A 144179-nucleotide genomic window follows, 5' to 3' on the forward strand; every position below is an offset into this window, starting at 1 on the left:
AAGAAAAAAGGAGTCCAGAAACATCAAATAAAAAAGAAAGGGCCTCCATAAAATCATTTGAACTTATGATTAATTCATTAATCATTAAAACAAGTTTAGTGTACAAAGAATCATCCCCCCAACCACCCTTTATTCCTACACCAGGTTTAACTTACATTTTTTTAACTTGCAAACAAAAGATTTGTCATTAACTTAGACCTCAAAATCCCTTGTCTCCAAGAGCAATCATTCAACTCTGTCGCTGTCATTGTTACAATAATATGTTCACTTTATTCTTCATACACCTGCTCTTTGCCCTTGTCTCCCTATTCTATTCTATTAAAGTTATATCCAGACATTTATTTCATTTTATATCAAAGAAACTATACATGTTTTTAATCTTAGAAAAATTTCTGAGTAATTTTTTGTCTCATATTCGATTTTAAGCCACCGAAGAAGCATTATTTTTTCATTTAGTATTTTAACTTTTCTAACCCAGGACTTTAATAGGACATATTATGTCTTTTTCTAAATGCTCTGCTTCAATTTACATTTTAAATCTAATTTTTAAAAAGTGTATGTTTTGAATATTTGCATCACGCATCTCAGGCCTAAATATCCCTTGACAACAAATATTGCCTTTTTTTCCCCTACATTTTTCACATATTTCAATAGGGAGCTATATTGCCTGACACAATAAAAGTTTTTGTGAATATAACATAACACATAGGCAAAATCTTGTTTCCAAGTGATTGATGATGTGGTGCCTTCAGTCTAGTCCCAATCCTTCAGTGTAATCATCATCCCTAAATCTAATGAAATATGAAATAAATATTTCACTTTGTTTCTAAAATTCAGCAGACAAATATATAGCCTGTCACATATAGCCTGTAACACCAACACATAAAAATTAAAGCAGTTCCTTCTGCACTCCCACAGCTTCACTTGACTAGCCTTAAAAAATAATAACAATAATAAAAAATAAAAGCAAAATTGTTCCTTTACCTATCTTTGAAATTTAATGGATATACTGTCAGAAAAGCTCTTATATATGTATATGGAGGGCCTCTATAAAATATAGACTCTTAACTAGAAAAGTAGACTTATATGCTAGTTAAATTAAAAACACAATTATATATAGTACCTTCACAAATGCACCAGTACTTATTTCAGAATGCATGATGTAATTGACTAAACTGTTTAGGGCTAGACCTCTGAAATAAAAGGCATTCACACTTTGTGATTCTAAGGGGAAAATATTATTCAAAATAGAAGCATGCAGAACCTTTACCTGATCATAATATCTATTAAGCATAAATTTCTTCTGAAAGAAAACAGATACGTTTTCCTCAGAAATGTCTTTAGATGAAGATCTAGCACATCTGTTTTTCTAACTTGTGAAAATTTTGTTTTTATTGATAAATATATATAGGGTACAATGTGGTACAATACATGTAAATATTGTGAAATGGAGAAATTAGGCTAAATAACATATCCTTCACTTCAGATATTTATTACATTATGGTGAAACATTTAAAATGTACTATTTTAGCGCTTTTAAGATATGCACTACATTATGAGTAACTGCAGTCACTTTGCTGTGTACCATATCACCAGAATTTCTTTCTCCTAACTGAAGCATTATCCCATTGAATAGTTCCCCTTTTTCCACCCCCGCCGCCTGCCCTGCTCAGCGTCTGATAAACCACCATTCTACTCTTAACTTCTATGAGTGCACATTTTTGGATTTCACATGTAAGTGATGTTATGAGATATTTGTCTTTCTGTGTCTGGCTTATTTTACTTTGTGTAATGTCCTCTAAATTCATCCATGTTTTTGCAAATTACAGAATTTCATTCATTTATAAAGTAGTATTTTTGTATGCATCCTACATATACTTTTAACTTTCCACAGCTTTATTGAGATATAATTTATACATTATGTAATTCACTGATTTAAAGTACAAACTTCAAAGTCTTTTAGTGTATTAACTGGGTGGACAAATAATCATCATAATATAATTTTAGAACATTTTAATGCTCCTTAAAAGAGTCTTGCACCCATTAGCAATCTTTCCCTATTTTCTCCAGCCTTTTTTAAACCCCTCCTAGTCTAGATGACTGCTCATCTACTTTCTGACTATGAATTTGCCTATTCTGGGCATGTCACATAAATGGAGTCATAATAACACATAGTCATTTTTTACTCACTTCTTTCACTTAACATATTTTTAATGTTCATCCATTTTGGAGCATGCATTGACACTTTTTTCCCTTTTGTTGCCAAATAAGATTCTACTTTATAGACACACCACATTTTATTTATCCATTCCTCAGTTGATGAACATTTCTGTTGTTTTCTACTTTTTGTTGCTATAAACATTTGTGTAATACTGTTTGTGTAGCATTTGTTTTATTTTCTTCTTGGTAAATACATAGGAGTGAAATTGCTGGGTCATGTGATAACTCTATGTTTAGCCTTTTGAAGAACTTCCAGACTGTTTTACATTTTAAAATCTCACCAGTAGTGTAGAAGGGTTCCAATTTTTCCACATATTTTTATCCATTCTTCAGTTGATAAGCACTTAGGTTGTTTCTAATTCATGGCTATTATGAATATTGCTGCAATGAACATGAAATTGCAGATGTCTCTTTTTGACATACTGATTGAAATTCCTTTGGGCACATATCCAGAAGTGGGATTGATGGATCATAGGGTAAATATATTTATAATTTCTTGAGGAAGCTTCATACTGTTTTCCAAGATGGTTGTACTAATTTCCATTCCTACCAACAGTGTACAGGGTTTCTTTTTCTCTACATCCTCATCAACACTTAACTTCCATCTTTTTTTTATAATAGCCCTAGTAAAATGTGTGAGGTGATATCTCATGGTGGCTTTGATTTGCATTTCTCTGATAATTAGGAATGTTTATGATTTTCTCATGTACCTGTTGGTCTTTTGTATGCCATAGAAAATGTCTATTCCGATTCTTTGCTTATTTTTTTTAATAAGCATAGTTTTTTTCTTATTTTTGAGTAGGTTGAGTTACTTATATATTATTATATGAACCCCTTATCTGATGTATGGTTTAAAAATGTTATCCCATTTGTGGGTTCTCTTCATTCTGTTATTGCTTCTTTTCCTGTGGAAAAGCTTTTAAGTTTTATGCAGTCTCATTTGTGTGTTTTTGCTTTTGTTGCCTGTGCTTTTGGAATAATCTACAGAAAATCATAGCTCAGGCCAATGTCATACAGTCTTCTTCTATATTTCCTTGTAGTAGTTTTAAATTTAAGACTTTAATTTTGATTTGATGCTTGTATAAAGAGCAAAAGAAAAGTCAAATTTTATTCTGCTGTATGTGGATAGTCAGTTTTTTCTACACCATTTATTGAAAATAATTTTCTTTCTTCATTGTGTATTTTTAGTTATTTTATCAAAAAAACAATTGACCACAGACACACGGATTTATTTACGGGTTCTATATCCCTTTGTACTGTTTTACATGTCTGTTTTTATGCCATTGCTATGCTGTTTTAATTACCATAGCTTTGTAGTATAGTTTGGAGTTGGGTAGTCTGATGCCTCCAGCTTTGTTCTTTTTGTTCAAGATTGCTTTGGTTGGTCCAGGTCTTTTGTGGTTCCATACAAATTTTAGCAGTAATTTTTCTATTTCTGTGAAGAATGACATTGGAATTTGATAGTGGTTGCATTTACTCTGTAGATTGCTTTGGGTAGCATTGACACTTTTACAATACTAATTTTTGAATCCATCAATAAAGTATGTTTCTCCATTTATTTATGCCATTTTAATTTTTTTCGTCGATGTGCTATAGTTTTCAGTATGCAAATCTTTTGCGTTTTTGATTAAATTTACTCCTGTCTTTTATATATTTATATATGTTTTGATTCTATTATAAATTGAATTGCCTTATTAATTTATTTTTCAGGTAATAGTTTGTCAGTTTATAGAAACAATAATGATATTTGTATGTTGATTTTGTGACTATTAACTTTATTGAATTTCTTCATCAGCTTTAACCGTTTATTTTGGTGGAATCTTTCAGATTTTCTCTATCTTAAGATTATATTTTCAGAAAACAGAAACAATCTTACATCTTCCTTCCCTATATGGATTTCTTTTACGTCTTTGTCTTGTGTAATTGTTCTGGCTAGGCAATTACACATAATGTTTTCAGCATTTGTCATCTATTGGTAGCAAATTGATTGCTACTTTTCAAGTTGTAAACCTGGACATTTATCACTACTCTTCCTCCAGTACAGGAGTCCATGGCGTGGTGTGGGCCCTACTGTGCCACAGTCCAGGGCACGGCTGGGCGGAGGTTCTCTTGTGCAAGAGTCCGCGGCTCTGTGGCGCAAGGAGTTCTCCAGTGCCTTAGTCCAGGGAGAGGCAGGGGTGGGGCTCCTTCAGTAGCTTAGTCCAGTGCGCCGCCCTGCGAGGGTCCTCTTGAGCAGGAGTACACGATGCGGCGGGGTCCTACTGTGCCTTACTCCGGGAAGCGGGGGACTGGGACCTCTGGTGCCATAGTCCAGGGCCCAAGGGGCTGGATCCTCTGGTGCCTCAGTCCAGGATGCAGGGGGCTGGGTCCTCTGGTGCCATAGTCCAGGCTGCCGGGAGCTGGGTCCTCCGGTGCCATAGTCCAGGCTGCCGGGAGCTGGGTCCTCTAGTGCCATAGCCCAGGGTGCAGTGGAACAGGAGTCCTGCGGAGCAGTAGTCCAGGGCGCGCTGGGGCGTGGATCCCGAAGTGCCACAGTCCAGAGCGCGACAGGGCGGGATTCCTGCCTTGCTATATCCAGGTTGCAGCGGGGCGGGGGTTCTCTTCTGCAGGAGTCCAGGACGTGGCAGAACGGGAGTCCTCCGTGTAGGAGTCCTCCGGTGCTGGAGTCCAGAGCACAGTAAGGCTGGATCCTCCCGTGCCATAATGTAGGGCATGGTGGGACAGGGATCCTGCCTTGTGATAGTCTAGTGCCTGAGTCCACGGTAAGGCAATGGTCCTCCAATGCTGGAGTTCACGGCGTGTTGGGGTCACGGTCCTTCAGTGACTTAGGCCAGGGGTACCAGGGCGGGGGTCCACAGTTGCCATAGTGAGGACCTCTGAGGAGTCTGGTTCCTGCCTTGCTGCAGTCCGGGGAGCAGGGGGCAGGGGTCCTCTCTTGTCAGAGTCTCTGGCGCAGGGTGGTGGTGGGGTGGGGGTTTTCCTATGCGATAGCCCACGGGGCGGTGAGGCCAGGTCCTCGCGTGCCTTTGTCCAGGGCGCAGGAGGGCGAGGGTCTTCGGTGGTGGAGTCCGCGGAGCGGCAGGACAGGGGTCCTCCAGTGCCATATTCCAGAGCACGGCGGAGTGGGGGACCTGTCCTGCAGTGGTCCAGGGCATGCGGGAGTGGTGGTCCTCCTGTGCCATAGTCCAACGCGCGGCGGGGCGGGGTCACCTCGTCCTGCAGTCACCATGCACGAGACCCCGGTCCTGCTGTGCCTCAGTCCAGTGCGCGCTGGGACGGCTGTCCTGCTATGCTGTAGTGCAGGACGCGGTGGGGCAGCAGTAACCCAGAGAGCGCCGTGGCAGGGGGTCCTCCAGTGCTGGAATCCAGTGCATGGGGGGTCAGGGGTCTTAACGTGCCGAAGTCAGTGGCAAGGGTCCTCCCGTGCCATAGTCCAGGGGGCGACGGGGCAGGGTTCTCTAGTGCAGGTGTCCAGGGTGCGGCGGGGCAGGAGTCCTCTGGTGCAGAAGTCCAGGACGTAATGGAGTGCGAGTCCTCCAGTGGCCGAGTCCAGGGCTCTGCGGGGCGGGGTTCCCCCATGCCAGAGTGTAGGGCGTGTTCAGGCGAGGGTCTTGGCGTGCAGTAGTCCAGGGTGCGGTGGGGCAAGGACAGTCCAGACCTCCATGGCAGGGGCTCCTCTGTGCAGGAGCCCAGTGCCCGGCGGATCGGGGTCCCTCTGTGCTGTAGTCCAGGGCACGGCAAGGTGTGGATCCTCTGTGCCCTAACCAGGGGGCGGTGGGTCAGAGGCTCTCCCGTGTCTTGGTCTAGGGCCCGGTGGGACTGGGGTCCTGGAGTCCACGAGGTAGCCCAAGTTGCCTCAGGACCAGGTCCTGTGGAACCACAGTCCAGAGCACAGAGGGACAGGTATAGTTCAGGGCGAGCCACGGCCGAGGTCCTCGGGAGCCAGAATCCAGGGTGTGGAGAGGCGGGGGTTCTGCAGTGGCACAGCCCAGGACACAGCGGGACGGGGCGGGGCGGGGATTCTCTGGTGCCTTAGTCCAGGGCGGAGTCAGGTGAGAGGTCCTTCAGTAGCACAGTCTAGCGCATGGCGTTGCAGGGGTCCTCCAGTGCCTGAGGCCAGGGAGGGTCGCGGGTCCCACCGTACTCTGGTTCAGGACGGAGCAGGTCTGAGGTCTTCTCCTGCTTCAGTCTAGGGCGCTGGAGAGCGGGGGTCCTCTGGTGCCAGAGTCAATGGAGCCATGGGTCGGGGTCCTCCCATGTCTTAGCCCAGGACGGGGAGAGGCAGAGATCCTCCTTTGCCCTAGTCCAAGGGATCGTGAGGCCCCGCTCCTGCCCAGAGGCGGTCTGTGCCTCTACCGCCACAGGGGAAAACTGCACCATCTCTGGCAAGCCTAACAGAGCAGCTGTCCTTAAAAGACTCCCAGTTGAGTGTGGTTTGGAGCAGGCCTGAGAAGTGTGCCCTTAGATGGCTTCAAGGGCTCTGAGCTTTGTTTAAGGAATCCAGCTGACCTCAGTTACTCCAAGCCCTTTTCCACTCAGCAGAACTTCTGGCCACAGGGTCCCCTATCTGCGGGGCCGTTCTATCATCCCAGATCCCCACAGGGTGAACTCCCTCTCATCCTCACAGTCTCAGCTCACCGCTTTATTCATCACTGCATTCCTGGCACCAGGCCTGGCCCATAAGAAATGGGTCAGATTAAGAGCTAAATGTGTTTTCATGGTCACTTGTTTTCTTCAGGCCTCCTTTCTTTGTGCCAACATCTTTGGGTTTCTGGTTAAAGTTTTCAGCAGCTGCATGCAGTTCCATTTTTCTTACCAGGTAAGAGACATAGCTTCATGAAAACAAAGGCAGAACGCTTGTGACCAGAGAACTCCCAGTCCTCTCCCTGCATAGGAAAACTGGACTTCTCCGGAGGGCTCCAGCTTCTGGGCAAATCTCTACGGCCACTTAATTGGGCTGTCCCTCACCTTTGTTTCTGGTTTTGAAGGGGCCGAAGTTGGGAATCTTTTCTAAGTCTCTACACACAGAGCCCTTCTTTGATGGGAAAGTCTTGACATATACCAGGATTCTCATTGACCTTTCAGAGTCTTCAAGAATCCTGAGCTGCTTTGGCTTCTGTTCCTGGAAGAGAGGCCACTGAACTGCTCTGGAGCTGGAGTTCAAGTTCACATATTCATCACTGTTACTAAGCCTTTACATAGCATGTGATTTCTTTCCAGCAGGCTCATGGTCACTTAGGTTTGCTTGTATGTAGATGGAGGGTCTGCATCCTCACTTAGGTAACACCCTCAGTCTTTCACGCTGAGATTGGCCATTTTATTTGTAACTCACTATACAATCCATTTGCTCTTCCAGTATCCCTTAGGAGGATGCAGAGTGTTCTGTAGAATGCCATAGAGACCTGAGTTTAGGGAAAATATTTGACCAAAAGTCCACCAACTCACATGAGTATCTCCCCACAACTTGTACAGTGCTAGTCTCTGGGTATATAGTAAATGAAACCGTGCCTGAGCAGATGATACTAACACCCTCCCCTGAGATACTCCAGAGTTGCTTTATTCAAGCAAAACAGTGAGTTGTAATTCTCACAGTAGTCCAACAGGATAGCTGCTGTTACTGCTTATGACACAGATGGGCAACCTGAGGCTCAGATGGAGTTAAGTGGCTTAATTGGTAGTAATAGAGCCAGGATTTGAACCCAGGGCTGCCTGATCACCAAATAAAATTGTATTAAACATGATGCACTTAACTTTTCTGGCCTCATTTCTCTCACCTGTAAAAATGCAGGTTTCAGTGTTTGTAATATTTTACCTGTGGTTGAAAGAGTTACCAGCCCTTCCTTGATCACCCGTGGTAAGACCCATGAGCCTCTGAATATAATTATAGAAAACATTTGGAGAGGGATAGAGAGAGACAAGATCATGCCTCCTTTGATAACGTCAAATTTTCAGTGCACGAAGCCATACATAGTGCAGTTTTCTAGCTTCCCTTTCACAAATGGTGTTGAAGAAAGTAAATAAAGCTATCACTGGGAATGCAGTAGAAGTAATCAAGTCCAGTGCTGGGAGATAGTTGCCATAATATTCCAACATGGACACCAGGATCACAGTCGATTACTATGCCCTCCCTTGAAGATGGTGGCTTGCCTCTCTTTCTGTAAGCAAATGTCATGTCATAACAGTATTAAACAATTACAAGTAATGTCCCCATCTGCTTCTACACTGCCTTTGAAATATTATTTTAGATCTGCCAAAATAAATTGCAAACTGATTAACAAGAATGCGGGGTGGGGGGTGCATTCATCCCTGCCTTCCTGAGTAGTCTATTCACCCAAAGACAAAAGGATGACCAGCCTCCATCCGGGATATTCAAAGACACAGTCACCCTGCCATGCAGCCTGAGGCTGGCAAAGGTCCAATCCCCTTTTTAAGAAGCTTGTTGGATGAGCTCTTTAAACATACAACCACAAAGGAAAGGCACAGCCAGTGCAAGGGAGGCTGATAAGATGGGCATTTTGTTTACTTCAAGGTTAGAATGCAACTTCTCTATCAAAATGTGGTTATCTGACCTCCACAATGATGCAGTCCAGCTAAATCCTGCAAATATTCATCCACCATTTACTATGGATAAAACAATAATGTGCTGTAGGGAATCCAATTACACACACACACGAAAGTGCACTCACACATGGGTGCACACACACTGCTCCTGCTGCCTCAGAGCTTCCAGGCCGGCAAGGAGGAAGTGCAAACATTAGTAGGTAAGTCTGCTACCAGGAAGAATATGATAAGTAGATCCAACAATACAACACAGTATGATAGAAGCAAACAAGGTGGAGATCTGACTCCCTTTCACTTATGAAACTGATTATGGAATAGTTTATGAAAGACTTGCCTGGATGAATCTCATATTTTCCAAGTGTTTTCTATCCCAGTGATTGGAACTTTTATTCATCTATACCATTTTCCAAAAGGAAAGAACAGGCGATTTTCCTAAGACCATCCTCTGTCTTATCCCTCATATCCCAAACATCACCAAGCCCTGTCCACTTTTACGTACTCAGTTTCTCTCCACTTGCTCTGTTTTCTCCATAAGCAGTAGCAGTACCTTGGCTACATGATGACCACCAGCAGCAGCTGGGGAAACCAGCACCCTGTGGAACTGCATAGGGTGCATAGAATGCGTCCTCCCTTCAGTTGGCTTGGGTCAGCTTAGGTCATGGGCCACCTGGGCTGATAGCAGTTTCCGCAGAAATGCCTCAAGATGGTAGAATAATCCAAATCTCTTTGCATGGGGCATGGTGTGGCTATCTGAGAAAAACCTGGCTTTTCTAGGAAGGAGAAAGAAGAATGCTTCTTGTGGGGAAGAAACCAACAGGAATGTGCCTGAGGGAAACGTCACCAGGGGAGAGTGAGCTGTAATGAGTACTTTGGCAGATTATTTCTTGTGGTTCTTGGGTTCCTTGGTCCTGCACAGAGCTACCATTTACTCATTTGACAAATATTTGAGTGGTAGACTCCAGGATTCAATAGTGATCAAAAATTTCTTCCCTAGTGGAGCTTAGAATCTAACAGAAAGAGTTGATGTTAGTCACAAAATTATGTAATAAGGGAAAATGCAGCAGACCCAGGTGTGCTGCAAGAGCCTGTGAAGGCGGACTGACCCCAAGACGGAGGCAGGAAAGTCTGCCTCCAGGAAGCAGCAATTGAGCCAAAATCAGGGAGAAGACTAGGCAAAGACACAGTATTCAGGAGGAGGTAGAAGCTGGCCCATGAGGATGGTGGTGTGGAGAGATGAACAAATACCCAGGTCCTTGGATTTATTGTTGAGCTGCTGAATGAACCAGGGCTGGCTCTTGCCCAACCTCTGCACTTCTTGTTTTGCAAGGTTATAAATTTTTTTATTTAAAAGCTAGTATGAGTTGGGATCTGTTGCTTTTCTGAGACCCCGTCCTGTGAGGTAGACAGGGGGCCTCACTGTACTCTGGGGAACTAAAGATGGAGAAGGGTTTTAGAGTGCCTGGAGAAGAGGCCCTTTAATGGATCATTTAAGAAGAGGGTGCTACCGCTAGACTGCCCAGATTCCCTTTCTGGGTTTGTGACCTTGGACTCTCTGTGTCTGTTTTCCAATCTGAAAAATGGAATAATGATAGTTTCTGCCTCTGCCTGCAAGACCCTGACCTATCAGACCAACTGCTTTTTCACTAGAACTCTCTTCTTGCACTGTACCCCAACTGGACCACTCATTAAAACTTAAAATGGTCATGTTTTCCTTTTCTAGATTTTGCTCAAGACATTTCCCTCATCAAAATTAAATTTGGTCCATCTCCCCCTGTTGGAATTCAACCCATTCTCGAGAAGTCAGTTCAAATTTTATCACCAGAAAGCCTCTCTCAATTACCCCCACCTTCTTTTATTCTTTGGGCCATTTCTGCTATCATTTCTATGTTTTTCTTTTTTGCTACATATTGGTGTAGGTACATATGATCTCCACTTCCACTCAAATGTGAGGTTACTGCAGGCAATCCCTATGGATATAGTCATATCCCGAGAGCCCTGGGCATAGGGTCTCTCTCTTTCACCCAGGCTGGAGTGCAGTGGTGCAACCAGAGCTTACTGCAGCCTCGACCTCCTGGGTTCAAATGATCCTCTCACCTTAGCCTTTCCAGTAGCTGGTACTAAAAGCGGGCACCGACATGCTTGGCTAATTTTCATATTTTTCATAGAGATGGGGTTCCACCATGTGGCCTTGCTTGGTCTCAAAGTTCTGAGCTCAAGCAATCCACCTGCCTCAGCCTCTCAACGTCCTGGAATGACAGCATGAACTGCCACACCTGGCTGCATGCCGAATACTTTAGAGTTGTTTATGCCTGACACTTCCAGGGCATGCAGAACTATGGTGGCATTAACTGACACATTAACCAACTGCCTTGCTTACTTTTCTTTTGACTCAGTTTATAAATTTTCTTAATTTAAATTTTAATTTCAACATGTATACATCTTTGAAATAAAATAATCTCTTTGAATGTTTGACATAATGTAGAAGAAATTGACAAATGGACATCTTTACTTCATTTTCCGTCTCAAAATGTGGTACAAATATGCTCCCCTAAAGTGATCCCAATTATTACATAGTCATCTTGCTGTGGCTAATGTAGAATGTTTTTGCAATATCACATGCATGAAGGGCACATCCAAAAAACATTTGAGTGAAGATAATATCAGATTCTAGAAAGTATCTAGACACTTAAAAACAGGCAGTGATGATGTTAATTAACAATAACAATGTCGAGGGGCTGGCTTTTGCCCTTCCCTAATAAGCATAAAGAGCATAGAAACTCAGCAAATTTGCTCTTATTTTCTTCATTATTTGGTTTTTGAATCAGTAAATGCTTTCCACAGGGGTCATCTTGTTAGTCATCTTGTCATTTTGCTGCGTCCCATCTTCGTCCTTGCGATTTTTCCTTTTTCCCATTTTGGCATGTATTGAGAGGAGTGTTATGCTGATGAAATTCCCTGTCCTGAATTGCTATCTGATTAGAACTTCCCTCAATTTTTAAAATGCTTCTTGACATGGTTTGGATTTGTGCACCCCCCACCCCCAATCTCATGTGGAATTGTAATTGCCAGTTTTGGAGGAGGGGCTTTCTGGAAGGTGACTGGATCATAGAGGTGGTTTCTAATGGTTTAGCCTCATTCACCTCGTGCTGTCTGATGATAAAGTTCTCCTGAGATCTGCTTGTTTAAAAAGTGTGTAGCACCTCCCCTGACTCCTTTCAGCCATGTGAATATGTGCTTGCTTCCTTTTCACCTTCTGCCATGATTGTAAGTTTCCTGAGGCCTCCCTATAAGCATAAGTCTGTACAGCCCACGGAACTGTGAGCCAATTCAATCCCTTTTCTTTTTCAATTACCCACTCTCATGTATATCTTTATAGCAGTGTGAGAACAGATTAATACACTCCTCCTCAGAAAGCATTCAATTTAGCTGTGTCTAAAGTATGCCAGGTGTCCTGGGGTGTTATCTTAGCCAATAATTCTTCCTCTTCAGCAAGATCTATTTGCCTATGACATACTTGTCAGTAACAAGTAGCCCATAACATCTGAAGGGACTTCATTGAAATCACAGAGGTTCTTTAGTTCTTTACCTTATTAGTAGGCATTAGGGAAGCACATCAACTTTCAATTTAATAAGGTGCCGGTTGCTTTGAAAAACTGCTCAAAAGAAGATAGGAGAGGCTTACTTAAAGATATCACTATAGGCGTGGCATGCTGGTTCACACCTGTAATCCTAGTATTTTGGGAGGCTGAGGAGAGAGGATCACTTGAGTCCAGAAGATCAATACCAGCCTAGGTGACATGGCAAAGCCCATCTCTACAAAACAAAACAAAATACAAAAAAATATTTAGGCATGGTGGCATGTGCTTGCATTCCCAGTTGCTCAGGAGACTGAGTTGGGAGAATCACTGAGCCCAGGGAGGTTGAGGCTGCAGTGAGCCATGATCATGCTGCTGCATTCCAATCTGGGTGACAGAGCAAGAGCCTGTCTCAAAAAAAAAAAAAAAAAAAAAGGGTTATCACTGTAATATCTATAACTATTCTTAATTAGAACAACTAGGTTTTTTTCAACAGTGGAAACTCAAAACAGACAAAATTGTACCTCAAGGTGAGTTGTCATAGTCAATTCCTTTGCTTGCAACTGCCCAATAAATGGATGAGGACTCACTTCACCCATAAATAAGAAAGGTGAACAGCACATGGGGCCTGTAGATGCCTTTTGCAGGGCCCTCTTTTTCTCTTCCTAAAGTTGCAATTTGGGTATTTCTCTAGATGGGCACATCATAGAAACTGTCATCCTAGATCAGAGCCTGGAGAGAGAGATACAGGTGTCATGCTTACATCTGCAGAGTGGGAACAAGCCCAGAAAAATCAAGACGATTAAGCAGAGAGCTTCCATACTGGAGATAAACCAGCTGTGTAAAAAATCATGCTTATTGAGCAAAAAAGCATTGCATCATCTAAATAACTGCTTTAACTAAGAAGTAAAGGAACTGATGCCCCAGCAGAGCACAGAGAGCCACAGAGACAGGAGCTGTGTTTCAAACAAGGTCATTGCTGTTGTCCCCACCCTGAGTTAAGTATCTCTGCTTCACCCTTCTTTACCAAAGTTCTCTTTGATCATCCTTTTGTTTTGTTTTCTTTTTTCTGTACTTCAGTTCTTTGAGAAAATATAAACCAAAACCTTACATAAAACAGGAATTGAGCTTTTGACAATGTTAGCCCTTGAAACAACCAAACAAAAAGGTTTCTATTATTTCTCATCTCTGTGCTACCCAGTACAGTAGCCAATAGCCACAGATGACTATTAAAATTAAAATTAATTCAAATAAAACAAAATTTACAATTTAGCTGGTCAGTTGTACTAGCCACATTTCAGTTACTCAATAGCCACATGTGGCTAGTGGCTTCTGAACTGGCCAGCACAAATGTAGAACATTTTCATCATCATAGTTCTCTAGGCCATGGAAAAATTACTGAACTCAATTTCCAGTGTGCACATTTATTTGCATACCTAGGAGCTTTTTGACCCTGTGTTGAGATGCCTAACCAGCTTCCTGATTGACCTCCTGATATTTCTGCAAATGTGGACTAAGAGGCCAGGATTCCTCAGGGCCCAGGTGACTCAGGTTATTCAGAAATTATGTTTGGACTACCAGTCCTCTGCTTGATTTGGGATGCAAAAAGGGGACTTCTCTCCCTAATCACTAAAGTAGCTTTTCAAGGTCCCCCTCTCATCATGGTAAGAGTCTCATTTCTTTAGACTCTTATTTCTTTCCATGACTTATGTTATGTTTTGGAGAGAGTGGATTCAGACAGAAGAGCTGGCTCTGTGCTGGTTTTCCAGGGGTCAACCCTTTTGTCAGTGACAAGTCTGCCTCTCTACATGATGTACATTGTGTCCCACTACTGGTAATAGAAGCTCAGCAATTGACTGTTAGGTTATTTTCAAAGCTCAATATTCACAATAATCTAAAAGACCCCCACGTAACCACGAGGACAGACAGGGCTCTCATAACCTGCAAAAGACAAGGTGCAAATTTCTTCTTTCCATCCCAGCAACAAATCGACAACTCAGCCAGCACTTAAGTTGGGGTAAAAATTAATTAGAAGAATGTATCAAGCAGAGATAAAAGAATAAAAAAGCTATTGCAGCTGTCTTCTCCATGACAGAGGCCTGTGATTTGAATTTTAATGTTTTCATCTACTTTCTGCTTTTGTGTTTCTTTTATTATTTTTTTCACTATCTCTTATTTGTAGATACAAATTTTTCATATTTAAAAGCTATTTTAAATATAATCTTTAAAAGGAGAAGCATTCTTTTTTTTAATTGCACAAAATACCGAAGGTGAGATCCACTGATTGCAATGCAATGGGACAGTATCTCTGGAAGCAATTTTATCCAGAAAAATAAATAGCTTTAAAATAATTCACAACCTTGGACCTAATACCTCTACTTCTAGGAAGCTAGCCTGTGAAGGTTTCTGCTGAAGGATGTTTATCACAGTATTATTTATAATGTGAAAAAGCCAAAGAGGAGACCTGAAATGTTTCAAAGATGAAAATGGTTTGATAAAATCATTTTTTTTTGAGACAAGGTCTCACTCTTGCCCAGGCTGGAGTGCAGTGGCGCAATCTCAGCTTACCGCAACCTCCACCCCCCAGGTTCAAGCACTTCTCCTGCCTCAGCCTCCCAAGTAGCTGGGAATACAGGCACCCCCACGATGCCTGGCTATTTTTTTGTATTTTAGTAGAGATGGGGTTTCACCGTGTTGGCTAGGCTGGTGTCAAACTCCTGAGCTCAGGCAGTCCACCTGCCTCGGATTCCCAAAATGCTGGGATTACAGGCATGAGCCACCATGCCTGGCAATAAACAACATATTTAAACTCTAAAATGTTATGCAAGCATTCCAGGCATGCTTTGGAAAAACTATTAATCCTACAAAAGATGCTTATGTTATTATATAGACTAACAGACCAAGATTCTCCAGGACACTTACTTTGTTAAGTGTCTGAAGTAAAATACAATGCTGTATATAAAATGTGACCTCAAGTCAGGCCCCAGTCTTTTCATCTGGAAAATTCTGTTAATTATACTGCCCTTCCCCTTTATAGGTTTTCTGTAGGAGTTAAATAAAATCCACTTTGTCAATTGCTTAACACAATGCTCAACACTGGTAGGGGAGCTATAATTGTCAGCTATTGTCCTATGTGTCAAAAAAAAAAAAACACACACACACACACAGACAGACAGACACACACACAAACACACAAAGACACACATGGAGGGAGAAGAAGTAAAGACTAGGAAGCAGCACATAGTGTATCAGTAGACAATGGGACCACTAGTGATTTTCATATTCTTTTTTATTTTCTTTTTTATACTGCTTACATTTTCAGTGTTATATAATGAGCATGTATTACTTCTGTAATCAGAAGAAGGTGGTATAAACCTCACCTTAATATAATAAAACAAAATTACTGGGCAGGCACAGTGTCTCATGCCTGTAATCCTAGCACTTTGGAAGGCTGAGACTGGTAAATCTCTTGAGCTCAGGAATTTGAGACCAGCCTGAGCTCAGTGAGACAGTGAGACCTCGTCTCTGGAAAAAATACAAAAATTAGCCAACAATAGTGGTGTACACCTGTAGTCCTAAGTTACCTGGGAAGCTGAGGTGGTAGGGTGGCTTGAGCCCAGGAAGTGGCTGCAGTGAGCTGTGATTGCACCACTGCACTCCAGCCTGGGTGAAAAAGCCAGACCCAGTCTCATACAAAAATAAAAACAAACAAACAAACAAACAAAAAAGTTATTACTTAAATCTCACATGCTGTCTTGGAATCATCTTAGTGTTGAGGGATTCAAGAGACTGGAGAGACCAATGGGTGAGATAGAAGGATTTTATTAAAGTGACCACTTGCCCAGTGGATTTGCATCCAAAAGGCTGAGCCTGGAAAAAAGATGGGGCCTGGTTTTTAAGCATGCAGCTGTGCAAAACTTACAGGGCGGGCTTAGCAAGCTTACAGAAGCAGAACAAAGGCAGTTAATCAAACAGTGACAAGTGTATGACTCAAACATGTCTGGTGACCTCTGCTGGGCCACCCAGCAGGCTCTCAGCAGATGGTAACTATTTTAGGTTTGCTCAGGCATGTGTTGTGACCTTCTCAGGGTCACACAGATGGAAAACAGGAACTTAAAAAATCCTTATAAACTTACAGAGATAGTTACCAAAATAGTTATGAGAGCAGAACAAAGAAATATTGGCCTGGGAAAGAATCTCAAAGGGGGAAGCTGATAAGAACTTGTTTTTCTCATCCCTGTTCCTGGAGTCCGTTCCTTCTGGGCTCTTCCTGGCCTTGTATATAAAGTTATCTTAATCCTAGCAGGGCCTTGGAGTGAGTCAGCCTGGAACAGGCAGGAACTTAGGTTTTTCTCTTTTTAATTTCTGCTTTAGTAGGCCAGGGTTCTGATTTTCACTGCTGAGAAAGTAAAGTGTGTTCAGGCTGCCCATGGTTCTGGGCCCCCCCGGGTCTCTGAGGAGGGCTGTCCCCTCCATCACAGAGAATATCAGGACACTAGCCTGTTCTAGTTATACTTACACACTCCTCTCATGTTGTCTATGGAGTGGTGGATGCTGCAGGGAGGGTGACATCCTAGTTAGTCCTAAGAGCCAGACTGCCTGAAGCTCACTGTAACAAGTCCTGCCTTGGGGAAGAAGGAAGTGTGTCTCTGTGAACCTCCCACCTTGGCCGAAGGGAGGCCACTCTCTCTGCTGCCTTTCCCCAACCTTGGCCTTCTGTGCTCCTAGTGAACCCCTCACCCCCTGCCTGCAGGCCTCGAATCTCATGACCATGATGACTTCTGGTCACTCCTGAATCCAGAGCTTTCCCTTTACAAAGGGGAAACTGAGACTTGGAGCAGGGCTGATGTTCAGCCAGCGCACAACGGAATGGCCGAATTGGTGGTAAAATACTGAAATAGTTCCAGTGTGGATGGAAAGGGGCTGCTGCCCTGAGCATCTCTACTGCCCACCTCATCCCTTCCTCCAGGACCCTGGGTCAGCACCAGGAGTGTCAAAGTGGCCAGGATTGGCCGGAGCCCATGCTAATGGCTCTGCCAGCCCTTCTCCCCACCAGAGAGGGCAGGGGGATTCAGGCCATCTAGAGGTAGCATTGTGACCGTGTCTGTAGTAGTCAATCCTTGTGTGCCACGGTCCCTGACTTTGTTGATAAGGGCATCAGCCTACATCCCTCTGGTACTCAGTGGTAAGCATCTAAAATCTTCTTAAAGAAAAAATTTAAAAAGCTTTCAAAATATATGACTTAACATATGAGGCTGCATAAACATCTCTAGCGTTGTCCAACTGGTGCTTCTGGTTCTGCCTCCCCAGAAAGTGGATGACCTGGGCCACCCTCCACCACTGCCCTGTAAGGCCATGGGACACACAGCCCATCAGTTCTCTTCATGTGGTCATCCCCTATTAGATGGGAGAAAATACACCTGCCTCATTTTTGTACCTTCTGTGTGAACATTCCACGACAGAGCTTCACTAAAATGTGTGATGAAGAACTGAATGAATGAATGAATATGAGAGAAAATGAATAAATGGCTCAGATCCTGGGCTGGAAGTCTGTGTATGAGGATGGTGGGTAGAGGAGGGTCTGTTTTTCTTGCATTTAAGTCATTACTTGTCACTTTGGGGCAGGAGCACAGGCTTTGAATGCAGACCGACTGGACTTTAATTCTGGCTTTACTAGTTGTGATTGTGTGACCTTGTACATGTTACTTAAACCCTCTGTGCCTGTTTCTTTATCTGTAAAATGGAGATAATAAGATGTCAAAGGACTGTGGTAAGAATTAAATGCTTTAAACAAATCGCAGTTCGTATTAAGTCCTCAATAGATTGGGTTTAGCATCATGAGTGCATGTGTTTCTGGAGCAATGCTCATCTTGGGCTGGTACCTACACAGAGAAAGACTGGCTTCTTCTCATCCACATGTATCTGTCTTATGCCTGGTTCCCATTCCCGGGTCCTTGGAAGATCCATATTGCTGAAACAGTGAAGGGTGATAGGCACCTCAGGACAACTAAGTTGCTCCCCAAACATCTTCCCCCTCCCAACCAGTAGGGAGGAGGCTGCGGGAAAGGTCAGGCACTGTGCACTTCCCTGACAGCTGCATATGGTTCTGTTTCCAAGCCCACAGGTCACTACAAATAAGGCAAGTTATATGACTTAATAATGTGATTCTTCGGTGCCTCAGTCCACACTGGCACTTTAATATTCCTAGAGTGGATTGCATGGTGGTCTATCGAAACATATGTCTACCCGGAACGTGTGAATGTGCCTTTATTTGGAAAACAATCTGCAGATGTAATTAAATCCAGCACCTTGAGATGATTAGGATGGGCCCTAAATCCAATGACAAGTATCCTTATAAGAAAAGCGGCAGGTAGGGCACAGTGGCTCACACATATAATCCCACCACTGAGGGAGGTCAAGGTGAGAGGATCACTTGAACTCCAGGTTTTCAAGACCTGCCTGGGCAACATGGTGAGACCCTGTCTTTCCAAAATGTATATAAAATATAATAGCCAGGCACGATGGCACCCGCCTGTAGTCCCAGCTACCAGCTACTCAGGAGGCTGAGGTGAGAGGGTAGCTTGAATCTGGGAGGTTGAGGCTTCAGTAAGCTGTGTTCATGACACTGCTGTCCAGCCTGGGGGGCCTCTCCAGCCTGGGGGGGCCCTGGCCCCTCCACAACCTGCACTAGAAGAGCTGGGCCCTGGCTCTGGGCACCATGCAGCCTCTGAGGTGAGGCTGAGCGCCAGTTTCTGCCCTCCTGCAGCTGGAGACCAACACCCCGACTTAGGCGTCGTGGAGGCTTCTGGCCCAAGGGTCCGCGCTGCTGGTGGAGCTGGCAGGGTCGGAGTTTGCCACAGCTGCTGCTGCGCGCCTTGTGCAGGTTACCACTGCAGCTGAATCTACAGCAGAGGCAGGCAGGGCTGGTCCCAGACAGCCTGGGGGTCGCTGAGTGGACGGTCCTTTCACCCTAGAGTCAGCTTTTTCTTGTAGGCGCCCAGATCAGGGTGTGCAGGCGCTGAGCACAGGGCAGCCGCCAGGAAATGGCTGAGCTGCCGGTTCCCGCCCTCCTGCAGCTGGGGCCGGACCACCTGAATTAGCCGCTGGGCGGCGTCTGGCCCTGGAGTCCACCTGGCTGGTGTAAAAGCATGGTCTGGGGTTGCCATCAAGTCGGCTCCGCGCGCCATGTGCAGGTGGCTGCTGCAGCTGAGTCCATGACAGAGGCTGGCAAGGCGTTTCCCAGGCAGCCTCAGGGTCATTGAGTGGACCACTATCCCACCCTAGGGTCCGCTGTTCCTTTGCCTGAGCCCAGAGTTCGGGTCGCGGGCACTGGGAACTGTGCAGCGAAGGAGACTGGGCCGAGGGCAAAGGTTTCTGCCCTGCTGCAGCTGCGGGGCTGACTGCCTGAATTAGGCGCTGAGGCGGCGTTGTCCCCCGTGTCAGGGCTCTGGTGCAGGCAAAGTGCCGGGTTGCTCTGCTGCTGTCGCGCCCTTGTACAGGTGGCAGCTGCACCTGAGCTCTCAGTAGAAGCCGGCAGGGTTGGTCCCAGAAAGCCTGAGGATCGCGGTGTGCACCACCCTCTCAGCCTAGGGTGGACTCTTCCTTGGCCCGCGCCCAGAGCTCGGGGTTTCGGGCCCTGGGCCCTGTGCAGCTGCCCAGAATAGGCCGTGCGGCTGGTTCCCGCCCTGGCAAGGCATCCAGCCATGGAATCTGCACTGCTGCTGGGGGCAGGTAAGGTCGGAGGAGGGGGGTGTGGTTTCCACCATTGCTAACGGGCGCCACCTGGCGATGGTAGCTGCAGCTGAGAGCATGGCAGAGGCTGGCAGGGCTGGTCCCAGACACCCTGAGGGTCGCTGAGTGCACCGCCGTACCACCCTAGGGTCTGCTGTTCCTTAGACTGCTCCCAGGACGTGGTGTGCGAGCGCTAGACACTGAGCAGCCTCCAGGATGGGGCTGAGCGGCCGATTCCCGCCTTGCTGCAGCTACAGTCTGAATTAGGCTCCACCGCAGTATCTGGCCCCAGGGTTCGTGCTACTGGTGGCATGGGCAGAGATGGGGGCTGCCACAGCTGCTATGGGGCTGAGCAGTCGATTCCCGCCCTCTTGCAGCTATGGGACCGACCACCTGACTTAAGTGCCTTGGAGGCGTCCGGCCCTGGGGTCTTTGCTGCTGGTGTCTGAGGGCAGGGTCAGGGCTGCCACTGCTACTGCCCTGCGCCATGTGCAGGCGCCAGCTGCAGCTGAGCCCAAGGCAGATGCTGGCAGGGCTGGTGTGAGGCTGCCCAGGGGTGGGTGAGTGCACCTCCCTTCCACCCTAGGGTCCGTTATTCCTAGACCAGCGCCCAGATTGCGGGGTCGTGGGCGTTGGACACTGTGCAGCCATGAGGATCTGGTTGAGCGCAGATTCCTGCCCTCCTGCGGCTGAGAGGCCAACCTCCTAACATGCGCTGCAGTGACCTCTGGCTCTGGGGTCCGCGTTCTTGCTGGAGCTGGCAGAGACCAGAGCTGCCACCGCTGCTGCTTCCAGGAGTGTGCATATGGCAGCTGCCGCTGATCCCGCGGCGGAGGATGGCAGGGCTTGTTCCAGAAGGCTTGAGGGTCCCCGAGTGCACCGCCCTCCCACCCTAAAGTCTAGTCTTCCTTGCCCGCGCCCAGAGAGTGGGATTACGGGCGCTGAGCACAGTGCAGGCGCTGGGATGGGGCTGAGCTGCAGGTTTCCCCCCTCTGGCTGCTGGGGGGCCGACCGCCTGAGTTAGGGGACGCGGCGGCTTTTGGTCATGGGGTCTGCACTGCCGGTGGCTTGCACAGGGTCGGGGGCTGCCACAGCTGTTATAGTTCACCGTGTGCACGTGGCAGCCGCCCCTGAGCCCACCGCTGAGGCCGCAGGGCTGGTCCTGTCCCAGACGGCCTGAGGGTCATTTGCCCGCGCCCAGAGCACCGGGTGGCGGGAGCTGGGCACTGTGCAGCCTCCGGGAATCCGCTGAAGGGCGGGTTGCAGCTCTCCTGCAGCTGTGGGCCGACTGCCTGACTTTGGCCACTAGGTGGCCTCTGGCTCTAGGGTTTCCGGGCCGCTGGTGTCGGCGGGCGGAGTCCGGGTTTGCCACCGCTGCCCACAGGCTCACCATGGCCTGAGTAAATGCTCGCACTGCTCATACATCCATTTTTAAAAATTGGGTTGAACATGAGAACATAATCATTCATATTTTATCCATTTGCATGTATTCAATAACATCCTTTCCCTGTTCTTGTCTCTGCTTTGCAGCCTTTTTCTTCAAAGAATGAATGTTTCCATGTTTTATACCCACAGAATTTCTGGTTTTTCCCGTTGGAGCCCAAGGAGCAAGGGCAGAATGAGGAACATGATGTTCCTTACAAACAGTTACTCATGAGGCTGCAGCACAGAAATTGCAAGAAATGTCAGTCATAAAGTGTCCATGTGCATTTTAAATTGATGGTTATTAAAATCCTTCTTTATCTATAGGGGATCTAAAAAATTAAACAATTCGTAATTTAAACACAGTTGCCAGGCAGCCTGAGTCAAAAATCAGGAGAGGCTCCATGGTCTGAAGTCTCCTAGTGCTCACATTGGTGAGGGTCTAGTTGCCTAATGGGTTGGTGTAAGGAAGTCATTCTAACACAAGCAAAATACGACTCCCTTAGTTGTTCAAAAAATCAGGAAATAGAAAAAAATAAATAAAGGAGAATAAAATATTGACAGGAGAGAAAAATGAAGAGTTAATTGGCGATTTGAGGGAGGTGAAATGGACAAAAAGTAAATTTAGCAATTAGAATTTAAAGTCAGTAGATAATTAAGTCGAATAATTTATTCTTATGTCCATGTATTTTGGTTTTAAAGCTTTGATTAATACTCAACACTAATTTCTAACAAATTAGAATATTTTCACATTGTCTATTTTTACCAGTGAGCTTGTAATAAAGATCCACTAGTAATCTTAATACACCAAAAGAAGCCCATAGAATAAACTAATTTTTAAAGAGTCACATTTTATTCAATGCCTATTTATACATGTTACTAGCAATAAACTCTTTTATCTTTAATTTTGAGAAGTTTTACAAATACAGCAAAGCAGAATGACTAATAGAGCCGGTAGCCAGGACACAGATTTGGAAAAATAGGTCTAATTGGTTGTTACACTGTGTTTATGTCATACATTTCACTTATTTTTATCAAAGAAAAATCAGAATTTATAAAATGTTAATTAAAAGGAAAACATTCTGAGTAAATTTAGTCCTGTGTTTCTTCTTCCAAATCTCTTTGTTCTACACTAACAGGTCAGGATAAGTATGGATGGGGAGGCTGGAAAAGGGGCATCCTTCCCCATGCGGTCCCCAGAGCCACCTTCTCCAAGCAGGACTTGGGGAACATCCTTCTCCATCTGGGACCTGAAGGATGTCCTTCTCCACCCAGGACTTGGGAGGTGTCTTATCCACCCAGGACTTGAGGGGGATCCTATTCCATTCAGGAGTGGGGGAAATTCTTCTTCATCTGGACTTGGGGGGCATCCTTCTCCATTTAGGACTTGGGGGGCATCTTTCTTCATCCAGGACTGGGGGGTTATCCTTCTCCATCCAGGACTGGGGGTTGTCTTTCTCCAGCCAGGACTGGGGGGTTATCCTTCTCCATTCAGGACTTGGGGGACATCCTTTCCCATCCAGTAACTAGGGGGCATCCTTCTCCATCCAGGACTGAGGGGGATATCCTTCTCCATCTAGGACTGGGGGGCATCCTTCTCCATCCAGTATTGGGGGTCATCCTCCTCCATCCAGGACCTGAGGGGTGTCCTTTTCTGCGCTTCCTTGGATGGCAGCCTTTCCTATGCAGTCATTCAGAAAGTCAGGCTGACACATGTTGTCGTCTTGAACTCTGGAATCTCATCTCTATTCTAGGTGAATCCCTTCATGTTTATAATGATTTACCATTAAATCACTGTGCCGTTTTTTCCTAAAATATATGGGGCGTGTTTTTTGTTCTGACTTCTGTTAGTCGTTTGGTCCCTAGCTCCAGTTTTTTTGTAATTTCTTTTGCAACCTAATATGGGTCCCATTTAGTAAGTATTACATATATTAGAAAATGTGTATATTCAGCATTTGTTGTGATTTTAAAATCTTTTATAAACACATAACATCTTTGTCTATTTCCCATTTAAATTCAGAAGTATGAGTTCCAGCATCCCTCTCTAGACCTGCTCTTCCTGTTAGTTTCTTTGTATGTCCTGGAGGCGAGGCCAGCGTTGGACTTGATGTTGCTTCACCTACTCGGTTCTATTGTCCCTCCATGTGCAGTGTCTATCCTGTTGTTTATTATTTCTTCCTTAAATTTTATTTGAACTAAAATTAATTTTGTGGTAGCAGCTTGCTTTCTGTGAATATTTACTTAAAATTTTTATTCCCATTATTTTTCTTTCTTTAATTTGAAAGTGCTGCTTTGTTATTGATAATTTTGTATTTTAATATATGAGGCTAATCCCTCTAGGTTTGGTAGGAAAAAGTGATATATTTGAACTTATTTCTATCATTTGATTTTGGATTTTGTATCCCAAAACCTTATCCTCAATTCTCTTTTCCTTTTTTCAGATTTCTTTTCTTTTCTTTTTTTTGGGGAGCGGGGAGATGGAGTTTTGATCTTGTTGCCTAGGCTGGAGTGCAACGGGGTGATCTCGGCTCACCACAACCTCTGCCTCTCAGGTTCAAGCGATTCTTCTGCCATAGCCTCCGAGTAGCTGGGATTACAAGCATGTGCCGCCACACCTGGCTAATTTTGTATTTTTAGTACAGACAGAGTCTCTCGAACTCCCGATCTCAGGTGATCCACCCACCTTGGTCTTCCAAAGTGCTGGGATTACAGGCATGAGCCACCGCGCCTGGACTTCCAGATTTATTTTCAATCAACATTTCATTTTCCACTTCCTTCCTATGCTGGCTTTTAGGTTTTCCAGACTATTTACCTTTAGTGTCAAAAATTCTTTTGGGAACTTTTGAGTTGTCAACCAATATTGTAAGCATATTGGATATTGCTGTTTTTGTCCCAGTGCTCTGGTTATAATCTCTTCTATTAATACCTTGTAGTCTTATTGTTGCAGTTATTTTTTTCTATTAATTTCTGAGATGTAAAAATTAGAATTGTCAAATTGTGGATTTATGCGTTTATCCTTTTAATTCAATAACTTTTGCTTTGTGTATTTTGTTATTTTTCTTAGGTGCATACATGCTTATGATTATTAGGTTTTCTAAGCAGATCGACTCATTAGCATAAAACGTCCTTCTTTATCCCTGTTGATGCTTGTCTTTCTTGTAGTCTGTCTTATCTGCCATTAATACACTGGCTGCAGTTTTTGATAACAGAGATTTGCATGGTGTATATTAGTCCATCTTTTCAGTTTGAATCTATTTGTATCTTTACCTCATAAGTGTATTTCTTTTTGAAAGCTGATATTGAGGTTTCCTTTTTACCTACTTTGACAGTCTCTGTTCTGCCTTCCTGGTCTTCTTCTGGATTATTGTAGTTTTCGTTTGTTTGTTTGTTTGTTTGTTTTATGGGGTTTTCTTTTTTTTTTAGTATGGATTTTGTATCTTTTTTTTAACTATGACTCTTTGTTTCATTTATTTATTTTTAGTGAGTTCTTTACAAATTAAAATAAAAATACTTAAAGTATATTAAATATCATAACACTGTATATAAAATATAAAAACCTTACCTTACCCTCCTCCCTCCTCTGATCTTTTGTGCCATGTTGTCATAGATTTTTCCTCTGCACATGTTATAATTCCTGGAGGATGTCATTAAAACAGCAATTTCCCCTCCACATGTTTACTATTTTTGGCACACTTTCATCTTTTCTGAGAACTAGAATTTCCAATTGTTATCATTTTTCTTCAACCTGAGCAGCTTTCTTTTGCATTTATTGTGGTTTGGGTGTGATGGCAACACATTCTCTCAGACTTTCTTTAATTGAAAATGTACTTTTCTCAACTTCAGTTCTGAGGGCGGCTTCAGCAAATTCGGAATTCTAGGGACACCTTCGACTTTGAACAGCATGAAGTCTCTGCTCAGCAGTGCTCTAGGCACCATCTAACATATTATTATATCTAGTTGCGTCAAATCTGTCATTGGCCATAGAACGCTTTGACAGGTGCTTCTTGTTGCTTCAGTTCTAAGTATTTCATAGTCTTCAGAGATATGGAGAAGTAGCAGTGCTAGTAACAGTACCAGTAAAACCAGGATAAGCCCTAAAATAATTAAGAAGCCATCGCATGCACACACGTGAACGTTTGACTTCAGCTAAAATGCTTTCAAGTGTACTATTTTATCTTTACACAAGGTTATAATACAAATTAAAGATTTAAAAATATTTTCACTTTATATATGTGAAAACTGCAGCTCAAAGAATTTAAAAGACATGATTGAAATCCCATAACTAGGTAAACATGGTCAAATCTGGAGCCCACATGTCTCGGTCCCCCCACACCCTGTTACAGAGAGTGCGAGGCTTCACCAGGAAGCTCTTTTGGCGCAAGGATTAGCTCTGGGGAAGTGCTGCAGGCAGGCCTGCTTTGCATCCTTTTTCCAGCAGAAATCCTGTTTGTTTCAAGCTTCTAGTTCTTTTTGTTTTGTTTTGTTTCTTACCAGCACGGCTCTGGGAGTTATTTACACAATTTAATTTTAAAAGAGACAGTCCCCATCACTAAGGTTCCTTGGAAACTTATCATGCAAAAAAATAAAAATAATAAATGCTGGTAGATAAGAAACTTCTGCAAAATTGTTTTATATATATATAATTGTAACTAAATAAATATGTGTATTACAGTAATAATTCATTACTGTAATTTTCTTGCCAGATTTGAAGGCAATTTTTTAAAGTTCTCCACATGTGGCTTACTGTGGAGCAAACACGGGCAGCTTCAGGCTTACAATCTGCTGACAAACCCTTCTTAGTTCCTTCACTTGAAAAATGTGAGCATGCACTGCTCATGTGCCTGGCAAGCATGCAGACCACTCAGGAGGACAGTGGCCACTCAGGTCATCAGGTGAACTTGTGACGGGGCCATCAAGAGGCTGCACGTGAGCTCCAGAAAATGAAATTCCCACTATCAACCTATTTTCCATTTCCACCCAATGCCCCACCCCTGCTCCAAATCAAGGTTTCCACCTCTTAGAAATGCTTGATTTTCAGTATTGCTAAACAGGGGTCAAAGAAAACAAGCTGAACAAAGAAACAAATAAAGCCTTTAACACAGTGAGCAAAGACACAGCACCCACCCCTTCCCTGGGCCCCGCAACAGCTCCAGAGCTGCGCAGCTGCTCCCAGAGCCTGAGCATGGACCTGAGCTCTGGCCCATGGATCTCACCAATGCATTTCTTCCCTCTGTGTCAAAAAAGCATCCAGAAATTGGATTCATTTACTTGGGACATAAAATAATGTATACCTATAGTTTTGTCCCAGAACTGTGTAAACCGGCATGCTGCCTGCCACAATACAGTCCTCCCCCTGCATCAGGAGCTCAGATGGGGGAAGCCAGCAGGGCTGGAGGCCTGGGAGTCACAGGTGCTTGGAGGGGAGAGAAAAGCACCACAGAGAGCCAGGCAGGACCTGCCTACAAGTCACATTTTTAGGGGTCTAGTGGTCTGGGCAGGCTGGGAGATGCTCTCTAAAGGAAAGGCAAGAAATATTGCCCCACATCTCCCACCACCAAACAGAAAGTGCAGGTGGTCAGCCCCAGGGCTCACCTGTCCTTTACCAGGGTCATGAGCTAGGCCCAGGCTGCATCCTCCACACAACCATCAAGGGGACTTCCTGCCAGGCTGGGACAACTGCACCGGGCCCTGATGCCCTGGGAAGAACAGGGTTGCATTTAACAGAAACAGCTAAACCTGAAGCGATGAGCTTGCCTTTCCTCGGGGCCATGGGATGGTTTATAGAAAGTTCTACCCATCAGGACGAGACCTCGCATGACACCATCAGAGGAATTGATACCATGCCATAGAGGGAGGAAGAGGGCGCATGCCATAGGTCCACTGGTCACAGCACACACACGCTCCTGGGAGCTTCAGACCCAGCAGTTTGGCTCAGGTGCCAGGTCAGGATGTGGGAGGACACAGTGTCTGGGTGAATCTGTCACCCTTGCTAGCTGCCTTGTCCCACCAGGTAGAAGATGCGGCAATGGGAGCACAGCAGTAGGAAGCCCAGTGTCTCCCAACCTTCCACCTCACACCCAGGACCTCTGAGGTGCATCTATATCCTGCACATCTAGGCTCTGAAAAGCAGGAAGTCCTGGTTTCCACAGCTGTGGGGCTTCTAGACAGGACAAAGCCAGGTTCTCTGAAAAAACAAGCTCTGGGTGCTGCTTTGTCCTCAGGCTGCTCCTCCATGGGACCTGCGGGCAGAAAAATGTGTACCACCTGGACCGTGGTTTCAGCAGAAGCAGGGTTATGCTGCCTGGGGCAGGAGGGGCTCTATGCAAGCGCCTCTCAGTACACAGCATTTGATGGCACGTGGACAAGTGTGGGAGCCCTAGACCAAGGACTCCGTGGTGAGCAAGACTCAGGACCCCTTAGGGGTGAGGGCCTGGGTTACACCACCAGGGGGTCACCCGGACCCTCAGCAGAAGGTGGAGGGGGTGGTGATCATTACCTTTGTGACCCTGCAATGGGTGGCAGCCACAGGACATAGGGTTCATTGAACCCACCATGTGTAACTATTGGCCAGGAAAAGGCCCAGAATTTAATAAAGATGAGGCCCCTGGCAGTGAAGTGCTGGATGAGGCGCACCCCCTGGGGCATACCTAAACCTCCCCCAGGGCCTCGGCTGTCAGCTTTGATTATAGACACACCTGTGCCACAGCCCCTTCAGACTGCTCCCTTCACCTCTGAAAAACCAGACAGGATGCTTCTGTTCCTGGAAATGTGAATGCCCTTCGTGTGTTTTTTACTTTGACTATAAACTCATCTGCAACCAAAATATAGACTCCCACACAATAATAACGGGAGACTTTAACACCCTACTGTCAACATTAGACAGATCAACGAGACAGAAAGTTAACAAGGATATCCAGGAATTGAACTCAGCTCTGCACCAAGCAGACCTAATAGACATCTGCAGAACTCTCCACCCAAATCAACAGAATATACATTCTTCTTAGCACCGCACAGCACTTATTCCAAAATTGACCACATAGTTGGAAGTAAAGCACTCCTCAGGAAATGTAGAAGAACAGAAATTATAACAAACTGTCTCTCAGACCACAGTGCAATCAAACTAGAACTCAGGATTAAGAAACTCACTCAAAACCACTCAACTACATGGAAACTGAACAACCTGCTCCTGAATGACTACTGGGTATATAACGAAATGAAGGCAGAAATAAAGATGTTCTTCGAAACCAATGAGAACAAAGACACAACATACCAGAATCTCTGAGACACATTTAAAGCAGTGTGTAGAGGGAAATTTATAGCACTAAATGCTCACAAGAGAAAGCAGGAAAGATCTAAAATTGACACCCTAACATAACAATGAAAAGAACTAGAGAAGCAACAGCAAACACATTCAAAAGCTAGCAGAAGGCAAGAAATAAGTAAGATCAGAGCAGAACTGAAGGAAATAGAGACACAAAAAACCCTTCAAAAAAATCAATGAATCCAGGAGCTGGTTTTTTGAAAAGATCAACAAAATTGATAGACCGCTAGCAAGACTCATAAAGAAGAAAAGAGAGAAGAATCAAATAGATGCAATAAAAAATGATAAAGGGGATATCACCACTGATCCCACAGAAATACAAGCTACCATCAGAGAATACTACAAACACCTCTACGCAAGTAAACTAGAAAATCTAGAAGAAATGGATAAATTCCTGGACACATACACCCTCCCAAGACTAAACCAGGAAGAAGCTGAATCTCTGAATAGACCAATAACAGGCTCTGAAATTGAGGAAATAATTAATAGCCTCTCCCTGGGAATGGGCGGGCCTGGGTCCAGTCCACAGGGCCCCTAGTGGGCCCTGATGAAGGAAAGAGTTGAGATGGGGGCAGCGCTGGACCCCAGGGCCCCTGTCTGCCTCCTGGAGAGCCCGGTGACCCAGGCAGCCCTGGTGAGGCTGTGGGTGTCTGGGCCATAGCGAGGCCCGCGAGCTCCCACAGGACAGATGCGGACAGTGAGGCCGGGGAGGCCCTGCTGCCCTCCGGACTGTCCCTCCAGCCCCCAGCTTTCTGTGGTTCTCTGGGCCCCCTCTGCAGAGGGGCAGGGGAGCCCACCCTGGATCCTGAGACGCCAAGCTTGAGGGACCCCCAGAGCTCTAGCGAGGCTGCTTCCTTTGCGGATGGTGAAGCTGAGGTCCAGAGGAGGGCAGGGGCAGGTCCTGGGCGCTCCCTAGGCAAAGGGAGCCGATCTCCGGGAGGCGGTCACAGGGAGCGCTCCTGCGACTTCTAGGGCCCGAAAGCTGGGGAGGATGAGAGACCAGGGGCCTTTCGTCGTCCCCTGGGGCTGGGCAGAGGCTCAGCCTGTGCCGCAACCCTAAGCTGCTTCTGGCAAGTCCGAGCCGCGGTCCCTTTAAGAGGGGGTGGAGCTTCAACCTGGCACTAGGGATGCTGCCTGCGTGCGTGTCCCTACGGAGCTGAGACTGTACTTCCTGCGACGCCCCTGCAGCAGCAGCAGCAAGCAGCGTGGTCAGAGCGAGCTTCAGAGAAACGGTGGTGGGTTCCATGTGATGGTGGAGTAGGAGACAGGTCTCCGCGGTAAGTGGCGGGGGCGTGGACCCCACCGGGAACTCTCCCTGCTCCTTCCCTGCCTCTCCCTGTTTTCGTGCCCTCACTTCTTCGTGGGCATCTGGGCCCGAGCCCTCCGCTTGGGGGCGGTTGTGCGGTCCTGGCTACTGCAGCGTCCGCACGCCGGCCGGGAAGGCTATGCCAATGTCCGACCCGCGTCCAGCGTATAGGAGCGCCCTGGCCCACAGCTGGCGGTAAAACGCGGGACCTGGGTCCCTCGGAGCCCCAGGGGCCTCTGAGCTGGAGTCTAGGATTATTTTTGATGCCTCAGCACCTTTAAAAAGAGACCTCGCTAGAGCAGGGGACATCTGTAGTTTCAGTTCTTTGAGGAGTCTCCAGCTATTTCGCTGTTTTCCATGGTGTGTATCCTAATTTTCATTTCCACCTACAGTGTATGAGTTTCCCTTTCTCCAAAACCACACCCGCATTCCTACTATTTTTGGTTTGGGGTTTGTTTTGTTTTTGTTTTGAGACGGAGTCTTGCTCTGTCTTACAGGCTGGAGTGCAGTGGCGCCATCTCGGCCGACTGCAACCTCTGCCTGGTTTTAAGCAAGTCTCCTGTCTCAGCCTCCAGAGTAGCTGGGACTACAGGCGCCCGCCACCATGCCCAGCTAATTGTTGTATTTTTAGTAGAGATGGGGTTTCACGATATTGGTCAGGCTGGTCTCAAGCTCCTGACCTCAGGTGACCCACCTGCCTCAGCTTCCCAAAGTGCAGAGATTACAGGCATGAGACACCGTTCCCAGCCCCTCCTATTTTTTTAAAAAAATCAAGGAATATTCAATAAGTGTGAGATTATCTGTGTGTGGTTTTGAATTACAGTTTTCTAATGAATAGTTTATTTTGAGGACCTTATCTCTTATTTGTTGTTCGATTTTATGGCTGTGCAGAATTGTCTGTTCAGGTTCTTTGCAAAATATTAGGTTGGATGCTTTTGCTACTTTGTAGTGTTTTTTTGTGTACATATTAGATGACAACTCCTCGTGAATTACAAGATTGCCTGAAATTTTTGCCTAATCTATAGGATGCTTTTTAAATTGGAAAGTAGTTTTCTTTGATGTGCAGAAACTTTTCATGTTGACGTAGTCAACATGATATTTATTTTTGCGTTTCATGCGTGTAATTTTCGTCACCCATATAAGAAAATAATATGTCAGTGACAAAGCATTTAATTGTCAATGAGGTTTTTCTTCCAGGGTGTTTATTTTCCTCTTTGCAAAGGTGAGCAGAGATTCAAGTGACCCAAAATACATGCTCATCCTGTGTTTTAGTTAAAAACATTTTTGTGGTTTATGGTCTTTTGTTTTGCCTTCAATTTGGGGGAGTGGGTGTTCATTTTCATACATCGTGTAAAATAAGGTCCTATTTCTTGCTTCTGCATCTGGATATCATTTTTCTCAAAGGTATTCATTCTCTGCCTTCCACATTGCAGTGTTCTTTATCAAAGTCAGTTGATTGTGTCCATATTTGTGTTGATCATGTTTTTGTCCTCCCTGTTTTTGTCCGTAGTTTATGCAAGTATCATATATCAGCTGTATAACTACAACTTGGCAGTGTAATTTAATATTGAGGATTGTGGGTCTTCACTTTGTATTTCTCAGGATTCCTTTAGATATTCATGCTTTTGTGGTTCCCTGTGATTTTTAGCAATACATATTTATTTCTGTTAACTTTTTTTCACAACATAAAGGTCCATAATTAGGGGTACATTTTCATACATATAGATTGGGTAATGATCAAATCAGGGTACTTAGGATCTCTATTTGCTCGTCCAGGTTTTTTTTTTTTTTTTTTTTTTTGTGGGGAGAACATTCAAATTTCTCCCTTCTTACTCTAGAAAAATATGATATTGTTAACTCCAGTCACCAGGCTGAGGAGGAGAACCTCAGATTTATTCCTTTAATGTTAAGATAACTTTGTTTCCGTAATCAATCCTTCCCCATTCCCCCTCTATCTCCCAAACTCTGGTAACCAATATTGTGCTTTCTACTTCATTAAGATAAACATCTTAAGATTTCACATGAGTGGTATCGTGCAGTGTTTGTCTTTCTAGGCCTAGCTCATTACATTTAACATAATGTTTTCCAGGTTCATCTGCGTTGCTCTAAATGACACTGTTTCATTATTTTGATGGCTGAAGAATATTTCCTAGTGTATGTATATGAGAGTTTCTTGATCTCTTTATCTGTGGATGAACAGGTAGGTTGAATTTATACCCAGTAATGGGACCGCTAGATGGAATGGTATTTCTTTTTTTCCTATTCTTTGCAAGACCTCTAACTGTTTTTTATAGTGTTAATACTAATTTATGTTTGCACAAACAGTTCCCCTTTCTGGCAATTCATACCAGGAATTGTCTTTTTAAATATTTTGATCTTTTTGTAATGTTCATTCTATTGGAGTGAGATAAGATCTGAGTGTGGTTTTGATCTGCATTTTTCTCATGAGTAGTAATGTTAACCACGTTTTTGTAGACATTCGGTCAGTTTCCTGTCTTCTTTGGAAAAATATCTAATCCGGTTATTTGCCCAGTTTTTGTCTGGCAATTGTTCTGTTGTTTTGTTATTTTTTTGCCAGCTGGTAGTATGACTGGCTTGTACCTTTTCAAAAATAATCCCTTATCCCAAACTTGTAATTTTTAGTGTGCCTTTTTATTTTGTTTATTGTTTCCTTTGTTGGGCACAAACGCTTCAGCTTGACGTGGTCCCACATGTGCATAATTTCTTGGTGGCTGTGCTGTTGGTTACTAATCAAGAAAAAACAAAATCACTACCAAAGCAGTCCCTTGTCAATAATTTTTTTCCCTTGTATTTTTGTTTACTTTTTGTGAGCCCTGAGCATACATCCAAGTTGCCCTAAATATACGCACACCCGAGGTTGTCTTTATAGGAGCTTTATGGTTGCAAGTTTTGTGTATAATCTTTAATCATTTTGAGTTGATTATTGTGTATCTAGTACCATAAGAGTCCTGTATTACTCTTTTGCATATGGATATCTAGTTTCGGAAATCTTCCCCATTGTGTCATTTTGGTAGTGTTTTGAAAAATGTGTTCATTCCATATAAATTTTTGTTTATTATTGAGCACATTCATTTTGCTCACTGGTCTGTGTTTCTCTGTCTATGCCAGTAACATGGGTTTGTTAACTACGGATTTTCATTTAATTAGAACTCAGGGAATGTGATGCATCCCATATGGTTTGTATTTCTCAGAATAGCTTTGGAAATTCAGGGTGTTTCACATTTCCACATAAATTTTGGCATTGTTTCTTTATATTTCCTAAAACACTATTTGTCGTATACTAAATGTATACAATTAGAAGGTACAAGGAAGATTTTCATACATGTATATGTTGAATAATGATAAAATCAGGTTATTTAGCATCTCTTCATCTCATATAGTTATTATTTTTGAGTGGTAACAACATTCAGAATCTTTCCTTCTAGCTACTTTGAAATATATGATATATTTGTGTTAAGGCTAGTCACCCTGCTGTGGAATAGAAGGCCAGAATTGATCACTATCATCTGAGAGTAACTTTGCACCCATCACTGATTCCTTCCGAGACTGCCTCCACTTCCCCAGCAGCCTCTGGTAAGCCCTATTGAACTTTCTACTTCTAGAAGATAAAGCTTTTTTCAGTCTACATGTGTGAGATCGCGTGGCATGGGACTTTCTCTACCAGGCTTATTCTTTGGACCTCGTTCTTCAGGTTTCTTCATGTGGCTGCAGATGGCAGGATTTCCCAAAGGCTTATGGCTGCAACATATTCCGTGGTGTATCTGTACAGCAGTTTCCTCATTCCTGCAGCTGTGTTTGAACAGGTAGGTTGGTTCTCTACCTTGGCCACAGTTAAGAGTGCTTTAGTACCCATGGGAAGGCAGATAGCTCTCTTCAACCTAGGGACTTCAACTGCTTTAAATGTGGAACCAGTGGTGGGGCTGTTAGCTGACATGGTAGTTGTACTGTGAATTTTTTTCAGAAACCTCTAGCTGTTTTTCATAGTGTGTATACTAATTTACATCCCCACCAATAGCGTTTAAGAGGTTACCTTTCTGTAAGTCTACACTGGATGTCACCTTCAAAAATTCGTGTTTTATTTTTGGTAGTACTCATTCTGAGTGGAATGAGACAGAATCTTAGTGTGGTTTTCATGCACATTTTTTTGTGAGGTTTAGTGATGTTGAGAAAGTTTTTTGAGAAATCCCCACATTGCTTTCCATGGTGTCTGAACTAGTTTGCATTTCCACCAACAGCAGACCAGCATCCCTCCTCCTCTGCCTTGCTGGTGTTCATCCTTGTGGACTGTGTCATAATTGTCATTCATCAGAATGTGTGAAATACTATCTCATGGGCCTTTTGCTTTGCATTTCTCTGATGATTCCTGAGGTAAAGAAATGTTGTCTTGTCTGTTGGTTGCTGTAAACCTTCTTTTGAGATGCATGTTTTCATGCCCCTTACCCTTTCTTCATTGAGTTTTTGTTTTTCTGATTTATTTGCTTAATGTATTTGAAGTAGATCCTGGATATTAGACTTCATCAGATGCAGATGTGGGAACATTTTCTCCCATTGTGTAGGCTGTCTGTTTACTGTGTTGGTAATTTCTTCTGCTGTGCAGCAGCTCTTTTGTATCTTAGGCCCCACTTGTCAATAATTGTTTTAGTTGCACTTGCTTTTGGGGACTTAGGCACAGCCATGCTCTGCCAAATCCTCTGTCAAGAAGGGTATTTCCAAGTTCTCTTGCAGGCTTTTCATAGTTTGAGGTCTTGCGTTTACATCTTTCATTCATCTTGAGTTAATTTCTGTACAGGGTGAGACACAGGGGCCCACTGTTTTTCTTCTGCAACTGGCTAGCAGTTTATCCTGGCACCATCTATTGAGAGGAGGGAGTCCTTTCTCCAAAGCTTATTTTTGTGGATTTTTTTGAAGATCAGATGGTGTTAGGGGTGTGGGTTTACATCTGGGTCCTCTAATTTGTTCCACTGCTCTGTGTGAAATGGGGTCCCTAGCTTTTCAATGAAATTAAAAATCAGGAAGTGTGACACGACCAATGTAGTTTGGACTTCTCAGGATTGCTTTAGAAATTCAGGGTGTTTTGTGGTCTGCATGAATTTTAGCATTGTGTATTTACATATTTTTTAAAAGGTTGGCCATATAGTAAAGGTATACAATGGGGGGAGTTAGAGTGGGGCATTTTGGTTAATGCAGACACAGAGGAATGTTAAAATCAGGATATTTAGAGTCTCTGTTATCACAAACAGTTGTTAATTTCTTTGTGGTGAAAACATTTGGAATCTTCTTTTCCAGATTTTGTGAAAAAGATGTGATGTTTTGTTAACCTCTGGTCACTGTGCTGTGGAACAGAGAGGAACAATTCATTCCTCTCATCTAAGTGTAATTTTGTACCTATTTCTGATCCCTGCCCATACCCCTGCTTCCCTCCAATCTCTGGAAACCACTGTTATGCTCTCTAGATCTATTGCAATAAAGCCTTTTATTTTGGGTTCTACATGAGTGAGATGTGGCAATGTTTTTCTTTCTCTACCTGGTTTAGGTCATTTACCATGCGGTCCTCCAGGTTCAACAGTATGGCTCCAAATGATGAGATTTCATTCTGATTTTCTGGCTGAAGACTATTCTGTTTGTGTATGTCCACCACAGTTACTTTATCCCTTCATCTGTGGATGGGCAGGTAAGTTTATTCCTTATCTTGGCGATTGTGAATAGTGCTGCAGTCCACATAGGATGGCTGACATCTCTTGCATAAACTGATTTCTTTGGCACTGAAAGTATACTTAGTAGTAGAATTGTTAGATGAAGTGGTAGTTGTAGGTTTAATTTTTGGAGGAACCTCCCACTGGTTTCTGTAGTATGTATACTAATTAACATTCTCTTTTTTTTTTTTTTTTTTGGATGGAGTCTTGCTCTGTTGCCCAGGCTGGAGTGCAGTGGCATGATCTCAGCTCACTGAAAGCTCTGCTTCCTGGGTTCATGCCATTCTCCTGCCTCAGCCTCCTGAGTAGCTGGGATTACAGGCACCCGCCACCACGCCTGGCTAATTTTTTGTATTTTTAGTAGAGACGGGGTTTCACCATGTTAGCCAGGATGGTCTCGATCTCCTGACCTCGTGATCTGCTGGCCTCGGCCTCCCAAAGTGCTAGGATTACAGGCATGAGCCACCGTTCCCGGCTGTATACTAATTAACATTCTTACCAAACGAGTTCTTCTCTGGAAATTTCCACCAGCATTTGTGTCTTTTTAAATATATTTTATCACTTTGATAACATCCATTTGAATTATAGTGAGATGATATGTGTGTTGTTTTGATTTATATCTTTCTCATGGTTTGTGATGTTATTCAAGTTTTTAAAACTCGTTCTCAATGTTATGTCTTTTTTGTAGAAATGTCTATTCAGGTTTTGTTTGGTTATTAGTTTCTCTTTTGTGTTTTTGCTAGTAAGTAGTGTTAGTTGCTTAGACATTTTGAAGACAGCCTTTTATCAGATATATGTTTGTTGAAACATTTCTTGTAGAATGAAACATATATGGAAATGTTCTGTGCAATAAAAACAGCAGTGGTAACAGAGATGTAGGCTCTGAGTGTCTCACTGGAGACTGAAGTCCACAGATATGCAACAAAGCCTTTGTCTCCCTGATGTTTTTGCCTCCTGCTGGTCATGTGCTTTCACACATCAAGAGAGGACATTTAACATTTGAGCCACAGTGTCATTTGCTGTTGTCTGATGGGTGAGATTTTTGCTGGTGTAGTCCATATTGTCATATGTTCTTGGGGCCCACAGGATTATTCTTGGTCATCTAAGATGTTACTGACATCTTATCACCTTAAGATGTTACTGACTTAATCACCTTCAACGGACTCCTATTCATTCTTTGAAATAAGCAGACACATGTTGTTTCAGTGATTCTTTCAGTTGGTGATTTGCCTGGTGCATTGCTATGTGAGGTCACCTCCTGTCAAATGACCCACAGATGGTAACAGTCTGTGAACAAACAGTTTACAGGAGGGACCAACCATGTGTGGACATGGCATGGGTCATTTCAAAGTGAGGTAGTCAACCTGGACCCTAGACTGGCACAGACAGAAGAAGCCACAATCCTTTAGAGAGAAAAAAATTACAAAGTATAAATATCCGTTGTTAAGAGAAACAGACCATTTTCAGAGGGCATAATAGTATTAAAATGTTTTCTCATTGTTCAGCTCCCACTTATGGGTGAGAACATGCAGTGTTTGGTTTTCTGTTCCTGTGTTAGCTTGCTGAGGATGATGGCTTCCAGCTTCATCCCTGTCCCTGCAGAGGACTTGATCTCATACCTTTTTATGGCTGTGTAATATTCCACGATGTACATGTAGTACATTTTCTTTTTCCAGTCTATCATTGATGGGCATATGGGTTGGTTCCAAGTCTTTACCATTGTGAATAGTGCTGCTATAAACATACATGGAGCAGATGGTCCTCAAAGCAAGATGGACCTTTGAGCAAGATGAGCTCCAAGCTTGATGGAGCTCAGAGCAGATGGAGCTCCAGGTGAGATGGAGCTTCGATTAATATGAAGCTTGGAGCAGATGTTGCTCAGAGTATGATGGAGCTCCAAGCCTATGGTCTCACAGCAAGATGGAGCTCCGAGCAAAATGGAGCTCAGAGCAGATGGTACTCAGAGTAAGATGGAGCTGGGAGTGACTGGGGCTCTGAGCAAGGTGGAGCTAAGAGCAGATGGTGCTCAGAGCAAGATGGAGCTTGGAGCAGATGGAGCTCTGAGCAGATGGAACTCAGAGCAACATGGAGCATGGAGTGTCCAGCTCAGAGCAAATATAGCTCAGACAAGAAGGAGCTCCAAGCAAGATGGAGCTTGGAGCCAATGTTCCTCTGTGTAAGATGGAGCTCAGAGCAAGATAAAGCTTGGAGTCATTGGAACTCTGAACATTGCTCTGAGCAGCTGGAACTCTGAGCAAGATGGAGCTCTGAACAAGACGGTGCTCAGAGCAGATGAAACTCTGAGCAATAAGGAGATCTAAGCAAGATGGAGATTGGTGCAGATGTTGGTCAGTTTCAGATGGAGCTCAGAGCAGATGGTGCTCAGAGCATGATGGAGCTCAGAGTGATTAGAGCTCCAAGCAAGAATGGAGCTCAGAGAAGATTGAGCTTGGAGCAGATAGAGCTCTGAACAAAAAGGAGCTCCAAGCAAGATGGAACTTGGAGCAGATGTTGCTCGGTGTAAGATGGAGCTCAGAGCAGATGCTCATAACAACATGGAGCTTGAAATGATTGGAACTTAAAAACTTTGCTGTGGAGAATTGGAGCTCTGAGCAGATGGTGATCAGAGCAAGATCAGCCTCGGAGTGATTAGAGCTTCGAGCACAATAGGGCTTGGAGCAGATGCAGCTCTGAGCAAGATGTAGCTCAGAAAACATGTTGCTCACAGTAAGATGTAGCTTGAGCAGATGGTGTTCAGAGCAAAATGAAGCTGGAAGTAATTGGAGCTCTCAGCAAGATGGAGCTTGGAGCAGATGGAGCTTGGAGCAAATGAAGTTCTGAGCAAGAAGGAGCTCTAAGCAAGATGGAGCTTGGAGCAAATGTTGCTCTGTTTCAGATGGAGCTCAGAGCAGATGGTGCTCAGAGCAAGATGGAGCTCAGAGAACATGCTGCTTACAGTAAGATGGAGCTTCGAGCACATGATGCTCAGAGCAAAATGGAGCTGGAAGTGATTGGAGATATCAGCAAGATGGAGCTAGAAGATGCAGCTCCGAGCATATGGAGCTCTGAGCAGAGGGTGCTCAGAGCAAGATGGAGTTTGGTGTGATTGGAGCTCTGAGAAAGATGGAGCTTGGGGCAAATGGAGCTCTGAGTAAATGGAGCTCTGAGCAAAGTGGAGCTCAGAGTGATGGGAGCTCTAAGCAAGATGGAGCTTGGAGCAGATGGAGCTTCAAGCAGATGGTGCTCAGAGCAAGATGGAGCTTGGAGTGATTGGATCTCTGAACCAGATGGAGCTCAGATCAGATAGACCTCTGAGCAAGAAGGAGCTCCAAACAAAATGGAACTTGGAGCAGATGTTGCTGGTGTAAGTTGGAGCTCAGAGCAGATGGTGCCCAGAGCAAGAGGGAGCTCAGAGTGATTGGCACTCTGAACATTGCTTTGAGCAATTGGAGCTCTGAGCAAGATGCAGCTCAGAGCACATAGAGCTCTGAGCAAAAAAGGAGCTCTAAGCAAGATGGAGTTTGGAGGAGATGTTGCTTGGTTTTAGTTGGAGCTCAGAGCAAAATGGAGCCCACAGTGATTACAGCTCCAAGCAAGGTGGAGCTCAGAGCACATGTAGCTCAGAGTAAGATGAGCTCCGCCCACATGGTGCTCAGAGCAAAATGGAACTAGAAGTGATTGGAGCTCCCAGCGAGATGGGGCTTGGAGTGATTGGAACTCCCAGCAAGATTGGAGCTCAAAGTAGATGGATCTCTGACTAGATGGAGCTCTGAGTAAGATGAATGTCTATGCGGATGTTGCTCACAGCAAGATAGTGCTTGGAGCGATTGGCACTTCGAGCAAGATGGAGCTTGGAGCAGATGGAGCTCTGAGCAAGATGGAGCTTGGAGTAGATAGAGCTTGGAGCAAGAAGGAGCTCCAAGCAAGATGGAGCTTGCAGCAGGTGCTTCTCAGTGTAAGATGGAGCTCAGAGAAGATGATGCTCAGAGTAAGATTGAGCTCGGTGATTGGCACTCCAAACATTGCTCTGAGCCCATTGGAGCTCTGAGCAGGAAGGTGGGAAGTGAGCAAGAAGGTGAAGAAGTGATACAATCCCACAGAACATTACAAGTTTAGCAGGAGCCATTATTAAATGTAAAGAGAAGAATGCCCCAGAATTCTGTGTGGATTGTCAGGGGACAATACTCATTTCTGTAATCAGGCATACTTTCTTTGAAAAAGTTTATCATATCAAACCTCACAAGGACAACCAGAACTCTGCGATATCCACTCTACAAACCTCAGATCCCTACAGTGTAGTAAAGGTGATAGCCGAGATAGAAAGACAGAAACACACTGTTTGATGACCAATCTTTGGAAGCTGAGATGGCAAATGTGGATTTACTCAGATTATTTTCCTGTTAGCACCTCCAGGTGTAATTTTGACGGTACTTTGCATTGGGCTGATGACACAATGGAGAAACATAAACTGCTGACACTGGACTTCAGCAGTAAGTAACAGCCATGTGCAAGGCCATTGAAAAAGTAAAGACTGGTGGTTACATTGCCACATGTTTTTCTGCATGGCATCATCATCTTAACTATGGACTTTATGTGCTTTCACAGCAAGATGTTTCTAGTATTTAGAAATGGACCTTATGCATCGTATACTTCATAAGAGCTTGAAAAGCTCTCACCCAGGTATTACCAAATGCCAGACATCTCTCTATGTAGGCCATTTTCTGCCACAGCCAGAATTCATTCTGGGTGACATGCTGTTCTTGGCTGCTAAGGAAGTGATATGGGGGAGCCAGGTGTCTCTCGCTGTCTGAGTCTGTGGGAAAAAGGAGAACACTAAAAGGCACTAAGTTTACTGCCATGTTTAGAGGAACTTGTGAAGGCAACACAAGAGTGTTGTAGTCCTATGTGGCCAACACCAACCTGAGTTTTTACAGCAGTTATTGCATAATGATCACAATCACATTCAAGTTCACATTCTAAATCTTAGATTCTACAAAAACTCTGTCTGATAATATCCTATAGACCTTTCGGTAGCTAAAATCAATGAGTTTGAAAAATTTTTATGAGGCCAGCATCATTCTGATACCAAACCCGGGCAGAGACACAACCAAAAAAGAGAATTTTAGACCAATATCCTTGATGAACATTGATGCAAAAATCGTCAATAAAATACTGGCAAAACGAATCCAGCAGCACATCAAAAAGCTTATCCACCGTGATCAAGTGGGCTTCATCCCTGGGATGCAAGGCTGGTTCAATATACGCAAATCAATAAATGTAATCCAGCATATAAACAGAACCAAAGACAAAAACCACATGATTATCTCAATAGATGCAGAAAAGGCCTTTGACAAAATTCAACAACACTTCATGCTAAAAACTCTCAATAAATTAGGTATTGATGGGACATATTTCAAAATAATAAGAGCTATCTATGACAAACCCACAGCCAAGATCATACTGAATGGGCAAAAACTGGAAGCATTCCCTTTGAAAACTGGCACAAGACAGGGATGCCCTCTCTCACCACTCCTATACAACATAGTGTTGGAAGTTCTGGCCAGGGCAATTAAGCAGGAGAAGGAAATAAAGGGTATTCAATTAGGAAAAGAGGAAGTCAAATTGTCCCTGTTTGCAGACGACATGATTGTATATCTAGAAAACCCCATTGTCTCAGCCCAAAATCTCCTTAAGCTGATAAGCAACTTCAGCAAAGTCTCAGGATACAAAATCAATGTACAAAAATCACAAGCATTCTTACACACCAACAACAGACAACAGAGAGCCAAATCATGAGTGAACTCCCATTCACAATTGCTTCAAAGAGAATAAAATACCTAGGAATCCAACTTACAAGGGATGTGAAGGACCTCTTCAAGGAGAACTACAGTCCACTGCTCAAGGAAATAAAAGAGGATACAAACAAATGGAAGAACATTCCATGCTCATGGGTAGGAAGAATCAATATCGTGAAAATGGTCATACTGCCCAAGGTAATTTATAGATTCAGTGCCATGCCCATCAAGCTACCAATGACTTTCTTCATAGAATTGGAAAAAACTACTTTAAAGTTCATGTGGAACCAAAAAAGAGCCTGCATCGCCAAGTCAATCCTAAGCCAAAAGCTGGAGGCATCACACTACCTGACTTCAAACTATACTCCAAGGCTACAGTAACCAAAACAGCATGGTACTGCTACCAAAACAGAGATATAGATCAATGGAACAGAACAGAGCCCTCAGAAATAATGCCGCATATCTACAACTATCTGATCTTTGACAAACCTGAGAAAAACAAGCAATGGGGAAAGGATTCCCTATTTAATAAATGGTGCTGGGAAAACTGGCTAGCCATATATAGAAAGCTGAAACTGGATCCCTTCCTTACACCTTGTACAAAAAATCAATTCAAGATGGATTAAAGACTTAAACGTTAGACCTAAAACCATAAAAACCCTAGAAGAAAACCTAGGCATTACCATTCAGGACATAGGCATGGGCAAGGACTTCATGTCTAAAACACCAAAAGCAATGGCAACAAAAGACAAAATTGACAAATGGGATCTAATTAAACTAAAGAGCTTCTGCACAGCAAAAGAAACTACCATCAGAGTGAACAGGCAACCTACAAAATGGGAGAAAATTTTCGCAACCTACTCATCTGACAAAGGGCTAATATCCAGAATCTACAATGAACTCCAACAAATTTACAAGAAAAAACCAAACACCCCATCAAAAAGTGGGCAAAGGACATGAACAGTCACTTCTCAAAAGAAGACATTTATGCAGCCAAAAAACACATGAAAAAATGCTCATCATCACTGGCCATCAGAGAAATGCAAATCAAAACCACAATGAGATAGCATCTCACACCAGTTAGAATGGCAATCATTAAAAAGTCAGGAAACAACAGGTGCTGGAGAGGATGTGGAGAAATAGGAACACTTTTACACTGTTGGTGGGACTGTAAACTAGTTCAACCATTGTGGAAGTCAGTGTGGTGATTCCTCAGGGATCTGGAACTAGAAATACCATTTGACCCAGCCATCCCATTACTGGGTATATAGCCAAAGGACTATAAATCATGCTGCTATAAAGACACATGCACACGTATGTTTATTGTGCCATTATTCACAATAGCAAAGACTTGGAACCAACCCAAATGTCCAACAATGATAGACTGGATTAAGAAAATGTGGCACATATACACCATGGAATACTATGCAGCCATAAAAAATGATGAGTTCACGTCCTTTGTGGGGACATGGATGAAATTGGAAATCATCATTCTCAGTAAACTATCGCAAGAACAAAAAACCAAACACCGCATATTCTCACTCATAGGTGGGAATTGAACAATGAGATCACATGGACACAGGAAGGGGAACATCACACTCTGGGGACTGTTGTGGAGTGGGGGGAGGGGGGAGGGATAGCATTAGGAGATATACCTAATGCTAGATGACGAGTTAGTGGGTGCAGTGCACCAGCATGGCACATGTATACATATGTAACTAACGTGCACATTGTGCACATGTACCCTAAAACTTAAAGTATAATAATAAAAAATAAATAAATAAAGAAAAATAATTTGAATTTGGCTTGCTCCCATTTTCAGCAGAACGCACTTGTGAGTCCTGCTCTGTCATTGTATTTTACATGTGTGGCTGTCCCTCTTGCTGTGTTGGAAGTCAGTGTTCCAGAATGTTAACTTCCACAAATACCTATATATAGAGGAAACAGAAAACTCTTCAAGTCAAAAGAGTGTATGTTGTTTCAGGGCAGTTCTCTAGCCTTGGATTTGAAACTATAATATTTGTTACCCAGAGAGAAGATGGTTCTTTTTTATATTTTATTTTTAATTTTTGTGGATACATAGTATTTATGGAGTACATGAGATGTTTTGATACGGGCATGCAATGTGAAAAAAAGCACATCATAGAGAATGGGGTATCCCCTCAGTGATTCTTTGAGTTACAAACATTCCAGTTACACTCTTTATCTTATTTTCAAATTTATGATTAAGTTATTATTGACTATAGTCACCCGGGTTTGCTATCAAATAGTAGGTTTTTATTATATATTATTTCTTTTTTGTTTTTTGTATCCATTAACAATTTCTGCCTCCCCCTCATTCTCTCACTACCCTTCCCAGCCTCTGGTAATCATCCTTCTACTCTCTATGTCCATGAGTTTAATTGTTTTTATTTTTAGATCCCGGAAATAAGTGAGAACATGTGATGTTTGTATTTCTGTGCCTGGCTTATTTTTCTTGACATAATAATCTTCAGTTCCATCCATGTTGTTGCAAATGACAGGCTTTCATTTTTATGGCTGAATAGTACTCCATTGTGTATATGTACCACATTTTCTTCATTCATCTGTTGATGGACACTTAGGTTGCTTTCAAATATTAGTAATTGTAAACAGTGCTGCAGCAAACCTAGGTGTGCAGAAATCTCTTTGATATACTCATTTCCTTTCTTTTGGGTATATACCAAGCAGTGGGATTTTTGGATCATATGGTGGTATATCTGTTTTTTTCAGGAAACTCCAAACTGTCCAAGGGATAGTTCTGTTGTGATTACTTCATTGAGAAATTTAACTTATGAGCAGTTGAAAGGAATGCAAGTTGCTGGAAAATCAGAATGAAGAGTGCAAAATGACCAAGCTACAATGTATTGTCATTATTCACTCTGATGTGAAAAAGGCAGTGAATTTAATAGAAAATAACTTTGCAGAATAAAATCTCAGGTGTGTTTTTGTAGTGCCACAGTCTTGGATGATGGGCTTCTAGATGTTGAGTCCTAGAAGCTCTCAACATCTCTTCTTAATTGGAGAAAGTGTTAAGCCCCAAAGTAGCTGGAGCAGTACATCTTCAATTTTTGACAAGAAACAGGAACTTGATTACTTTGAGTGTTATTCATTAGTTTCTGCTTTCATTGAGAATGCAACAAAAGCCAACGAGCCTGCTGCTAACTCCTTGCTGGACATCTTCTGCCACTATCATAGGAACTGTGATCTCACTGGACAATTAACTAGGGAGCCTTTCATCTTGAATGACTGCTGCACAAATGATCTTCAAAGCATTTTAGCCACCAGAGGAATTCTCTTCAAATACCCAAAATCCATCAGTATCTTGAATCATGCTGGATTTTGAAGAATTCTTAACAAGCCATGTAAAGGGGGCTCTCTGGCCTTGAAATAGTGATGTTTTTTATACAGAAAGGAGAATGCTGAATGGTCAGACTACCATGCGCTGTTAAATTTGATTTCAAGAAATTACAGGAAAACTTTCCAAAGTTCCGTCTCACAGAATTTATTTTTACAAAGAATTCCAAGATAAGTTTAGTTTTATGGAAGATTTTTATGTGGTTTTTACTCACTCTTCATCTCAGACATCAACTGATGATTACATCACTTATTTAGCTAGTAAATTTATTGATATAAAACTCAGAGACATTCCAATATCCACATTGCTTACATCATCAGGCATAGATTCAATGTCAGCTATGACAATTGAAAATAAGCTGTTTTGTGATTTAAAGGTTTAAATTTCTCTAACCAAACAGCTTGATCCAGATGCAGCACTGCAAATGTTAATATTTGTTCTGGAAGAACAATCAAATAAGACTTAAGAGGAAAAGGAATGGCCACAATCCACCTGAAATTTTTTTTAAAAAGTGTGCAGCCTACTAAATCAGAATGAAAATAGAAGTACAAGATTATAAACAAAATGCAATCAAACTTTTCTTAAGCTTACCTAAAGTTATTTTATCTGAAAATTTCAAGCAACTTTGTTCAACATTAAATTGACAATCTAAACTAACAAGTCTTTTGAATTTACGTATGGTAGTAAACATTCTCTCTATTAATTTTATTACCTAAGGCTAAACCTATAATTTTTAAGCAAAATTAGAAAAATAGTCTTCACTTATCAAAAAAATAAAGTTTGTTACATTTAGTATTTTCCCAATAAAATTGGTCATTCTTGGTTTTTTATTTGGAGAATCTGTGCAAAATTTCACTGAAAATAAATTAGAACTAGAAATTATTTCTAAATATAAAAAAAATGAAGAATGGTTTCACAAAGAAAAAAGAAAACTTGCTTAATTAGCAGAGTATCATCTCTGTGATTTTTGTGATTATTTGATCAGTGTCCTGAGATGGATACAATGGCAAGTAATGACAAAATTAAAATAAGCATGCAGATTTTTTTAAATTAAGTGCCAAAAAATAATTGGTCATGCAAAGCCCTTAAAAATATTGTGGCCTAATTCTAAAGTTTTTTGCTACTATGCTACATCACACGCAACATCAGTTAAGTGCTCATTCTGTGACAGGTAGTACATTACATTTTAGCAAACTACACAAGACCCCTATGTGATAATATGCTTCAGGGTTGTAAGGTTGGGTGTATTCACTAGTCTTGAATTTTCTGGGAGTATACAAACCCAATATTAGTCTAGATGCCCACAAATGTATTTAGACGTCACAGTAGAATGGAGAGTAATCTTGACCACAGGAAGCTGTGTTGTGGCATTTATTTTGAAATTATTTTTTCTTGATTTTTTTGCCTTTTAATTGTTTTGTGAGTTTTATAATGTACAGAATATTTTTAAATTATTATATATATAAACTAATTAGTCTTCATTTAAACTTATGCCTCTGGGGTCTTACTTGGGTTTCTCCTAACAATATTATACACATATTTGCAGTAATTTCTCTCATACTGCTTTTAACTCATTTAATTTTTTAACTTTTTAAGAATAACAAAAGTGATATTAATTGTAAAAATGCTGAAGTGACATATGAATTTATGAAGTGCATATGTATTTTTTATTTTACCAATGAGATGGGAGAAATGCTGTCTTATATTTTAACATACATTTTGGCCATTACACAGATGAAGCAACTTTTCATTTGTTAATACATAATGCATACTTTTTCTTCTGTGCAATTCCTCTTTGTATTCTTTGCTCATTTTCCCACTGGGATTTGCAAGTTCTTTATTATTTGATAATCTCTGTACATTCTGAATATCAATTTTTTGTTACATATACCATGTAAATATTTTCTTCTAATTTGTTATTTGTCTTTTAATGGTATTTATCAATTGTTTGCTAAAAATGAGTTTGTTTAGTTAGTAAAATTTGTCTATCTTTAACTTCATGATATTTGTATATCATGTCATGAGGAAAAGGCATGAATATTTTAAAAACTTCCTTGTAGCGTTAATTTTATTTTTTATTTCATTAAGTTATTTGAAATTTATTGTTTATTTCTTCAAATTCCAAATAATAACCAACTTTCTCAAAGCAATACTTCTTTCTACTGATTTCAGACGTTACATTTGTCTTCTCTGAAGTTCTTGTCTATTTGATACCTGACTGTCACACTACTGCTATGGATGTGCTTCATACCATCACAGTACTGCAGGGTTATAAGATTATCTGATAGCCAATAGAAGCAGACCTCTACTCACTGTCGTTCTTTTGTCTTTTGGAGAATAAAGTTAGCTATTTTTATCTGGGTTCTCAATTTTTTTTTTCTTTTCGAGATGAAGCCTTGCTCTCTCACCCAGGCTAGAGTGCAGTGGTGTGATCTTGGCTCACTGCAACCTCTGCCTCCCGGGTTCAATTGATTCTTCTGCCTCAGCCTCCTGAGTGGCCAGGATTACAGGCATCCATCACCACGCCTGGCTAATTTTTTTATTTTTAGTAGAGACAGGGTTTCACCATCTTGGCCAGGCTGGTCTTGAACTCCTGACCTCGTGTTGCACCCACCTCTGATTCCCAAAGTCCTGGGATTACAGGCGTGAGCCACCGCACCTAGCCGGGTTCTCAGTTTTGTATAAACTTTAAAGTAGATTATCAAATCACATACCAATTACCATCTGATTGAAATTTCAATGTTTTTATACATAAGTTTCGAGACTAAAGCCATCTCTATTCTTTCAGCACTTCAGATGTTTATCTTTCAATTCAAAATGTATTCTAAATTTTATTTTGATGTTTCTTTGTGAATTACTTAGAAGTTTGTTGTTTGATTTCCAAACACTTGTGTGTTTACCAAGTATCTTATTGATATTCATTTTTTTCTTTTTTAATTTATATTTTAGGTTCAGGGGGTACACGTGCAGCTTTGTTATGTAGGTAAATTGCATGTTGCTGGGGTTTCATGGAAAAAATAATTTAGTCACTGAGGTAGTGAGCATAGTACTTGATAGACATAAGTAATTTTTCAGTCCTCACCGATTTTCCACCCTCTACCCTCACACAGACCCTGGTATCTATTGGTCCCTGTTTTGGACCATGTGGAGCCAATGTTTATCTCTCATTTATAGGTGATAATATATGCTTTCTTTTTCTGTTTTTGTGTTAATTTGCTTAATTTGTGGGACGTAGCCTCCAGCTACATCCATTTTGTTGCAAAAGCCATAATTTTATTGTTTTTTTTGTTGCTACGCAGTATTTCATGGTGTATATGTACCAATTTTTTTTCTTTTTGAGATAGAGTCTCACTCTGACACCCCGGCTGGAGTGCTGTGGCATAATCTGGGCCCACTGCAACCTTCACGTCCCAGGTTCAAGCTATTCTGCCACCTCATCTTCCCAAGTAGCTGGGTCTACAGGCACGCACCACCATGCCTGGCTAATTTTTGTATTTTTAGTAGAGATGGTGTTTCACCATGTTGGCCAGGCTTTTCTCAAACTCCTAATATCAAATGATCCACCTATCTCGGCCTCCCAAAGTGCTGGGAATACAGGTGTGAGCAACCACGTCAGGTGGTACACATTTTTTTTTCTAGTCCACCACTGATGAGCCTCTAGGTTGGTTCCATGTTTTTGCTGCTGTGAATAGTGCTGTGATAATCATACAAGTACATGTGTCATTTGGTAGAACAATTTATATTTCTTTGTGTATGTACCCGGTAATGAGATTGCTGCGCCAAATGGTAGTTTTGTTTAAGTTTTTTGAGAAATCTTCAAACTGCTTTATACAATGGCTGAATTAATTTACACTCCCAACAGAAGTGTATAAGATTTCCCTTTTCTCTGCAACCTCAGCAACATCTGTTATTTTCTGACTTTTTATTAGTAGCCATTGTGATTGGTATGAAATGATATCTTATTGTAGTTTTCATTTGCATTTCTCTAATGATTAGTGATTTTTGAAATGGAGCATTTTTTCATATTCTTGTTGACAGCATGTATGTCTTTTTTGAGAAGTGTTTGTTCTTGTCCTTTGCCCATTTTTCAATGAGGTTGTTTAGTTTTTGCTTAAAATTTTTTTTAAGTTCCTTACAGGTTCTGGATATGAGACCTTTGTCAGATCCATAGTTTGCAAATATTTCCTCCCATTTTGTAGGCTGTCTGTTTACTATGCTGATAGTTTCTTTTGTTGAACATAGTCTCCTTAGTATACTTAGGTCCCACTTGTCTATTTATGTTTTTGTTGCAATAGCTATTGGAAACTTGATCATAAAATCCTTGTTATTGCCAGAATATTATGTTCTGGGCTTTTGTCTAGGGTTTTTATAGTTTTAGGTTTTACATTTAGGTCTTTAATCTATCTTAAGTTGATTTTTTTAATAAGTTGGAAGGAAGTTGTCCATTTTAAATCTTCTAAATATGGCTAACCAGTTATCCTTGTACCATTCGTTGAATAGGGAGTCCGTTCCCACTGCTTCTAATTATAGACTTTGTCAAAGATCAGATGGTTGTAGGAGTGCAGCCTACAACCTTCTCTAATCTGTTCCATTGGCTTTTGTGTCATGGTTTTTGTACCAGACCTATGATGTTTTGGTTACTATATCCTTGGTGTATAGTTTGTGAACCCCCAAAATCTGAGACAGGTCTCAGTTAATTTACAAAGTTGACATTGCCCAGCTAGCTATATGTAGAAAGCTGAAACTGGATCCCTTCCTTACATCTTATACAAAAATTAATTCAAGATGGATTAAAGACTTAAATGTTAGACCCCAAACCATAAAAACCCTAGAAGAAAACCTAGGCAATACCATTCAGGACATAGGCATGGGCAAGCACTTCATGTCTAAAAACACCAAAAGCAATGGCAACAAAAGCCAAAATTGGCAAATGGGATCTAATTAAACTAAAGAGCTTCTGCACAGCAAAAGAAACTACCATCAGAGTGAACAGGCAACCTACAGAATGGGAGGAAATTTTTGCAATCTACTCATCTGACAAAGGGCTAATATCCAGAATCTACAATGAACTCAAATTTACCGGAAAAAAACAAACAACCCCATCAAAAAGTGGGCGAAGGATATGAACAGACACTTCTCAAAAGAAGACATTTATGCAGCCAAAAGACATGAAAAAATGCTCATCACTGGCCATCAGAGAAATGCAAATCAAAACCACAATGAGATAGCATCTCACACCAGTTAGAATGGCAATCATTAAAAAGTCAGGAAACAACAGGTGCTGGAGAGGATGTGGAGAAATAGGAACACTTTTACACTGTTGGTGGCACTGTAAACTAGTTCAACCATTGTGGAAGTCAGTGTGGCGATTCCTCAGGGATCTAGAACTAGAAATACCATTTGACCCAGCCATCCCGTTACTGGGTATATAGCCAAAGGACTATAAATCATGCTGCTATAAAGACACATGCACACGTATGTTTATTGCTGCACTATTCACAATAGCAAAGACTTGGAACCAACCCAAATGTCCAACAATGATAGACTGGATTAAGAAAATGTGGCACATATACACCATGGAATACTATGCAGCCATAAAATTGATGAGTTCATGTCCTTTGTAGGGACATGGATGAAGCTAGAAACCATCATTCTCAGCAAACTGTCACAAGGACAAAAAACCAAACACCACATGTTCTCACTCATAGGTGGGAATTGAACAAAGAGAACACATGGACACAGGAAGGGGAACATCACAAATTGGGTCTGTTGTAGGGTGGGGGGAGGGGGGAGGGATAGCATTATGAGACATACCTAATGTAAATGACGAGTTAATGGATGCAGCACACCAACATGGCACATGTATACATATGTAACAAACCAGCACGTTGTGCACATGTACCCTGGAACTTAAAGTGTAATAAAAAAAATATATAAAAATAAATGGCTGATCAGGAAAAAAAATTTAGGAAGTAGAATTCAACAACACATCAAAAAGATTATACATCATGACTAAGTGGGAATTATCTCTGGCATGCAAGGTTGGTTTAACATATGTAAATCAATCAGTGTGATATATCACATTAACAAAATGAAAGATAAAACCACATGGTCACCTGAATTGATGCAGAAAAAGCATTTAACAAAATTTAGCAACCTTTCTTGATAAAACCTCTTAATAGTTTATGTATAGAAGGAAAGTTCGTCAACATAATAAAGACCATTTATCATAAACCCATGGCCTACATCATAGTCAGTGGGGAACAACTAAAAGCTTTTCTACTAAGATTGAGTACAAGATAGGGATGCCCAGTCTCATCACTTTTATTCAACATAGTACTTGCAAGAGCAATCTGATGAGAAAAAAAAAGCAACTAAATTAAAGAAGTAAAATTATCTCTGTTTGCAGATGACAAGAATTCATTAATTCCTTTACACATTTTTAAAAGTCTTCCAACATGTTTTCTTATTCTCGTTTGCTCATAATCTTCAGTATCCATATTCTCTGATCTGTATTTTGATCTTTTAAAATACCTGTTGAGTATCCCTTATCAAAAATGCATGGAACCAGAAGTATTTTGGATTTGGGATTTTTTTCAGATATTGGAATATTTGCATTATACTTACCAGTTGAGCATACCTATTCTCCTTTGCAACAGAGTGCTAATATTCTCTTCTGTCTTTTTTGTTTTGTATGGTAGTCTATTTCCATCTTCTTCTGGAAGTTAACATCTATGCCATCAACAGTTCTCTAAATTTGTCCTGATTTTTCATGTTTCCTTCTTCAAAGATCTCTTGAGATTTTTGGTTTCTATGCCCAACTTAATTTTTGTGTAGAATCTTTAACTGGTTGTCCAGTCCCAAGAAACCCATCAAACTTCACATGTCTTTACTGACAAATGGACATTGCATTTCTCATTGATTTTACTATCTCTGGGGAGGTGTGCTCCCTGAAGGCAGCACTTTTATTTCCAGTGAAAAAGGCACAGTTAGGCAATATGGGAAAGGCATTTCTGAATTTCAGGACCAGTCCTAAAATTGAGTTTGGGTCAGTTCTCTCTAGAAAATATTCTATTTTATTTACAAAGCAAAATTATTTTATTCCTTACAATAATATCAGAGACAATTTCGCTACTATTTACGTTCAGTCTTTTGCCCTAAGTCAAACAGTCAACTCTGGGAGGAGGAGATCTTTGAAATAAATTTATTCTGTACCCTATAGACAGACACAAATTCTTTGGAGGCCTTTAGTTATATCTCCCTAAGAACTATGAAGGAAGATAATAGGCAACTGACTTCAAAAAATTTTGTTCTATTTTTTTTAAAACTCGACTCATTTATGCTCTCCAGTGTCTTATCTACATACTGCTCTGTGTTTTACTTCTGAATCTATCTTCCCTCCCTCCCAAATATTTTCAATGTGACTTCTGGAAACCTCATTAGAGGACATCGACTCCATTTCTTTGCTTTAATTAAAATTCAGCTATCTCTATGGGGACATTGCTTCCCTTGACGTGTGCTCCACTGAAGGCTAGTCATTTTCCCAAAGGCTAAGGTGTCATAGAATTTATTTAATAGAAGTATGTTGGCATAATTTTAGCTCCATATTTCCTATTCCCAACCACTATTCCTCTATTTTAATACAAAAGCCCCTTCTTTACTGTCTATCCATCTAACTATAATGCCTTCTAACTATAATGTCTTCTAACAACTGCCATATTTATTCCAGAACTTCCTCTCCACCCAAGCAACATCATTTTCTCAGTTTCCTCTGAGACTTTTTCTTGAATTCAGCCTTCCACTGCCTATATCTTAGACATTTTTTTAATGGCCTCAACTGTTCCATGTAAAGCCCCATAAGCTTAAATATCCATATTCTCTTAGCCTTATTTTGATCTTTTAAAATACTTGTTGAGTATCCCTTATCGAAAATGCATGGGACCAGAAGTATTTTGGATTTTGGATATTTTTCAGATTTTGGAATATTTGCATTATACTTACCAGTTGAGTATCCTTAATTTGAAAATCTGAAATCTGAAATGCTCCAATGAACATTTCCTTTGAGCATCATGTAAGTGCTCAAAAACTTTCAGATTTTGAAGCATTTCAGATTTCAGATTTTCAGATTAGGGATATTCATTGTTTGGCTGCCTTGGCTTGGGGCCACAATTTTATCTCCTGCTAGGGCAGGCTCTTCAGACCCACTTCTTCCAGCTGCTTCAGTGTAGGGAAGTAGTTGGCAGGCTTACTGTGAAGCTCCTCCCAGACTTTAGCCAACTTCAATCTCAAGCCACAGGCAGAGAGTCTTCTTGGTGTAGTTATAGTCCTTTCCTGCCCTGTTTTATGTTGGTTCGCTCCAGCTTGAGTTCCTCTCTTGGAGCCTTTACTAAAAGTAGCGAGAAGCAAGCATCTTATACCAAACACTTGAAATGTTTTTCTCCATGTTCTTTGGAGTTGGAGGTTCAGATGCCATGTGCTCTACCTTCCATGACATCATAGATGGTGGTTTTAACAAACATTTGTCCATGGCCTAGCAAAACTCACTGGCTTTATCACTGTCACATGCTGGGGAATTCTGAGTAAATGCCGCGTATTTCAGATTATCTTCTGTTCAGCTCCTCTTCCAGGTACAAAGTTTTGTGTTAGTTAAGATGCAGGTTTGGTGGCTGTGATAGAAGTTCAAAATAAGAGTGGCTTAGACAAGAAAAGAGACTATTTCCCAGTCACATAATAGAACAAGTTGTTAAGGTGGCATAGCTTTACAGGGAGGTCAGTGCTTGGGTATCTTCTATTTTTCTTTTATCCAATCACTATGGCATGGCCTTTGTGGCCCAAAAGAGCTCATCACCACATCTGCATGTTAGCTAGGGAAAAGGGGAAAATACTCCCTTCACTGACACACAGCAGTCACCAAAGCTGGTCAAGTGGCTATTGAGAAGGTGCAAGGGCAGCTGGGAAAACTGCAATGCATTCTGGGTATTGGTGAGAAGGCAGCCACTCTCATCTACTCTGATATTGAGAATTACGTGTGATTGCTTTTAATTTTCATGTTAAACTTATTATGTGAGTTGGAACATTAAAGAAAAAATACACAAACAAATAAACTAGAGAATATTTTCCACTCCATTCATGTGACCGCCAGTCTTTGATGGAGTTGGAGCCTGACAGAGATGAGAGGCAGAGCTCACAGGATAGAAAGATTTGAATTTGACTTTACTTTTAAATGCTTTCTTAATAGCTGAGTCCAAAAGTTAAGTTAAAAAAAAAACTTGTTTAATTCTTCCCTCTGTCTCTAGGTAGCCCTGCATTAACATGATCATGAATACATTCCATTTAAAGACCTCCTTGAAAAGACGGTTCACAAATTGCCTCTATTAATGTTTCTCAGTTTTCTAGCCAAAACAAATATCTCAAGTTGTGCATTTCCTTTACGTAACAGTGTGCAGTTGTGATAAACAAATTATACATGGAACTGACATGATCCTACAACATAAACTCTTTGAGAACTGAGGCTGTGCATTTTTTAGATTAGTAGATATTTTGCAATTTTTTTAATGGAGTCTCACTCTTCTGCCCAGGCTAGGAGTGCAGTGGCATCATCTCAGCTCACTGCAACCTCTGCCTCCTGGGTTCAAGTGATTCTTCTGCCTCAGTCTCCCGAGTACCTGGGATTACAGGCATGCGCTACCACGCCCGAATACTTTTTGTATTTTTAGTAGAGACGGGGTTTCACCATGTTGGTGAGGCTGGTCTCGAAATCCTGACCTCAAGTGATCTGCCTGCCTCAGTCTCCCTAAGTGGTGGGATTACAGGCGTGAACCACCTCGCCTGGCAATCTTCTTTCAACTTAATCAGCCCTTATACACTCAAAGAGTTACTTGGGTGCATGCTTTCTCATTATCTATTTTTGTCATTGCATATATCTGAGGAAGGATAATGAGACTCTACTATCAGTAGAAGGATGGTTGGATTATCAAGTGCAACACCTTATAGACTATCTTGACTTCTCTCCCAAACTTCATGGAAGAAAAGATGGGATTTTCTGACTCTTTTTAACTTCCTAGGACTAGAGAGCCAGGAAGACAGAAAAAAGGGGCAAAAGGGGCCTTACTTTTAACTTGGTACAAAGTTTATAATGGGAACATAATAGTTCCAGAAAGCAGAATAGAAGAATCTTATTAAAGAAACCAAGACAGGGAGCTTCATTAACATTCTGCTCTTGAACTCATGCTTTTATTATATACTTATGTGCAGGGCTATTCTGAGGACCTACTATTCATTTTTTCAAATAATTCATATTTTAATGTATTTACGTAGGTAATTTACATGACATTATTTTTAGATATCATGACCTATTTCAACCGGTCATTGTTATCTATGGCTTAATTTCTGTGAAAAGCAATGAAGTCTGTCTGCAATATAGCTATGATGATCTCTAATTTTGTAGTTCTCTAATTTGTTCACACATTTAGAATGACCTTTTATGCCTTTCCAACTATGGCATCTTCTATTATTATATGATTTGGGTTGAAATGTTCACCAATACATAGTGCTTGAAATGCATATTAAAAAAGTATGAACAAGGGAGAATAGAAGTTGATACAGAAGCAGTAATACACAGTGTTCTCAAACAATCCACCTAAGTTGCCATTTCTAGTTTCGTGTCTCATAATTCAAAATCCTGGGGAGCTGCCACTGAATCATTTCTTCTCCTAATCATAAATACCTAGACCCAATACACCAGGGAATACCAGGATCTTGAAAAAAATGAAAGAATGGAATAAAAAATCAGCCTCAGGAAAGCAGCCTAAATATATTTGAAGATGACAGATTGGTAGGTTGGTAGGTAGGTAGGTAGGTAGATACGTAGATAGATACCTAGATAGATAGATAGATAGATAGATAGATAGATAGATAGATAGATAGATAGATATTCCAAGACTATAAAACTATGAACCAATTTTTAAAATCATATAATCTTCTAATATTATGCTGAGCTGAGATCACCTGCTTATATAAAATTCAAGACACATTCAAAGAGATCCTTCAGTGATAATTTTTTAATCAGAAGGAAAAAGTTTTAGATGCTACTTGAGAAAAGGACAAAGTATAGGTGGAGTTTCTCTTTTTTGCCAGTTGTTATTACTTAATTACACTATCTTTCTGGCCATAAAATGAACAAAAGGATTCATTCACTTGTCTCATTAGGTATTAAGCATCAGTTGTCGATTCATTCATTTCACACATTTCACTAGTGACACTGAATACTGCAGAGCCAAAGATGAAAGGGGAAGCATTTCACAGGCCGATGAGAAGATGCACGATTGCCATTCAGGTACTGAGGGCTGCAACAGAGGAAGGGTGGTGAGAGCACTAATGAATTCTTGCTATCTTCTGATCATTGTCTCATCCTAATAACAGCTCCCTGGAAAAGGTGCTATTAATCCCTAAAGAAACTAAAATTCAGAAAGATTAAATGACTTTCCCAAAATCACAAAACCAATATGCAATAGAGCCATAAATCCAATTCAGGCCTGTCTCATATCACAATTATTTTCTATCTGCTACACCAAGTGGCATCCTTGAGTTTTGCAAGATGCCCTCAGTGCCAAGGCATGAGTCCTTACCAGGGAAACTTTCTTTCTTTCTTTCTTTTTTTTTTTTTTTTTTGATGGAGTCTCACTCTGTAGCCCAAGGTGGAGTGCTGTGGTGCAATCTTGGCTCACTGCAACCTCTGCCTACCAGGCTCAAGTAATTCTCCTGCCTCAGCCTCTGGAGCAGCTGGAATTACAGGCGTGTGCCACCATACCTGGTGAGTTTTTTGTATTTTAGTAAAGACGGGGTTTCACCATGGTGCCCAGGGCAGTCTCGAACTCCTGAGCTCAGGCGATCCACCCGCCTCAACCTCCCAAAGTGCTGAGATTCAGAGAAATTTTCATGGAGAGGGGACAGATGGAGTCATTTCTTGTGGGGTGAACATGAGTACCACGGGTAGACTGAGGTTGGGAAAGATTTTCCAGACAATTGGAAGAGCATGTGAAAGACACAGATTTTGAGAAATGTCAAGTCTAGGGAACTGCAAGCCTTTTGGCACAAGAAAGCCACTGTGGACTGTAGAGGCAGGATGCCTAGACTCAAATCCCAACGGCTACACTTCTAAGCTTTGCAATTTTGGCGAATTTTTACCCTCTTTTTTTATCTATAAAATATAGATTTTATATATATAGATATAGATATATAGATAGATAATAATAGTACCTGCCTAATAAAGTTGTCAAAGATTAAATGTTATATGTGAAGTATTTTGTACAGTGATAGGAACCCAGGAAGGGCTCTATGAATATTATACATTATTATTATTCTAAAGTAGCTGGAATACAACTGTCAAAGGAGATAGTGGCAGGAGATAAGTTTGAATTGAAAGACTGAGGCCAGAACATAAAGTGCCTCCTATATTATATTTTATATAATTGGAACATCATTGAAAGATTTAAGTATTATTTATGTGTGTATGTGTGTTTTATATAATTAATTCTAGTTCATCATTTTAAAATATCTTTCTGGTGTCACTGTGAACAACAGATGAGAAGAAGTGAATCCTGAGTTAAGGAGACCAGCTCTCTGATTACTGCAATAATCCAGGGAGGGTACCATAAGGATTTCAACTGGAAATGAGTCCATCGTGATGGAGAGGAAGGACAGGGCTGAAAAATACTTAAGAAGTAGTATCAGTAGGACTTGGTTAAGAGAGAGCAGAGGCAGGCTACAGGGGTTGAAGGTGTCAATCACAGAGATAGGGAAAATGGGAGGAGAAGCAGGCTCTGAAAAAGTGGCTTGTCTTGTAAAATTATGTCCTATTAAAACAGTAAAAGAAATTAATATATTCAATCCCAAAATACAGGTACAATTCTTTTTGAAAGAGTTACCCAGATAATCTTGCTTGAAGTTTTCAGTTAAAGAAATTTCTTGTTAACAAGTAATGTAGTCATAGAAGAAAACACTTAAAACTTTATTGAATAAAGCTAATAAATCATTTAATATAATTTATAGGAAACTGTTACATAACACACACATTCAATACTTTTTGCTAAAGTATAAATTAATGGAAGGAGAGCACACACACAGAGGTTGAATTATGTTTATGACTTTATTAGTCAAGAATACAAAATTGAGTAGCTACATCAAGCAGAAGCACACAAAGCAGAAGCTTTACAATCCAGCACAGAATCCCTTGACTTCCAAATTCCCGAAACAGACATATAAATACAGATGACATTGTCAGAACAAAATAGGGTCTCACCAGACCTATAATGTTCTTTTCTTGATATGCACATGAATTGCATACGGTCATATGGTGCCAATTACCATTATTTCCTCTGGGCTTAGCTATCCGTCTAAGGAGAATTTACACCAACACTGTACTTCTACTTGCAAGAATATATGAAAGCATAGTTAACTTCTGGCTTAGGACCCCAACTCAGGATCAACAAAGCAGTCCTCCTGGGGGAAGCCCATTTCGCTACAATTTAAAGTCATTATAAGCATTAAATAAAAGCTAAGTACTTGTAATCAAGTGTGTTATAATGCAGTTAGGGAATTAGATTTCAGGTGTTTATTTTTAACACAAATCCGTTAATTCTGAGGCCTAAGGCAAATGCTAGTCAACATGAATGGAGAAACTTTTGATTAGTGGTATATGTTTTCAGATTTCTGGAACATTCATAGACGCTTCAATGTCTTATGTACTGAAATTTTTTAAACCATTGTTTTCTCTAGAAACTAATGAAACTCATCATAAACTCATTTTTCAATATTAAAACATAGTCATAAGTAGAATATTAATCTTATATTAATTAAGATGTTAACATATGTGAAATTTAATACTTCCTGAAAGGAAATGTCTAAAAGAAACTTTTAATTCTTCAACCACAAGGACTACACAGAACAGTTTCAGCACCAGGGATAGTTTTCTTCCTGGATAACAGCGAATGCTCTAATACTGATGAGTAAATCCTGTGTGTCTAACTTCAAATTAATTGTTAGGTTTATATGAATGAGTATAACATGATAGTTAGGAGCATAGGCACAAAGGAAACATTCAGATTTGGTGTTGTTGTCCTTGCTATTATTCTTGTTGTATGTGAGGCTGTTATGATAAAAGATACTGATTTAGGTCAAATACACATATTACTTGTGGAAAATTAATAACTCTAATTAAATATTTCTTGTTTCATACACATTAATTTTAAATACAGCCCAACAATGGACCACTATTTCTCAATACAAGAAAGTAATACATAAAAATCATGAAGTTCTTCAATCAAATTTAAATAATGCTTATTGCAAACATAAAACATAAAAAACAACACATTTTTAAAGAAATATTATCTTTCCAAACATAGCCATATAATTCCTCTGTATTAGAATTTTTCACAGGAATTCTAACTAGTATATTTTTTGTACATGCTTTAAAGAATAAAAAAATTTGAACTGTTGACCAAATGTGATATATTATATACTATTGTGTGTATTTTAAAGTGAGGGTAAAAAAAGACACCAAAGCCTCTGGGAAGTTAAACTATAAATTAACTTACAGAATTAATTAATTAGGAAGTTAAACTATAATTAACTTACAGAAATACAGAAGTTACCAAGAGGTGTTAATGCCTACCCTAGGAATGACTATAAATCTATTAGTTAGAATTTTCATATATCTCAATTTTTAATATGTAATTGTTTTGAAAAATTTGGCCAATTTGAAAAAACCATTAATATGTAAATAAATATATCTACATTAATACATATTCTTTATTAATTCTTTATTAGATACTAATCTGGGTTCTGCACAATTTTGTATCTGGCCATTTATTTGTTTTATATGCCAGTAACAAATATAAAACTTTTTGAAGCCACCAATATATTTTTAATGGATGGAGCCATCTCTATGCTGATATATCACGGTTACTACACCAATTTATAGTTAAGAGATATCTGAATGTGATGTTGGACCTAGGAAACTAGTACTTGTAAACTCAATCACCAGGAATGCATGGTTGAATGGCCAAAATTCAGGAAACGTTCAGGTGGATAAACCAATGATCCATTAACCTAACAGTATAATGGTTCCCAGGAACCAAGGGGAACAAAATTGGTTGGAGAAGAAATATACGATACTTGCAGAAAAAAAAAAAAAAACAACTTGCTGCTAAGGCCAGGTTCCTTACTGGCATGCCAACCCTCCATCCTGGGGGTAGCCAGTCCTGAGTGAGCCTGGCCTGAGGTTCGCTGGTAATCACTACACATGTCTAGCTAGTGGCATTCCTTGGTCAGATTTGAATGTAGAGATAGAAAGCAAACAAACAAACAGTTACCTAAAGACAGTAATTCTCTGCCATCCACAGGAGGGTTTTGCCTAGCATTCACATGCATGTTGCTACAGTACAATTGATTCATTAATTAACTTTAGCCAGTTACTTAGTAAACTCAGGTCAACAAGAGAGGAGGCAATGCTTTCATTCCTAGCTGAAACCATACATACTGAGGATCTAATAATGAGTGCATACATCAACGACTGAGTTTTTTTACTTTCAAAATATTTTGTGGTATCATGAAAACATGGTGTAAATCCCAAGGGAAATTTGTCTAGAGATTTGACAAAGCTTTATCTTGCTGTCCAATTAGAAAATGGATGACTGGAAAGGTTCTTCTAAAAACTGTCTAAGATATTTATTGCCAGAATTTTCTTGAGGAGAAACTGTTGGTTCAGTTCCACCTACATTCCCTTACCTCAATCATGTAATCCTGAGCACCTGCTCCTCAAGAGTCAATGCTTTCCTTCAAAGGATCCTTATACATACACTGGAGCTGACACACAAAACTGCCTTGCTGCATTTTTGAAGATCTCAAATTTGGCCTCTCGTTTACATTATCCTTCATTTTGTTCATCACATTTCCAGATTCCTGACTGTTTACCATACTTTATATTGCCTTCCTATTCCATGCTTGAGGATCCATGGTCACTGCAACTGTCTTTTCAGGTTTGCCCCAACTGTGGCTTGTGTGACTAGTTTTGATTCCTTGCCATTTGATTCCTGACCACTAGCTCTGGGCATGGAACCTGCCTAGCTCCAATTTTTTTTTTTTTTTGAGAGGGAGTCTTGCTCTGTTGTCCAGGCTGGAGTGCAGTGGCCACTGCAACCTCTGCCTCCTGGGTTTAAGCGATTCGCCTGCCTCAGCCTCCCGAGTAGCTGGGATTGCAGGCATGCGCCACCACACCCAGCTTATTTTTGTATTTTTAGTAGAGACAGGATTTCCCCATGTTGGCCAGGCTGGTCTCAAACTTCCTACCTCAGGTGATCCGCCCGCCTCAGCCTCCCAAAGTGCTGGGATTACGGGTGTGAGCCACCACGCCCGGCCCTGCTTAGCTCCTTTTAACATCCCCCACAACTTGTCACACACTTTATCCAAACCAGTTCCCTGCTCTGAGTCTACGAGCCGTGACTCACTACTGCCTGTATTTCCAGATGACTGGAATTACTGCTCCATTCCAGACTGCTGCCAGAATTAATGCTATTGCTTTCTCTGTAATACTTTGTACTTTTCAAAGGATCATAATTTATCTCATTTGTGCTTACAACCCCTTGCTATAAGGAGAGCTGTTCATTCCTATGCTCTCATTCCTATTTCATTGGTAAGAAAATCAAGACTCCAAGAGGCCAAATAATTTACTTAACACAACAATGATGATTCAATACTTTGAATGCTAGTTTTGAGGACCTTATTATTCCCCCAAAATCATGTTTTAGGGAATTTAACAGTCCCATAGAGGAATGATTTTATTCTGACTTTAAAACCTTTTGTTTTTCTTCCTTTAATATGTGACATTGCCTTGTAATGTAAGTAATCTGTGTCAAACTATTGAATGTATTGAATTTTTAGAATTTTTACCTTTAAGTTATTTCCTCCTTTCTTTCCTTGAGACATTTATCAAGTATTTACCATGTATCAATCAATGAGCATAGCTTATTGCTGCAGAGTTTATTTATAAGCTATAGTCCCTGCCTTCAAGTAGTGCTAACGTAGTCAGGAAAAAATTGTATAACAAATTACTACAAGACTATATTTTTTTCATAAAAATAAATACCATAAAAAAGTATCATTTTCTGAAATCATATTATTTATATACATTTTACTAGTTTATTGTCTGTGACCTGTATTAGAACATAAGCTATATGAGGATGGGGACTTTGTTTCATTTACCGCTATATTTCCTGTACCTTGAAACTACACATGGCTTGCAAGATACATTCAATAGATACGTGTAGTAAGGAATAAAATGTTAGTTCTCCTTTAGGCTTTTAAGGGCGCCTGTAGTCCCAGCTACTCCGGAGGCTGAGGCAGGAGAATGGCGTGAACCCCGGGGGGCGGAGCCTGCAGCGAGCCGAGATCGCGCCACTGCACTCCGGCCTGGGCGATAGAGCGAGACCCCGTCTAAAAAAAAAAAAAAAAAAAAAAAAATTCTCTTATGTTTCTAGTGAATGAAGACTGTTTATTAGATACCACATGAGTGGCACTCATTGTATAATCAGTTAGTAGATTTACTTTTACATCTATTTTTTGAGTGGTCCCAGCAATAATTAGTGAAACATAGTGTAAGAACCAACCATTACCCTTGTTTTATAAATGACGAAACATACTCCAAGATTATGTGAATGGAAAAGGAAACATGGGAAAATCATATTTCTGAACATGATTTGTACAATTATAGGTTTTGCTTTAGGAAGACTCACTGTTAAATGTGTGTGAGTGTTTGTGTGTGTGTTTTTATTATAATAGTATATATGCTTATTGCAAATCATTTAAAAATAAATGTGAAGAAGAAATGGAAAGTCGCCCGTAATCTCATTGCTCCATGGTCACTATTGTAAACATTTGACATTTGTTAAATCTATTATTTATGTCCTGTATTCAAAGTAGTGTGGAGGTAGGAAAGATCACTGGACTAGTCAGGAAATTTGAATAGTCTACCTGTCTGTTACCTTAGCTTTTGACCTTGGTGTAGGGATTCCATGACTACCAACATTTAATTTTTAAAATTATTTCTTACCTTACCTTCTTCTCCAGTTTCTACTGTTATTTCTATTAAATAAATATGACTTTGTTTTGCAGTGAGATAGCTAGATTAACAGCATTGCCTTTATAGTCAGTGAAGAATAAAAGATGATGTTTCGCTTAGCTCATGTAGTTCTAGTTCTCAAGAATATGATATGTGATACTTTTTGAAATATTAAAAGTCATTTAAACAGTATCCATTTGACTATATAAAAGGCTTGCTAGGCTCTCCATGAAGGGAGCAATTCAAATAGATGGTTTGTAACATCTTTTTCAGTTTTAAAATATGGATACACTGATTCCTTTGCACACTGATATATGAACTCATTCTTCCTTCTTATTATTCCCCAAGTGGTAATTATTTTGCTTCTAGACCAGCAAGCTAATATATCAAAAACTCTTACATGTAAATATAGTTGTTTAAAAATATTTATGCTGTGTAATGTCTGTAACTTATGAGTTACAGACATGATATCCATTATATTTTTGCCTAATAATTCATTTTTAGGAAAAACTAAGAATAAAGTTATTCTTTGTATTTTTACCAATCTTTTCCCAACCAAGTGTTACTGAAACTGTCATTCCAAAATCTTTTTACCTTTTAAGGTTCTCACTTTTGAGGCTGAGAACTATGAAACTAGTATTCAAATTTGCATTCATTGTTGTAATTTCTGGCAGCATGTCCAATTTACTTCTACTGTTAGGTGCTTGTTTGTTGGACTTATGAAGAACTAAGAAGGATTTTCTAGTAGCCCAGAGTTATGTTATTTTTTGCTTAGTGACAATTTTTACAAGAGACCTTATTATAATGAAACCAATGAAATGCATCACAGTACCTTTTTCAGAGTGCCAGTGGCTTATGAGATATTTTTTGATGTAAACTTGTTAAAGCCATGTAACTAACCAAGCTTATATCCTTATTGTAGAACTAGAGACATATTATAAATATTTATAACAAACAAAATTGGGGTAAGAATCCTTCATTTGTTCTATTTTTTGGTCAGTCAATAAATATATTTTTAAAAATTTGTGTCTGTGACTGGTTTTGGTAACAGTGTAATACTGGCCTCATAGAATGAGTTTGGAAGTACTCCTTCCTCCTCTGTTTGGAAGTATGCCCTTCTCTATTTTTCAGAATAGTTTGAGTGGAATTAATATTAGTTCTTTAAATGTTTGGTTAGAATTCAGCAGTGAAGCTATCATTTCCCAGACTTTTCTTTACTGGGAGACTTTTATTACAACTTCAGTCTTGTAACTTGTTATTAGTCTGTTCAGGTTTTGGATTTCTTCCTGGTTCAATCTTGGTAGTTGTATATGTGTAGCAATTCATAAATTTCTTCTAGATTTTCCAATTAATTTGCATGTAGTTGCCCACAGTAGCCGCTAATGATCCTTTGAGTTTTTGCAGTATCAGTTGTAATGTCTCCTTTTTTATTTCTGATTTTCTTTATTTGGATCGTCTCTCTTAGTCTGGCTAAAGATTTGTCAATTTTGGTTAGCTTTCCAGAAAATAAACTTTTCATTTCTTTGATCTTTTGTATTTTTTATTTCAATTTTATTTATTTCTGCTCTGATCTTTATTATTTCTTTTCTTCTGTTAATTTTGGATTTGGTGTGCTCTTGATCATTCAGTTCTTTAAGATGCAGCATTTGATTGTTTATTTGATATTTTTCCTCTTTTTTGATATTGGCACTTATAAACATCCCTCTTAGTACAACTTTTGTTGTATCCCATAGATTTTGGTATGTTGTGTTTCTATTATTATTTGTTTCAAGAAATTTTTCAATTTCTTTCTTAATTTCTTCATTGACCCACTTGTCATTCAGGAGCATATTGTTTGATTTCCATGTATTTGTATAGTTTCCGAAATTTCTCTTGGTATTTCTAGTTTTATTCCATTGTTGTCAGAGAAGATGCTTTATGTTATTTCATTTTTTTGGAATGTTTCAAGATTTGTTTTGTGACCTAACATATGGTCTGTCTTTTCACCTGATCCATGTGCTGAGGAAAATAATGTGTATTCTGCAGCTTCTGGATGAAATGTTCTGTAAATATCTATTAGCTCAATTTGGTCTGTAGTGAAGATTAATTCTGATGTTTCTTTGTTTTCTTTCTGGAAGATGTGTCCAATGCTGAAAGTGAGGTTTTGAAGTCTGCAGATATTATGGAGCCTATAGCTGTCTTTAGCTGTAATAGTATTTCCTTTATATATCTGGGTGCTCCAGTGTTGGGTGCATATATATTGAAATTATTATATCCTCTTGCTTAATTGACCCCCTTATCTTTATATGGTGACTTTCTTTGTCTCTTTTTATAGTTAGTTTTTGTCTTGAAATTTCTTTTGCCTGATATAAGTATAGTGACTTCTGCTCTTTTTTTGGTTTTCTTTGGCATGGGATATCTTTTTCCATCTGTTTATTTTCAGTCTTTGTGTGTCTCTATAGGTGAAGTGTGTTTCTTTTAGGCAAAAGATCAATAGGTCTTGCTTTTTCATCCATTTAGTTAGTCTGTGTCTTTTGATTGGAGAGTTTAGTGTATTTACATTCACTGTTATTATTAAGTAAGGATCTACTCTTGCCATTTTGTTTTTGGTTTTCTGGTTGTTTTGTGGTCTTCTTTCTTGCATTCTTGTCTTCCTCTAGTGAAGATGATTTTCTCTGGTGATTTAGTTTCTTGATTTTTATTTTTTTTGTGTCCATTATATGTTTTTTGGTTTGAGGTTACCATGAGCCTTGCAAATGCTGTCTTATCACTCATCATTTTAACCTGATAACATGATACTATTTGCATAAGCAAACAAGCAAAAAGAAAACTAGTAAAAACTTGCCTTAACCTCATTTCCTTGCTTTTTAACTTTTCGTTGTTTCTGTTTATGTCTTATTATACTGCCTATGTCTTGAAAAGTTGTTGTAGTTATTATTGTTGTTTAATTCATCATTTAGTCTTTCTACCTAGGATAAGAGTAGTTTGCAAACCACAGTAACAGTGCTTATAACATTCTGTATTTTTCTGTGTACTTATATTACCAGTAAGTTTTGTATTTTCAGGTGATCATTTATTGCTCATTAATGCCCTTTTCTTTCTGATTGAAGTACCCCCTTTAGCATTTCTTGTAGGACAGGTCTGGTGTTGATGAAATCCCTTAGCTTTTATTTGTTTGGGAAAGTCTTTATTTCCTCTTCATGGTCAAATGATATTTTCACTGGATATACTATTCTAGGGTAAAAGTTTTTTTCCCTCAGCAATATAAATATGTCATGCCACTGTCTCCTGGCATATAAGGTTTTCACTGAAAAGTCTGCTGCCAGATGTATTGGGACTCCTTTGTATGTTATCGTTTATTTCTCTTGCAGCTTTTAGGATTCTTATTTTATTCTTGACCTTTGGGTGTTTGATTATTAAATGTCTTGAGGTAGTCTTCTTTGGGTTAAATCTGCTTGGTATTCTATAACCTTCTTGTACTTGGATATTTTCTCTAGGTTTGGGTAGGTCTCTGTTATTGGAAGGTTTACTCAAAATAAACTTTCTAACCCTGTTCTCTACCTCTTTTTCAAGGCCAATACCTCTTAGATTTGCCCTTTTGAGGCTATTCCCTAGATCATGTATGCATGTGTCATTGGTTTTTATTCTTTTTTCTCCTCTGTGTGTTTTCAAATAGCCTTTCTTCAGAAGCTCATTAATTCTTTCCTCTGCTTGATCCAGTTTGCTCTTGAAGGACTTGATGCATTCTTAAGTATGCCAATTGCATTTTTGAGCTCCAGAATTTCTGCTCGAGTTTTAAAAATTATTTCAACATCTTTGTTAAATTTATCTGATAGAATTCTGAATCCCTTCTCTGTGTTATCTTGAATTTCTTTGAGTTTCCTCAACACAGCTATTTTGAATTCTCCATGTGAAAGGTCACATATCTTTGTTTCTTGAGGAGTGATTCTTGGTGCCTTATTTAGTTCTTTTGGTGAGGTCATGTTTTTCTGGATGGTGTTAATGCTAGTAGATGTTCCTTGGGGCCTGAGCATTGAAGAGTTAGGTATTTATTATACTCCTCATTGCCTGAGCTTATTTGTAGCCATCCTTCTTGGGAAGGCTTTCCAGTGACACTCTGGTTCTTGCAGACTTGTAGAGGTACTGCCTTGATGGCCTTGGATAAGATCTGGGATAATTCTCTAGATTACCAGGCAGAGTCTCTTTTTCTCTTCCCTTACTTTCTCCCAAGCCCACAGAGTCTCTCTCTCTCTCTGTTCTGAGATACCTAAAGCTGGAGCTGATATGATGTATGATACAAGCACCCCTATGACCACCACCACCATGACTGTGCTGGGTCACACCTGAAGCAAGCACAGTGCCGGGCCTTGCCTTAATCACTCCTTGGCTATAGCCTATGTTCACTCAAGGCCCTGGGGCTCTACAATTAGCAGGTAGCAAAGTCAGCTGGGCCTGTGTCCTTCTCTTCAGGGTGGCAAAGTCCCCCTGGCCACCAGTGGGTCCAGAGATGCCATACGGGAGTCAGGGACTAGAGTCAAAAACCTTAGACATCTACCTGGCATTGTGTTGTATTGCGGCTGAGCTGGCGCTCAAACCACAAGTCACAATCCTTCCCACTCTTTCCACTTTTTCCCCTTTCCAAAAGCTGAGGAGCCTCACCCTGTAGCCACTGCCACTCCTGGCCATGAGGAGTACTGCCAAAGTACCATCGATGTTCCCTTAAGGAGAAAGGGCTCTTATGTCAGCTTGTGGTGAATATTGCCTGGCCTGGGACTCACCCGTCAGGGCAGTGGGCTCTGCTCTGGCCCAGGGCAGGTCTAGAAATGCTGTCTAAGAGTCAAGTCCTAGAATTGGGGACCCCAAGAGCCCACTTGGTGCTCTACCCCACGGTGGTGGTGTTGGTACCTAAGATGCAAGACAAAGTCCCCTTTACTCTTCCTTCTGTTTTTATCAAGTGGAAGGAGTTTTGCCCCATAGCCACCACAGCTGGTAATGTGCATAGTCTCACCTGAAGCCAACAAGTCTCAGAAGCTCACCAAGGCCCTCAACATAGTACCCGTGTATCACTGCTGGTTATTCAGGACCGAAGGGCTCTTCAGTTAGCAGATGATGAATGCTGCCAGGACTGGGTCCTTTCCTTCAAGGCAGTGGGCTTCCTTCTGGCCCAAGGTATATCTAGAAATGTCATCCCAGAGCTAGAGCCTGGAAGAGGGCCTCAAGACCTCAAGGTCCCCTGTCCTTTTGTGACAGAGCTGATAAGCAATATGCAAGACAAACTCCTCCCAACTCTTCCCTCTCCTCTTCTCAAGTGAAAGGAAGGGGTTTCTTTTGGATCCACAAGCAGTGCAGTCTGGGGTTAGGGGAGAGGTGATGCCAGCATTCCCTTAGCTGCCCCAGCTGGTATCTCAATATGTCCCATGCCACTTTAGTCCATTGTCTTTGGGCCTAGTTCAGCACTAGGACTCAACTATGAGGTGCAGTCCTTATGGCCTAGACTATCTTTCAAGTTTACTTAGACACCAAGAGCACTCTGGCCTTTGGTACTGAGGTTTTCAGGCACTCAGGTTTGGACTGCTGGTATCAGTGATTGCCCTCTGGCTAAGGCTGGTTGAGATGCCTTCTTTTGGGTGGACTTCAGCTTAGTTTGGTCAGGTTTTCCTTTTTGCTGCAACAAAACGGCACTGAGTTCAGTGCCTCACAATTGCTCTGTTCTCCCTTCACCAGCACCTAGAGATGCTCTTGGCACCAAGCCATGCTGCTGGGGTCAGGGAGGGGTGGCATCAGAGACTCAGAACTGTTTTTCTGTCTTTTCAGTGTCTCTTTCAGTGATACGAGGTTAAAACCAGGTACTGTGAGTGCTCACCTGATTTTTAGCTCTTATGAAGATGCTTTTTTCTGTGTAGTTGTTAACTTAGTATCCTTGTGGTAGGGGCAGGGGGATGATCTGTGGAGTTTTCTGTTCTGCCATCTTGTCTCACCTCCCTCCTAAAAAAATATTCTTAAATGAGGTTGTAATGTTTGTATGAACTTGCATGAAGACAGACTTCTTGTGCTTGGATCCTGGGTCTCTTACCCGTTTTGTAACATTCTTCAACATACTTATAACTCTGTGCCTATGATTCTTTCTTTGTAAAATGAAGATAATAATAGTGTCATAATGGATGTAAAACCTTTAAAACAATACTAAATGCCATGTAAGGTTAGGTGGTGGTATTATTACTATTTATCTTATTTATATCATATTCTGTGGTGATCTGTCAGTATCTGTGAATACCTTTCAGTGATAGGAAATTAATTCTACTTCTTGATCCTAATTCTACTCCCTGTCTGTTCCTAATCTTGTTTTTCCTTTGCTTCCTCTTTTCTCATCTACTCATATTTTATGCCTTCCTTCATGCTTTATATAACTTGTAGCCACCTTCAGTGTTTTTTTGGAATAAAGTAGTGTATGCATACATACATATAAATCTTTGTTTCTAGAATTTAGCACTGTTAGTGCATGGTCTTTATCTTGGATGTTCATATATTCTAGTTCCCAGAACAGTAACTTCTAGACCTTAATAAATTATTTATTGAATGAACAAAGGAATTAATGACTTCGAATTTGTGAGGTGTTGTATATGATTATTATTTTATTCCTAAATCTTATCATTCTTTAGACCAAAAGGATATCCAGTTTGACAGTGTTCTTTTTTAAGAATGATGCTTATAACTGAATATAATAGTTCCTATGGGATTCAATCAACAGAGAGTAACAGAGTTATTATTATGTTATTTTATTCTGTGTGTATTTGTCTATTACTGCACTTAAAATACGAAATGGGAGGGGCAGTATGACTTTGGACTCATTTGCCATAATGCTGAAGTCAAATGTGTTGCTGTTAAATCAGCTTTCTTTACCCAATTCACATTTGTGCTTAAAAAAAAAGCATTACAAGACCTTGCATATTTCTGTTCAACTTATTTTTAACATTCATTTCATTATTGCAACATTTATTGTAAGTTGTATCAGTTTCATATTTCTTCATCTTCTATATATGGAGATTATGCCCCAGTTACATCTCTTTATCTGTAAGACTAGTAATATCAAAAAAGAAAATGAATTTCGTGTCTTAAAATTTATCCTTAGTAAATTCTATATTTTCTGTTGATTATCACTTTTAAAGGCCAAACCCTCTTTTTAGGAATTTTTCCTGAATCGCACCCAGGAATCACATGCTGTAGTTTGCTCTGTTTTACTAGATTTGAAATCACCCTTTCCCATTTATGTGAAAATTAGATTTCTGCTTGTAGGGAAAAGAAAGAGAGATCACACTGTTACTGTGTCTATGTAGAAAGGGAAGACATAAGAAATTCCATTGTGACCTGTACCTTGAACAACTGCTTCTCTGAGATGCTGTTGATTTGTAACTTTGCCCCAGCCACTTTGCCCCAGCCACTTTGCCCCAACATTGAGCTCACAAAAACATGTGTTGTATGGAATCAAGGTTTAAGGGATCTAGGACTGTGCAGGACGTGCCTTGTTAACAAAATGTTTACAAGCAGTATGCTTGGTAAAAGTCATCGCCATTCTCTAGTCTCGATAAACCAGGGGCACAGTGCACTGTGGAAAGCCACAGGGACCTCTGCCCTGGAAAGCCGGGTTTTGTCCAAGGTTTCTCCCCATGTGATAGTCTGAAATATGGCCTCATGGGATAAGAAAGACCTGACCGTCCCCCAGCCTGACACCCGTGTAGGGTCTGGGCTGAGGTGGATTAGTAAAACAGGAAAGCCTCTTGCAGTTGAGATAGAGGAAGCCCACTGTCTCCTGCCTGCCCCTGGGAACTGAATGTCTCGGTGTAAAACCCGATTGTACATTTGTTCAGTTCTGAGATAGGAGAAAAACCGCCCTATGGTGGGAGGTGAGACATGTTGGCAGCAATGCTGCCTTGTTATTCTTTACTCCACTGAGATGTTTGGGTGGAGAGAAACATAAATCTGGCCTACGTGCACATCCAGGCATAGTACCTCCCCTTGAACTTAATTATGACATAGATTCTTTTGCTCACATGTTTTTTTGTTGACCTTCTCCCTGTTATCACCCTGCTCTCCTACTGCATTCCTCTTGCTGAGATGATGAAAATAATAATCAATAAAAACTGAAGGAACTCAGAGACCAGTGCTGGTGCAGGTCCTTGGTATGCTGAGTGCTGGTCTCCTGGGCCTACTGTTGTTTCTCTATGCTTTGTCTCTGTGTCTTATTTCTTTTCTCAGTCTCTCATCCCACCTGATGAGATATCCCACAGGTGTGGAGGGGCAGGCCACCCCTTCAGTGTTCGCTACTTTCAGCGCTTACAATGCCTGTCATTTATCTGTAGCTCTTATACTTTTTATAAAAAATAATTTTATACCAAAAGCCTTGAAATTTTTTTAGAGTAGTAGCTTTGAATTGTTGTTATTATTTTATTCTACTGTTATCGGTATCCTCCCATGTTAACACTATTGTTTCTTTCTGTTTACTTTCAGTTGGTTGGCGGAGAATTTGAACTGGAGATGAACTTTATTATCCAGGATGCTGAGAGTATAACATGCATGACAGAGCTTTTAGAGCACTGTGATGTAACATGTCAAGCAGAAATAGGGAGCATGTTTACAGCCATTCTATGAAAAAGTGTTCGGAATGTACAGACTAGCACAGAAGCTGGACTAATTGAACAAGTATTCCTGAAAATGAGTGCTGTAGATGACATGATAGCAGGTATGGGGTTGTCTGTCAGGAAAGTATAACTTAAATGTTTATAAAGTTTCACATACTTCTCTTTATATTCTATAGGTAATGTAGATTTGTTGACACTGCTTTGATTTAAAATAAATGGAAATGTATGGAAATTTTACTTTTTATATTAATGGAAAACCTGAAAAGTGAAAGAAGAAAAACATAATTATTATAGTAGACAAACATAATTACTAACGTTGTTTTCTAAATTTTAGAAAATCTCAGTACCACGGAGTGCTATGAAATCTATCAGAAAAATAAACAGTATCTTTTTATGTAGTATTTCATTAAGCTTTTACATAATTAAAATGCCACAATAGGTATTACAGTTCTGTATAATGAGCATTTCACCAAATTCCCCTAGTTCTGTGCCCCTCAATCTGGCATATATGCAACTATGACAGGAAGTACTAAAAGCCTTAGATAAGCATGGTGTATCTTTTTTTTTTTTTCCCTACGTGTATTTTTTGTTGCTTTTTGTTTTTTTTCTGTAAAATGTCCCGGTTCTTCCATGACTTATAAACATGATTTATACCGAGGAGATGGGAAAGTGGACGGGGCAAGGTGGACTGACCAGGGATGGGGAAGTGATTCAGGAAGGCCCCAGGGGCCAGTGTCAGGGGCAGGGGCGGGAGCTTCTTCTCCAACGTGGCACACACGATCCAGTTGCTATCCACAGAGCCTTTGGCCTTGGGCAGGTCCAGCTGGTACCCGAAGGAGATGCTGGTGTCCTGCATCCTTGTGTTGGCCTCAAACTCCACACCCACCTGCAGCTGGTCACTGGCTTTGTGGTAGTATGTTGCGTGCATGCCCGCCTGGCCCAACGTTACCGTTGCCAACCAGTTGTTCAATGTGTATTTCCCAGCTGGAGACATGACAGTGCTCTCCTCCCCAGGCTGCTGGTGGTAGACCAGCTCTCCGCCCAGGGCCAGGCAAGGCGTGATGCTCTGGAGGTAGTGGGCTACGAGGATTCCTGAACCCACGAGGACGTCTGGGTTTCCCCAGGGTGACGGCTGCTGTGAGTCAGAGCCCCGATACTCCCCGTCCACCTGCCAGTTCACAAACTTCGACTGCTGGGTCTGGATGGCCATCTTGGACCTGAGACCGGGGCCCAGCTGGTGAATGACCTGAGCGTTGAGACTGCCGCTGTTGTCCATGTCACCCACCAATACAAGGAACGCCTCTATGGGACTCAGCTGCTTTGTCCCCACATACGTGACCCCGAAGTGGTAGTTGGACTCCCTGATTGTGCTGAGGGCTACTGTGTGGTTCACCTGGAAATGGTTACTCAACCCTTTGTTGACTATGAGCTTGACACCCTCCATCTGAATGGGAAACAGCTCCTTGCACTTCCGGTGGCACTCCCCGAATGTGCCCGGGTTGGGCAGCCAGCCGCAGGCCCCATCCTCGGCGGCCCCTGAGGCGCTGGCAGTTGCAGCCCCGGGGGTCAGTTCCGAACCTCGACTCGTACTGGTGCCGGCGCCCAGGCCGCCTCCCAGCGGCGGCAGCGTGAAGCCCGGCGGCGAGGGCGGAGGTGGCGGCAGCTCCACGAGGGCCGGCGTAGGCGGCGGTGGCGGCCCTGCGGGCGGCGACCTGGCGGCCAACACGTTCCCCATGGTCGCTGGCAGCGGCGCCTGCTCCCGGCCTGGGCTCCGCTCCCACCCCGTGCGTGACGCGCAACCGAACCCGCTGCCGCCGCCGCCGCCACCACCGTTGCCACCACCGTCGCCACCACCGTCGCCAGCATGGTGTATCTTTTGGACATGTCCATTTTGGAAGAAACTTTTGTGTTAAAATAAACTAATATATTATGGGCTAGAACATAAAATTCACCAAGAATTTCAAGATAAAAATACTAATGTTTTGCTTGTTTGGGTTATTTCAAACAATAGCTTTGAAATCTATAATTGTTTCACCACCAACCCTTTCTTTACCTCCTTGCATGCTCATTCTTCTGTGTGGCTAGATGCATTTCAGAAAAGTGTTTTGAATATTATTCCAGAGCAAGTATCATTCCAGAAAATAAGTTTAAAGTTTGAAATGTTTATTTTTTGTAAGCCATGAATCTTCAGCTTAAGTATCTTCTGACATAAAAGCATTTTCATAATTATAAAAGTTCTGATATTACTCTCCACAGTATTATATCTGATCCTGCAAAGTAGTTCAGATACCAGAGAATACTCTTAAACATTTTGACTTATGCATTTATTTTTAAAATTTATGGAACAAGACATTAAATGAGAAAGAATGGAATGAAAAATGGGTTAAAAGAATGCAAAATTGCAGAAAGAATGCTTTGAATTTAAATATTTCCAAAAATTTGATTTTCTGAGAAAATATGTTAAAAATCATATCTAATTACCTTCAGGGTGGCATATATCTTTTTTTATAATGACTTAGCACCCCTGTATTGGGGACTGATGGCTAACTTGGTGAAAAATGAGATTCAGACATCTATTTCTTAGAATATCTTTTTAATACAGATATATTAATAGTAGCATTTCTATAAATTCTAGAGTTACTTAATAGGAATTTATTAATATAGACTTATGTGTACACGTTTTATAGAACATCATATGATCCTTCAATTCTTATATCTGAGTTTAAGCTCTTAATTTTTTTTTTTTTGTAAATTTCCTGCTACTCTACGGAGTGCAGTTTAGAGAATGAGCCAAAATTACATGCATAGTCGTTTACTGGTACATAATTCATCAGCACTGAAATGTAAAAGTGACAGTGAGGGTGACTGTACCATAGAAGTTCATATTTTGACATTGCTATTATATAAAGCTTCTTAATTCTCCTTTTTCTCAGTAATAATATTAATAACACAAAATTTTTCACTTTTTGTAATTTCTAGTATTTCCCTTCAAAAGAGCTTGATGATGGAAGGATATGAGAAAAGAGAATAAATATCAGAAAAATACCTCTGTCTTGCTTTTTAACAGAGAACTTAAACTTTAAATATTATACTAAGGAAGAACCAGTAGCCACCAAAACACTACTAACTGTTCACATCTGAATGTATTGTAGTATGTTAAGTTCAATGGGGTACTTTTTATTTAATAATGTAGTAAAAGTGTCACTAGAAAGTGGCTAAATTAAACATTTATAGCAAATTGATAAGAAAAATTATATTGTTTGATAATAAAATGTTATTTATATTGTATGATAATAAAACTGCCTGAACTAGTTGCTTACACACTAAAATCTGAAACGTTAGTATAGGGTTTAACTCATCTGAAATAGTGTGTGTGTGCACGCACGTGTATGTGCGTGTGTATGTGTATTTTTTTTCATGGCAAGCACTTAGAATTCTTTGACTACTTTGAGATTATTTATTGGCCATCTACAGAGTATTTTCTGTATCTTCAGCCATTATGTTTGGAGTAGATTACATTCCTTACTCTTGAAGAACTCTGATGGCTAGACATGCAAATACAGCTTGTTTTATAAATGATACTGTAGATTTAGGTACTCAAAACTATGGGGACACAATTGAAAAGAGAAACCAAGCTAGGTTGAAGTCCAGAAAAGCTTCACAGATGAGGAACATATTAGTCTGCTATTAAAGGATAATTGAGATTTTGTTGGAAGGAAGAATGATTTGGATAGAAGCAACGTGATGTATAGGAAGAGGAACTATAAAAGAACAAGTGGAATAGCCGGTATATTTAGATGTACTTTGGAATGTGGGGTTGGGTACTAGAGGAGGATAAAATCAAAAGGGTTTGTTGGAGCCATAGCATGTGGGAAGTCTTGTATAACCTGAAGAAATTGAAATTTTATTCTGAATGCAGAAGATTTTTGACATGGAAGGTCCGTGTTGTATTTGAGAAAGGCCATTATCAGCAATGTGAAGGATCTGTTTGGGGAACAGATTAATTTTAAAGTCATAATGGGTAATTATCTTTTATGTAGAATTTGGATAAAGTCTAGGAAAATAAATAAATCCATTCAGATGTTTCTTGAAGTCAGGTGAAATAATCAGCTACTTTCTCATTTATTCCTTAGAATGGCTACATTTTATTTGATTGCTATTTTCAAGGGAGTCCTATATTATTCCTTTTCTGCTTATGAATGGATCTGAATCCTTTTTGGTTATAAATATCAGTGGTTATGTTTCTGAGTAATAAATGTCATGCTTTGCCTTTCTTGGTTTCAATGTTGTTAGCATTATGAACATTATCTCTTAATGCTTGCATTTCTTCAATATTGATTCCATTAACTTTCTCTAGCTCAGTCATTTTTGGCTTTAAATATTCAATCTCCTTTAACCAAATGGATTACTACTGAAAACCACTAGAATTAGTTGATCAACTTAACGATGTGTTGATCTGTAAGGATTGAAACCTCGGTAATTTTAGTATGCCAGTAATGCACAGTACAGCATACTTACCAGTAAGAACATCAAACATTCATTGATTGCCGTTGTATATGCTAGGCATTGTAAGTGTTTATATACATGAACTTATTTAATACTTGCAATACTCTGAAATAAGACTGCCTGTGTTCAAGTTCTGGCTTCACCACCTACTATTCACCTTGTACTTTTGGTGTCTTCAACTATAAAATGAGGATAGGAATAGTGCCTCTCCCATAGGATTTAATGAGAGAATCATATTTAAAGCCCTTTTGTAATGGCTGGGTCAGAAATGTGAGCACAGAAATATGTGAGCTATTACTATCTTTTAAGCTCTATTATAAAATATGATATATGGATAATATGAGAGCAAGTTTTAAATAAGCATCTGAACTTCCAAACATAAATGGGGTTGAACTTCAAAGTGGTCATTTTGGGAGATTATACATTAATTTCAGTGGTACCTTCATTTTTCAATGACTACACATTTTTCTACCTCATGATTAAATTTACAGCTAAGGGGAATGCTCCTGTAGAAGAAAACAACTATATTTCGTAGTTACATATTTTTAATTTTTTAAACTAAAAATGTACTGCTTTGCTCGATCAACTGCATTATTTATCAAACTTGACTATGAACAAGTTTTTTTTTCCTTTTTCTTTTTAATTTGTATGCTATTTTCAAAGGTACACCGGAATTAGAGAGCAGGTTGTTATTTAAAATGTGAACTTTGTATAAATGTGTTCTGTATTTGCTGATTGCAAATGGTCCTTAAAAGTAGATAAAGTCTACTTGGTGGTAGGCTTTTGTTGGCAATTAATTTGTTTTTATGTATTTCTGGGATTTTAGATTGAAATACTGAAAGCTTCCATAGTCTTTTATTTCCTAGTTTAAATTTCTTATATTTACTTATAACCAAACCTTTTATATTTTTGTTTAGTTTTTATTTGACACATATTAAACTCCTTCTACCATACAGGGACATAACTTTTATTTTTATAGGAATGTTTAACAGCCATTAGGTGTTTAGTTCTTTTTATCAGAGGATATACTATTCTCAGTTGTCTTTACAGTTTTCATGCTAGCAAAGGAGTTGGTTACTCTGCTTATTTTGTTGGCAACTGTTTTATAGTCACATCATTGAAGTCCAAAGGAAAATGTTTTCAACATTGTGTGAAATATGATTTTCAACCACGTAAGGCAGGTAAAAGTAAATATTTTTATAACTCACTTGTTATGGCAGAATTCTTAACTATCCTTTTATGACCTCTGTAGTATTCTTTCACTGGCTTTCCTATGCTTTTAATGGTTTTCTCTTATCCTTGTTTGCATTTTCTTTTTACTTTTATGTCTGATTTTTGTCTTCCACAAGATCAGTGCTTTGATCTCTTGTGGTGTATTTCTCTTACATTCTCTCATTATCTCAGTCTGATCTGTTCTATGGCATTCTTTCAATAGATACTTATTATTTACTGAGTATTGGACACCATTGTAGGCACTAGGGAGTTATAAATCTTTGCCTCTTTTTTAAAAAAGTTAAATGTTAAACCCCCAGATTAAGCAATGCACAGATACTTTTCTTGTGGGAGATTCACCTAATCCTGGTAGTTCTGAATCTTGTTTCCTAAGATTGGAGGTTTTGTTAATTTCTGATGCTTTAATAATGCTGGCTTCAAGGAGTGGAATGTTGCTGTACTGTTAGTTTTGGCTCATGAAACGTGTCTTTACTTAATATCCCAAATAATAACAAAAACAAGGTCAAAACACATTTTAAAAACTGCTGTAAAGAGAAAATGCAGAGAAATGTGTAACTGTATAATTAGAATTATAAGAGATAATTCATTCATAATCAGGTGGCATTTTCTAGAGAGATTTTCCTGCCTGTGTACCGGACTCCATCTTTGTGTCAGAGTAACAAGCCAACTGAAAGTCGAGATGAAAGAAAACAAGGACAGAGTGCATAGGAGTTCCTGTCACACACGTTTAAGGCTTTTTTCCCCTTCCAGGTTCAGGGTTCTTTCTTGGGTATATGACAATGAGATTGTCAATGCTTTTTAGGGCACACTGCCTCCTCCTAACAGAAATATCACCTTACCCTTTGTGATTAATGGTACAATCATAATAGATATGATGAATCCAAATGTGGTGAGGGGGAGGTCTTTATATCTTTTTCATATCTTTTTTGTTTTCTTGTTGCTTATGATCTGATGTGTGTCTTGTCATATACAGAAAAAAATATTTTGGGTGGTATTTTCAAAAATTTGTTTAGATTTTGCATGATTCTAATGAAAATATTTGTTTTATATTTAATGTCAGTAATTGTAGTTTCTATTAAAGAATATCAATTTAACAATAATTCATCAATATATACTTAGAAAATAGTTTAAAAAGCAGTGACCTGAATAAATATATTCATTCATTATAATGGTGTATTCTTTCTTTTTTAATACAAATTGATTACTTTAATACCAGTCACATTGCCTTTGCTCTGGAAATTCTGTTTTATTAAAACTAAGATGAGACCAAGATAGTTTGCTAAAATTGCCAAATTATTCTGAATTTCAGTGGAATTGATTAGAAGTACAGATTGTTGGTAGTATAATTTTTCATGTTAGGATTGTGTGTTTTTAACAAATATTTAGGTAACTTTCTCATCAGACAGTTTTAGGAAACAGTGGTTTAAAGAATATACATGCAAACAATTAGAGTGAAATTATAAACAAATGAAATTGTCATTAACCAATAAAAAGCGCTTTAACCCATTTGTTTTCACTTTTTCTATTTTGTGTTTTCTTCACTGTTTACTTGTGGAAAACACATTCTCCTTTGTAAAGCTCTCAATATGCAGTGATTCTAAGGGGTCTAGTTAGGAGTAGGGCCAGAGAATGATGTGGATTTTAAAAAGTCTTCTGTGAAGATTCTCACAAACCTGGAAAAGTCATAAGTATTTGCTTTTATTGTGCTTCATTATTCAAAATAAATTTATTCTCTTATTTCTTCCTTTCTTTAATTTCCCACAGATGCCCTAGCTAAGTTGTTGTTATCCTTCCTAATAAGATTTACTGGCCTTTCACAAAGAAATCTTTACATTAAAACTTTTGCTTTCCCAGCTGCACCACTTACCAGCTGTTAGAACTTGTGAAAATGGATATAAACCCTTAGCATGTTATCTAATGGTAATATGTGCTCTAGACATATTAGCTACTATTGATATCATCTGTACTTTTTTATCTTCAATTTATTTCCATATCTTCAATTTGTAATATATATCCTGTGGATTCTTAATATGGAACTTTATTTTTTCCTTATTTCTGGTTGTGTTCTTCTTTTATAAATTTCTTTTTGAGTCTCAAACTAAATGCAGACTTCACTATATATACATAATATCACTATGCACAGGTAGTTTCCAAGTTTATTTTTATTTTCTTTAGTCAATGTATATCAGGTCAAAAGTTAGGCTTTTTTTTAACCATTGAAAAACTCACTTGTGTCTGTTATCTGTAGAGTACAGTTTGATGTATCAAGGAAAGAGAAAAGTTACTTTTCTTATAAGTAAGTACTATGGTCTTAACTGAGATCAGTTCATTAATTCATCAGTGCATTCATTTAATTTTATCATATATTATTGTTACAACCAAAAGCAAACCTTGATAAACTCCAAATCTGATTAATTTTTCTGTATTAATGATCTTAAGTTAATGGTACCCTTACCCATCTAAGTGAAAATTGGAATCCATCTTAGACTCCCCTGTTATATGTTAACACTTCCTATCATTTCTGTTAGTTAATTCCCATCCTCATTTTAAAATTACTAATGCCTTTTTCTTAGTTCAGCGGCTTATGGTGTCTTACCCAAACCTTTGCAGTGGTTTTTCAGTTTTATCTTTGTCCACACTTGCCTACCTATCTCACCTCCACATTGCAGCCAGCTATTTTCCTTAACTATGAAGCTGATCGTTTAACTTTCCTGCTCAAAATTATTTAGTTATACCACGTTATGCAAAAAAACAAAGGCCAGTTTCCTAAAGGTCTGTTTACAATCTGGTCTTTGCCTGTTTTTTGTTTTTGTTTTTTCCTGCTAAACCTACACACTGAAGAAAGTTTTGTCAAGCATCTGTGCTGTATCATATTAAGATTCCACCTGGAATGTTTTTTTTACCCCTGTCTACTGAACAATTCCTTTTCATCCTTCAAGCATAGTCTTATGGTTCATTTTATTCTTTTAGTGAATACTTCTATGATAGTCTTTCTTCTCTATTTGTCTTTCCTTCCCTGTTACTTATAGTAATTACTTTTATTACTCTCAAATCTGTATTTTAGATATTCTCTATTGTTCTCATAACTGTTTCTCCAGTGAAACTTCCTTGAGTGTGTATATGTTGTCTGTCTTTATACATCCATGATCCAAGGTTGGGACAGGGTACTTGGCATAAAGTAGGCTCTTAGTACATTTTTTGAATGAATGAATGACTCTGAAAGGTAAATAATAATCAATTTTAGCATAAATGAACCTCATCATGAGGACATAGTAGATAAAATAAAAACAGTAGTTTAGTTAATGGTGTGTTATTTATGGGTGCTGAATACATTGGGAACTTTTCTTCGTAGTATTCATATATTATCTGTTTATAGTATTCACAAGGAATCCACAAAGTAGGCATTATTATTCCCCTTTTTCAGGGAGATGAAAATAGGTTCAGAGATGCTAAGTAATTTGGGAACCCAATTCATGTCTTTAGGAAGTAAAATTTATCCTGCCCAGTACATTAAGTTATCTGAAGTAGTAAGAACTCAGTAAGTATTGTTTGAATGAGTACTTTTTTATCATAAGTACACCAATAAGTATAATAATATATCTAGTATTTATCTTAAAATTGTCTTTGGGCAGGAAATCTTTGCCTATATATAGGTATTTATTTGTGTCTCTTCTCTTTAGAAATGTAAAGTTTTTACACATTTTACTCCAGAATGTAAAGATTGTGTCTTCTGTGTTATTTAGATAGCATTCTTGCTGGATAGTTTCAAACTCAGTGAAGGTAATATGTGCAAACTTTAATTCTTATACATGTAAAATTCTATAAGATTTTCCTTAAATTTATTTGAAGCTCTTTTTTATGGTTTCTTCTGGATAATTTTGTAATATTTAGAAACAATGGTTAAATGACTACTTTAAAGATTTTCTCTTCTAATTTTAATCAGGGCTAACATATATGTCAGTTTCGAATCAAGTGAAAGACTTAGTTTGCAATAAATTAATGATTACCTGGAATGAAAAACCTTAAAAAAGAATGTGCATTTTAGACAGTTAAATGTCTTGACCTTTACACTGTTGTTTTGTATTACTGACCTTTTTGAGTTCTTTAACACACTATTTTTTTCTTTTTCTTTTTCTTTCTGTTTTTTTTTTGTTTTTTTTTTTGAGACAGAGTCTTGCTCTGTTGCCCAGGCTGGAGTGCAGTGGTGCAATCTTGGCTCACTGCAACCTCTGCCTCCCAGGTTCAAGTGATTCTTGTGCCTCAGTCTCCCGAGTAGCTGGGATTACAGGCAGATGCCACCACGCCTGGCTAATTTTTGTATTTTTAGTAGAGACGGGATTTCACCATGTTGGCCAGGCTGGTCTCAAACTTCTGACGTCAGTTGATCTGCACACCTTGGCCTCCCAAAGTGCTGGGATTACAGGCATGAGCCACCGTGCCCTGCCTATTTTTATTTTCTAAATTGAAATGAAAAAAATTGAATTTTGCTCAAAGTATTTTAGATACCTTGAAATGACTAATATTTTAGTGATTAAGGATTATTATAACTTTTTATTTCTCAAAATATATATGAAATAATTGAATAGTGCATTGAAGTAATCTGTAGAACAAAGTTTGTATTTTATATTTTGGTAGGAGGGAGAAACCAGTTAATTTTCCCCCCTTAACTTCAGAAAGCATACTTGTTCAAATGTTTATAAATCATTTGTATTTTTCTATACTTTAGAAAAAATATTTCTATATTTTCTATTTTAGGATATTAACTCTCAAGAGAATAAAGGTTGTTTCAGAAATCAAACCATCCATATTAAAATAGATACTTAAAATGCTATTTGACAGCAGTAACTATAAAATGGGCACTTAATATGAACTCATTTATTGATTCTTAATAAACACACATTATTAAGTTATTAAATATATAATTATCACTGGATTTACTAAATCTTAATTGTGAGATTGAAACTACCTAAATCATATTATAAATGCTAAAATGTTTCTTTGACAGATCTTTCCTGACCATGTAATCCAAAGTAGAATCCTACTTTATTCTTTTTCAGTTTATACTGTTCTTTTTCTCTTCACTGTAATTGCCATGATTTATAATTCTACATTTGTTTAATTGCATCATATATATTTCTTTTATAGCTCATAACTTCTAGGAGAACTGGTTAGCCTTGGGTATCTGCAGTGCCTGGCACAATGTAAATTTTAAATGAATGAACACAAATGAATTGTATTTCCACAATTTTGAATCTTGGTATAGTGGAAAGAATATTACTCGGGAGGTCAAGGGGCTGTAGTTCTTGTCTTCTCCATGAATATTCTTTATGTGCCGCTTCTACCATCTGTGAAATGAGAGATGGGAGGGGGAACTTGAGGAAGTGGTATTAGATGATCATTAATAGTCCTGTCAGCATATTATTGTAGGGTTTTATGAATATTATAATTGCATTTTAGACCATAATAACCAAACATTACATATTGATATATTTAATTTTTTTATTTAAGTGGTACATGATCAGCATTGTCCACATTTACAATCGATGGAGAAACAGTGAAATTCAGTGTTATGTTAATGGACAACTGGTATCTTATGGTGATATGGCTTGGCATGTTAACACAAATGACGTAAGTCTTTATTTTTCTGTCTGTGTTTTAATTTGTTTGAGAGTATGATCTATCATTACAAAATGAACTGAATAATAAAATAGTTTTGGTGGAAACTTAAAACTTTGGAAGTTTATTCTTTTAATTAAACAAATCTTTCACTGTTAAATTTAATATAAGAAAATTGCTAAAAGACATGATTAGTGATACAAAAACAGGAACATTTGGCCAAAGTTTTAAGTTTTTTAGATAAAAAACCACGAATCCTGTATTCTATTTATTCCAGCATCAAGCACTAAAAAATGTGCTTAGAAAGAAGACCCTAACAGAAGTGTAACATATAGTCACTATTATTAATTACCTAGTGATAAATGCTATGGAGAAAATAAATTGGGGATACAGAAAGTGTAGTTATAGGGAAGGGAGGAGCCGGATGGTCCAGAGATGATTTTAGTAGGAAGAGTTGAACAAGCAAGGTATGTGGGGAACTTCTTCTATTCATTGGGAACAGTGAGTGCAAAGGCTTTGAGGCAGAATAGGAAAGTTCAAGGAAAAGGCAATTTGTCTGGAGCAGAGGTAGGTAGAAGCAGAATAATATTAAGAGGTAAGGTTAGGCAGAAATCATTTTGGCCTTCATAAGCAAACATAAGGCCTGGGCTTTTGCATCTTACTCAGCTTAAAAATCCTTGGAAGGTTTTCAGCAGACAAGTGATGTGTGCTTATATTTTAAAAGCATCAGTCTGCCTGCAGTATTGAGAATATTTTGAAGGGAAATTACAGAAGCAGGAAAATCACTTAAATGGCTTATTGCAATAAAACAAAGAGATTATATTAGTTTCTACCAGTATGTTAGCAGTGGAAGAAGTGACACAGTTGGATTCTAGATAGTGAAAAACTCGAATTAAAACCTCAAGGGTCCTTACGGTTTCTCTACTTTGGGCTTTCCATTGTCTACATTCTGACCTGTCAGAGCTAAAGTAAAAGGTTTGTTTTAATGCTGAAAGTACCTGCAAGCTCAATAATATATAACCCTTCACGCTTACCTGGTTTTATAAGAACTTACCTCTTAAATACAATTCATTTTTCAGTTTTGTTTGCATGTCTATAGGCTTTAATCTCCCAAAGGGCAGGGATTTGCTTATCCTGTCTTGTATTCTTTTAACTAGCACTGTGTGTATGGTCCATAGGTTGTCCCCTAGATCGGGGCTTGGCAGACTACACCCTATGAACCAAATCTGACCCTCCCCCTGTTTCTGGTTTTGTGTAAGCTGGGGGCAAAGACTCTTGGCTTTTAATTTTTAAAGGTTTTTTGTTTGTTTGTTTTTTTCTTGAGACACAAACAAAATCAGAGAAGAATGGGACAGCAACCAGGTGTGGCAAGCAAAGTTTAAAATACTTTCTGTCTGTCCCTTTGTAGAAAAAGTTGCTTTTCCCTGCCATAGAAACTCATGGTTGTGCCACAACCAATTAATATTTAATGGAATGTTGTTTTCAGAATTAGAATAAACAGATGAAATTCTGCTTTTTATCTTCTCTCCAGAGGAGATCTTCTCTCCAGAGTGTTTTTATTATAGAGTGGAAGAAATCCCAGTGGTCTTCTTGACTCATTCAATGATAAGACAGTATCTTGGAAAGAAAAGACTTAGTTTTTTGGTTATTTGTAATAGTGCCCTAAGAAGTGGAGAATTCTAGATAATAACACATATATACATACTTTATGCAGTTAAAGTTTAAGTTCCTATACTTCTAATTAAAGATTGGGTATTTAATGACGACAGTTCTTTTTGCCTTTGTACGCATTCACAATTTTTTTTGTTACTTTATTGAAGTACCAAAAGTACTTCTTACATATATAATTCTTGCTTATTCATTCTAAGGTGTGAAATAGCCTTTGGGGATAGGGGAAGGGAACTGAGCCATGACTGCTTTCCCTGGTTTGGGTGAGTGGGGTGTAAGAAGTAGAGGCTTGAAAGATCTTGTTAAGCTTTTGGCTTCTTCAGTGCTGAATTCCTCAATGTGGAGGGCACTGTACCATCTGCTTTAAGCAGCAGATTTTAGTCTTATTGTTTATTTGATTCTGTGTAGTTCCTACTCATATATGAGAGGGCATTTATTTTCTTTGTGTCTTTTACTAAATATGGAGGAATAGAGGAATAGATTCATAATTTCAAAAATAAAGTAGAATAAAAAAATTAGACCCTATGTGTTCACGATTACATTTTGGAATAGTCATTCCCTTGATTCAGATCAATCTCTCTCTATATGGATAATTATACATCATTACAGTTTTAAATTATTTTAATGTTTGTAAATAATTATAAGCTCTTTTGTCTTTAACTATAATATTTGAAAAGTGGTAAGTCAGAAGATTGAGTAGGTGGCTACTGTTTGCTTAAACATAAGTGTAAAACATGTAATTGATCATTTTTCCCAAAAAACTTGACTGGCATTTATTATTTAAATAATAAAGTCTTAATTGATGCTCTCTTCTATTATTATTGTTATATTTTAAAATATTCATAAAGGTTGATTTAAGGATTTAAACCTTTTCATCATTAAAAATGATGCTTTTTTAATGACTTTTATAAATAGAGCTATGACAAGTGCTTTCTTGGATCATCAGAAACTGCTGATGCAAATAGGGTATTCTGTGGTCAACTTGGTGCCGTGTATGTGTTCAGTGAAGCACTCACCCCAGCACAGATATTTGCAATTCATCAGTTAGGACCTAGATATAAGGTAGTAATAACTGTAATTTTATAAATTCTATGGAGCATTTCAGATGTAAAATGTGATGTAATATAATTTTTTGTGAAAATCTTTCTTTAATACGGTTTAAGAGTCATTTCTATTTTTTGGATTGTAGTCAGTTTTTATTATGTGTTTCTTTTTGGTTCAAAGATGCTTTTTTCTCAACTGTTTTCTCTTTATAAACTTTTTTATTCTTCAGAATATTTTCTAATATTGATAGCATGCCTTTTGTTAACAGTTCTGAAATAATAAATCTTATAAAACTATTTTGCTTAATGTAATATTTATAATACAAAAATTTGAAATATATATGTATTACATAGTAAACATAATAAAGAACTTGTTAATATTACTGGTAACTTGGAAAGAAGAGTTAAAGATTTAGAAGGAATCTAAGATAATATACTTCATGGGCCTAAAATTATTTAATTTTAGTTTATATTTTTGCTTTAATTGCAGTGAGGAAGTAGGTACAGTAGTGAGTAAACTAATTTAGCAAAACTAATTATTTAATGTAATTTATAATATTCTTTCTGTTTTTTAAACTTTAAGAACAAAGGCTCTAGGTAAGATATAGCATGCACATATATGAGTTAGTTTTAAATGTGCAGTACACCTGGATAGGGGAATACATAAAGGTTCTGTCTAAATCACATTGGGAATTGTGAAGTCTCAAACTACTTGGAGCTGAAAGAGAATTACACATTATAGTCAAAGTGTTTATAATTCTGAAGGAGTACTTGTCTTGTATGGAAGTGTGGTTTATTTATTGAACTCAATTTAAATAATTAATGTGAAGATTGTGTTATGGAAAGGAAAAATATTTTAAAAAATTCCCTCTTTGGCCTTTGTATTTTTGCATTGATATTTCTCTTTTTGTTTTTATGTCATACACACACACACACACACACACACACACACACACACACACACACACACACACACATATATAGAGAGAGAGAGAGTGAGAGAGAGAGAGAGAGAGAGAGAGAGGAAAGTTTGAATTTACCATATTAAAAGATCTTTTTTTCTCAGTGACTTTAATAACCATAATAATATTGAAGAATAATAATGCTATTATTTTTATGTCAAGGTAACAATACTTGCTATCATATATTTTCCATATCATTTTTGTTTTTGTCTTACTAGCTCTAGAAATGAATTTGTGCTTGTCCAGCTATTTCTTCTTTCATGGGTCTTTGTGTTGGGTTTGCATCCTGGTTCTGCCATTGTTGATCTTGCATAGGAATATTTTTGTAATTCACATTTTTTATTAATATGCTGCTTGCTTTTCTTTCCTACTTCTTTGAGTTGTTTCATAAAATACTTGCAGTGTCTTTTTAAGCTCTAATAGAATGATATTAAATAGAGTGACAAGCAAACAAATAAAATATAAAAAGGTAGAATATCAAGAAAATACAAATCCGATATGATTGCTAATGTGAAATTTCAGAATTGATGGGAGCTTCCTGGCAACATCAAGGAAAAAGGCTGAATATAAGCGATTTTGTAATTCTATTCACAAAAAGCAAACTTTGTCCTGAACAGCTTTGCAAACTCTGTAGTTTGTAGTATTCTTTTCACACGCCTTTCTCGTCATTCTTTTTTTTTTATTATTATACTTTAAGTTTTAGGGTACATGTGCACATTGTGCAGGTTAGTTACATACTCTTCATTCTTTTTAACAACAGTAATAATGAGCAGTAACCTGGTCATCATGTGTGCACAGCTCATGTGACGTAGAGTATTCTTAGTATCCTAACACACAATAGAGTACCTAAAGCCAGAACTTTTAAGAGATATACCTGTAAGTTTGGGCATTACATCAGATAGTATTTTATTAAGTTTTGAAAGTTCTCAGCTTACTGCACCCTTGTTGTTAGTGGGGGTTGATGATAAATCCACAGGTACATGCATTTTCTCAATTTGTAAATATTTTTTTTGAATGTATATAATTTTTATTTGTTAACTATATCTCAACAAAGTTGGAAAAAATGAAAGAGAAGTGAAGGAGCAGGAAGAGCAAGATGGAGAGGGAGAAAATCCAATAAAGAGTCCACAATGTGGGTTGCAGCTGTGAGGATGCCTCTCAGAGCTGAAGGGAAAAAAAAGCACACACACACCAGCTGCCATCCGCCACTGCCTGAGAGCTGTCCCTAGGAGTATTAACTCCCTTGTGTTTCTTCTCAGCTGTGCCTGCCTGTATCTGGGGCTGAAAAGGGCTTCTGTTTCTTACCAAAAAAAAAAAAAAAAGAAGAAGAAGAAGAAGAAGAAAGAAAGAAAGAAAAAATCCTAAGGCAGAAAAAGAGAGAGAGGAACAGAGGGTGATTGAGGTGGGGTGCAGGCGGCATGCACACAGATTCTTCACCACAGCCATAGTTAAAGTCAGAAGTGGGCCCAGAAGAAGAATGGAGGACACGGAAAGCATTTGCATTGGTTCACCTTCACATGGCTTGGATCTACAGAGGCTACCTGATAAACTTTGTCACCTATTCAAAGGGGTGGCCAGCATAATCTCTAACAGACACACAGTAAGTAGTAGGACAAGCAAACATCCCACTGCACAGCTAGTACCAAGGTCAACACTAGACTTTGTCCTCTCCTGCTTCACTCCCCGCTTTCTTCCCTCAGCCAGACCTTTAGCTGCTCTGGGAGCTTGCCAGATTAGATGACCCTGCCTTTCACCTCTTAGGGTCTGAGTACCTTTGGTGGCTCTGGTTAGTTGCTGCAGTTGCATGTTGACTATTGTCACTGATGATGGGAGCACCAAGAGGTGATCCCACTGAACACAAGTTCTAGATTATGCCTCCCTGTCCCTGCTCCCTGTAACACCATCTCTAGCTACTCATGATGATTGTGGTTATTTCTCCTGGCTGCTCACTCCTTTCTTTGAGGGTTGCCCTACCAGCATGAGGATCCCAAAGTGACCAGAGTTGTAATTGTAGCTTCAGGTTGGTTGATTGCTTACCCTGTCCTTGGAATCTGAAACCTCTGATCCAGCAAAACCTAAAATAGTGGAGCTGGGACTTGTAAATTCTGCAAGTGGGCTACTAAGAGTTTTAATAAAGGACACCAATTGTATTTCCACTCTTTGTTCCCAGACCCATGTTGTTGGCTATTAGAGACCAGCTATAGGAGACCACATAATGTTATTGAATATTTACTGTATATAGACTATTTTGGAGAACAGAGCTACCTTTGTAAGTGTATCATCCTGAACTGGTTTTTTAGCTGAGCCTTTAATAAGTCACTTAATATGGATTATGGTAGAAAAAATGAGTCCCACAGTCACATGCCCTCTGTCACACTTCTACTGCTGAATAAAATGAGTCCCTGAGTCCAAGATGATGTTATTCAGGATCCCATGTCAGTAAAAGTAGATAAATTTGTAAATATTATAGGTACAATTGCACCATGACAGGCATCAGCAAAATTTTTTTATATTAAAAAGCTTTTTTTTTTTTTTAGAAATTCAGAGAACATAGAGAAGGAGGAATGCAAATGATCGGGTTGTGTTTTGACAGAAAAGCTGAGTAGTTCACAAATTATAGTCACAATTATCTTGGTAAAGTCACTCTCTGTGAGAGAAGGGGTAGAGGGCTACAGTGGAATTTTTAAGGTGTAGAGAATATAATAACTAATGGACATTTGGATAAATCACAAATGGAGATTACTTAGTGTTGTATAATAACATAGTATTTATATTTATTGCCTTAAGTTATATGGAACTTTCTTTCATTGTAATGGTCAGACAAAATTTATGATTCTGAGTTTAGTGTAGGTAGCATGTCAACATATGGGCTTCAAAGTTAATAAAATAAGTTAATTCTACCTTCAAATAATGTCATCAAACTATATATTCAATAGAACCTGTCACAAATGATTTTGACTTGTTGGTCACTGTAGTGCTAGGTAAATTTTTTTCTGTTGAATATTTGGTTTTGAGCATTGCAGCTTATCAGTAAGTATTCTGTACTTGGTTGTTTTCTGGAAATGGTAAATAAGTTAGGGTATCACTTATTAACTAAATAAACCATTCAGTTTGGAAAATACAGAAATACAGAAAATATTTAAAATACAGAAAATCTCACTGTAGATTTGTCTAGTATAGTAAAATTTACTACCACATAAGTTTACTGTGGATCTCTATTTGGGGTTATTTAATGTCTTCAAGATTCTGTATGAGGTGGCCCTTTGACATAAGCTTGCAAATCAGATTTTAACAAAGTTTTTATATTTTATAATTATTACTAGACATTTTCTCATTGTTTTGTTAATCCCGTGTAGCAAGCAGTTAGTCTTCATGGCCAGATATTTGAAAATTTAGTTTTGAGTTCTCTCTTTCATTTATGAATATGATAGCATAATGGTTTTTATAATTTGCTATATCATAATAAAGTTCTAACTGATAAGAGAAAAAGTATAACACAACCTCCAAAATTAAAAGTCACTTCAGAGGATTTCCAGTACTTGTGTGGAGGGGTGAGCTCCTAACAAACTGATCTTCTCACAAATAACCATTTGTAAACTCTGCACATAATATAGATAATATCTATCTGAGGGTTGTGGAGATTGAATAAAAGCAGGCAAGCTTCGGAGGGTAGTCAAAATATGGAACAGTCTGTCTACATGGACTGATATCCCCATTTTTTGCTTTTATAGGAAACTTTCTGGCCAGAAAGTTTCTCTATAATATTGTACAGAGTAATAGTCACACTATTTATCATATAATCCAAAAGTACTTATTCTAAAAATGGTCAGAAAAATGTGACTTATTCTCAAGGGAAGAGAAAATCCTTATATACCAACTCTAAGATAACCCACATGTTGGAAATATCACATGAGGTCTTATTGTAACTAGCGAGGTAGAGAAAAGTTTACTTATAATGAATTAAAAGATAGGAAGTATCAGCCATGAAATAAAACAAAATCAGATGGCAATTCTAGAACTGAAAAATATATCAGAATTAAAAATAAGCTGTATGGGCTTATTAGCAGAATTAATATTATAGAGAAGTAAATGAACTTGAATATAGATTGACAGAAAATCTGAAGAGAGTTATGAAAGATTGGGGTGAAAAAATAGAACCCTAGAGATGTATGGGGGCAGTTTTGAAAGGTCTAACAGGCACAGTATAAGAGAAAGAGCCAGAAAAAATATTTGAATAAATGATGATAGAAAACTTCTCAGATTTGATAAAAGGATTATGTTTATAGATTGAAGAAACTCTGAAAACTCCAACCAAAATAAATTCAAAGAGAACCAAAGTAGGCACATTACAGTCAAAGTGTGGAAAAACAAAGATCAAGAGAAAACCTTGAAAGCAGGCAGAGGAAAACTAGATACTGATAAGGGAACAATAATTTGAATTTCTGTACACATCTCATCAGAAAGCAGGGAAGCCATAGAGGTGGAACAAAATCTTTAAAGTTCTGAAAGAAAGAAAAAAAATCTGTCAACCTAGAATTTTTTATCCAGTGAAAATATTCGAGTCTTTTGAAAGAAAATTTAAAAAATTTGTTGTTATTTGACTCTCATTACTGACTGAAGAAGCAAACCTGGATGATTCAGAGTATATACATGTAATACATATGATAACTAACAGAAAGATTTGGGGAGAGGCTATAAATGCACCTATGTAGTTGAAAAGTTACGTATTTTGCAATGTGTCTTGATAGAATGATGTTGACTACAATTCAATGGCTAAAACAAAATTATCAAAGTCAAAATTGCATGTCTTTTCTTGAATGATAGGTATGTATCCAGTATTTCATTTACCCACAGCATATGCTGTAGACCCCTCTTTCAAATTAAAGATAACAAAAGCCCAATTGAATGGAAAAACAAAATAATGCTAACTAAATACAAATAATTAGCCTTCACTAATTCATCCATTCATTCTTTTATTAAACAGTTGGGCACTGTTCTAGATGCTAGGGACATAACAATTAAACAAAACCAACAAAAACCCCATGCCTGTATCTTGGAGAAGTAGGGTGTGCAGTATCATGGGAGAAGACATGACAAAACAAAAGAAAAATATATAGTGTCTATATGGTGACAAGAGCTATGAGACACACAAAGCAGGTAAGATGGAAGTTGAGGCTAGTCAAGTGGATATCCGGTGAAGAGCTTTAAGGGTAAATGCCAGAGCAAGCATGAAGGCCATTAGCAGAAGCTTACTTCACAGATTAAAGAACACTGTGACTATGTTTTCCTGTGACTGTCACAGAAGGAGCAAGGGGGAGAGTCAAAGATTAATTCAGGGAACAACTATATGCTTTCAGAGGATTGTTATGACTTTATTTTTGCTCTTGAGTGAGAGGGACAGCCACTGAAAAGTTTTGAGTGTCCTGGCCTGATACCAATTTGAAAAGGATCACACTGGTTACTATGGTAAATAGGGAGAAAAGGTGGAAATAAAGAGACTAGTTAGGGGGCTGTTGCGGTTATTTAGTGAAAGAGCTCTGGAAAGTATTGAGACTTGATTAGATTTTTGATAAAGCATATCTAAAATATCTAAGACTCTAAAAGGTCAGCTTTGGGATATACTTTGGGGGTAGTGCCAGTAGGATTTTCTGTCACTGTGAACATGGAGTAAGGGAGCAAGAGAGGATTGAGAGGAGCAAGTAACCCCATGAATTTTAGCCTGAACAACTGAGCTGATGGAGTTGTCATTTACTGAGATGGGAGGACTACGAAGAAATAAGTTTTGGCGGAGAAGATCAAATATTAGGTTATGGACATAGGTTACGGGCATAGTTGTTTGAGATGCCTGATAAACATCTAAATGGAAAAATGAAGTAAGTCTGGAGTTTAGAGGTGACGTCTAGGTTGGAGATAAAAATTTGGCATTGGCAGGATATGGACAGGATTTAAAGGTAAAGGACTGGATTTAGGTACCAATGAAGTGAGTTCAGAGAAAAAGATAACTGAGAAATGAGTCCTTGGGAAAGCCAGTGTTTGTAGGTTGAGGAGATGCAGAGGAACCAGCAAAGGAGAAAGAGGAGAGCAAGGGAATAAGGAGAAAAAGCAGAAGAGTGTGGTGTTTTAACTTGACCTACTTGAAGTTAAATCTCCTTTCTTCATTGAGGATACTGACTGTCAAATACACACAGGATAATAGATTAGAAAATCCCATAATTATACATAAAGAACAGCCTCAGAATAATAATACCGATAATGCCCAATTGTTATAATTACTGAAAATATAGTTAATTTGTTTTTGAATGTGTTCTCTTCGTTCTCCCTCTTGCCATTTTTAAAATAGTTGAGGCGTTACAAGGTGAATTATGTTCCCCTAAAATTCATTAAAATTCTCACCTTCAGTAGCCTGAAATGTGACTGTTTTTGGAGGCGGGTCTTTAAAGAGGTAATTAAGATTAAGTGAGGTCATTTTGGTTATTGGGTCCTAATCCGGTATAACTAGTATCCTTATAAAGAGGAGGAAATTAGGACTCAGACACATGCAAAAGAAAGACCATGTGAAGACACAGGGAAGAAAAGGTAGTTAGGCTGTCTTCAAACCAAGGAGAGAGTCTTCAGAAGAAAACCCTGCTTACACCCATATGTCAGACTTACAGCCTCCAGAACTATGAGAAAATAAACTTATTTTATTTAAGCCATCCAGACTCTGGTACTTTGTCATAGCAGTCCCAGCAAGCTAATACAAAGTCTTATCTACATAGTGAGCACAACAGTTATTACATACCATTCTCTCTTGACTCTTATTTAATCATAGTCCTATAAGTACCTGTGTGTTTAGGGCTTATATTATTTCCTTATATTGATGTGTTTTGGCTGTGTTTTAGCTCTTTCTGTAGTAGATTCCTCAGGAAGAGTTCACGGAAACAGTATTTCTTGAGAAATGCATTTTGATACTAGTTTGTAAGGCGCTTTATATTTTTTACTTGAAAGTCATTTTGCCTGGTTATAAAATCCTTGACTTTTTTTTCTTTCTTTGGATGTCTTAAATATGCTACTAATTTTTCCCTGGCATGAGGTATTAGTATTGAAAGTCTCTTGACAATGTAATATCTTTTCCATTACAAGACACTCAGTCTTGTTAGATGTTCAAAGGATTTTTTTTTCTTTTTCCTTAAATCTAGTAATTTTGGTAGACATGTCTTGGTGTTGGTCATTCTGAGTTAATTTCTCAGGTATGTGGTGTGCACTTTCATATGTAGTTTGCATCTTTTCATATTTTAAGAAATTGTTCTTATACTATAACTTTAGAATTTCTTCTCTTTCCTTGCTTTGGTTTTCTTCTCCAGAGACTTGACTATGCACGTTTATTTACTTTGCTTATCTTTTTCTTAAATCACTTATTTTATTTCATTTTCTCTTAAATCTTTATCTCCTTCTTTCTCTCACATTTTAAAATTTAAAAGTAAAATAAAAACTACAGAAAAGCTACAAGCACTATGCCAGTCAGTTTTTTTCCTGAACCATAAGAGTAACTACTGACATGATGCTCCATCATTCCTGAATGTTGTGTTCCTACAAACAAGAACATTCTTTCACATAATTATTCTACAACATAAAATCAAGAGATTAGCAACGATTTGTTACTACCATTTAATTATCAGACCCCTTTAAAATTTTGCTAATTGTTGTATAATATATTTTATAGTAAAAAGATCCAGTTTACTGCATTTACATTATAATGCATCAAACAGCTTCTCAGTCTTTCCTTCATTTTCTATATGGATGCCCTCTTCACCTGAGGCAGGTGTTGGCTTCTTGTCTGGTTACCTTCCATCATGGATGCCCTCTTAACCCTTCCTCAGTTCTAGCACAATACACTGAGCTAGGCTGTTGAGCTGATGCCTTCCCTATATCCTTCTGGAGCCCCAGGTTTCTTTACCTCCTGCTGGACAGCCCTCTTATTCAGATGCTACCCTCTCTCTAGAACTCTTGACACCCCATCCTGGCTTACTCCTTTGGGCAATGTGCTCCCTGCCCTGCTGGTGGTGTGGCTTCCCTTGCCTGGTTGCTTCCCTTTGTGCATATTTTCTCATCTTCCTCAGGCTACAACAACCTGAGCCAGGCAACCCCCTGTGAGGATGCCCTTCTCTGGCTGCCCAGGCTCCAACATGCCAAGCCACACACCAAATGAATGATTTTCAACCCCCACTCTAGATCCAGCTGCCTTCCATGGTTTGCCCTCTCCTCTCAGGCAGATGCCTTCTCATCCTTTTCAGGCTCTGACTCTACACAGAGAAGCCCTTAGTGTACCTAATCTTCCTTACCTTGCACACACTCAGAAACTTTATGTCAAGGCATAACCCACTTGCCTCTTCCTTGTTGTTTCGGGTAGACGCCTTATCACTTTTTTGGAATTCTGACTTCATGAACTGGGCAGCTCTCCTACATACCCTTCCTACCCGTCTTATGCTCTGACATCCTGCAACAAATTGCACTATGTTGTTGGCTGTAGGTTTTTTATAGATGCTTTTTTTGGTAGTTAGAATTCCGTTCTATTCCTAGTTTGTTCAATGCTTCTTATAAAAAGTGTTAGATTCTGTAAAACATGTTTAGTGTATCTGTTGAGATAATAATATTAATATGTTAGTCTAGGTACAGGCTTCTTAGTAGTGTTGATCTTTTCAAAGAACTGGCTTTTGATTTTATTGTGTTTTCACAGTTGTTTTCTTATTGTCTATTTCATTAAGTTCTTCTATAATTCTTTTTATTTTTTTCTTTCTGCTTGTTTTATGTTTAGTTTGCTTTTTTGCTTCCAGGGTCATAAAGTGGGAGGTTTAGTTGTTGATTTGAAGTCCTCTTTTTAAATACAAACATTTACACGTATAAGTTTCTAAGTGCCTTAACTGCTTATATTTTGGTATTTGTGCCTTTATTCATCTCAAAATATTTTGTAATTTCCCTTTTGATTATTTCTTCTTTGGCACATCAGTTATTTAGGAATGTGTTTATTTCCACATATTTATGAATTCCTCAAATTCCCTTGTATTATTGATTTCTAACATTCCAGTTTGGACAGATAATATACTTTGTATTATATCTGTCTTCATAAATTTATTGAGATTTGTTTTATGACCTGAGTTTGGTCTATCCAGGAGAATGTTTTGTGTGTACCCATTTTTTGGAAACAGGGTCTCTCCTTCTGTCACCTAAGCTGGAGTGCAGTGGTGCAGTCCTAGCACACTGGAGACTTAGACTCCTGGGCTCAAGTGATCCTCCTGCCTCAGCTTCCTGAGTAGCTGGGATTATAGGCACAAGCCACTGTGTCTGACTAATTTTTCAGCTTTTTATAGAGACAGGGTCTTGCTAGCTCAGGCTAGTTTTGAACTCCTGGCCTCAAGTGATCCTCCTACCTCAGCCTCCCAAAGTGTTGGGATTACAGGCGTAAGCCACTGAGCCCAGCTATGTGTACTTTAGAAGAATGTGTATTCTGCTGTTTTGGGATGGTGTGTTCTAGAGTTGTCTGTTAGTTCTGTTTGGTTTTTGTTCAAATCTTCAGTTTCTTTCTTGATCTTATGAATGGAAAGTTGAGTATTGAAGTGCCCAACTATTATTGTTAACTTGTCTATTTCTCCCTTCATTTCTTCAGATGTTTCTTCATGTATTTTGACACTCTGCTGTTAGGTGCACATATGTTTATAATTGCTATATCCTCCTCATGACTGACCCTTTTATCATTATCCAATGTCTTTTTAATATCTAGTAATATATCTTGTTTTAACATCTATTTTGTCTGATATTAGCACAGCCATTCCAGCTTTCTTGTGATTTATTGATATTTTCCCATTTAATTTACTTTAAATATGTTTTTATCTTTGAATATTCTATAAACAGTATGTTATTGAATCTTACTTTATTATCCAGTCTGACAATCTCTGCCTTTTGATTGGATTGGTTATTTCATTCATCTTTAATGTGATTATTGATAGGTTTCCATGTGTCATTTTACTTTTTGTTAGCTATGTGTCTCAAGTTCTTTTTATTTCTTTATTTCTTCTTTACTGCTTTCTTTGGATTATGTGCTTATTTTCTTAAATAGCATTTTCAATTTTTAAATAATTTTTTCCACTTAAAAAAGCATTTCCTTAGTGATTGCACTAGGGCTTACCATATACATCTTAACTCACTGGAATCAGCCTCAGATTTATACTAATTTTATCCTAGTGAGTTATATAAATGTTACTTCTATATAGCTCTATTTGTTTTCTCCGTTTTTTGTGACATTATTGTTATACATATAGTATCTGTATATGTTACAAACCCAACATGACATAATTATCACTTCATATAATTGTGTATTTTAAAGAAGCTGAGAGAAGAAAGGAGATACAGTATATGTTTGTAGATTTTATTATATTGATCTTCTGATTTATCATTTATGAATCTTTTCATTTGTTTCTGCGGATTCAGTTACCACTTGGAGTCATTTCCTTAGCTCAGTATAACTTTGCTTCCACCCACCTTCTTTGTTATGCTGAAGTGGTCCGTATTGAAAAGCATGCATCATACTCTACTCATTTGAGTATAATTGGTACAAAATATATTCATACCTTCTTTTCTTCTCTTAAAATAATTATAACAGTTTTATTGAAGTGTAATTTACATGTCATACAACTCATTAATGTTAAGTGTACAAGTCAATTATTTTTACAAACTTACAAAGTTGTGCAGACATCACTACAATTTAATTTTAGAACATTTCTATCACCCCAGAAGGATCCTACCTGCCTATTTGCAATCACTCCTCATTCTCATCCATGTCCTATTCATACAGTTTTATATAACAATTCTTCCTCTGAAAATCCTTCTGAAAGAAATAATACAATAAATATTGATATTTATATAAAGGCTTATACTTTTACGTAAAATTTTGTCTTTTTAAATTTTTTTTAGAGTCAGGGTCTCACTGTGTCACCCAGGGTGGAGTGCAGTGGTGTGATCATGGCTCATTGTGGCCTCAAAATCCTGGGCTCAGTGATCCTTCCACTTCACCTCCTGAAGAGCTGGGACTACAGGCATGTGACACCACACTCAGCTAATTTTTAATTTTTTGGTAGAGATGGCGTCTCTCTCTGTGTTGCCCAGGTTGATCTCAAACTCCTGGCCTCAAGTGATCCTCCCACCTTGGCCTCTCAAAGTGCTAAGATTACAGGTGTGAGCCATTGCGCATGTCCACCTTTATATATAAATTTAAAGACATAGAAATAACCTAATACTATAAATAAGGGAAGATAAGAAAATTATCTTTATTTAATGGATTTCATGTTTATATTTAAATTACATTATACACTTTTTTAACCTGAAAATGTTAGATTTAATTACATAAACTTGTTTTCCTCCTACAAACCAAAATAGGGTATGGTATGTATCATGGACTCAGAAAAACTAAGACCAATGTATTTCCAAATAAGAATAGGTTTTATTAGACACCTTACATTTCCACAAAAGTATTTTAAATCTTTTAAGATAATATATTAAAACTTGTTAATTCCAGTGTAAGCAGTGTGAACAAAATGAAAGCAAGAGTTTTGTTCTAGACAATGGGATGTACAAATGTTTCCGCAGTGGTAAAATGCAGACATGGAAAGCTGATTTAGTGTTTAACAACGTATCTTGTGTGTTTAATTCAGTCATTGTTTTTTTGAATGCAGATATGCTGAGTTCTTAAGCATTCTAGTGATAACACTACCCTCCTCATTCAAAAAAAAAGTATTATCAATGAAATACTTCAGACTACAACATACACAAATTTTTAATTATTCATGTTGCTCTTGTCTTGGCACATGCCTAATAATTAATAGTTTGCATCCAGTTTTGTATTAGTCTCTACACACTAGTCCAGAAGTAAAAACTGACATGTTTGGTCTTCACAGTGTTAAAATGTTTGAATTAAATTTTAAAATATAGTGCTTTTAGATAAAAATTCGGATTTCATGTTTCTCTTGAAAAATATGGAAGAACTAGCAACAGTGAACAATTGACTTGAGCTGAGGAGTAGGGGCCACTTTTAGAAAGGACAAACATTCTCTAGTTTGAGGAAGTCCCCATCTGGCCCGATTCACTTACATGCATATCTGTGTGCCTGCTGTGAGAACTTGAGTTTGGGACATTTGATTTAACCTTATTATAATATTGAGTGAGAAAATTGGAGCCACATCAGCTAAATGATTTCCTAAGCTTGAAAAAGATAATTAGTGGCAGAGTCAGGATTTTAAGTTGATGTCAGCAGCAATACACTGAATATGGACTATAAATCAGAAGACTTAGAATTACATGCTGGCCCCTTCCCTTCTACATCTTAATTTCTTAACATTAAGCTTTCATAGTTGTAAGTTGAAAGTAATAGTAATATTGATATGTGATTATTGCAAAGGTTAAATATCATTTATCATTATTAGACTCATATCTGCAGAGCAATTTTAACCATGTCTGACAATACCTTTCTTGTTATAGATGGCATATGTTTAGTTGTCTTTCATAAAAAGTAATAACATGTTTTAACAAACTTCTCTTCTGAGTTTAGTATGTATATTGTGATATTATTGTAGCATTGGTATTTCATAGATTGATTTGCTTTTTAGTGAAGATATGAATATTTTTGCATATTAACTTTTTATAGCCTCAAATGATAGTCATTTTTATAAGTAATTCATGTGTCAGGCACTGTTTATTTACATAAATACTTTTTAAAGTGTTAATAAGAAAAATTAAACTTATGCTATGATGTAGTCAAGTAAAATCCTATTATATATAATATCAGGTTTGATATTTTTTTCTAATGAAATGATTTTGCCAGTAATCAAAAACTTTAAATTAGAAAATGAAGATCTGAGCATCTTTATTGGCATAATAAAACTTAACTCTCATTGAATTGAAGTGACAATAACAAAGTAAGTAACACCACTGAATAGTCCCTGACACATGAAAGGTACACAAGTACTTTCTTATTGCAAATGTTTCTCTGCTTTAAAACTTTTGAGTTTTAATTGTTGCTTTTAAAAAGAGTGTTTACCTTGGTTTTATTTTTTCAGAGTACTTTCAAGTTTAAATCTGAGGGTGATATTCAGTTGGCAGAACATCATAAACAGGTTTTATATGATGGGAAACTTGCAAGTAGCATTACCTTTACATATACTGCTAAGGCCACTGATGCTCAACTCTGCCTGGAATCATCACCAAAAGAGAATGCATCAATTTTTGTGCATTCCCAACATGCTCTAATGCTTCAGGTGGGTGAATCATGGCTGTGTTTTCATGTTCTTGTCAGAATTTAACAGTATCTTTATTTTATATATCAAACATTGCTCATCTATAAATCTGTGACTTTTTGTTTCTTTTTTGGCTTTTGCAGATCTTTTAAGTGAAACTTTAAAGAATGTCTATCTTTTCTGTAGCAATATGCTCTACCCTGGCCTTGTCTCCTTAGTAGGAAATCTGTCATATCTATTATCTTATATATTATACAGCCTTTGAAATTAAATCAATTAACTGAATAAGTTAGTTGTTAGATATAAAAACATACTTTGCTTTAAGATTGTATTACTAATATTCTGTAACATTAAAATCACTTGTCTTTAAATCCATCAATAGTATTTCTGGTTTTAAAATAACATTTGATTTTAATTTCATATTTTTAGTGTAAAAATGTCTCAACCTAAGATTTGAAATTTAAAAGTGATTAGCGAATGTACTCACTTTTTTGTCTTATGTGTGTATAAAAATTATAATTGAAGGCTTCAAAAATGTCCAACTATGTTATTTAATTCCCTTATAAAGGTATTTGGACCAAGGAAATAGTGATGAAAATCATTCTATAGAAGTTTAATAAACATTTTTGGTTTTAGACATAGGATGTGAAAGGGATAGTAACACATTCAATTCATAGTGCAATTCATTCAATTGGACAGATTCAAGTGCTTTTTCCACTGCTTCCCCAATTGGATAATCTGCAGCTCAATGACAGTCAAGTGGAAACAACTGTCTGGTAAGTTTTCTTTACATGTGCAATTGCTGGTATTTTATACACACTTAGACGATGCATGATGTACTCAGTGCTGTGTAAATGTATTACAGTATTTGGGTTCTGCCCTTAAAGTGCTAATAAATTTTTTAGAACTAATGCAGATAGATATTTATACAATAAATAAAACCCTGACATTTAGGTTGTTATATCATAAAGGAATGCCTTTTGTGATAATAAATAGAAAATTCTTAACAAAGATAGCATAGTGATTATAATATGTAGTTGAGGGAAAATATGAATCCTGACCTTATCATTTGCATATACTCATGGTTCGAATTCTCCATGAAACCCTGTCAGGTTGAAGAAAATTACTAGGGTAAAATTATTCAGAAGAAAAAGCATTTATTAGCAATTACATAATTTATATCTTAAAGAGTGGTATTATTTTATGATGCGTTTGTCGTGGCATAAGTCTAGCATAATATTAATTGACATCAACCCTTATTTATATATAGTTTATGTTTGAGGACTCAAATCTAACCAGTGGCAAATCCAAGTTTATGTAAAAATTAAATATCTTCTAATGAGTGTAATTTCATGTGCATTTTTATAGTTTCTCTTTTATTTAAAAAAACCTTATGTGCCAGACTCTAATTTACTGTTATATCTTAGAATTATATATACAAGAATTTAAAAATGAATTCTAATAGCTATTTTGACTATACATACTGCCATGCTTGGGGATTTTAATGGGCAAGTTATATAGATAAGCATTAATTTTTATTCCAAAAGTAACATAGTAGTGCTTCATTAATATATATACATATATATGAGCTCCTTCATGGGTTATCTAATTTTGAATTGATGGCAAATCTAGTGAATGAAGGTATGAGAAAAATTTAAGGTACAATGAAGTGTAATACATGTTTTTTCTCATAATTATTATCTAAATTAGCTATTAATGAAATTCAATTTTAGTATTTCTAATAATATTATTTCTGTTTTGGGAACATCTTTATGTAAAGTATAACTCTAAATATAGATAAGAGATTTGTACATTTATAACATTACCTCCCGTCTATGGGTCTTGACGCCTTTTATATCAATATAGTGTAAAGGTGGGAGTTTTGAAAGTAAAAAACTTGAAGTGAAAAGGAATCCTGAGGTTATGTCCTGCTGTGATACTATTTTGTTTGTGAGATCTTAAATAATCTAATTGGAAGGTAGCTCAGCTTAGTAGAAAAATCAAACATAAAATTTCTGTCCTTTATTTAAATTCAAAATGTTTTGCTATTTATCATCTCAGTGAACTAGGACACATTATGATCAGTAATTTAAAATCTAGTCAGTACTATGAAAAAAAGTGGGAGATGAAGTTGCCACTAGAAAAATCCATGTATAATTTAAATATTTCTTATGAAATATGAAATACATATAATCAAATCTTACTAGAAAAATCTATGTATAATCTAAATATTTCTCATGAAATAATATGAAATACATATATTATCAAATATTACTGCTAAACCATATGTAATAGGTTATCTGGTTCATTAATACAAGATGCATGGTTACGTTTTACTGTCCTTCCTCAAAACTCATTTGATATGTATATCATATCTTGGTATTTAAATTGTATTTATTTCATCATGGAGATAAAAGAGAGTGTGAGGAGTCAGCATACTTATTTTCATTTTGATTTTAGTTCTTTTATATCATTCATCCTAATATTTCCCTGTATTAACTAATTCCAACTTTTTCAGTGATGCCTATTTTGTCTTTAGTTTCTTTCTTTATTTATTTAAGATGGACTCCTACTCTGTTGCCCAGGCTGGAGTGCAGTGCTGTGATCTCTTGACTCACTGCAACCTCCATCTCCCAGACTCAAGCAATTCTCCTGACTCAGCCTCCCAAGTAGCTGGTGAGGCACCTGGGGCAGAGAAAAAAAAAAAAAACCGCGCGAGCGGAGAAGCAGGGCCTGGGTCCCCCACAGACGAAAGTGCCTTCCCATCAGCCCCTGCGCTGGGCCCAGTGGACCCTGGCGTCCCTGGTTCCACCCCAGGGTGCGCCTCAGGCCGCTAGGGATACCTCAAGGCGGACAAAAGGCCCATGAGGGGAAGGTGAGGTTTGAGGGAGGATAGGTGAGGCACCTGTGGCAGAAAAAAAAAAAAAAAACGCGCCACGGAGAAGGGGGGCCTGGGTCCCCCACACACGAAAGTGTCTTCCCATCAGCCCCTGCGCTGGGCCCCGTGGACCCTGGCGACACTGGTTGGAGCACAGGGTGAGCCTCGGGCCTGATAGGGGTACCCCAAGGAGGGCAGAAAGCCCATGAGGGGAAGGTGAGGCACCCGGGGCAGAGAAAAAAAAAAAAAAACCGCGCCGTGGAGAAGCGGGGCCTGGGTCCCCCACGGACGAAATTGCCTTCCCATCAGGCCCTGCGCTTGGCCCTGTGGACCCTGGCATCCCTGGTTCGAGACCAGGTGAGCCTCAGGCCGCAAGGGGGACCCCAAAGAGGGCAGAAGGCCCATGAGGGGAAGGTGAGGCACCTGGGGCAGAGAAAAAAAAAAAAGCGCCGCGAAGCGCTGTCTGGGTCATCCACGAACGAAAGTGTCTTCCCATCAGCCCTTGCGCTGGGCCCCAGGGACCCTGGCATCCCTGGTTCGCGCCCAGGGTGCGCCTCGGGCCGCTAGGAGTACCCCCAACTCGGACAGAAGGCCCATGAGGGGAAGTTGAAGTTTGTGGGAGGAGAGGTGAGGCACCAGGGGCAGAAAAAAAAACAGGACCGCGCCTCGGAGAAGCGGGGCATGGGTCCCCCACGGATGAAAGTGCCTTCCCATGAGGCCCTACACTGGGCCCCGTGGACCCTGGTGTCCCTGGTTCGAGCCCAGGGTGCGCCTCGGCCGCTTTGTGCCAAGGGGGGCACAAAGCCCATGAAGGGAAGGTGAGTTTTGAGGGAGGAGAGGTGAGGCACCTGACGCAGAAAAAGAAAAAAAAAAACAAAAAAACAAAACCGCGCGGCGGAGAAGCGGGGCCTGGGTCCCCCACGGGCGAAAGTGCCTTCCCATCAGCCCCTGCACTGGACCCTGTGGACCCTGGCGACACTGGTTCGAGCCCCGGGTGCGCCTCGGGTCTGCTAGGGGTACCCAAAGGCAGGCAGAAAGCCCATGAGGGGAAGGTGGGCTTTGAGGGAGGAGAGGTGACGCACCTGTCACAGAAAAAGAACAAAAAACCGCGCCACGGAGAAGTGGGGCCTGGGTCCCCCACGGACGAAAGTGCCTTCCCATCAGCCCCTCCGCGGGGCTGGGCCGCGGGGACCCTGGCTACCCTGGTTCGAGCCCAGGGTATGCCTCGGCCCGCTAGGGGTACCCAGAAGCCGGCAGAAGGCCCATGAGGGGAAGGTGAGACACCTGGGGCAAAGAAAAAAAAAAACCGCGCTGCAGAGAAGCGGGGCCTGGGTCCTCCACGGAGGAAGGTGCCGTCCCATCAGCCCCTGCGCTGGGCCCTGGGGAACCTGGTGTCCCTGGCTGGAACCCAGGGTGCGCCTCGGGCCCGCTAGGGGTACCCCAAGGAGAGCAGAAAGCCCATGAGGGGAAGGTGAGGCACTTGTGGCAGAGAAAAAAAAAACCGCCCCGCGGAGAAGCGGGGCCTGGGTCCCCTACTGGCGAAAGTGTCCGTCAGCCCTTGCGCTGGGCCCCGAAGACGCTGACGTCCCTGGTTCGAGCCCACAGTGCGCCTCAGGCTGCTAGGAGTACCCCATGGAGGAAAGAAGGCCCAAAAGTTTCAGCTGAGGTTTGAGGGAGGAGAGGTGACGCACCTGTGGCAGGAAAAAAAAAAAAACAAAAAAACGCGCAGCGGAGAACCGGTGCCTGGGTCCCCCACGGACGAAAGTGCCTTCCCATCAGCCACTGCGCTTGGCCCCGTGGAACCTGGCTTCCATGGTTCGAGCCCAGGGTGCGCCTCGGGCCGCTAGGGGTACCCCAAAGCGTGCAGAAGGCACGTGAGGGGAAGGTGAGGCACCTGGGGCAGAGAGAGAGAAAAAAAAAAACCTCGCCGCGGAGAAGCGGGGCCTGGGTCCCCCACAGGTGAAAGTGTCTTCCCATCAACCCTTGCGCTGGGCCCCGGGGACCCTGGCGACCCTTATTCTAGTCCAGCGTGTGCCTGGGGCCGCTAGGGGTACCCCAAAGCGGGCAGAAGGCCCATGAAGGGAAGGTGACCCACCTGGGGCACAGGAAAAAAAAAAAAACGTTCCTCGGAGAAGCGGGGCCTCGGTCTCCCACGGAAGAAAGTGTCTCCCCATCAGCCCTTGCGCTGTGCCCCGGGGACCCTGGCATCCCTGGTTTGAGCCCAGGGTGCGCCTCGGGCTGCTAGGGGTACCCCAAGGTGGACAGAAGGCCCATGAGAGGAAGGTGAGGCACCTGGGACAGAGAAAAAAAACAAAACAAAACTGCGCCGCCGAGAAGCGGGGACTGGGTCCCCCACGGATGAAAGTGTATTCCCATGAACCCTTGCGCTGAGCCCCAGGGACCCTGGCGTCCCTGGTTCGGGTCCAGTGTGCGCCTAGGGTGGCTAGGGGTACCCCAAGCTGGACAGAAGGCCCATAAGGGGAAGTGAGGTTTCAGGGAGTAGAGGTGAGGCACCTGTGGCAGGTGTCCATCTGTAAACTGTTTATCCATGTGAGCCCTGATGTCCACCAGGGGCTGGAAGTCCCCCTGGGGCTAGATGTTCACCTGGAGCCTGGTGTCTACCTGGGGCCTGATATCCAGGAGAGGCTTAGTTATCCACCTGTGGCCATCTGGAGCCAGATGCCCACCAGAGGCTTGGTGTACACCTAAGGCCTGATACCCACCTGGGCTCCGGTGTTCACTGGAGCCTGATGTCTACCTGGGGCCTTGTATTTGCCTAGGACCAGTGCATCCACCGGGGGTCTGAGTGCCCTCATGGAGCCTGGAGTTTTCCTGGGTCCTGGGGTCTGCCTTAGGCTTAAGTGTACATCTGTGGCCTGATGTCCACCTTGGGATGGATGTCCACCTGGGGACGGATATTCAGTAGGGGCCTGAGTGTCCACCTGGTTTGTGATGTCTACCTGGGGCCTGGTGTTCATCTGAGGTTTGATATCCACCTGGGGCCTGGACATTTGCCTGGAACCTGATGTACAGCTGGTGGCTGAAGTTCATCTATGCCTGGTGTCCCCCTGGGGCCAGGTAGTCAACACGGTGCCTGAAGACTTCTAGAGTTCAGTGTTCACCTGGGGCCTGAAGTCCACCTAGGGCTTGGGTGTCCAAATAGGGCCTGGTGTCAGCTTGAGATTTGTGTGTTTACCTAGGGCCTGGTTGTCCACTTGGGGCTTGATTTTTTTACTTGGTTTTTGTTTTAATCTGGGGTCTAGTGTCCACCTGGGGCCTAGGTATCCACCTAGGGACTATTGTCCAGATGGAGACTAATGACTACCTATGGCCTGGTGATCACCTAAGGCTTTGTTTCACTTAGGTACTTGGTGCCAAACTGTTGCCTGCTGTTCACCTGGGGTATGGTGTCCACCTGGGGCATATTGTCCACCTGGGGTCTGGATGTCAGCCTGGGGCTTGTTGTACACCTGTATCTTAGATATCTAGATAGGGGTCTGTTTTCTGCTTAGGTGCAGCAGTCCACCTGGTGCTTGAGTGTCAACCTACGGCCTGATGTCTATGTTGGACCTAGGGTTCACCTGAGGCCTGATATCCACCTGGGGCCTCAATGTCCAAATGGAGCCTGATGCCCATCTGGGCCCTGGGTGTCCACCTGTGGCATGGATGTCCACTGGTACTTCATGTCCACCAGGGGCCTAATGTCCACCGAAGACGTGGTGTTCACCGGGGGTCTGATGTTCAGCTGAAGACTGGATGTCCACCTGGAGCCGAGGAATCCACCCAGGGACTGGTGTTGAACTGGGGCCTGATGACCACCGGGGGACAAGGTATCCACACCAGGCTTGATGTCCACCTGTCACCAGATGTCTACGTGAGTCCTGATGTCCATCTTGATCCTGGGTGTCCACATTAGGCCTGATGTCCAATTGGGGCCTCGGTACCCACTGGGGGCTTCCTGTTAACCTGGGGACTGGTGTCAATCTGGGGCCTAATGACCACCTGGGTTGTATTATTCACCTAGGGCCTGGTGTCCACTTGGGGCTTGAGTGTAACCTTGGACCTGGCACCCATATAGGACTTGGGTATCAAACTGGCCCCTTGGTGTCCAGTTAAGACATCATGTGAACCTGGCACCTGAGTGTCCACATGGGGCCAAATGACTACTGGGGGCCTGAATGTCAACCTGGAATCTGAGGTTTACTAGGGGCCTAGGTATCCACCTGGGGCCTAATGTCCACCTGAGCCTGGGTGTCAACCTGGGGCCTGATGTAAACCTCTAGTTCAGTGTCCACCTTGGGCTTGATGTCAACCTGGAGCCTGATGTCCACCTGAGTACTGATGTTCACGTTTGACCTGATGTCCACCTGTGGATTGTTTATCCACCCATGGCCCGATGTTCACCTGGGGCTGAATGTCCAACTGTGACCTGTTGTGCACCTGGAACCTAGGCATCCACCTGCAGCCTGATGTTCAGCTGGGCTGGGACCCAGAGTTCACCTGAGGCATGATGTCCACCTGAAGCTTGATGTTCATCTGAGGGCTGGGTGTCCACCTGGGGCCCGATATCCACCTGGAGACTAGGTACCCACCTGGGATCTGGTGTTCACTTGAGATTGGTGTTTAGCTGTGGCCTAATGACCACCTGGGTCATGGTGTCTACCTTGGACTGGGTGCTCACCTGGATCCAGTGTTCACTGGGGGCCTAGTGTGCACCTGAGACTGAGGGATGCACCTGGGGCCTCGTGTCTACCTGGTGCCTAGGTATCCACTTGGGGCCTAATGTTCATCTGGAACCTGATATCCACCTGGGGCCTTGTAATTACCTGGGGTCTGGGCATCCACCTAGGGCTTGAGTATCCTCCTGGGGCCTTGAGTTTTACTGGAGACTCGTGTCTGCCTTGGACCTGGGTGTACATCTGTTGCCTAATGCACACCTTGAGAGTGATGTCAACCTGGGGACACATGTCCTCTTGGGGTCTGAGTGTGCACCTGGTGCCTGATGTCTGCCTGGGGACTTGTGTTCACCTGAGACCTGATATCCACCTGGGGCCTGGGCGTCCACGAGGGGCTGATGTTCAGCTGGAGACTGGATATCCACCTGGGGCTTAGGGATCCACCCAGAAACTGATGTCAAACTGGGGTCTGATGTCTACCTGGGGACTAGGTATCCATGTGAGGCTTGATGTTCATCCACAGCCAGATGTCCATCTGATGCTTGATGTCCACCTTAGTCCTGGGTCTCTACTGGAGACCTCATGTCCAACTAGAGCTTAGGAACCTACTGGGGGCCTCATGTACACCTGGGGACTGGTATGCAGCTGGGTCCTAATGATCCCCTGGGTCATATTATTCACCTAGGGCCTGGTGTCCACCTGGGGCTTGAGTGTCAACCTTAGGTCTTGTGTTCATCTTTGACCTGGTGTCCACCGGGGACTTGGGTATCAACCTGAGGACTTGGTGTCCAATTGAGGTGTCATGACCACCTGGGGACTGAATGTCAATCTGGGGTCTGATGTAAACCTCTAGTTCAGTATACACCTGGGCCTGGTCTTCATTTGGGGCCTGCTGTCTACCTGGGCCTTGCTGTCAACCTGGGGCCTGATGTAAACCTCTAGTTCAGTATCCACCTGGGGCCAGATGTCTTCCTAGAGACTTATATTCACTTTTGACCTGATGTCTACCTGGGGACTTGCTATCCCTCCATGGTCTGATATTCACCTGGGGACAGATGTTCAACTGTGGCCAGAAGTGCACCTGGGGTCTGGGCTTCCACCTGGAGCCTGATGTTTAGCTGGGGCTAGAGTTTACATGGAGAATGATGTCCACCTGAAGTTTGATGTTAACCTGGGGCCTGATACCTACCTGGTGCCCAAGTATTCTCATGTGCCTAATGTCCACTAGTTGGCCTGGTGTTCATCTGAGGGCTTGGTGTCAACCAGTGGCTTTATGTACACCTGGATTCTAGTGTCCTCCTGGGGCCTTATGCCTACCAGGAGTCTGGTGTACCCCTGGGGTCTAGCATCCACCTGGAATCTGGGTGTCCACCTGGAGCCTGGGTGTCCACCTGGAGCCTAAAGTTGAGCTTAGACTGAGTGTCAGCTTGAGGCCTGATGTCTACTTAGGGCATAGGTATTCATCTGGAGATTGTTGTTTACCTGGGGACTAATGTCAACCTTGAGCCTAGGTATCCACCTGGGGAATAGTGTCCAGTTGCAGCCAGATGTCCACCTACGGCCTGAAGCATGGTTGTTATCCTAAGGCCTTGTCCGTTTTCACACTATTATAAAAAACTACCTGATTTTGGGCAACTTATGAGGAAAAGAGGTTTAACTGACCCACAGTTCTTTAGGCTTAATAGGGAGAATGACTGGGCGGGCTCGGGACACTTACAATCATGATGTAAAGCCAAGAGGAAGCAAGCCCTTTTTACCATGGGAGAGGAGGAGGGAGAGAGAAGGGGGATGTGCTACACACTTTCAAATAACCAGATCTCGTAAGAACTCTATCACGAGAACAGCAAGTGGGAAGTCTGCCCACATGATTCAGTCACCTCTCACCAGGCCCCTTCTTCAACCCATGGGGATTACAATTCAACATGAGATTTGGGTGGAGACATAGAGCCAATATCAGGCCTGATGCCCACCTGGAATCGTGTCTACCTGAGGCCTAATGTAGACATGAGGCCTGGGCATCCACCTAGGACCTCATGTTAAGATATGAGCTGGAGTTCCTTTGGTGTCTAGTGTATACCTGGGGCCCAGATGTATAACTAGAGCCTGATGTTTCAGATGGAAACCTGGGCCCCAGGTGCTCATCAGATCCTAGGTGAAAACTCAGGCTTCAGGTGCACATCAGACTCCAAGTGGACACATAGGACCCAGGTTGATAACAAGATTTCAGGTAGACTCTGGGTCCCAGAAGAACACCCTGCCCTAGGTGGACAGCTGAACCTGTGTAGACATCAGGCCCCAGATCGACATCTGGCCCCAGGTAGATTCCTAGGCCCAAGGTGAATACTCAGTCTCCAGCCCTAGGGGAATTCAGTCTTAGATGACTAAGGACTGGTTTTCCTCTGGGGCCTCATGTCTACCTGGGCCCTGGGAGTGCACATGGAGCCAGATGTCTGTAAAGGGCCTGAGTGTCCACTAGGGCCTGAGGTTCACCAGGAGCATAGACATCCACCTAGGACCTCGTGTCCACCTAAAACCTGGTGTTCACCTGGGGCCTGGGTGACAACCTGGGATCTGATGTTCACCTGAGGCCCAGAGTTCAGCTGGTGCCTATGTCAGCCTGGCACCTGATGCACACAAGAGGACTAGGTGCCCACCTGAAGACGTGTTCATAGGGAATTGGTGTTCAGCAGTGCCTTGATGACCAACTGGGTCCTGGTGTCCTCCTGGCACCTGATGTCCACCTGGGACTGCATGCTTACCTAGGGCCTGGTGTTCCCCTGGGGCCTGGTGTGCCCCTGAGACCTGGGGTCCACCTGGGCCTAGTATCCACTTGGGGCCTCATATCCATCTGGAACATCATGTCCACCTGGGGCCTTGTAGTTACCTAGGGACTGGGTGTCCTTTTGGCACTTGAGTGTCCTCCTGGGGCCTGGGGTTCTCCTGGGGCCTGGGTGTACATCTCTGGCCTGATGTTCACCTTGGGATGGATGTCCATCTGGGGACAGATGTTCACTTGTGGCCTGAGTGCCCATTTCGTGTCTAATGTCTACCTGGGGCCTGGTGTTTGCCTGAGGCCTTATATCCACCTGGGGCCTGGGCATCCATTTGAGGCCTGATGTCTACCTAAGACCCGGTGTTTAATTGGGGCACAGACTTCTTCCTGGAGCCCAACATTCATCTAGAGCCTGAAGTTCACCTATGCCTGTTGTCTACCTGAGGCCTATGTGTCAACCTAGGGCCTGATGACCACCCTGAGTTCAGTGTTCACCTGGGGCCTGACATCTGCCTGGAGTCTGGGTGTCCACATAGGGCCTGGTGTTGGCTTGGGACCAAAGTATTTACCTAGGGCATGGGTGTCTACTTACAGCCTGACTTCTACATGGTCCATTGTGTCAACCTGGGACCTGATGTCCACATAGGGCCTAGGTAAGCTCCTATGACTAAAGTCCACATGGGGGCTGAAACCATCTCAGACCTTGCGTTAACCTAGGGCTTGGTGTCCACCTGAGGCCTGCCTGGGACCTGGTGGCCCCCTGGGGTCAAGGGATCCACCTTGGGCCTGATGACCAATTGGGGCTTAAGGATCTACCTAGAGACTGGTGTCAACCTGGAACCTGATGTCCACTTGGGGTCTGGTGTACACCTTGGGCCTGATGCCCACCTGGGCACGGATGTACACTTTGGGCCTGGTGTGCACCTGAAGCCTGGGTGTCAACCTGGGTCTTGATGCGCACCTTTAGTCAAGTGTTTAACTGGGGCCTGATGAAATACTGGAGCCTGATTTACACCTGTGTACTGGGTCTCCACCTGGGGCCTGATGTCCACCTGCAGCCAGATATCCACCTGGCACCAGATGTCTACGAGGAATCTGGGTGTCCACCTTGAAAATGATGTATTCCAAGAGACTAGGCATGCACATTGGGCCTGGGGTCCACCTGGGTCCTGATGTCTACCTAAGGCTGGTATTGAACTGGGGCCTGTGTGTTCACTTGGAGCCTGATGTCCCTTTGGAACCTGGTGTTCACCTAGGACATGGGTATCCACCTGGATCCTGATTTTCAGGTGGGGAGTGGATATAGACCTGGGACCTGATGGCCACCTATGCTATAAGTAACCCAACCACCTGGGGCCTGGTGTTCACCTGCGGCCTGATATCCACCTGGTACCTGTGTGTCAATCTAGTGCCTGGTGTCCACTTGAGGACTAGGTAGACACCTGGGGCTTGGTGTTCACCAGGGGCCTGGTGTTCATCTTGCACCCAGTGTCCACCTGGACCCTGTGTATCAACCTGTGGCCTAGGTGGCCACTTGGAGCTTTATGTGCACCTGGGGCCTGAGAGTTTCTTAGGATCTGATGACCACTGGGGCCCAGGTATCCACCTGGGACATCAGGCTCCAAATGTACACCCAGGCTCCACATGGACACCAGGCCAGGAGAACGCCAGCCCTTATCTGAACATCAGGTCCTAGATGGATGCCCAGGCCCCATATGTACATCAGGCCCCAGGTATACACTGGACTCCAGGTGGACACCAGCACTCAGTTGGATACACACACTCAAGGTGGACACCAGGCCCCACGTGAATTCCTACACTCCAGGTGAACATCAGGTCCCAAGTGGATACCTGGACCCCAGGTGGATACCAGTCTCTAAATTAATACCAGGCCTCAGATGGTCCTTAGGAGCCATGTGGGCATTAGTCATCAGGAAGTTACCTAGGCCCAAAGTGGACATCAGGCCCCATGTTGACACAAGATCTAGTTGGAAGTCAGGCCCCAGGTGGACACCCAGGCCCTAGGTAAATACTTAGGTCCCAAGTTGACAGCAGGCCCTATGTGAACACTCAGAACTCAGGTGGACATGAGGCCTCAGGTGGACATCTGAGTTCATCTGGAACCTCGTGTTACAGGCCCCATGTAAACACCAGGCCTTAGGTGGATACCCAATCTCTAGGTGGACATCAGAGCTCAGATTGACACAAAGACCCCAGTAGACATAATGTACCAATGAATATCCAGGCCCCTGGTTAATACCCCGGCCCCAAATTGACACCAGGGTCTATGTGGACACACAGGCCCTGGGTAGAAAACAGGCCCAAGATGGGCACTGGACTGGACATCAGGTCCTAGGTTGACAACCATGCTTCAAGTTGACACCAGACCCCAAGTGAACATCTGGCCCCAGCTGGACACTAGTCCCCTGATGAATACCTAGGCTCAAGGTTGACATCAGGCCCCATGTGAACACTAGACCCCAGATAAACGCTTATGCCCTAAGTGGACATCAAGCCTCAGGTGGTTACCCGGTCCCAAGGTGAACATCAGGACCCTGATGGGCACCAGTTATCAAGTGGATTCTTAGACCCCAGGTGAATATCAAGCCCTAGGTGGATACCAGGCCCCAGGTGGATACTAGGATCCTGGTAGACATCAGGTCCCAAGAGGACACTAGAACCCAGGAGTACATTAGGCCACATTAACACGAAGGCCCCAGATGAATACCAGGCCAACTTGTGGACATCAGGCCCTAGGTGCACACAGGGCCACAGGTGGACATCGAGCTCCTGGGTGACATCCAGCTCCAGGTGGACATAAACGTATCCATGGATAAACCATTCCCAGGTGGATATCAGGCCTCAAGAGGATGGCAGTCACCAGGTAGACATCCGGCCTCAGATAGACACCAAGGTCCCAGATGTACAGCAGGCCCCAACCGAACCCCAGACTCATGTGGACATCAGGCCACAGGTAGACACCAAGCCTTAGGTAGATAAATAACTTCAGGTAGACATCAGACCCAAGGTGGACACCCAGTCCCCAGGTGGACAATCAGGCCCCAGGCACACATCAGGCCTTAAGTGGACACCCAGGCCCCAGGTTGATATCCAGCTCCCAGGTGATCACCAAGCCCCAGGTAGACACCAGGCCGTAGGTGAGCAACAGAATGCAGTAGGTCATCAGGCCACAGCTGGATACCAGTCCCTGGTGAACGCAAGGTCCCAGTGGGACATAGACCTAAGGCAGACATCGGGCCCCAGGTGGACATACAGGCCTGAGGTGGAATTCACCCTGAGGGGGACATTTGGCCCCAGGTGCACATCAGGCCTCACGTGAGTAACCAGTCCCCAGGTGGACATTAGCCCGCAGGTCAATCACAGTCCCCAGGTTGATACCTGGTCCCCAGGTGGCTACCCAATCTGCAGGGTAACATTAGGCCCCTGTAGGATCCCAGGCTGCAAGTGGATTCCTAGGCCTCTGATGAACATCAGGTGCAGGTGTCCAAGCAGGCCCTGGGTGGACATAACTGTGTACAGGTAAGGAGTTGACGTGTGGGGAGGATGAGCAGTCAGCAGCCCACTGGGGTCCTGAGAAGGTTTTCTGGAAGGAGGAGGCCGAGGGGATGGAAACTTAAAGAAGCGACCTCACTTCCTTGGCAACAGACCCTAACAGAACTTAGAATTCTGGTAACCAGGCCAGGCACGGTGGCTCACACCTGTAATCCCAGCACTTTGGGAGGCCAAGGCAGGAGGATCATGAAATCAGGAGATCGAGACCAGCTTGACCAACATGGTAAAACCACGTCTACTAAAAATACAAAAAACAAACAAACACAAAAAACCTAGCCAGGTGTGGTGGTGCATGTCTTGTGCCTGTAATCCCAGCTACTCAGGAGACGGAGGCAGGAGAATTGATTGAACCCAGTAGGTGGATGTTACAGTGAGCCGAGATCATGCCACTGCACTCCAGCCTGGCCAACAGAATGAGACTATGTCTCAAAAAAAAAAAAAAAAAAAAAGAATCCCGATAACCAGGCACCCACATCCTAGCGTTAGCCCCATAGCCAGCTCACTTGGTGGGAGACGCTCAAGAGAGCAAGATGTTCTTGTGCTGCATCCCCACATCTCCAGGCTCCTGCTTCAGGAATGGCAGGAGTGAGAGCCTTTCTTTGCTGATGATGCCCTTGTAGGCTCATCCCTCACCCCAGATGCCTCTGGCCATTTGGCAGAAGCCCCCCCCCCCACCAGGTACCACAGGACAGGAGTCGCCAGGTAGACATCAGGCCCCAGATGGAGCTACCAGGCCAGGCCTCACCAGTGATCCCACCAGGGCCACATCTGCACATTGTCCTTGTCCAGCTGGAGCCTCTGGAGCTCACTGAGACACAGGCACATGCTGAGGTCACCTGCAGTCTGGAAGTCTTTCCAGGGACAATGTTTTCAGGCTGAAATTCCTTTAAATTCAATGAGGTTGTTTTCATGTTTGGAAATTCCAGTGGAAAGTGAGTGGTATTGGTGACCTCTCTCCTTTTTCAGCTCCTGCTTCAGGTGCAGAAATACAGCGATTTCCAGTGCCAGCTGTTGAGCCAGTGCCAGCACCAGGGGCAGATTCCCCTCCAGGGACAGCGCTGGAGCTAGAGGAAGCTCCAGAGCCCTCCTGCCGCTGCCCTGGGACTGCCCAGGACCAGCCCAGTGAGGAGTTGCCTGACTTCATGGCACCTCCTGTAGAGCCACCGGCCTCAGCCCTGGAGCTGAAAGTGTGGCTGGAGCTAGAGGTGGCAGAGAGGGGTGACCAGCACAGCTCCAGCCAGCAGCTCCCACACTGCTCCCAGTCCTGGGCACAGTGGAAGCTATGGAGGTAGAGACCAGGGTGTGCAATCTGGGCTCCTCTGCCTCACTGGAGAGGGACTTCTCTCATTCAGCAGAGCAGCAGCCCTGCTGCTGAAGGGCCTGCTGCTACTGCTGCTGGGGGTGTTTGCCTGCCTGCAGGAGGTGCTGGAGAGCAAGAAAAGGAGCCTGTGAGCAGGGGTTCCAGCAGGTCCTCCTGCTCCCAGAGGCGACCTCCTCCTCCAGGCATGGAGGTTTGCCCTCAGCTGGGCATCTGGGCCATTTGCCCCTAATGTGCTGCCCAGGATGGCCTCTTCTTGACGGGCGGACAGGGGGTGAGGGGGCCAGGGGGCATCTCCAAAGGAAGCTTTTAAACTCAGCAGCTGCACCCCAGAATCTCTATGCCTGCACCTGCCCAAGGATTTATTCATAGCTTACCTAAGAATTTCAAATTTCTACCATAACACTGAAATAAAGTTTGACTTTTTGAAACTTCCATGACTTCTTTCACTCCCTAATATTGTAGATGGTGTTTTTGAGGCGATGTTGAAAACCTCTGATAGTTGTGTGTTTTGTTGTGGTTCTTTCTGTGATTAAATTACCATCTGATCAAGTGATATTGAAAACCCTTCAGGTATGGCTTTTAGAAGACTTTGACCTATTTTTGCTTGTGTTGACTCTCCTTCCAGCCTTGTGGAAAAAGGGATCATGTAGGTTTCATTTCTCAGGCAGATCAGTCACCTTTTGCCATCAAAGTTTTAGCATCCATTTCCAAAATTTGATGTACAAGTTGATATTTTGGTGTTTTTAGCTAATCTGGGGTCAAAACAGAATGCCATAGATGAGGAAGCTTATAAACAAATTTGTTTCTCTCAGTTCTGGAGATGGCAAAATTCAAGATCAAGTGGTTAGCAGATTCCAGGTCTGGTGTGGGCTTGCTTTGTGGTTCATAGACAGCAATGTTTCTACCATGTTCTCACATGACAGAAGGGATGAGGGAGCTCTCTATGGTGCCTTCAATAGGGGCTACTAATCCCACTCATGTGGTCCCTGCCTTCATGATCTAATCATTCTCTAAGGCCCTACCTCCAAATATCATCACATAGGGAATTAGATTTCAACACTTGAATTTGAGGGGACAATAACATTTGGTCTATAGCATCAGGTGACCCAGAGCCTTATGCACTCAGAGGAAATCCAAAATCCTGTATAAGTATTTGCTGGTCCCCTCTGGGCTTAGGGAAATCTTTAATTGCAGCTCTTGATTCAGCTTGGTCCAAGCTTAAATTCTACATTTGCCTGCATAATTTGTTCATGGGACAGAGGGAAGTTTAGAGGCAACTGACCATTTGGAGTTTTAGGACAATTGATGGAAGAGGGCTTGGCATCTGGATGAGAAGTGGAGGGAGAATAGAACAAAGGCACAGAAGGAGAGAGCACAATGAGAAAGGGAAAGAGGGACATCTGGACATAAGGGCCAACTGGAGGGCAGGGAAAGTAATTTTCCTTACATTTTAAACTCAGACCACATATCACATCAGAATCACCTGAGGGAGACATTTTCAATGCATATTCCTGGGTTTCTTCTCTTGGAAGTTTTTATTTCTTAAATCTTGAGTTGTGCTGATTTATCCATATTTATCATAAGAATTTTGGATAATTCTTATTTTGGGAGGCCTAGGCAGGTGGATCACTTGAGGTCAGGAATTCAAAACCAGCCTGGCCAACATGGTGAAACCTCATCTCTACTAAAAATACAAAAATTAGCCAGGCATGGTGGTGCATGCCTGTAGTCCCAGCTACTTGGCAGGCTGAGGCAGGAGAATCACTTGAATCAGGGAGGCAGAGATGACAGTGAGCTGAGATCATGCCACTGCACTCCAGCCTGGGCAACAGTGAGACTCCATCTCAAAAAAAAAAAAATTGTGGATAATTCTGATGCAGTTAGAAAACAAAGCAGAGCTTGACAACCACTGGGTTGGGACGTATATCAAGAAGACATTTGATTATGTAAAATAACTGCAAAACAAACTGAAGGGGAATTATTTTAAAATGCTTGAATATAATTATATAATTCAACTCTTCCTATGTACGTAGTTTGACCACATATTTGATGTCTGCTGTACTAAGATTGGAAAGGCGTAGAAGTTTTTCTAAAAATCAGGTAGAAGCACAGAAAAAAGGAGTTGGAGAGAAAAGAAAACTAGCTGTTGTCTGGTAACAAGAGAAGAGAAGGGAAAGGAAGTAGCATATTTTTGTTCATTGTTTGATGGCATCTAAATTATGATCCCAAATATTTTTTTTCTAAGAAATCCAATAATACAAGTATTCGGAGTGGAGTACCAACACTGATTTACTGGGAAAGAGAAGTGTATTCTGTTTTGCTGCATAATGTTGAGGGAGAAGGAAAGGAAAATTAGTTGAGTAAACAAGAAAGAGACTGGTCCTCAGGGAAGCTGTCTGCCTGAAAAATCACAACTACTGCACCTACAGATAAGCCCTGCACAGATGAGCATGCAGGGTCCAGCACAGACGCCTTCTGTTCTTTGTGTAATTGGCAAGCTCCCAGGAAAAATTTTCCTCCCTTTTTCAGGCATATACACGGTGGCCTCTGTGGGAACTTACACAGGGAGGAGGGGGGCTTACCTAAAACAAACCCACAGTTATACAAACAAGAGAAGCCCACTTTGTGCTTGACTAGAGACATACCCACAGCTGGATATATAAAGGGAATTGTGCAGACAGTTTTATACATAGCTGAGAGGAGTTTCTTATAAAAGCTTTTTGATTCAACTGTAAAAACGGCAATCCACTTGGACGCCCTTGTCTGCTGCAGAGAGCTTCCTCCTTTTGCTTATTAAACTTTCACTCCAACCTCACCCGTGTGTCCCCGTTCCTTAATCATCTTGGTGGTGAGATGAAGAACTCCAGGTGATACCTCACAAGACAGACTGCTACATTGTGGTGCCTTGGCGAGACTGCAACTTTAAGAAGTGTGACTTTTATTGCTGCTGAATTATTTTATCTCCTACCCAATTGAAAATAAAGGATATAAAGTGCTTAGTTTGAACACAAAGTCCTCTGCTCTAGGTAACATCTTCAGCAGCCACATTAGTAGAGGGATGGGTGGTAATGGTGGAGTAGATGTCTCTTTGCGTCTGACAGGGTGTCTGCTTATGTGTTAAACAAAATAGTATGCTATATATTTCATTAAGAAATCTGCTAAAAAATGAAGTAAAACAGGTTCATGTTCTTAAGAGGCACAGGATTTGCTACGGCAGCAAGACCAAAAGGCTTAAGTAGCAAAAATGTGCATAGTAGTTACAAACATTTTCATCTAAACAAAACAATGTGAGCATCTGTATATGACAATAACTCATGCAAAAAATATTTTTTAACTGAAATTGAAATCATACATAACAAATGTTATCACTGTATTCTGAGGTAATATATTGTTTGTATATAGATGTTATAAATAATAACTTGTTTAAGTTATTCATCATTTATACAACAAATAATTCTTTGGAATCTACAAAATGCTGGTTTTGTTCTAGGCACTGAATGTACAAATTGATTTAAAATATGTGTTCTTAGAGTGTGGTAGATTAAAAAATACAAACTAGGCCGGGCACAGTGGCTCACGCCTGTAATCCCAGCACTTTGGGAGGCCGAGGCAGGTGGATCACCTGAGGTCAGGAGTTCGAGACCAGCCTCACCAACATGGTGAAACTCCATCTCTACGAAAAATACAAAATTAGCCGAGGGTGGTGGCACATGCCTGTAGTCCCAGCTACTCGGGAGGCAGAAGCAGGACAATCGCTTGAATCCAGGAGGTGGAGGTGGCAGTGAGCCGAGATTGAACCATTGCACTCCAGCCTAGGCAACAAGAGCAAAACTCTAATATCTATACATACATTTTGTATATATACATATACACATATATATTAGAGGTTGTACTGCTGAAAACAAGAGCTATTAAAAAATTTCAGGAAATGTAGTGTGATTATTTTTAATAGAAGTGGATATTTTAATACAGGTCTCTTGTTTTTTCTTGTGGAAATAAATGACAAGATGGAATTTCTGGGTGTTTGGTATCTGAATATTTAAGTATAGCAGGTATGGTCAGTTTTTCAAAGGCATTTTACCATCTTACTTGTCCATCGGCAACTCATAAGATGTTATGTGGAACAACGTCCTCTCCAACAACCTCTAGTATCAGTCTTTGTAAAGTTTGTCAATTAAATGGGTGTTTTTTTGTTTTTGTATTTGTTTTTGTTTTTGTTTTTTGAGACAGTCTCACCCTGTCACCCAGACTGTAGTGCTGTGGTGTGATCTTGGCTCACTGCAGTCTCTGCCTTCCCGATTCAAGTGATTCTCCTGCCTTGGCCTCTCAAGTAGCTGGGACTACAGGTGCCCCCCACCACACCCAGCTAATTTTTGTATTTCTAGTAAAGACAGGGTTTCACCATGTTGACCAGGCTGTTCTCAATCCTGACCTCAGATGGTCCACCTGTCTCAGCCTCCCAAAGTGCTGGGATTACAGTCATGAGCCACCGCACTTGACTGGGTTTTCTTTTTCTTTCTTTTATATATATATACACACACACACACACACACAAGTATATACATATATATATATATATACACACACACAGACACAAGTATATATATATATATATATATATATATATATATATACACTTAAGTTCTGGGATAAATGTACAGAACGTGCAGGTTTGTTACATAGATATACATGTGTCATGGTTTGCTGCAAAATGTGCAAAATGGGTGTAGGTTTTGCAGGTAATTATTATATTATTAAAAGATAACAGAATACCTAGCTAAAAAAAATGCGAGGAGGCATTGATGGGCACATGTTTACTGAGCACATCCTGACTCCAGAATTAGAAATCCAATTTATGCCTCTGCAGTCCAATAAAATTTTTCCTTAAGAATCCAGAGATCAGACTTTCATTTCGCAATGATTTCTCACCTACTCACTCCAACGAAGCTGCTCATATCAAAACGTAAGTGCTATGCATATTGTTAAATTATAAATTGAACCATAACTCCTCAGACTTCATCTTAATTTATATATCAGCAGCATTTCACACAGCTGATCTCCTCCTCCTCTTTGTAAAACTTTTTTTATAGAATTCCAGAACACTTAACCTCCTTTCCCTCCACCATGTTTTTAATAATTACCTCTAGTCCTTTTTTGCAGGTTTCATCTTTACTGTTTTTTAAATGTCAGAGGACGATTAGGCTCACGACTTTGACTTCTTATCTTTCTTATCTTTGCTTTCTTACTGATTTTTGTGTCATTAATTTCCTGATATTTCGCATTACACTTAAACACTGGACACTACACCCAGCACTCCCTGACTTATCCACATGGATGTCAGTTAGGAATCTCAAAATTAATATGTCTGTATGGAGCCACTGAAACTCCCCAAATTTGCTCTTCCCCATTCTGTTTAATGGCAACTCCCATTTTATAGTTTCTCATCTCAATATTCTTGGGGTCCCCTTTTAATTCTGTCTCTGTAGCTCTGTCACTCTCTTTCTGTATCTGTCTGATTCTCTCTCTCTCCTCTCTCTCTTGCTCACTGTCACTCTTGCTCTCTCTCCCTGCTTCACACACACACAAACACACACAGACAGACTGACAGACAGACACACACACACACACACACACACACACATTTTCAGATCTGATGTGTATGGAATTCCTGCCAGCTTTACCTTTGAAGTGTAATAATTCCAAATGTTGTTTCCAAATTCACATTCCCACCCCCACCACTTGGTAACTATAGCGCTTCCCTCACAAGGCCAAGTGCAGAGATTTCTTGGGGAAATAATGAGAACTATTATACATTCTTATTTCAAGGACCCTTAAAATTACAGGATTACTGTATTTGATACTAATTTAAGCTTCTGTCATTGCCCTTTTTTCAATCCAGTCTCCACACAGCTACCACAGTGTGCAAGTAGAAGTCTCAGCCATGTCACCACACTCCTGCTTTAATGTCCCTACTCCATTGCTTCTTTCCTTCTTCAGAAGAGTTTAAGCTTAATGAAGCTGGGCAACGTTACATATTTTTCCATGAGCTGGAGATCACTTGGTGTAAGGTAAATGATCAGTAAATATTTTCAAATAACAGAATCCAGGAATAATAGTTTTGTTTCTTTGAGAGTACATTTACTTTTAAAAATCAAGGAAATAGATTGGTCAAGAGAATTCTGCTTGTTTTGATTTTGTTATCGATTAGATTAGATTAGATTAACTGTGTTAGTATAAATGTCAGTGTGGAAAGCTATAAGCATTTCCTAAACTTTAAAATGAAAAGCGTGGAATTTAAGTATCTGCTCCCTTTATTTGAGCAACCAAAAAACACAACTTTTAAAATATATTTTAATTATGTATGAAATCTAAATTTATTTTTCTCTCTTTATCCCTGAATACTTTTTAAAGTTATTCATGTCCTCATTATTTTTTAATCCACTTTAGTAACATTTTAAAATATATTTTCAACTTCATTAAGAATATCTTTGTGTTCCACTGAATAGCTTGCCAAATAATAAAACATTAGCAGTATAATTTCCTCATAAACATTATTTAATTTGTTTGGTTAACCATAGATTTCCTACTCTCAACTCATAATTTCATTCAAGTATAATATATTCTACTCGACCTTTGCGGGGTTTTCATACCATGCATTTGTCATTGAAATTGGTTTTTGATATTTGAACCACCAGTTTATAATTGTATTGTTGGTTAGACTGGTCTGTAGAATCTTTCTTTGTTTTGATTCTGTGGTTTATTCATTATGGAGTAGCTGTGCTACTGTAAATTTTGAGGTCAAAAGCTTAAAACATTTTATGTATTTTAAAACACAGTGGATGGCATTTAAATATCTATTCCTTAAAATTTGGAAGAAAGGTTAACACCATATAAACCCAGAGCCTGTATTTTTAGATTAGTAGCATGTAGACATTTTCAATTTCTTCTAAAGTTGAAAAAAATAAATATTTTGTATTCATAGAATGCTTGATAGCAGGAGGTAAATATTTAATTTTCACTTAAAAGAAATTTGGTTACACTGAAAGGAAATTTGGCTAATATAAGTTAGATACATTTCTAATTAAAACAATAATTTAAGATAAATAATGCTCAAAGAACAGTGGTCATTGCATTTATTCCAGAGAGAGGACATTTATCCTTATCTGGCTGTAATAACGTAGCAGGTAGTACTGCTGGCGTGGACACTCAAGCAAGGAAGGGAAGCTGGTGTCTCAAGGGGTCCCGCTGAGATAGAAAGGGGTCAGGGCCCAGACTGTTGATGTCACCTGGACACAACCACCACGTCTCAGAAGAAGAAATGACCCTCCCCTCCTGGTGCTGCCCCAAACAAGGAGCTTAGCAGTGTTGCACACAGGATAGTCCTTGCAGGAGACATGTTTGACAAGTTGCTGAGGTGCCTGATGGGGCCAGGCTCTTGTCATGAAATGAGTTTGCATCCTGAGGAAAACTTTTTATGGGAAACCTGGCAGGGATCCAATTTCCCCTTTGCCTTAACCCTGTAGGAGCACAGTAGACCGGGAGGAGGTCACCCAGGTGGCTGTTCCTGCTTGGCCCCCACTTCCCAGAGCCTTCCAGGCACGGAGAGCGGCAGAGCTCACTCCACGGGCTGCCCACATGGGGTCTGGACCCAGCCGCCCTCCTGTGCCTGGCAGGCAGCCCCTGGGCCATCACAGGACCCATTGTGTGGTGATCAGTGGCCCATCGCCTGCCCTCGTGGTGGGTGCAGTTCACAGGTGCTGCCCCAGGCCTGGCACAGTGGCCTTCTCAGCCTATCCCAGGATAGGGGACATGAATGATCCTTGCCTGTGCCCCTTCGGACTACGTGAGTTTGGACACTCACTGCAGAAGTCCCTCCAGGTCCCTTTTCAACTGAGTTGTAGGGGACTTGCTTAGTCCTCATGCCCAGGGTCAGGGGAGGGGTGCAGAGTCTGCACCCTAAATCCGCTAGGGCCAGAGGGAGGTCTCCCAGGTGACCTCTGTCCTCTCCAGTGACATGAGTCCTCCCAGATGGCCTCAGCCCTCTCAGGTGACATGCTTCCATGGTGACTCTGGCTCTTGCAGGAGGTGGGCTAGCACAGGGACATGAGCTGCCTAACTGCCATCCTCCTCCTGTATCTGCCAGAGGAAGACACCTTCTGGGCACTGGATCAGCTGCTGGCTGAGGAGAGGCACTCCCTGCAGGGTAGGCGGACAGCTACCCCCAGGGCCTCACACAGCCAGGCCATGGGATGGCCACCCTGGCTGGGCGATCCTGACTTCCAGGCAAGGCAGCTTCCTTGCTTTCCAGCTTGTCAGGAGCCTTCAGGACATCCCCGCTGAGGATCCCACAGGAGCCCAGAGCTGAACAGGGACCCTTTCACTTCAAGGCAGGCACCTTTCATCCCCAACAGCAGAGGGCACTGCAGCCTCCCCCTGGCCACCCGGTGTGTCCCAGAGCCACAGCTCTCTAGCCCTGAGTTCATGCAGGTGACTGTCACTTCCCCAAGAGTCGTCCTACCTCCCAGCTGGCCACACTCCCAGCTGCCGTCCCAGCCCACAGATGGGCCAATGCAGTCGAGATGGCAGTGTCTGCCCATCCCATGTCCCCCAGCCCGACCCCATGTCTAGGAGATGGCCATGTAGCCCCTTGGCACCCACCCCGTTCCCTCCACTGGCCACTGCCTGCCGCAGCCGTGCCTCACAGCCTCAAAGGCAGGCCTGTCCTCCTGGCACCTCTACCCAGGATGCTGCTGTGCAGTGCCTCCAGGTAGGGCCCACCTCCCTAGAGCTGAGGCCACATGTTAGGGTCACCTGATGGAAGGGAGGAAGGCCTCAGGGTCTGGGGTCCCCTGCCACTGCCCAGCTCTTCCAGCTGAGGGCTCCGCATCTTGGGAGCGGGCTCTGATGCCTGATGGGTCAGGGGCTTCTCAGTTTCCTACAGCCCAAATACTGCCCAGCTCCAGAGGCTCCCATCCCACCAGGAGGAGGTATAACACAAATCCTTCCCCAAAGATCATGCGGTACCTGCTGAGTGGATGACACCCTCAACTCTTTCCCAGAGGCCCGGGGTCCCATGGGGCAGGGAAACAGGGAAAGATGGAGCTCCTCGAGGGTCTGACAAGAGACTGAGTCCCAGCCAGGGCCTCGCCCAAGGTGAGGATTCTCCATGGGTTTGGGGTTGGGTTTTCTTTTCCTGCCCTGGAGGAGGAGGCAGAGGTACTAGGACGGGGGCTGAGCTCCAGCTGAGCAGGGTTAAAGGAAGTACGTCCACCAGGCATCTGTGCATGGGGGAGTTGTTGGGGAAGCACTGTCCACTGCCCAGAGTTCTGCCCCAGGGCAGCTCAGGGGGTCGTGAGCACCTATGGTCCAGGAAGGGCCGTGCATTGAGGTTTGTTGAGTTGGCTCCTCTGGTGTTTCGTTGATGGGGTAAGGAGGCAAATGGAGACCCCAGGCCAGGGGCCCTCCTGTCCCACAGTGCCCAGCTCCCCCAGGAGGACCTGGCTCACCCCAAGCCCACAGGAAGCACAGGGAAGTTTCTGCATGGCACAGAAGCCAGGCTCTCCCCAAGAGGGGGCATCACACAGCAGGGGCCAGGCCTCAGGCCCAGTGCTATTTTCACATTATTCATTTTATAAGGTGATATGGTTTGGCTGTGTTGCCACCCAAATGTCATCTGGAACTGTAATTTCCATAAGCCTCATGTGTCATGGGAGGGACCCAGTGAGAGGTAACTGAATCATGGCGGCAGTTTCCCCCATGCTGTTCTCATGATAGTAAGTGAGTTCTCATGTGATCTGACGGTTTTATAAGCATCTAGCATTTCCCTTGCTTGAGGTGATGAATGCCCCATTTACCCTGATGTGATTATTACACATTGCATGCCTGTGTCAAACTATCTCATGTACCCCATAAATATATACACCTACTATGTACTCATAGAAATTAAAAATAAAAATAAATTTAAAATAAAAAGTGTGAGTTTTTAAAGGTGAGGTTTACCCTCCAGCCCTGGTCCCTGCCAGGTGTGACCTTCACGTCATCTTTCCACATGGTCCAGGCCCCCATCTGCAGAGGCCAACAGTTCCCAGAGTGACCTTCCTCAGAAAACAGGGTCTTGGAGGAGACAGTTAGAGGAGGGGGCCTCATCCTCCCCACTGCACAGCCCCTCGTGGGGATTGGAAAGTGAGGGTCTCTGCCCACAAGTTGGCAGTCACCCTAAGCTCTTTTGTGGGAGGAAGCACAGGGAATATAGGTCAGTGCTGGGGCAGCATTTCCTGATCCTGACTTGGAGAAGCTGTTAAAATCTTGACATTCCCGACTCCTCCTTTGTGAGAGCCCGTGCCCTACAGGTCTCACAGGGTTGTTGTGAGGGTCACCTGTGGTGATGGGTTTGGAAGTGATTTGTGAATGACACAGTGGGCCTTCCTATTCCTGTCATTGGCCTTTCAACCTTCAATACTAACTGCCTGGGGATCTCCAGGCCTCAAGGTCTAATCCCGGAAGGGTATAAGGTGTCCCTAGTGGAGTATTCTACAACTCCTGGGAGGTCTCTCACTTCCACCTTCACCCGACATAACCCCTGCTCCTGTTCCCTCAGCCTGGAGAGCTTGCCCAGGAGCACAGGGTAGTACTGGACTGACCTCCATGGAAAGGGTGATTACATCCTCATTGCAGCTCTCCCTCTTCCTAGCTTTCCACATAGAATTCCAGGGCTCCATGCAGCATTTGCTGGACATGAGAGGGAAAACTTTTAGGGCAGGGATCTGCCCTGGGTGGGGACAGAGGAGCATCGTGGAGTCTGGGTGTCAGGAGTGTGAGCCCTGCCCAGCTGGCCAGCCCCTGTCCCCATGCTGCTCGATGCATGATGTTTCCTGCACAAGCTTCCTTTAGAGGGAAGCTTCCAGAGTGACTGCAGTGAGGTCCATGCTGTTGGGGGTGACAGAGCAGCCCTGGAGGCGGCCAAAGAGAAGCAGGCAGAGGAAGCTCCTCCAAGCAGGCTTGGAAAGAAATTTCCGCATATCACTTACGTCACTCTTGCCACTAGAAGGACAATTTTTACAGTGGAGTGGAAGAAGACGAATATGCTGTGGGAGAGAATGGATCCATCCAGAAGAGCAAGGCGGGAGGGGGAAATGTGCCCATTGCCAGAATTTCGTGTCTTTTGAAGACATTTGCCAGAATTCTACTTTTGAAGGCTGCCCCTTTTGACAGTCAGTTACTGAGGAAGCTGTGGGACATTTTCAAAGCCTTTTATATTAAAAAAAAAAAAAAACACAACATACTGCTGTGGGTCTGTGTGCAGGGACCACGAAGAGCACAGCTGCCACTGTTCTGTGTCACAGATGCTGTGGGAAGTGCCTTAACACACAGAGGTTTGCTTCATGCAACCGGGTGAGGAACATCTCTAAAACAGTTTACAGTCAAGAAAATTCAGTGTCAAGGAGGTTGAATGCATTATCCAAGATCACACATATGTCCTGACAGATTCGGGGTTCAGTGAAGAATTATGTATCATGAATTATAGGGCTGTATTTTAATTTTGCATTTTAAGTTTCTGCAGTTTTCTTCCATCACTTTTCACCATGCATTCTATACTTGGAATTACTTTTTTTGGCTTCTTGATCTTCTTTACTTGAATGTTATTGATTTTCTACAAGTTTTAACATATATGATTAAAGAGTATTTCTTAATGTTTTAATAATTACCCTAGAATAAAATATATTTACTTTGATAGATGTATGTATTGGGTATTACAGTGTATTGTGTACATTTTCAAACACATTGTGTTATACCGGAAGCATTATTCAACAGTGGTCTTTTTTATTTTTACCTGAACTATGTTCAGAAAATCTTTCCACCGCAGTACAAAAAGATCGATTTCATTTTGTTAACAGATGGATGTGCCATAGGGCAATTAACTGTTTAGTTATCCTGTTATCCTGTTGTGGATATTTAAGTTCAAACAATGCAGTAATAAATATTCAAGAGTGCTTTCAGACATTAAAGAATATGGCTCTAAATTAGGGACCTAGTGCCTGTAATCCCAGCACTTTGGGAGGTCGAGGTGGGTGGATCACCTGAGGTCAGAAGTTTGAGACCAGCCTGGCCAACATGGCAAAACCCCGTTTCTACAAAAAATACAAAAATTAGCTGGGTATGGTGATGCGCACTTGTAGCCCCAGCTACTTGGGAGGCTGAGCTAGGACAATTGCCTGAACCCACGAGGCGGAGGCTGCAGTGAGCTGAGATCATGTCACTGCACTCCAGTCTGGGGGACAGAGTGAAACTCTGTCCCAATAATAAATAAATAAATAAATAATCTAGAAGTACAATTGCTTAGCCAAATTGCTTATGCATTTTGAATGATGAGAGTTGCTGCCTAATTTCTGTTACAAAGGCTATGGTAATTTACACTCAAAACACAGAATTGGTTGGTTGTTGTTACAGACGGAGTCTTACTGTTGCCGAGACTGGAGTGCAGTGGTGTAATCCTAGCTCGTTCTAGTCTCCAACGCCTAGGCTCAAGCAATCCTCCCACCTCAGCCTCCCTCCCAAGTAACTAGGATTACAGGTACATGCCACCACACCCGGCTAATTTTATTTTTAGATATGGGATCTTGCTCTGTTGCCCAGGTTGGTCTCGAAATCCTGGCCTCAAGGCGACCTCAGCCTCCAGTGTAGCTGACATTACAGGCATGAGACACTGTACCTGGCTGAATGAGTGCCTCTATCCTGACACTTGTGTCCCCACGGGATCCTGCAGAATTCAGGACCCTGTCCACACAGGGGAAAACTCTCTGTCGCGGTCCTGATAACTGAGGAGGGAGCTTACCCATGGCTCTCCTGGTCATTTTTATTTAATAGTGAGCGCAGAACCTCACATTTTCTGGAATGTTCCCATATGATTTTGTGAGAGAAAAGAGAATAGAGACCCAACCCCAAGCTCACTGTGTCAAAGGGAAAATTAAGCTTGGGAACTGAGTTATGCAATACTGCCTTCCTTGTTCTCAAACACATAGCTATAGCTTCACAACCCTGTGTCATAGCCTCATCCATAAGCCAGGTTCCCACAGTGACAGAAGGCCGCATGTCTCCTCAGATGTCCTCCCTCACAATTTGCTGTGAGCCCCTAAATCTTTCAGAATGCACATCCCACCTATAAACTAGCCCTAAAAGTGAGTCGGCTCAATTTCACCCTGACAATCTCAATTACCAGGTTATTTTCATAGTTCTGGGACAAGGTCAGGACCAGAAATCATCCCTCTGCCTATCCTGAGATGAATGAATCATTGACTTTTCCTCTATTCCACTCCCTCTATTCACATGCTTACTTTATCTTATGTAAAATGAAGATTTACTGCATGCGAGATGAACACATAATTAACTGTTTCCTCTGCTCCCTCCTTTCCTATGTAAAATGTAGATATCCTGATGCTAATCCGAGCCACACAAGAATGCAAACATATGCTTCACTGCCTACCTTCAGTCTCACGGGAGTTCTCTGGATTTCTTGTATCAGCTGGTGGACCTCTCTAGCAAGATTGAGGACACTTTCCTGAATTATATCCTCAAAAATATTTTCCAAGTTGCTTACATTCTCTTCTTCTCTGTTAGAAATGCCAATAAGTCAGCCAGGCACAGTGGCTCATGCCAGTAATCCCAGCACTTTGGGAGGCCAAGGTGGGAGTATCACTCGAGGCCAGAAGTTTGAGACCTACCTGGCCAGCATGGCGAAACCCCATCTCTACTAAAAATACAAAAATTAGCCAGACATGGTGGCACATGCCTGTAATCTCAGATACTTGGGAGGTTGAGGCACGAGAATTGCTTGAACCCAGGAGGTGGAGGTTTCAGTGAGCCAAGATCATGCCACTGCACTACAGACTGGGTAACAGAGTGAGATTCTGTCTCAAAAAAAAAATGCCAATAAGTCATAGGTTTTGTTCCTTTACATAATCCTATATTTCTCAAAAGTTTGGTTCATTATTTTTCAATTCTTTTTTTTATTTTTGTCTGACTGGGTTGATTCGAAAGTCTGGTCTTTGAGCTCTTAAATTATTTTTTCTATTTGGTCTAGTCTGTTGCTAAGGCTGCCAACTGTTTTTTGAAATTCCTATAGTAAATTTTTCAATTCAAGAAGCTCTGCTTGGTTCTTTCTCAATATAGCTATGTTGTCATTCAAATCCAGGATCGTTGTTATGGGGTAGTTGTTGGATTCAACTTTCTGTTGGATTTTGGTGAATTTTTTTGCCACTTATATCTTGAATACTATACCTGTCATTTCAGACATTTCATTCTGGTTGGGACTCATTGCTGGGTTGCTGGTGTAATCCTTCGGAGGTGATGGAACATTCTGGCTTTTTGTATTGCCAGAGTTCTTGTGCTGGTTCCTTCTCATCTGAGAGACTTGATGCTTCTTTTGTTGAATTTGCTATCATTTGGAAGGAGTTTTTTTTTTTTTAATTTTTCATTCTTTCTTTCTCTTAAGGGTGTGACTGTGGTGTATGTTGCATAGGATCAATTTGCTTCATTTCTGGGTACTTTCGGAGGACCAAGGCTCTGTACAAGTTCCTTGGTTGCAGATAGGCTCCTGTGGTGGCTTGGTGTGGTGGTGTATTTTTGTTTGGTGGTGTAACTCAGGCTTCAGTCCAGTAGACAGCGCTTAAGAGTAACAGCTGGCTGCAGGGTCTTCTCCTCTGTGTACTAGTCCTCGACAGGTGCAGAAGTGACAAAGTGCCAAAAGCGCCCTGTCCCCGTGTGTACTAGTCTTCAGCAGGGGCAGAGTCCTGGAGAAACCTAAGAAGCAGCCTCTTTTAGCTCACGTTCCTTGGGCCCCAACAGGGTGACCACTACTGGGTCTGCAGCAGTGCACTAGGAAGGGGACAGAGGGCAAGAGATGACCACCTCTCTAAATCTGTTCCCAGGCTTTGGTGTGCCCCTTTCAGCAGCTGATGTCATGATCGTGTTTCCTTTGACCCAGGGGGTGGGTTTGGCAAGCTGTATTCCTCCTTCCCTTAGGGCTGGTCCTCACCAAAGTTTAGGTCTCCTGGGGAATGGGGTTCACCTCCCTCCTGTTTCTTGGAGCTGATGGGGTACTCTCTCAACTGACCAAGGGAGCAGGCTGGGACACCCAGCAATGACACACACAGACCAGTTCCAGGTTGCAAAGCTGTTCTTGGCTGCAAGTCTCACCATCCTTGAGAAACCTCTGCTTTAGCAACTCTCTTCCCACTACAGTCCTGCAAGAGGAGAGAGCCTAATTCCAACACCTACTGCTGGGGCACTTTCCACACTCAACACTCAATTCTGGCTGTGGAGGCTGCTCCCCTGCTCCAGAGCAAGCACTTCAATTCCTAGCCCAAGATTAAAGTGTCTGCAGTGGCCACCATTGCCAGGCACCAAAGCATGATTGACTTTGTATGAGCCCAGATTAAAAATGGCATCCTTCTCTCAGTCCCAGGTCTGGGGAAATGCCTGCAGCTTTTCTGAGCGTCTTTCCTCTTTCCCCATCTCTCAGCCACTTTTGTGCTAGCTCTAAGCACATAAGTGCTTTCTTGGGAGAAACAGTGCTCTCCCTTAATCTGGGTTGCACAGATCCCCAGTGGAAAGGTGAGTCGCAGAGGGAGACTGGATGCTCTTCTCTCGTACTGGAGTTTCATTCCCTTTTATGAACCAAATGCTATCACAGAGGCTGCTTTCCCACCTCCCCCTCCACAGGGTCTGGAGTGTTCTTCTCTATTCCTGTGAATTCCTATTTTTCTTCTTGAATTGAAGCTCACAAAGTTTATCTTTATGCTTATTTTTCTACTTCCAAGTGGCTGAGGCACACTGAAAGCCCCTAATCCATCATTCTAGGAAAAAAAGGATGGTTTAAATAGAGGAATGTTCATATAAAATATATATTAATTAACCCAAACATATTTTGTTTGACATGAGTTAGGTGAATCTTTGATACATTAATTAATTTTAAAATTGTTAAATAAAATTAGAAATATCTTCGAATTTGCCAAGGTATGTTTCTCTCCTGGGATTACTGGTCAGTTTTATTTTTTCCTCGGAGAGATGTTTTAAGCCATAAATCTTGACATAGACCTGAGGTAGACCTCCATACCTTTCCCAGATGTGGGACGGAGCAACTGGGACAGGTCCATCCTAGCACTAAGGGATGATTAGCCTAACTTGTAGTCGTTGTTCAACTATAGACATGGTTGATGCTTTAAGAGAAAGATCTTGATGGAAAGGGGTAAATGTAAAAATTGATCATATGAATTGGGTCATTCTTGTCACACCAAATAAAACCATCAAGAAGCCAGGGGGAGGAGGCATTCAGGGCAAAAACACCACTCCAAAAACATAATTCTCTGCATGCCTGGCTGCTGAAATTACCTGCTTTAAGCTGAAACCAGTTTTATCGAATGGTTACTGAAACAACCTCTTGCAACACTAAGACTAGTTTTACCCACCACTGTCCCTCACCTATCAGAGCCTGCCAGCTCTCAAAAACCTTACTGGTGCCAGTGAACTTTCTCAAAGAGAAATACATACCGTTTTTCTCTCTGTCTCCCTTTTTATAAAACCTCTAACTTTCTCTTTATGTTTTGGACATACTAAAGACACCCATTCTTCATGTATGTGTCAAATTGTAATACTTGTATCTCAAATAAAACATTTTAATTTCGGATGTTTGTCTCTATATTTATTTGACTTTGACAATCTGATATTATTTAGCATTATTTCCAGTCTCCCAAATAATGTCAAAATTTTGTTATGTTAGATAGGAATATCTTGTTATTCAACTTGAAGGTAAACTGCTTGATCAATGCATGTAATTCCTTGACAGATTGTCAGCACCTCTAAGACAACATGTAGATATTGCTCATTATTAACTCATTTCACCTTTTCATGATAAATTACATAAATCTAATTTTCGTTTTTAAAATGCAAACCATTATGCCTCGTATTATGGCATTCTTGCATTACTATAAAGGAATACGTAAGCACTACGTAATTTATACAGAAAAGAAAGGTTGACTTGGCTCACAGTTCTGCAGGCTGTACAGGAAGCTTTGCATTGGCAGTTGCTTGGCTTCAAGAAGCATCCTCAGGGAGGTTTTACACATGGCAGAAGGTGAAGCAAAAGAAGGTATGTCACATGGCCAGAGCAGGAGCAAGCAGGGAGAGGTGCCACACACTTTTAAACAGCCAGATGTCATGAGAACTCACTCACTCTTGCAAGGACAGTGCCAAGAGGATGGTGCTAAACATGAGAAATCAGCCCTCATGACCCCATCACCTCCCACCAGACCCCAGCTCCAACACTGGGAATCACAATTCAACATGAGACTTAAAGGGTACAACATCCAAACTATTTCATTCCATCCCTGGCCCTTCAAATCTCATGTTCTTCTCACATTGCAAGATACAATCATCCCTTCTCAATAGTCCCCCAAAAGTCTCAACCTGTTTCGGCATCACTCGAAAGTGCAGTTTCTTCTGAGACAAGGCAAGTCCCTTCCACCGATGAGCCTGTAAAATCAAAACAAGTTATTTACTTCTAAGATAAAATTGGGGTACAGGCATTGGGTAAACATTCCCATTACAAGAGAGAGAAATTGGCCAAAAGAAAGGGGCTACAGGCCCCACACAAGTTCAAATCCCAGCAAGGCAGTCATTAAATCTCGAAGTTCCAAAATAATCTCCTTTGAAACCATGTCCCACATCCTGGGAACATAGAGCATTCCCAGGATGCATAGGGTGGGCTCCCAAGGCCTTGGGCAGCTCTGCTCCCACAGCTTTTCTACACTGAAGGCATGAGCTGCTGGTGGCTCTATCATTCTGGGATCTGGAGGGCAGCAGCCCCCCTCCCACAGCTCCACTAGGCAGCCCCCCCCGAGTTAGGACCCCGTGTGGGGCCTCCAACCCCACATTTCCACTTGGCACTGTCCTAGAAGAGGTCCTCTTTGAGGGCTCCAGCTGGGCATAGGCTTCTTCCTGGGCATCCAGCCTTTCTCATGCATCCTCTGAAATTTAGGCAGAGAATGCCAAGCCTCCTTCACTCTTGCACTTTGCTCACCTGCAGGCTTAACACCACATGGAAGCCACCAAGGCTTACAGTTAGCACCCTCTGAAGCCATGGCCTGAGCTCTATCTGGAGCCCTTTGAACCAAGGCTGGAGCTAGAAGGGCCAGGATGCAAGGAACACCCTCCTGGGGGTGGTACAGGGCAGTGGTGCCCTGGCCCTGGTCCAAGTGGAACAGGAATTAAAAGAAATTAAAGAATGTGTAAGCAGAAACTCAGTTGTGTGTAAGAAAACCCAATTCCCCCTGAGAAAGAGAAAGAGCTGGAGCCCTTTAAAAATTAACTGCTGGTTTTTCTGTGGCTAGTGAGCCTCATCTCTCCTCCTTTCCCAGGCATTGTGAAGACCCTGTTCCTCTAGCTGTGCAGCTGCAAGGTCACTAGACAGATAAACTCAAGTCGTAAAACATGTTTTTCCTTGAAAAGTAAGAAATGATATAATGCATGTCTCAATTAATTGAATAACTGTCTTTGTTTCTCGCTTCTGTAATACGCTTCCCCCCGGACAGATCTCCCCACTCCCCACCACCCCACAAAATGCTTAAAAGGTAACGTAAGTCTTTGATCAGGACTCAGTCCTTTGGATGTTAATCTGACTGGGCCGGTGCAACTAAATAATAAATATCCTCCTCAACCCCATTGGTCTCTGATTCCTTAAAAAATCCCACTACAGCCTGGGCACAGTGGCTCACACCTGTAATCCCAGCACTTTGGGAAGCCGAGGTGGGCAGATCATGAGGTCAGGAGATTGAGACCATCCTGGCTAAGACAGTGAAAATCCGTCTCTACTGAAAATACAAAAAATTAGCCAGGCATGGTGGCAGGTGCCTGTAGTCCCAACTGCTTGGGAGGCTGAGGCAGGAGAATGGCTTGAACCCGGGAGGCAGAGCTTGCAGTGAGCTGAGATTGTGCCACTGCACTCCAGCCTGGGTGACAAAATGAGACTCCATCTCAAAATAAATAATTAAATTAATTAATTTATAAATTCCCACTACACAAGAAACCATTCTTTCATCCTAGACCTCTAGGTCTGTGCTGGGATGAGCTGCTGCAAAGCTTTCTGAAATGCCTTCAAGGCCTTTTTTAATTGTCTTGGCTATCAGCACCTAGCTTTTTCTCAGTTATGCAAATGTCTCTAATAAGTGGTTGCTCCACAGCCTGTTTAGATTCTTCCCCTGAAAATGCTTTATCTTCCTTTGCCAAATGGGCAGGCTGCACATTTTCTATACTTGTATGGTCTGCTCTTCCCATTTAATAGTAAATTCCAACTTTAAGTCATTTTTTGCTCCTGCATCTGAGTGTTCAAACTTCCTCAGATCCCTAGTACATGAACAGACTGCAGCCAAGTTCTTTGCAAAGGCATAACAGGCTTGACCTTTATTCGAAGTCCCAGTAAGTTCCTCATTTCCATCTGAGACCACATCAGCCTATCCTTCACTGTCCATATCACTATCAGCATTTTGGTCACAACCATTTAACTAGTCTCTAAGACATTCAGAACTTTCCTTCATCTTCCTGTATTCTGAGCCCTCCAAACTCTTCCAACTCCTGCCCATTGCCTAGTTCCAAAGTCACTTCCACATTTTCAAGTATCTTTATAGCAATGCCCCATGTCTCAGTACCAATTTTCTGTATTAGGCCATTCTTGCATTGCTATAAAGAGACACCTGAGACTGGGAAATATATAAAGAAAAGAGGTTTGAAAAGAAGTTTGTATAGCTGCAGGCTGTACAAGCATGGTTCTGGCATCTGCCTAGCTTCTGGTGAGGCCTCAGGAGGCTTTTATTCATGGCAGAAGATGAAGAAGGAGCAGGCAGGCACATCACCTGGCAAGGCGGGGGAAGCACCACACACTTTTAAACAAATAGATCTTGCAAGAATTCACTCACTATCACAAGGACAGCACCAGAGAGATGATGCTAGACCATTCCTGAGAAATCCACCCCCATGATCCAATCACCTCCCTCCAGACCTACCACCAACATTGGGGATATCACAATGCAACATGAGATTTAGAGGGAACAACATCTGAGGTATCTCATGCCTCATGTTGTGACTTGGTATAATTTCCATAAGATTACACTGACTTTACACATCATATTGCAGTTTTTGCTAGCTCTCCTGTAATAAGAAAATGGGATTCATCAGCAATGCCTTCTAAGTCTGGCTCTGTTTTCCCATGCAGACTTTTCCCTGAGCTCTGCTTGTAAGTCTTGCTAGAACCTCACCCTAGGCAGCAACCCCCAGTCTGAGACTGCCCTTGACAGTGGCTGAGGTTTGCATTGTTGGGATTAGAAAAAACAAAGGGAAGATAGACCAAAACAGATTTAAATGCAGATCCCATTCGTTGAAGTTTTAAGTAATTTTAAATGTTTATTTTCACCAGCTGCCCACTCCCTTTGTACTCTCCTCACCCAAAAAAGCTGACTTGATATTCTAGTAAAAAGCCGAACTGTGCTTTAGAGAAACCCACTTGTTACTTCTTTAAATCCACATAATTTTGCCAAAGTGAATTTTTCTTAATATGCTCTGGCAGGATCAGAAAACTAATTATTTACACTAGAGTCACTTAACCTTTCCTCTTGGTCATTTGCATGTAAATTATCTTTATATGTATAAAATTTGCTTACTCATGAAAGCTCTTAACTATGCATATTTTTTGTTTTTGTGGTATCTTAACATATTCTAGTCTTGTCTTGAATTCCTTAAGACTTTGGGGTAAAGAACTCTATTGCAACAAGTTTCCACATCAAAGTGGGAAAGAGGAAGATTAGGTTAAGCATTAGGTCATCAGGTATGTAGGACAGCTAATACCATTATCAGAATGGTAGTGATAGCCAGTTTGCATTTTGCATATTAGTTGTAACAAAAATATTCAGCATTTTAGTGACAAAACCAAAGTTGTTGTGAATCAGTTTGTAATTTATTTTTTGAGATAGGGTCTTACTCTGTCACCCAAGCTGAAGTGCAGAGGCGTGATCTTGGCTCACTGCAGCCTCAACCACCTGGGCTCAAGAGATCCTCCCAGCCCAGCCTCCTTAGTACAGGTGAGTGCCACCACACCCAGCTATTTTTTCTCTAGTTTTTGTAGAGATTGGGTCTCACTTTGTTGCCAAGGCTGTTCTCAAACTCCTGGGCTCAAGCAATCCTTCTGCCGCAACCTCCCAAATGGTGCTGGGATTACAGGTTTGAGCCACCGCACCTGGCCAGTTTATAATGTTAATGGCTTTTGGAGCAGGAACCAGTGGGTGCTGCTTCTTGTCTGCAAGATGAGGAGCCTCGTCTCCCCAGAAGTGAGGCATCTTCTACCACAAGGGAGGCTTTTTCCAAACAGTCACCGAAAGGCTGAGATTGGGGAGAGAACAAAACAGGAGTGAATATTTCCCTGGAAACTAACTGCTCCCCAGTTCAATTCCACTGCAGACCTTCAGAATGAAGGGGACATTCAGCTGAGGAACAGGAGTGCACTGGCTGTTAAAATCTCAGATTGTAACAACAATTTTGCTTCATTTTCCCTAAATAATTTTTAAACAATTGTTCTTAGGTGGTTTTCTAAACTTCGGGTAATATCTGTGAATTAGTAAATGTTCTTTAGAAGATGAGATAATATTTTTACTTTGTTTAATTATATGTGTTTTTAAACTAATTTTGTGGGAAAAATAATTTCTTTCCTTCCCTGTTATACCAAATACAGCCTTTAGCTCAAGACATAAGTGATTCCAGGAAAACTGGAATTTAAGTTCAATATGTTACACTAAGTACATTTGAAAGTTCATGCATTTTTATTTTAATTTAAAAAATAAATTTGCTTTATGCCTAGAAAAATCAGCAGACCAGACCTCCCTGGATACGCCTTCTGCTGCACTCATCCTCTTGAATGCCCAGCTCCAGGGAGGTCCATCCCCAGGCCTGATGGCTATCCCCATCTCTTCATCTCTGGTAACATTTTGGCTTGATTTGCAGCTCATACAGTGAAGGCTTTGTAGCCCTGGGAAATTTCTACTAAACAGAAAAGTGGTTTTGTGAAGGTCAAGTTTTTTCAGTTGTGGTGATGGAAAAACCAAATTCTGCCAAAGTATTTAGATAGCTTTATTGTAAGCCAATGTGAGTGACCATGGCCTAGGGTTACACAGTCTTAAGAGCTCCTGAGAGAGTCAGCCCAAGGTGGTCAGCTTACAGTTTGATTTTGTACATTTCATGGAGACAAATTGCAAATTAAATTGTAAATCAATAAGTGGAAGGTATACATTGGTTCATCCTGAAAAGGCAAGACATCTCAACGAGGGGTCTTACAAGTCATAGGTGAGTTTTAGGAATTCTTTAGTTGACAGTTGGTCAAGAGAGTTAAACCACTGTGTAAAGACATGAAGTCAGTAGAAAGGAACACTTGAGTTAAGATAAGGGGGTCTGCCATCTGTTATGTGATGCTATCACAGGGTCAGGTTGGAAAATAAGCCACATTATACCAGGTTAATTGAAAAAAAAATCATGATATTTTATGGCTTGTAGAGTGTGAATCTCCAGGCCCCTTAGACAGGATTTTTGGCAAGAGAATAAAAGGTCAGAGTTGAGGCCTCAGTCCCCACTATTGGCCAAAGATCATTTTATGGAATGTACGTGAAGGCCAACAACCAACAGGAAGTCCCACAATGCTAGGAAGTCTCATTCCCAGGGTTGTTTATTTGGTCATCTGTCATTGGTGATGATAGTTTCAATATTAGTGAGTTCAGATCATAGAAGAAGGACACAATCTGACGTGATTTAATAGCCAATTGTTTAAGTGGTGAGAGGGAGTAAGGCCTAGGGTTCAATCTGAAAAGCCATCCTGGATCAGATCTATCCTACCATTTATGACGATCTGGGTCTTTGATTGCATCTTTTTCTTTTCCTGCAATAGGCATGGCATTGGCAGGAGACATCTAACGATAAAGTAGCAATACATGTATAAAAATAGTGAAGATTGGGCATACAAGAAAGTTATAGATAGAATCAGAGGACAGTAAACAACACAACCAGCCAAAAAAGTCCCCACATGCATCATCATATTCTTTAATGGAACTTACAACATGCATAGCTTCCTTGTCAATAGACTTTTGAAGTTTACGATCAATCTTATTTGAGGATTGTAGGACCAACACCAAATCAGAGTGCAGTAAATTTAATTTCTCTTCTGGCCAACCGGTCTCAATAAGGATAACATCCTGCGGGGGTGTAATAGGCCATCCTTGCCCTGCTATAAAGAAACTCCATGAGATTGGGTAATGTATAAGAAAAGAGGCTGTAATCCCAGCACTTCGGGAGGCCGAAGCAGGCGAATCATGAGGTCAGGAGTTCAAGACTAGCCTGGCTAACATGGTGAAACCCCATCTCTATTAAAAATACAAAAAATTAGCTGGGTGTAGTGGCAGGTGCCTGTAATCCCAAGCTACTTGGGAGATGGAGGCAGGAGAATCACTTGAACCCGGGAGGCGGAGGTTTCAGTGAGCCAATATCGTACCACTTACTGCACTCCAGCCGAGGCAACAGAGTGAGACTCCATCAAAAAAGAAGAAAGATGAAAGAAAGAAAGAGAGAGAGAGAAAGAAAAAGAAAAAGAAAAAGAAAAAAGAGAGTTAATTGGCTCATGGTTCTGCAGGCTGTATAGGAAGCATAATGCTGGCATCCGCTTCTGGGGAGGTCTCAGAAAGCTCACAGTTGTGGCAGAAGGCAAAGGAGGAGCGTGCCTGTCACATGGCGAAAGCAGGAGCATGTTTATTTTTTTGGCAGGGGCGGGGGTGCCACATACCTGTAAATGTCCAGATCTCATGAGAACTCAAAGCCAGAGCTCACTCATCACCAAGGGGATGGCCCAGGCCATTCATGAAGAATCACCCCCATGATCAAAACACCTCCCACTAGGCCCCACCTCCAAAACTGGAGATCACATTTCAACATGAGATTTGGGCAGGGACAGATATTCAAACTATATCCGGATGGTATGTGTTAGGCCATTCTTGCCTTGCTATAAAGAAATACCTTAAACTGGGTAAATATAAAGAAAATATGTTTAATGGGTTCACAAGCTTTAATGCAACCTGTACAAGCATGGTGCTATCATTCATTCAGCTTCTGGGGAGGCCTCAGGGAGACTTTACTCTTGGCAAAAGGTAAAAAGTGGGAGCTTGCACATCACATGGCAAAGCAGAAGCAAGAGAGAGAGTTGTGGGGGAGGTGCAACATCCTTAAACAGCAAGATCTCATGAGTACTCACTCACTATTGCAAGGATAGCACCAAGCCATGAGGTATCTCTCCCCCTGGCCCAAATGCCTCCCATTAGGTCCCACCGCCAGCATTGGGAATTAAAATTGCATGAGATTTGGCAGAGACAAACATCCAAACTATATCATTCCACCCCAGGACGAGCCCCAAATCTCATGTTTTTCTCACATTGCAAAATACCATCATGCCTTCCCAGTAGTCCTCCAAAGCCTTAACTCATTCCAGCACTAACTCAAAAGTCCCAAGTCCAAGTTCTCATCTGAGGCAAGGCAAGTCTCTTCCACCTATGAGCCTGTAAAACCAAAAACAAGTTATTTACTTCAAGACACAATTGGGGTACAGGCATTGGGTAAACATTCCCATCCCCAAAGGGGTAAATTGGCCAAAAGAAAGAGGTTACAGGCCCCACATGAGTTTGAAACCTACCAGGGCAGTCGTTAAATCTTAAAGCTCAAAAATAATCTCCTTTGACTATGTGTCCCACATCCAGGGTACACTGGTGCAGGGGGTAGGCTCCCAAGGTCTTGGGCAAACTCTGTCCCTGCATCTCTGCAGAGTACAGCCCCCACAGCTGCTTTCAGGCGTTGGGGTTAAGTGCCTACAATTTTTCCAGGCACAGAGTGCAAAATGCCAGTGGATCCAGTATTCTGGAATCTGGAAGATGATGGTCCCTTCTTACAGATCCTCTAGAAAGTACCCCATTGAAGACTCTGTGTGGGGGTCCAACCCCACATTTCCCCTTGGCACTGCCCTAGGAGAGGTTCTCTGTGATGGCTCCACCCCTGCAGCAGGCTTCTGCCTAAACACCCAGGCTTTCTCATACGTCCTCTGAAATATAGGCAGAGAATGCCAAGCCATCACTCTTGCACTCTGCATGCCCATAGGCTTAACACCACATGGAAGTTGCTGAGGCTTATAGCTTGCACCCTCTGAAGCAGTAGCCTGAGCTGTATCGGGGGTCTTCTGAGTTGAGACTGCTGCTGAAGTGGCCAGGATGTGGGGAGCAGTGTCCCGGGGCTGTGTGGAGCAGTAAAGTCCTGGCCCTCAAAAGCATTCTTTCCTCTTAGGCCTCAAGGTCTGTGATGTGATGGACTGCCATGGAGATCTCTGGAATGCATGCAAGGCCTTTTCCCCATTGTCTTGGCTATTAGCATCTGGCTTTTGTTGTAATTATGCAACTCTCTCTAGCAAGTGTTTGCTCCACAGCCTGCTCAAATTCTTCTCCTGGAAAAAGCTTTTTCTTTCTTTGTCACATGGCCAGACTGCAAATATTCCAAATTTTTCTGGTCTGCTTCCTGTTTAAACATAAATTCCAACTTTAAGTCATTTCTTTGCGCCTGGATCTGAGTATAGAAGCAGCGAGGCCACACCTTGAATGCTTTCCTGCTTAAAAATGTCTTCCATCAGACACCCTAAATCATCATTCTTAAGTTTGGACTTCCACAAATTCCTAGGGCATGAACAGAATGCAGCCATTTAACCAGTCTCTAAGAAATTTCAAACTTTTCCTCATCTTTCTGTCTTCTTCTGAGCCCTCCAAACTCTTCCAACCTCTGCCTGTCACTCACTTCCAAAGTCACTTCCACATTTTCATGTATCTTTATAGCAAAACACCACTCTTCAGTACCCATTTTCTGTGTTAGGCCATTCTTTCATTGCTATAAAGAAATAGCTGAGGCTGGGTAATTTATAAAGAAATACCTGAGGCTGGGTAATTTATAAAGAAAAAATGTTTAATTGGTTCACAATTCTACAGGCTGTACAAATGTGGCGCTGGTATCTGCTGGGCCTTTGGGGAGGCCTCAGGGAGCTTTTACTCATAACAGAAGGTGAGGCAGAAGCTTGCACATCACAAGGCAAAAGTGGGAGCAAAAGAGAGTGGGAGGGAGGTGCCACACCCTAAAACAACCAGATCTCACAAGTACTCACTCACTTTTGCAAGGACAGGACCGATTCATGAGAGATCTGCCCCCATGACCAAAGCACCTCCCACCAGACCCCACCTCCAACACGGAGGATTATATTTCAACATGAGATTTGGCAGGAACAAATATCCAAACTATATCGGGATATAAATCACATTCAAGAAGCACATGATCTTCAATGTCAAAATTGTCATAGGACTTGTTTACAGTTGACGAATCTATTTTTCCCGCCTCTCTTTTGTTGCACCATCTATTGGTATTTGGGAGAGAACAAGAGGTTTCATATATGAGAAGCCATATAATTCTAGTGTCATTTTGTCATCCTTTAGAACAAAAACATCCCTTTCTCAAATGCCAAATATCATGTCCCATCAGGGTGGATATTAGAAGACAAATATGGTAGAAATTGGGGTTCCAAATGGTTTGAAGTCATAACCATTCTCCTTTTCTATTCTCACAAACTCAGAGGTAAATAGGACACCCCGTGTTTTTCTTAGCCAAAACAGCCCACCAGCTTCCCACAGGAGTATCCTTATATTATTTACAATGGTCCCAATGCCTGCCTAATCCAACTTTGAGGTCTGTTCTTTAAGAATAGTGGTCTGAGGTCACATTTACCATCTAAAACTCATATAAATTTTTGGGACCATATACCTTCCATGGGTGTTTGGATGGTGCCTCGGCAATGAGAACTGCAAGCCATCGCTTTATAGCCACCTCAGATTCCATTTGTAATAACATGGATGTGAAATCTTGTTGGGTGAGAGCACACACCCATTCCCAACTTTGGGTTTGGAGGTATGTTGTCATGATTTGTCTGGTTTCTTCTATCCATTTGATGATCGCTGCATCATCTTTCAGGGCAGCTTCCCATCTCTTTCCCTCTTCTTGGAAAAGCCTTCCCCCCATGTGGCCTATTTTTGAAAGGGAATTTTTCTCAAAGTAATGCCTCCCTTCATTAGCCACAAATTCAGCTTGTCCAAATATACTTAGCCCAGCTCCAATTCATTCAATGATGTCACGTTTTAGCCTTTTGGGTGGCCAAGTTTGAGGTATCCACCGGGAATGCTGTTGCTATTGTATCCTGATGGCATCAGTGTAATTTGAATAAATGAAGTCAACCCAGAATCATAGGGTATCCCAAATGATTGTCAGGAGAGTGGAGATTACATCTAAGCATGCCCTTGTCTGGGTAATTACCAGAGGTGCCTACCAGAGGTGCCCTGGCATTTAGGGTAGAATTTGTACTGTCAGACTTCTAACCACCAACTGACTCCCAAAATAGTACTTTAAGGACAGTGTCACTGTGTCTGGTGCTAGGTAGGGCATCCAGCCACAGGCACAGGGCTGGTGGTCATTTGGTCAGGCTATGCTGCAGCAGTTTACACAGAAGGCAGCTAGGTTTCTTCCGTCATACCCAGGCAATTGTCTAAGCTTGTCATCACCAATATCTGTTGTTATATGATGTTATATCTTTGTTAAGTAAATATTCCTGCAGGGCATTATATTTGGTAAGAACCTTATAATAGAGACACCCTGAAAAGGGAGGGCCCTCAGACAATGTTTAGGGTTGAACTGTTCCATTTAGTAGACTTTCTTTCATCCTGATACATGTCATACAAAAAAGAAATGTGAGCTCTATCTGCAGGAAAATTGGTGAGGTTTGCAGGGAACTGGGAGAAGTCTTTAGGTTTGAAGAGAAAAGGAATGTGAGATAGGCAGATAAAAGAGATTATGGGAATGAGAGTGATCAGGTAAAACATTATTTTCTGCTTTTTAACAAGGGAATTCATAACCACACCCATTTAGAAAGATTCCATAGATCTCAAATAACCTCTCAGGGGTGTTGGTTAAAACATTCGGGGTTTTCAACAAAATATTCTATAGCAAGGAAAGCAAGCATGAGAGTTACTGCAGGGTTCATGAGGACAGGCATGAATTCTCTGGAAGAATGTTTGCTTTGATTGTTGCTCTGGAGACCGGCTGAACCTCAGCTGTTTTCTAAAATCACACGTGGGTGTCAGAGGCCGGTTCAGAAGTCCAGGTGTAGTCAGAAATATGTTTGGATGCCCATGATAGGTGTGAGATGTAAATCCAAGAAGCAACTCCCATTAGTTTTGCAGCACAAGAGTTAGCTGCAAACACCTGGTAAGGTCCTTTCCAGCGAGGCTATAGGAAGTCTTTCAGTTGATGTCTTTCCAGTACACAAAGTCAACTGGGTGTGATCTGAGATCCTTGGAGTCCTTGGCTCCCAGGAGCTCATTGTGGAAAGGTTCTGTTACCAACTTTGTGTTTTTTTAAGTTTAAAAAATCCTTGGCTATAATGCAGTACTTTTTCCCTTGGGTAAAACTGGCTCTTGTAAGCCCTTGTCCAACCTCATAGGTCTTCCTTTATTATTTCATAAGGTGATAAACAATGTTTTCCAAATGGAGTAGATCTAAGATTAAGCAAGACCAGTGGGAGGACTTTTGGCCAAGGGAGCTTAAAAGCCTCTGTTAATTTAGCTAATTGAGTTTTTATTGTGCCATTTGTCCCTTCTGCCAACCCACAGAATTGGGGATGATAGGCACAAAGGAAATCTTGTGTTATGGGCTAGATTTTGCGAATGGATTGAACAACTTGTCCAGTAAAATGAGTCCCATGATCCCTGTGTAGTT

At 41.3% G+C, this 144179-nt stretch overlaps 2 protein-coding genes across 18 annotated transcripts; one reads left to right on the plus strand and one right to left on the minus strand.

The window, feature by feature from the left end:
- Positions 1-29332: 29332 nt before the first annotated feature.
- Positions 29333-115694, plus strand: LOC101149340 (neurobeachin-like). Of its 17 annotated transcripts, none has more exons than XR_010129546.1 (11): positions 29344-30107; positions 32226-32336; positions 33616-33730; positions 33849-33960; positions 35691-35828; positions 71621-71852; positions 82999-83118; positions 99865-100062; positions 100741-100817; positions 106432-106793; positions 114908-115694. XR_010129546.1 is itself a non-coding variant. In XM_055380765.2 (11 exons), exons 7-11 carry the CDS (start codon positions 83005-83007, stop codon positions 114954-114956), a joined length of 585 nt encoding a protein of 194 aa, XP_055236740.1. In that variant the 5' UTR covers positions 29375-30107; positions 32226-32336; positions 33583-33730; positions 33849-33960; positions 35691-35828; positions 71621-71852; positions 82999-83004; the 3' UTR covers positions 114957-115694. The 17 variants fall into 17 exon arrangements, 2 of the variants coding, with proteins under 2 accessions (XP_055236741.1, XP_055236740.1); XR_010129545.1 differs by having other exon boundaries at positions 106614-106793; XM_055380765.2 differs by lacking the exon at positions 106432-106793 and adding an exon at positions 85690-85836 and having other exon boundaries at positions 29375-30107; positions 33583-33730.
- On the minus strand, positions 72153-79220 carry LOC129532220 (mitochondrial import receptor subunit TOM40 homolog). The gene has a single exon (XM_055380764.2). The coding sequence runs from the start codon at positions 73484-73486 to the stop codon at positions 72290-72292; it is 1197 nt and encodes a 398-aa protein (XP_055236739.1). The 5' UTR covers positions 73487-79220; the 3' UTR covers positions 72153-72289.
- Positions 115695-144179: the final 28485 nt, after the last annotated feature.

The sequence above is a fragment of the Gorilla gorilla genome, chromosome 11 (assembly GCF_029281585.2).
Source record: "Gorilla gorilla gorilla isolate KB3781 chromosome 11, NHGRI_mGorGor1-v2.1_pri, whole genome shotgun sequence".
NCBI classification, from domain to species: Eukaryota; Metazoa; Chordata; class Mammalia; order Primates; family Hominidae; genus Gorilla; species Gorilla gorilla.

What these genes read in the sequence shown, in the direction of transcription:
- LOC129532220 (XM_055380764.2), bottom strand. Translation starts at nt 73,486, where the DNA reads ATGGGGAACGTGTTGGCCGCCAGGTCGCCGCCCGCAGGGCCGCCACCG.
- LOC101149340 (XM_055380766.2), top strand. Translation starts at nt 83,005, where the DNA reads ATGATCAGCATTGTCCACATTTACAATCGATGGAGAAACAGTGAAATT. An exon ending in AACATGCTCTAATGCTTCAG is followed by an intron (nt 100,063 to 100,740) that starts GTGGGTGAATCA and finishes TCAATTGGACAG; the next exon opens with ATTCAAGTGCTTTTTCCACT. An exon ending in CAAGTGGAAACAACTGTCTG is followed by an intron (nt 100,818 to 114,907) that starts GTAAGTTTTCTT and finishes CTCCTTTTTCAG; the next exon opens with CTCCTGCTTCAGGTGCAGAA.